Source organism: Semicossyphus pulcher, unplaced genomic scaffold (assembly GCF_022749685.1).
Source record: "Semicossyphus pulcher isolate SPU_LCO1_2020_fin unplaced genomic scaffold, fSemPul1.0.p SCAF_6, whole genome shotgun sequence".
Taxonomy (NCBI): Eukaryota; Metazoa; Chordata; class Actinopteri; order Labriformes; family Labridae; genus Semicossyphus; species Semicossyphus pulcher.
In genome coordinates, this window is record NW_027211737.1 from 19733637 (window position 1) to 19877815 (window position 144179).

Consider the following 144179-nt stretch of genomic DNA (forward strand, 5'->3'; position numbering starts at 1 on the left):
AGGTCAAGAAACAGAGAAGAGTCCACAAATGTTGAAATGAAGATAGCAAACAGTGTTTTGCTGCTCTATTACACTGAGAGCTTCTTGCACAAAAATAACAGCCTATGAAACACGATGAAGAATACAGGAACTGTTGTAGATGCACCGATGGATGGATAGAAGGGAATGCAAAAATTAGAACTTAGAGAACAAGAAGAAGACATATAGATATACAGCAATAAAGGGACAACACTGAACAAAGAAAAGGGAGCTGTCATTGGCATGTGTTCACCAAGAATCAGAAAGCACTATGTGCAATATATTACCACCTTAATGAGTATTTAGAGTGCATTTTAGGGTGTAAAGTCTGTGCTCGAGCAAACATTTTCTTCCATTCGTTTTTTTCTTCAGGCTTCAGTAAAAGCAATGAAAACCACAGCACATTGATAACACCATAATAATCTCAATGTAACGGTTATGAATACAATATTCCTTATCAGTTCTTTCCAGCCAGCTGCACTAATTACAGTCAAATCTAGCAACTCAAGCAATGAAAATAATGTTTTTATTACTGATATCGTTGCAGTTGGAGAAAATGAATGCACCTAAGTTCTGAAATGTTGCTTAGATAACAAGTTTTCAAATGTTAGGGAGACACATGCAACTTATTTAATCACCCAAACAACCTGCATCCTAAGTGCAGGACACAAACTTTGTGTTTGTATTGATTTGATGCAGGTAAATACCTCAGGAAACATCCATTTAAAAGAGACAGCTGTTCTCAAAGACCGCCAAAAAGTGCTCACTCTCACTTGAATGTGGAATCTTTACTGTTCAGGCTTTAATGGAAAGGACACCCAGACTAAACTGATTGTTTTCTAACCAGCTTTTAATTGAAAAGTAGCTTCACTTACCTGAGTTACGAGGCAATTACCTCCTCCTGCATGGACACTTTGAAAACAGAATCACTACTGTCCATTTCAGCTCCCACCGCTGTGTCGGCCCTGCGACTCACTCTTTGATTCCCTGCCACAACTGTGAGAACTCACCTGAGAGACACAGAAACTGGAAAAGGCAGGACAAGGAAAATCAATAGGAGCAGCTTAATGTGGTAAAACCATGTTGACAGTGAGCCTGGCTTGATGGAGTGGAGTGCAGTGCAAAGTCAACAGACGCCTTACAAGAAGATTTGTGTTTAATTAAAGTACAAGTTACAGTATACTCATACGAAGTTTCTGCAGAATAGTTTGCAAGTTATGTTGACAAAATGCAGTAATGTTAAGATGGAAACTAGAAACCATTAACAACTGTTACATGGTGTATGCTAACTATAGGGCTGTTTGGACATGATGGACATTGAATCTTGTATTCACTGTTATAAAAGCATCCTCAGATAGAAACACATCCTCAGTGATAAAACAACCACAGTTATATTTGGGCACTTGTGATCAGATTGTTTCCACATTACCACATAGTACAGGCCAAACAACAGAGTCCCTGTCACACTTGACAACAAAGAGCTAACAGCACACTAAGCTAAATTAGACTTTACTCTGATGTTTTTATATTTTGACAATTCTGGCCTTAATTCTGCTTCTTAAACAGAAGCACACACCGAATCTTTATTGTAATTTAAAAAGAAGTTTGATATTTCGGGAGAGTCTGCACGGGTTATATAAAGCTGCAACCAACAGCTAGTTAGCTTAGCTTGGTGACTACTAACTTCCTGGAATTTCCACTAGTTGCCTGGCAAGTTTTCCAAGCTAGTTTAGCACAGGACTTTGTACTGAATAGACAAATTAGCTTTAACATTCCTGTGAGCTTTATTGGTGATGGTAGGTGGATTTTGTTACATTTGGATGGAAACAGGCAAGTTTTCATGTTTTCAGTCTTTATGCTAATTCTGCCCTCGCAAATGCATCACACTACATAGCTAGACAGATAGCTAACACAAGACTCAGTAGGCTGTACTTGTCGTTAAGCGTGGTTTACTGAAGCTTTGTTGTGAAACTACAAGCACACAAAAGATAGAAAAAGGACACACGACACAATACACATTACAGTGTAATATGTGCACACACATATTACAATTATTTTCTTTCTTACAAGTTTCCAAATGAGGTAAGAAACAGTAAGACAATGTGACGTATAGAGACAAACTAAAATATATTTGCATTAATAATGTATTAACTTAGATAGCAACCTTTGCTAGCTATTAGCTTGATTGGATTACTCAGCAGTTAGCTTGTCTCATAAAACTGACAACAACAAATCCTTTTAACAGCATTTTTTGAAGTGCATAACTAACATAGCTTGAAGCATAAAATATTAAAGTGTAACTGTAACAATACCCACAGACAGATCGACTTGAAGGATCAAACCAAAAAACTCTGGGGCTACATTGAGCCTGCATGTGCACTGCTCGGCTGTGCCATGTAAACTAAAAAAACATGGAGGATTCAGCGATTTAAGGAGAACCTTAAAGGTACAGTAACTCCTCCTGCTTGTAGATGTCAGTAACTTACAGCAAAAACTGACAGATGTCAGAACAATGCTAATGTTCTGTGAGCTAACCGACTGCTAGCTCTAGTTAGATATTGGCCAAACATAAGTGGTACTAATCTTAAAACCCAACTCTCAGCAAGAAAGCCAATTTATTTCTCCCAAATGTCAACCTTTTGCTAAAATAATCAATTTGAGCCGACACTCAGATAACATAGTTTACAGCTAACAAACAACATATTGTAACCAAAGTTTGGCTTGTAAACTTACTAAACTTGAATCTTTACTGTTTGCCATCCAGTATATTCTGGTAATAAGGCCTAAATATTTTAAGACATTATATGGCAGTCCTGTGAAACTGTGTTATCAGTGTTTTGGGGGATCATGCATGTGGTATGACCCACATTGACTCTTTGTGGCTATCAAGAGAATTAATGGCAACTACTGCAAAAGGCAGAAGAATCATTAGTACAATGAGGAATTGAAAGTTGGGATGAAGAATGCATCTTAAATCAAAATATAATGTTTCATCCTGAAAGAATAAACAGAATAATTGATCAGACGTTTAAAGAAAACAAAGAAACCATGTTATTTTCACAGATATGTTTTTATTTGTCAAACTGAAAGAGCTTTTGTTTGAAGCAACATCTTTTTTTGACTGTACACAGTTTCTCACTCTCCTCTGCAGGCTTGAACCTAACCAGCCTTATAATAGGTACGTTTTCTACATAGTGATTGACACTCAGAGTGAGGAGGTAAGAAATGATATGTGAACAGCAGACACATAAATACAAAGACAGGATGAGTTTTCACCTTTGCTCCCCTTTTTGTACCTGTGAGATGAAGTTTTACAATGCACAAGACGATCGATGGTGAGTACAAAGTAAAGGCTATTAGATCTTCATGATATGCAAGAACATAATGTGCCCGTGGACATCTTTGTTATACGGTACTGTTCAAACTCATACATCATGCAAACTTCCTCAAAGCTTTGTAGCAGCCTGCTGACAGGAAACTGACTACAAAGACCGATCAAAGCAGATGCTGGCCAAGATATAGTGATCTGGCATAAACAACTGTCAACATGGAAAATGTTCAAGACAATAAATAGTCTGTTTATGTTTATCCTGTGTCCATGGACCTAAGGAATGATACCAAAAACACATATTATGCATGGCAAATTATTGCAGTTTAACTCATATTGAAGCACAGATGGAGCTTGGCAACATATCAGGAGTAAAAGATAACTATCTTTAAACACATCAGGGCAATTATAGATATCACATACTGTATATCACATTGTAATCTGGTAAATCAGTAAACAATTGGCTATTTCAGCTCCAATTATCCAGATAACTATAAAAAATGTTTTATATTCAGACTTCTTACGGTTACTTGTCAACTACAACAACATCCATGTTGATGGCATGACACCTGGAACTGCCCTCACACAAACATCTTTAGCGTCAGCTCCACGAAGACATTGTTTTGCTCTGTTTTTCTTGCTGTGCTTTTCATTATTTGGGTGTAGCATTAATCCAAAAAGGTTTGATTCCAATGCATTTTTACCTATTATCTTTACAGTGATGAAAATAAGTGGCCACTATTGTATTTCCAATTAAGTCTGGCAACCAAAATAGTTTGAAAAGGCGCTTAACTAAATATGGTTTTTAAATGTCTTTCTTTCTATTTCAGGCTGGGCTGCAACCTCAGAACAAAGACATTGTATTCCTGCAGTACAAAATGACTGGTTAGTTTAGTGACTGACAAGTCTTAAGTAAACATAAAAGAAGACATGGCTCGCTTACGCTCTTGTTGTAGCACTCGAGAGCTTTGGGAAAACTAGTGAAGAGTGGAAAGCACTGAAGTGATCCCAGCCTTTCACAGCCGTGTATGTTTGACTCGGCTGCGATACCTCAGGTACTTGTTTGCTTCCATTTATTTACCCAGCCAAGCATCGCTGTGCATTTACTGCAGGATGCAATAAAACTCTTACAGTGGAAATTTCATCAACAGTGTCTTTATCCCTGGAACCTTAATGTGTCTGACTATTTCTTGCAGCCTGAAACCGTTTGCACATGCAGAGAGCTGCTGTCATTTCTTGTGAAGGTGCCTGCAGCTCTTTAACTTTTAATTACTTTATTACAATAAAGACCAGATCCCCTGAAATAAAGACACAGCTCATATTTAATTTAGATCTCTCTTAACACGGTTCATTATAACTGTAGGTTTGAGATTATGACATAAACTATGATGTAATTCATCTTGGAAATTTGCTCTCTTTTGAAAATAACAGTTATATCATATATCAAGAGAATAAAAGACTTTGATTTATGCATATGTGGACATGATTTAAATAATTCATCTCACTTATTTGACATTTATTTAAATAATAATGCACGTAAAATCTTTAAATAGGTGGCCAAAAGTTATACATTTGTGGTTCATTGTGAATGACATCTATCCTGAGCTTTTTTAATTGATTCAACTTAGATCTCAAAGACAACACGAAGACTTTAAACGAGGATTTTATGCGTCTGACCGCTGAGACAAATCAATCTAAATAAATAAAAAGAAAAAGCACAAACAATAATTCTAAATATCTTAGAAAAAGTGTCGCAATAATGAAAAAGATACAAAAAAATCAATAAGAAATGGAAACTCCTGATGGGAGAAATCACACATTGTAACTAGAGACAGCGTATGAGCCTCAGTGTCAGTGCTGCAGTACCACATGTGACTGCAGTGCTTGTTTATTGTCGCACGTATCCGTCATCTTCTCTAAGCTTTTGCAGTGTGTAGTAATGTTTCAGAACTATTTAAAAATGCACATAAAAATAGGTCCCTAAATCAAAGCCATTGCTCTCAGGGCTGGAGGTTTTAAATGATTTGCCATAATATACATGTATAATTCACGCACCATGCAATTTCTTAGTCTTTTACATATAATACAAGAGCATTAATAGTGTTTGGATTGATGTAGTAATGCCAGTGTCCATTAGGGTAAAAGCATGGCTTGAGGAAGTAAAAATATATTTGATAATGTGATAACGTGATATCTTCATGGTATTTTAGACACATTATTATGCTATGAAGTCGGTTAATCGTGTCCGATGTAGCACGGCAGACAGGTTTCACATCTTTGTTAAAAAGTGACACTGTACAATAGCTTCCATGGCAACAAGTTAAAACCACAGCGGGACCCCATTTCCAACTCCACCCCCCCAAACTCCACCCTTCCCGTATATTTTACAGAAGTTCATTCCAAACAGGATGGTGACTCTTGAGAAGAATAAAAAGACAAAGATCACGCTTTAAAGAGGAAACTAAAAAGACAAAAGGTGATCAGGGGCAGGTTTGAAATCATTGTACAAAAAGAACAAACAGCAACCCACCACAACCAAACACGTATTCTTGAAAAATCCATTGGAAATTGATTTCTTTTTACAGGTTGCACAGTTTATTTTTGACATACTGGGAGAGATAATCCAGTATGCCAAGGGACAGGGGACGATGGCGAGAAAAAGATGGAGGAAAAAGGTCTTCACTCTTCCTCTGTGCATCCGAGTACTTCTGCACGCAAAGTGATCCTGCCGTACCATGACCAGGGGAGGATCCGGACGAGCCGAGCGTAGATGGGTGGATCTATGACGTTCTTTCTGTGTGTGTCGTTGTCGAAGTTCCCCTGGAATACCTACGGAAGAAACAGCAGCAAGGAGGAATTAATAGCTTTGTAAATTGTCAGGATTTTTCATAAATAAACAAAAACTAGGCATCTTCTTTTTGACTGAGAGGCAGGTGCAGAACATTCCTGCTGCATCTCTCCCCTGATTTCTCCCGGCTGTTACCTTGAAGGCCTCATGCCTGAGCAGGCACTGAATAACATGCAGCCAATCAGAGCTTCGATTGAAACACCGCAGACACCAGAACATCCTCCAAACTCAGCCCTGATCTTGCTGTTTTCTTTCTTTAACACTCCACACGTGTCAGCACATCAACAGTTTCCCCTTTGGAAATTCTGCATTGTCGCACCTTCACAATTAGTGACAGACATGTGCTGTTGTTTCTGCTGCTTACTGCGTGGTGTCATTAACATACAGCTTATGCCTTTTGGCCTTTTTCCCTTCAGATCCGTCCTTATTTGACTTTGGCAATAAAAGAAAGGCTTTGGTGGATATGATAAATGTTGCTTTAAAAGAAAATCCCTGCGTTGGCTGTAAAACTCTTAACATCTTGTGCAACAGCCTATTTGCATTCTGGATAAACACACCTTAACTGTCATTATGTAGCTGTTAGCATATCCTTCAGTGTAAGCACTGCAAAGCCAGCTGTATCTAACTAAACATTTAAGTTGTCAAGAGAGAGATTTCAGTGAATGCACCACTTTTATGCCAATTCAATGACAATAAAGAGCCGTTAGACAGTTCAACGGTTTCACTAACCAGCGAATACAAATAAGCTAACTGTCATAATGGGACGTATGCTCTGTTGTTGATTATTAGAAGCATTGTGTCGCTGTGCGCTTAATAGACAATCAAGTGAAGTATATTAGGAAGAAATGTATCAGCAGGGGCTGCTTCATTAAAGGCTATGATCATTTCAATTAAACAGGCATGATTATGCTTGTGTAATTGGGATGTGATGGGATTCACTGTTGTGTGGAAGGGAAAATCAGTGGGCCAGATGGAAGCAGGTGGTGGGGACGGAGGTTGACCTTTTTAGAGCAAAGCTTCAGCTGATTCTCTCTCACATGATCATCGGAGCTGGTTTGGGTTAAAAACAGTTAAAACACGGTCCTGAGCTTTTGTTACACCTTGTTATAAAAATGTCCATGAAAGAAAGAAATAAAGAAAAGGAAGAATGGTTTAGACTTTGTGTGATTCACAAACAACTTATCCCGAAACACAAGGGCGCTATAGAAAGAAGAGAGATAAGATTTGGAGATGTATGTTTTCAGTGCCACGGCCTCTGTGCTTGTTGAAAGGGCAACAATACAAACTTTTAAACTGTATTTGATACGAAAACAATTTTTTGTTGGAGCCAAAACTTCCTCACAAACCTCCTATAGGCCCCACATGAGATAATCGAAATTACTTCAGTGAAAGCATCATTTACACACATAGACTTCAACACTGCAGAAGCAACTACAGTCCCTTTATTGTGAATCGAAGCAAAGTCAACTTCCTGTTCAACCCATACGTTAAAGAAGAGAACTACTGCTTCTAAATGGGATCAGACATACAGTACATATACAGTATGCCTTCAGGCAATTTTAAACATAATTAAAAGCTGCAAATAGAAGTTTACATGAATAATGTTCATTAGGCCATATGTAATATCACCACAGTGGGAGAAATCTCACTGCAGTTATCTCACCTACACATCCTGCAATCTCATCCACCATCATAATGTATCTAGAAGTGGCTTTATGTCACACGTTCTTATAAAGATAGAAATAAAAATGTGACTACAACAATTTTAAATCAAGTACATGATGGTAACAATTTTTGATTTAACCTTTTTAATTGTATTAACCCTGCTAAATGTTGCTATTAACTTTGTGAAGATATAAAATGAAGCTGAAAAAACAAGTGTTCATTTCCTTGTGTCTGCCATTAGATGCCCATCCATTATATTCCCTGTTTTATACCTTACATATATTGGGCATACCACTGTTTACTTGGCTCTGCAGTGTATTTAATACATAGTGTGTTTCTATAACACTAGTATTCTGCAATTCTTTACAAGTATAACCAGCTTCTCAGGGTTTCACGTTTACATTATCTACTTTAACTTGACTTAAACCACTTTCATCATTTTAAAACTTCTACTCAATGAATCTAATCAAAGTAAAAAGGTGTACGGGCCTCAATGAGGATAAAGTAGCCTAATGCTCAAAATCTTGGTGAGGCATATGGTTTACAGATGTGGCTCTCCAGGAGCAGCTGGACATATATAATGTAATTGTCCCCACTCAGCGTGCGATGATGTGACGAGACATCAAACGTCTGCCTCCTCTTCCTTACACGTGTGTGTTTCCATTAAAATAAGTGCTTTCATGGAAATCTTGAGCCTGTCATTCTTATTGTGTTACTCTTTCTGCAGACTGCAGCTGAAATCATGTGCGAGGTGTACACTTTCATCACTTCTGTTATTTCACACGTCTAACACAAACGAGTGCAGGCCACCTTTTCATCCAACATCTTTTTCATCATTTCCCTCCCGCAGTGAAGCCGTTCTCCGCCCCGACTTTCTCATCTATATTGTAGTGAAAGCTTCGACTGTAGTCAGACACGGTTTGCATCTGAAGACGAGCAAACAACACTACATGAAATGGCATTCTGCCCTGTGAAATTTCTCCCTCTCTCTCTGTATATGTCTCTGAAACAGAGAGGGCCTAAAATGCTTCGTGATCTTGTTATTGTGTATGAAAAATTCTAACGTTTCTGCCGGTGAGATAATCCTATGGATGTTTTATTATGAATAAGTGCCTGAGTATAACCACTTTCCTTCAATGTGAAGAGGTCATTTTAACAACGATTTAAGTGAAAGTAAACAGTTACTTCAGGAGCTTTCAGTTGCAAGTAATAAGGGAAGATCAAAAGAATTGGCAAGGTGTTCAAACAGACTTGTAGATGAGCAACTGTGATGATCTTCAGGTTATGCGAAAATGTGAAATGTAACTGGAGTTTATGTGAGACTTCTTTTGAATTCTTATTCAGGACTTCTTGTGTGTTTTTAATTCAGTTAGTGAGGTTAAATATGTATGACTTCGAGCATGAGCGAACTAAGGCAACCCTTTTGACCTATGGCGCAAGGTCTGCTGTGTACAGCCCATTGCTCGCACAGCCGTCTAAAAGAGCCCCAAATCCTGATAAATGTGAATGTTACACAAGGCAATCAAATTCAAATGAATGGGTCACAAGTGCAGAGTTATTTTAATAGTGAAATGTGTTAAAATGGATCATGTTGCAAATGTGTTGCAGCAGGCCCCAGACTCAAATCAACAAACAATAAATAGTGGATGCCTTGTACAGGACTTGTTTCATAGACAAATATAAAACAGACCTTATTGACTCCTTTATGATGAGTCTGAGAGTGCACAGATTGCACTTTTTATTATCCTAGCATACAGACGTAGCAGCTGCGATGACGTTTAAATCAAGTTGGATACTTTCCCCCAGTGGCCAACCATGGAACTGCAACAAATAAATCCTTTATGGCCCAGACAGCCTTGTCCTTTTGGACCACTGCTATAAAACAGGAAACCTCGGATGGCAGACGATGACCATATAATGTAATCACAAGAATTCAACATTTTTCTCAGAGACTAGAAAGCTATTTTTGTCACGTTTTATCATCTCATGGTATTTTAGTTTTGAAACCCAGCAAAGACCAAAAAACTCCCCCGGTTTCTACACCACAGTGTGTTGACCTATTCTTTTCACTTCTTATTACATTTCAGAACTGCAACATTTCTCATAGGAAAGTGAGAAATGTGTCACTTCCAGGAGTGTTACCACAACTGTAATGTGTCAACCAGGGCACATCACAGCACAATATAAAAGGCAGGACAGGAGACCATAACAGCAGCTGCAGATTGAAATATGACAAGAATCTCTCGGAGACTGTCTGGGGAGCCGAACAATGTCTCTAAAATAAACTGTCTGGACCAGGATGTGTGAGGAGACACAATAAAAGGACAAATACTGTAATGCTGGAAGAAGAACAAAATAAAAGAGATACATGATATGATTAAAGTGTCTTCCAACAACATATTGGCAAACTTTTCAAGGGGATAAAAACTTCAGGGGGAAGACAGAAAGTGGAAAATAATGTAGTTATTTTAATTCACTACACTTTATTTATTAATTACACAGATCTAACCTGAGAAGGTACTCTTCTTCTGTAGATAACTGATGTAAGACATTACCTCCTGTCAAACTCTACAAAAGGTTTATGATCATTCTCTGACATTTCACACATCATTTAATAGATTGCTGCCACATAAGCAAGGTCTGTAAGCTGTAGTATGCCATGTATAGACACCAGTTATTAGCTGTGTCCCAAATCAGGGGCTGCATCCTTCGAAGGACGTATTTGAAGGCAGACTGCGTCACAGCAGAGCGTCGAAGGCTGTCCCATTTTAAAGGCTCCTTCAGATGCGGCCGACAAATATGTCTTCCTTTTCCCGGGCCGCAAAGGATCGATCGTGTGCGTCCTTTGCAGCCCAATGTATCCCGAGATTCATTGCATGCCAATTCAAACATGGATGACTCTTATAAGGCGGAGGAATACACTTTTAAAGGTAAAAGTTTTTGGGTTCAACTCAATCGAAAATAGCTAGCGATACACATGTAAAAAAAAATGAAAGGGGCCCTAAAACAAATTTTCTTTAAAATAATAGGTTAGGTAACACGACGTTAGTTATGACCTGTTGCTAGGTGACAGGAGCGACATTTGGTGACGCAACGGTAAGGGTGGGAACAGCTGTGGACGCAAACAGGAAATCCTCCACAGACCACACCGTCTCATTTCAGTTCGCTGTAGCGTTCTGTGCAGGCTATGCATCCTCCGTGGACAGCGGCCTTTGAAGGATGCAGCCGCCGAATTGAGACACAGCTATTGACCCTTCCTAAGACCCGCCCCTCTTAGTTACTGTTGCTAGCCTGGACAAGCTTTACAAAACTTGGCGGTCCCGATTCCGTTTGGACGGGTTTCACAGTGTGTATTTCTTTAAGATTTCAAGGCGTCTGGTAACATAACTTCTGAACTTAATTTTGAATACTTTTTTGTTGTTCCTTAAAATCTTGCAAAATGATGCATAAAGCAATCTGTTATGATAATTTAACATTTACACAGCTACAATAGACCTGCTTTGGTTTTCTCCTCTCTCTTGTTGTCTCGTGTAAAGCACTTTGAATTGTCTTTTTGCTGAAATGTGCTATATAAATAAACTTGCCCTACAAAGCTAAAGAGTAACGTGTGTACTAGTTGAGTTTGTTTTCGAGGACAGGGTCCGAAACTACAGAAAGGCTGCGTTCAGTGGTAACTGTAACATTACTTGTTACTGTTGAGGCTTTGTGAACCTGAGTAAACGCTGGATTTTATTTGTCCCAAACCAGCAATAAGAAAATAAAAGATACAGATACACCTTGTTTATAAATGAGGCTGCAGCTACAGATGAATCCCAGCACACTGTGTCTGACCTGCGGCCAACCTGCACGGAAAAAGCAGGGAGCGTCTCCGCCCCCGACTGGTGAACCGCCTGATTTTATTTGTGCGCTCTGCCAACTACTGGCAACTGAAATAGTACGTCTCACTTCATCGCCCCCAACTATAATTATTTTATCCAACAATCGAGACACAAGTGTATAGCGCCCATTTGTCTCAGTGTGTCTTCAGACTGACCCAGGAGTCACAACTCTGCTCCAGACTATTGATTTTCCCGGCTGCTGGAGTCTTGGGTACACATTACCGAGGGAGGCCCTGCGTGCCTCTAGAGAAACAACTTCCTGTTCTCCATTATTTAAACCTGCTGCACAGGCCGAGGCAGCGGGTCGCTCAGATCGCTTCGCTGTGGCTTAAGCCGGACACTGTGACACCATGAAGTTCATGGAAGAGTCAAGAGCGGCCCTGCAGCTTAGAGGAAGCTAAACTTCTTCTTCAAACAGTGTAGCAGTATGTTCTCCAGTGTGCTTTAAACGAAGTGCATTAAACCTCACAGAGAGTATTTTCAAGGCTCTTAGAAAAGGAGATATGATTATTAGCAGTAAGTCTTAAGATGGTTGTATTCACAGCTCTCTCACTTTCAGTTACCCTCTGACCCGCAGGGAATTGAAGGCTCTAATGGCTAATTAACCCCGTGTCACCCGAGTGAAACACTATTAAACATAAATCAATTACTTTTGTGCTTGATTGCCCCCATCAACTGACTGTGTAAATATTGACACCCGGGAAAGAGCAGCAGAGCAGGGACTAGCTTAAGTAGCGACCCAGGTGTGGAGAGGGTGCACGTGTGGGAATGCAGCCGGGCCGCTGTGTATAATTATGGAACGTATCCCGGTTTAATTATGTTTAAACAGAGGACTATGTCGTTACTTGACTCGGTTACAAGAGCGGTACACAGGTATTTGTGTGTGAAGAAAAGGCAAACAAGGCACTCGATGGATTTTTGTAGAGGGATACTGTTGTGTGTGTGTGTGTGCGCCGCTGCGCCCTGCTTTGACAACATCTGTATTCTGACACAGCCTCCTCTCTCAATCTAGATCTAACTGCCTGCAGCCTCTGCCACACAGGAGCTGGAGGGGGGAGCTGAGAAGAATACTTACAAGCCTCTACCTCTGTGCCCCAACCAGACACCCAGACACACACACACACACACACACACACATTCTCAGTATATCCCTGCCAAGTGAAGCATTGTGGTGTGGCAGGAGGAGCCTCGGGACTCCAGCAGCCAAATGTGTCCTCTGGCATTAATGGCTGCTTCAGCTGACTGAAGGGGGAAAACACCTTGAAGAATCATACATCTGAACAGCCCCTCGGCTCCGTCAGGGGACGAACTGATTGACATTCTCAGAAGCTTTGCTAAACACGCCTGCCCTCTAATATAGCGCGCACACACGCACACTGACTGCCTCTCCTTGCTTTTGCTCTGAATTATGCAGCAATAACAACAAAAGGAAAGGCTGCGGATGCTTATAGAAAAGGCTCGTCTCTGGTTTAAAGAGATTTTTAAATCTATGAGTAGCTTGACGAAAGTGCCGCTTCCCACCAAGTTATTTCCAAATAAATTAGATTTAAAAATAAAACATTGATTCCCGAGATGTCACGAGTACTTTTCTCCCCTTTGCGTTGCTGTATCAGATCATGCTTGCCAGGCCTTTAGAGTCATCCAGCGCTCAGTATCGAGTTTGCTTGAGTGAGAATCATGCTGAGCCTGCAGTGGCCCGTATCCAAAGATCATCATGGGTGTTGAAATTATAAACTCTGCAAGCTAGGAGTCTGAACGACAGGAATGGAAATGTATTTCCGAGCTTTGGCTGCTGCACTGATTCTGTAACAAGTATAAGGGCATAAATGATATCAGGCTATGGAGGGCTGTTATTTGCCTTAACAAGGAGCTGTCCTATTTCATCTTAAGGTCAGCCACACTGAAGGCAAACAAAAAAAGAAGCCCTGCTTTAAGAGGAAAATCAATCTGAAATAGCAGCTGAGGTTAGCACATAACCTCGACAAACTGCTCACATTCAGTTTTTTCGGAGAAAGCCAGACATCATATCTGATGTTTTCATGTGCACAGACTGCGAGGAATGGACTGCAGCTGACCTGTGTGATGGTAAATTAAAGACTTATGGGTCTCGAGCTATTGGTTTTGTCCACTATTTGCAGTAACCTTCGGTGTATAAGACGCACTTTTAATACATTTTTTTCATCTAGAAAGTGGGCTGCGTCCTATATACGACTAATATACCAGTATAAAATGCAGAGAGAGGCATGGTATTGCGTTACGGTATTTTGCCTACGCAATCACGCCGCTACGTCTTCCATTTACAACATGCCACAGTGCTCTTTTCCTCGCTTTTTTAAGCGAAGAAAACTAACTTGATTTGTGTGTTTTTTTGAAAGCGTTTTAAATGAAAATAAACTGAAATAGTGTTGAAATAAGTTATAACCAATAAATAGCTGTAGAAAACCTTTTTCCCTCTGGGATACCCCCCAAAACAGACTGCGTCTTATATTCCAGATTTTACAGTAAAACAACAATTAAGTGGACTTAAATTTAAAGATTACAGGTTTAATTGCAGATAAAACTCAGATTTTGATTCATTTAACTTTTATGCATATTCACTGTGTTATTAATCTTATTTATTTATTCTTAATTATTAAGTGAATTAAATGTCTTCCATAAAACAATGATTAAGGTATTCTTTATATGATCTTAAGTACCTTGAAATAATGTTTAGGACTAGTGGTGGAATTGGCAGGTGCATATGATGATCTCAGAGTAAGAATAACAGTTTGAAGCATCTCTACAGTATTTGCCTTTTGAAATATCCATATTTTGATTCTCCTAGATCTGGGTTTCTTCATGTTACATAGTCAACACATCCCCAATGCAGGAATATGCACAGCAAGCGAGCTTATCTTTCCATGACACGGCAAAGAGAGAAAAGTAAACACCGCCACTCCTGCGACCGGTATCTGAAAGACAAGGGGCTTCGGCTGTAGCTGTTACCCTGCGCCTGCAGCTCTCCTGATATCAGCACAGAGGCTGCTGCAGCCCTGCACTGTCTCTGTTGTCGTGGGCGATTGGAAAGGACATGTACTCTGTTGAAGGGCCGTAAACAAGATTTTCGGCATAGCACTGGCCAGAGCAGGTTGACAGCACGGTCTTATCTGATCCTAAAGCACAGAGAGGCGGCAGGACAGACGAGGCCGGCTCAGTTTGAAGCACAGATAAGGGGATGATAAAGGGGAGTGGGAAGGGGACGCAGACAGGTCCTGAAATGGACATTTTATGCTTAAAACTTTTTGACATTTGCTGTTTGAATGTTGCCTGCTTCAGGTTTTTTCCTTCCTGTGCCTTTTTCTTTCAACGCTACCCAGAATGCCCTTTTCCTTTGTTATGTGATGTATAATTCAAAACTTAACCTGACCTATTTACAAAAGCACCCACAGTCATGCATTTATGAATCCACTATTAGTGGCATGACTAAAAAAAGGATCGATATTTGATTGACAGTTTTGTCTGTTAGTATGATGAAAGACATGGTTTCAATCTGTGTTCCTTGTGTTTGATCATGGTTATTCCTTACCTTGTCCTTTCCCTGTTTCTCATCTTGATATACTTTCCACCGCTCTCCGTCATTACTGTACGCCACTTTGTATGAGCCAACAAACTGGACGTGGCCAAAGTCTTTAGCTCCCTGGGTGATGATGCCAGTGACCTTTGTGGGCACCAGCAAATCCACCTGAAAGAGGAAACAAACAGAGGGAAAGATATTAGAAAGATCCGTTTAATTCAGGAAGAAAACGTCAGACATGCTAAATTTCCATCATTTAGTCAGCATCTTTATTTTCTTTCTCCTCATGTCATCAGAAGATTTACGTATAGAGATGCGGAGTGCACAAAGTCAGTTTGAATTATTCACAGAATATTGAGCAACAAGGCGGTCCACAACCTCGCCTCAGCAGAACAGAAAGCGCACGCGGCAGCAGCTTCACAGACTGCTCCATTTGGGTTAATTTTTAATAGCTTCTCATTTGTTGCAAACAATTTACAGCGCCAGGGTGCTAGGCAGTAAACACACAAACTGTTACTTCTATTGATATCTTTGGATTCAATTATGCTTCATTATTTAGATAAGCACACAACACTACACTGTTTTATCCAGATTCCCAAAATGCACGACAACAGCAGCGAGTGCTTTAGCGCCTTTTACCTGATTCACACAGTTTCAGAGGAAACAGTCTGCAAGTCTAAAACAGGTCGAGCTTTTTTCTAAGTAAGTTTGCACTGTGTTAATTATGTCAATGAATAATACATGTGAACCATCTAAAGTGGAAGCTAAGAGGAGGGCGTTGCTGGCCTAAATGGGCCATACAGTGCAGTGCTGAAGTGCTGCTCGTGTTATAATGGAACTCCCAAGGTTATAAAATAAGTCCCACTGATGTTTCATGCACATTAAGCAGTGGGTGTTAGTGTTTATTCTACGTAATGGAAACTGTGCGGAAAGAAACATACATCGCTGTCGAACATTAAACTAAATATGCATTCTTGTTACGTGTAGAAAGAGAGAGAAACTAAACCTTTAACATCCTTTCATATGAAAATAACATTCAATCAAGGGTGTGACATTTTCATGACTTCCTGTGTAAAACACATTCTTTTAAAGTTTATATTGTTTTATGCTAACGAGCAATGCATTGTGCATTTTCAATGATAAGGAATGCATCAATTTGCAGCCACCACAGGATGAAAAAAACAAAGTGTAACTTGGCATTTCGGTGTCACATGGGGAGGAATGGGGGAGAATTTAGAAGCACAAGCAGAGAGAAAAACTTATGCAAGCAGATTTATTTGTTCTGCTGAACACACACAACTCAGAGACAACCATACATCACACTAATAGGCCCGGTCACAGGGCAACATACACTCTGTCACACTGCTCTGACAAAGGAAAATAAGGCCCTGTGTAGATTAAACAAATAAGCAAACACACTAAAGTAATGCATGAGTTACAGCTTGGTTCCTTTTCACTGCCTTCTGCACAGCACCACCGTGCATCCCGGCAGATCTCACCGCACTTTTATTGCCTGCGATATGTTACGAACCCTGATTTTTTTTCCTTCTTCCGCGCAGTGATGTTCACGAGCTCACTCATCTCTCATAAGGGTTCAATGCTGCTCGGGCGCTTCTCTTTCCCTCTACTCTGCGATGAATGAGGACTGCTCCCTGGTTATAGGAGGGGCTGACTGTACTGTACATGCAGACCCCCCTGCTGTGTGCACACGCAGGCTTGACCCGGGTCCTGACACACATAAAGCGAACTCGCTGCTTTCTAAAAAGGCATCCAAGTGGATAATCTCCCTGTTCTCCGTTTGAGAGATGCTAAGCTAATGAAAGTAGGACAGAATGCATTGAAGTTTGCGTGCAGACTTAACTTAACAAAGCTGTGGTTACACATATGCAGTTATGCACGTTTTACAGTACTTACACATGCTTCAGTCGTTGTGAATGCACTATTCATGAAGTTTGAACTTCAAGCTAAAGCAGCCTTTGCTTACCTTTTTATGTTCTCTAGAAATTAATGTTTGGGATCGGGCTGTGGTAGTAGAGTCATATTTTTGTGTTATATATATGAATACCTTGAAGCAACAGCTCCTATAATGGCCTTCACAACCTTCTAGATAAAGGAGGCCAGAAGGAAGCAGTGGCAGGGGCTGTTTGCTTGATTTAGAGGGGCATGGCACCTTGCATTGTGAGGCTGTGATTATGCTCCAGTTGCACAATGTTGAAGCAATCTTGTTCTACCCAAGCAGTCAAGTCTGCCACCAAAACAAAGGCAGGCTTGAAGGGGAACCTGTAATTGCTGTCACAGGTAGCGGTCAAAAAATACAACCGCCCCTAGCGACGCCGGCTCTCAACACTTTGATGGCCCAAACTGAATTAGGGAGCGAGATAAGCTTGTTAAATCAAGGCCTCCCCCTCCCCGAGCCCCCACCTTTTGTTCTTTCCTCCATCACACTCTCTCAACCCCCGTTCCCTCCTCCATGAGCTGCTCACCCACAAACTAGGCGCGCGTAGCGATCTCTGAATGCTCGAAGCATCGATGTTGCAAAGGAATAAAACATGAGAATCAATTTCAGGATTTTGCTTGCTGTGTCTGAGATTAAAAAATGAGAAGCATGTTGCTCCAATCGCAGCCTCCAGTCTCCTCCACAATGCAGCTTCACATCCAAAAGTGAGACTGGGTCAATTACTTATTTGTACGTCTCTTTGATGGCGGCGTACGAGGGGGCAACATTTCTGCACTTCTGCCAGACAAACACTCGGCTCCCCTGCTCATTAAGACGGGAGTTGGCGTGTAAATCTTGTGTATTTGAAATGGCTTTGCACATGTAGGAGATTATTGCAGTGAGAGGCAGCTTCACGACGAGCCGAAGGAGGCACAGTCTTCTTTTTCACGATTACAGCAGGCGCATACATAGCATCCCGGTGATATCCTCCCTCTCTGATTTAAATGTATGTGTTGAAGACTCATTTAATCTTCAAAGCCTGGGGAAGATATATGTGTGTGTGTGCGATCCACACTTTCTATATAGTCGGAGGTCACAGTGGATTCTGAATTGCATGCACGAAAAAATCCCAGAGCCATGAGGAGGACACTGCTACGGCCCATCAACCTCGCAACAGGGCAGCTATTATTAAAGCTTAGGTCTGTGGTTAAGAGCTCCAATAGCGCCGTGTTACACTGCCCCTCTCTCTGCAGGAAGTCTGCAAACACCTACAGCAGGTCATTTTCATTAGCATAGACGCACTAAGGCATGCTAAAATTCATGTTAAACTACATGTGATATAACTTTAAAATAAACAAAATGGCCTGTCGTATAACTTTTGTGTATACTGTTAAACTACTGTTAAAAGCTAATGTTAAAGCTTAGCATGTTTATGCTAAACATGGCCCAAAGTCTTGTTAAGGCTTCTTAGTAAAGGCCATCCATCCATCCATCCAGCTAAGCAAGTCAGCTCAGATGTCCCTCTCCTATAGGGTTAGAGTTAGGGTTATTTTCCAACTCCTCCTGGGGGGGGGCAGGTGGGGTATAATCCCTCCAGCAGGTTCTGGGTCTGTCCCAGGGTCTCCTCTCGCCTGGAAAGCCTCCAAAGGGAGACGCGCCCAGGAGGCATCCCAATCAGGTGCCCCAACCACATCAACTGGCTCCTTTCGATGCGAAGGATGTCTCTCCTCCTCTGAGGAGGAGGAAACTCACTTCGGCCGCTCGCGACTACAATCTCATTCTTTCGGTCACTACCCAAAGCTCATGACCACAGGTGAGGGTTGGAAAGTAGGCTGACTGATAAATCGAGAGCTCCGCCTTACGGGTCAGCTCTTTCTTCACCACGACGGTCTGGCAATAATGCTGACGCTGCACCAACCGGTCTGTCAATCTCACGATCCGTTTTACCCCAAGATACTTGAACTATGTCGCTTGGGACAGAACCTCTCTTCTCACCCGGACACCGAAAGCTTTAAGAAAAAGTCTGCATTAAAAAAAAAGTGGGAGGGTCTTATGAAAGATGCCTTTGAGTTGCATTATGGGAAAAGTATGATCGGATGGAGCTTGCACCATACTCAAGACTGACTCAGATATGTGCTGCTTGAATTTGAACATTTTGTATGATTAATTTAATGCTTGTCATTGGATAGAAAATGACACTATTCAAAGTACAGTACAGTATGTTTAGTTTGGAGAGATAGACCACAGGCATTTACCTGCATAAGTAAATCAGATGCCATCAACATTTGCATGATGGGTAAAGAGGCATCACAGCCTCTCAGTCAAAGTAGCCTGACACAGTTTAATGTGAATTAACATTCACATGAGCTATGATATTGCAGCATCGTATCACATGCCACTCTCCAAAGAAGACTATTCTGTGCTGCAGCAGCCCTACTATCTCCAGAAAAGCCTGAAAGCACACTAAAATGACTAAAAAGCAGGGATGGAGGCTGAAGGGAGACAATTTTCCGACAGATGGCTGACTGAGTACACCACTTCTCCACTGAGTGCAAAGAAAAGCCTGTTTGTGTCATGACACCTTTCTGGGTTTAAAAATGTGTCTTTCCACGCAGAGGTGAGCCGCTGAGCTGATTCGACGTGAGGAACCAGGTGTCTCACTGCGCTCTGAATGGTGTTATGCGACACTCCTGTGTGAAAGCACATCGTACAGAAAAGTGAAAATGAGCAGATAGCGTTGGCTGCTGCTTCACAGTGATAACATCAGCCTGAACGAATTAGACTGAAAGTTGTATTGATTAACTTTGGGCCTGCAGCTCTTTATAGACTCATCCTGTTGGACAAAGAAGCCCTTATGACTTATTAAAAAGTTACATCTACGCTGCTGATTATATAAAGCTGCAAGAAAAATGAAGTTTCTTTAGTGCTTGCAGCTTGCTCACGGCCAAATTTTAATATTTTTAAGCAGGTACACCTTTACACCTTCGGGCAGCCTGTAGGACGAGGCAGTGCAGAGCATGTTTGACTAACACATACAGAGAAACTGTGACAGCATGGAAATGCAAAAATGAACAACTATTTCTTTATAATGATATAAACACGAACAACTAATAAGAAGCGCCAATGAAAGTTTGACAGCAAACAAAACAGAAGTGTCTGATTTAACATGATTTCATATTTCAGTGTGCGCCTCAGGTTACAAGTTAATTATAGTGAGTGAGCAGATGCCCTGTGTGGAAATGTTCGGTTAATCATTTCATTTCATCTAAGTTGTCTGTGGAAGTGGTGTCTTCCTTCCTTTATCTCTTCCTTATGACTCACTCTCTCTCTTTTCTTTTACTCTCCTGTTGTTTCTAAGTGAGGCTGCACGGCGCTGCAGTGGTTAGCGCTGTTGCTGTGGGCCTTTCTGTGTGGAGTTTGCGGGTTCTCCCTATGCGTGAATGTGTGGGTTCCCTCCGGGTACTCCGGCTTCCTCCCACAGTGTCCCAATCCACGGGCTGCGGCCTTAGAAGGAGGCGAACCCCGGAGGATGCTCCATTCATAGCCTGCATAGACCGTTAAAGTCGAAATGAAAGTCTACGGATCATTTCCTGTTTGCGTCACCAGCTGTTCCCGCCCTTACCCTTGCATCACCTAACGCTGCTCCTGTCGCCTAGCAACAAGTTAGTAAGTTAAGCTATTATTTTAAAGATAATTTGTTTAAAGGGCCCTTTCATTTTTTTTTTGTGTATCTCTAGCTATTTGATTGGGTTGAAACCAAAAACTTTAACATTTAAACGTTTATTCCTCGGCCGCGTAAAAGTCCGCCATCTCATTTGAATTGGCGCGCAATGCATCTCGTGATATGTTGGGCCGCGGAGGATGCACCCGATGCATCCTAATCCTAGTACGGCTCTTATGGGACACACACATGCTACTGACACACAACACACACATGCACAGAATGAATCTCCTTCCTAACACCCTCTGTGACCAGTGTTTCCACATGGGGTGCTGGCATGTCAGAGGGTATAAACGTCAGCTGAGCATTCACACAGAGAAGGGAGAGCGTGCAGGCAGGGAAAGTCTCCTCGTGTGCATTACAAAATATACACTTCTATACACGTTTTTTAAGCTGCTAGATTTGAAATGTGAATCATGTGCAATCTGCTGAAAGGAACATCTCCATATGGACTGAGCTGTTCCTACATGAGGATAGATGTCTCGCTTGCAGGGCGAGATGACTTGTTTTGGCAGTTTTTTTACGAGACTCAGCTGGCTGGCCGGTCAAGGCACACGTTCCAGCCAACATGCTGGTGATATAAATATGGGAAAAGCACGATGCAGTGACTCACAGTGAGTTGCAAAACGGTGGCAAGCATACAAATTTAAAAGCCAAACACTTTTTCATGGCATGGACTTTGCTATGCACCGAACATCCTCCCCCTTCCTCCCTCCTCCTCTTCACTCTAGACTGGCTGCCAGCACACTTGTGTCTTCACAGTAGGCATGGCTAATACGCTTAAACACATAATGAATGACACCTGCATGTAGACAACACTAAGCCTGCTGCAAAGACCAGGATGAATCTCTTTAAAAAAAAAAACATCTGGATGCTCATATTGCAGTCAAACATTTTTAGCCATGGTAGCAGCATGACTCTGGGGAACTTGGAGTGAAATTGTGACAACTATTGCACAAGATTCATGCCTGTGTTCCCCTCAGAATTAACTAATAACTTTAGGGATCCAGGGTCAGAATTTCAAATTGTCTAACACGTCAGTTAATGACCAAATACCAACAAAACTAAAGACATCAAAGTCAGCACAGGCAGTGGTCTTTTGACCATCTCATGTACAAACTCCAAAGTAGGGAGGCTGCTTTCAATATGTATGCACCAAGGAGATGGAACGCCCGGCCTGAGGACCTGAGAGGGGCCCTGACACGGAACATGTCTAAAAGCAGATTAAAAAACGTACTTTTTATGGCTGACCGCCGGGGTCAGCCCTACGCACGGGTCTGTGTGTGACTGAGTGACTGAGTGAGTGAGTGAGTGAGTCACGGTACTTTCACAGCCGTAGAGAGAGAGAGTTGCGACATTGCGATGGTGGATCATGGAGCATATTGGACCTCCGCTGACGCGACTCTCTATCTATACGGCTCTGGTTTGTTCAGGGCTGCTCCTCCGCTGTCCTCACCTACGTCTGCAGCGCGCACCTGCTTTCAAACACGTTGTCATTGGCCTCATAAGGTCAGTCCTTGTAACACATTGCCCACAAAAGCGCACAATGACCCGATGCGGTCAGCCACATACTAGGTTTTCACCTAGTCTTGTTTCATCAGTTCATGGCAGAGGAAGAAGTTTTTAGTGTGTGTGTGAGTGTGTGCATGCACATGTATCTCTATGTGTGTGTGTGTGTTTTTTTCTTCTCTGAACTTTGTTTAACTTTAGTATCTGTATTTGTTGTTTTTTCACTTGATGTGAAACACATTGTGTTGCCCTGTGTATGAAACGTGCTTTATAAATAAAGTTGAACTTGATTTGACAAAGAAGCAAACGTTAGCAGGCTAGCTGCTAAACTACATTTGTGAATATGGTTAATATCAACATGCTAGCATTGTCACTGTTTGCATTTTAGCAGGCTGATATTAACATTTAGCTCTAAGCACAACTGTACCTATGTAAAGCCTATCAGAGAGGCTCGCTCACCTGTAAACTATAACTCCTAGTTCATGTGTGAAACATACAGACATATGTGACTATCCTATGCGCTTCCTTATAGGATAGTTACATTAAAGAGATTTAGTTATGTTTTAGGGGGAAACAAATGTTTAAGCTTATTTAGAGGAGGTGGTAGACGAATGCTGACACTGTAATGAAAGTGATGCTGTCCTTTAACTGCCAGCAACACAAACACCTGCACGGTCAGCCTTTTGTTTTGTAGACATCTGTTTCTTCATCTATTATTTAACCCAACAACTGCAGTTCCTTAAAATAGAAAGTACTTGTTCGGACCATCACACTGTTATTTACTCCTCCTCTTCCCTCCAAAATAAAGGACAGTTTCGATCAGAGCATTAAAGCACAAACCGCCACTCGGAGCGCACAGCCATAAAACAGATGGCGCCTTAGTTAGCAAGTTACATCTTTATGGTTGCATGAAGGGAATTGGCTACGGCGAAAGGAACAGGAAGGAAATCAGCCGTGGTGGTCCGGCTCATTTACAGCTATTACAGCGAGGAGAACAGGATCCGTGGAAGCAGCGAGTTGCATACTGCGTCAGCATGATTGAAGTGAGGGACTCAAATCCACGGGCGTAAAAAATGGCCTTGACGCAGCACTAGTACGGGGCTTGGGGGATTTCACACTCTGTTTAATGTTCACTGTGACGAGACATGTGATGGACACTTACTGATAAAATCTAAAGCAGTCCGTCTCCCCGCGAGATCTCGTCTGAAATCAAATCTGGAATTCATGCTGCGGGAGGGGGACAAAAAAACTGCAATCTCTTGGAATATTTGGGAAAATGCGACATGGTTTAATGATGCATGGTGTTCCCGTTGTAACAGAGATGATGCAGGTTTTTTTAAATGTCCTGAAAAATAGGTGAGTTAAAAATAAAGCGGTTTATGAGCGCGGCTGCTGCACTCTCAGCTCATCATACCTCTCTGCTCTCTCTCTCTCTCTCCCCTCGCCTGCTTCTCACATGGTGTATGAAATATTCATGTCAAATTCTCACATGTGTGCGCACGTACACACAAACACTACACAAAAAACCATGGTGTGCTACACACGCAATAAGGTCAGAAACGATGAAGTTACATAGTAGATTAAATTTAGGGACATAAGTGATCTTTGCACCCTGAAAGTATCCTGATATTTATGAAAGTCCAGCTGTCTGCTGATCCACATAACTTCAGATTATTCTGAATGAAGCAGTGCATCATAAGTGCAATCCACTCTCTCCTGTCTGCATAACATAAAGATGTCTGATTTAAATGTAGACATGTGAGTGGGGGACAGCCTGCCTGTCAAGAGACAGCTCACAGACGCTCTGACACCATAAGATACACATGCAGGACAGACTGGACCCAGTCTCTGCTGCACTGATTTAAGCTGCGCCGCCTTCACTTCTGACAATTCCTGCAGATCCCACGATTACAGCTGGCGCTGCTGCAGACTCGTGAATCACTCATCCCGAGATAAAACAGATAAATGCATCCTACGTTAGCTGAGAGGGACGGAGGTAGAGGGGGGGGATGAGGATGGGGAGGTGGTGTTGAAGGATAAGATGGCTGCCTCGGATAATGAAAACGAAATGTTACACAGGTTCAAAGCAGACCTGTGTATTTGAAGACATAGTAGGAGGGAGGGGACACTAAAAAGCAGCCAATTGAATCAGGCAAGCAGATGGATTTAGCATCCCTCCCGTAACTTCATTTGGAAGCTAACTGAATCAGCACACTAGCTGCAGGGAAAGTGAATAAAAAGAGAGGAGAAAGAGCCCTATTGGACGGGATTAAAATGAGGCTCAGACGATAATGCCTTAATGAAATTAGCATCAGGCATGTTTTTTTGAATTCAGAGTGGATTCTTTGTAAGATTCTTCAAATCTTGGATAATGTTCGCAAGATGATTGAATTAGCAAGCGCTGCTGGCAACATTTTTCAAGCAACATGCAGCATTTAAAGATTTGAGTTAGGAAGGAGTCTCTAAGTGGGCGGCCAGAAGTTTGATATCCAGTATCTGACAAGTCCCATCTGACACGCTTCTCCATAGAAGTCTGATAATAACCCACAACAGTCCCGCTTAATATGATTTTCTATATACGAAAAGAAACTTGCCAAGTCTTAAAGCGTGCACACACTGTGCATGGATAAACGGTGCAAATTTGATCTTGCCTCTCTCAAACGGGCTGGTACATCTGCCAAAGCCAAAGCTGGCGGAGCAATTTGCAGTCATGGTTACATCTGTTGTTCTGGCTTACAAGACCTCTGTCAGCGGGCAGTGCTATAACTCAGAACTTGTCAACACACTGTGGAAAAAAACTGTGAAAAAGAATAAATCCTTCCAATGTTGTGTTGGTTAATTATTATTGCCCCATAAACTCCTATGAAACTGAATCAAGGTGCCGTTTGCATGCGCAGATGTGTAGATGCAGCCTGACAGATTAGAAGGCGTCCTGAAGCCTGAGTTCCTGTTCCAGCATCACAGCTGTGGCTAAATGCTCGCGTGCTTCTCTCTGATTGCTACAGAAACACCTGGAAATGATATCCCTCTGACATTCTGCTTCTTTAATTAGTGCAGCAAGAAAACTTGGCTGCTGGTGCTGCTTCTATTGATTCAGTTTTGCGTGGAAAGCAGTGGGACACATAATGCTAAAAAGCCGAACAGCCAGCAGAATAAAGGATCTAATGTGATTAGAAGTTTGTCCAAACTGCAGGGAAAAGTGTCTTTATCTACTTTGGACCAGATCAATACAGCATACAGCAATAAAAACACTGGATTTAGGATGATACCCTCTCTGTGCTCCCTAACAATTCATGCTTGTAAGGACTCTGTGTTCCACCGGGGGGATCAGGCTTGAAGGACGCAGAAGAAGACACACCCTTGAAAGTTCCCAGGAAATTCTTACAGTCAATTTTCCCATACAAGTTTTTTCAACAAAGTGCGAGTCTCTTGTTCTTGGAATAAAGACGTGATCAGTGCCATTCCAGATGATCAAAATCCCTCTTAAGTCCTTTCATGCTACAATGCCTTTACTCTCTCCGAGGCAGCTTCTCAGTGTGCAGAAAGGACATGCTTCATCTCTGCTTGCTGCATAAACACTCAAGAAGAGATGAGAGTTTCAATGGGACAAATTAAAGCCATTCTCCTCTGCGGATGGATGAAACAAACACCCAGCTAATTCTATTGATTAAAAGAAATGGAGTTTGTTGTCAGCAGTGCTGTATATTTGAGGCAGCGATTTGATTAGGAAGCTCTGTTCTGCAAAATTGGTGTAATGATAATACCCGGTTTGATTACAACAAATGCGCACTCGCAGGCGCTGAGCGGGAATCAATCTCGCATTACGTCGACTTATTGTTCCTTGTAGCCTCTCCTCCACATGGGACGCTGCTGTGTGTGAAGTGTCATGATGCACTCATGCTGCAGAGCCCTCTGCAAACAGCCGGGAGCACCAGGAAATGCTGAATGAAAATATTACATAAAACACAATTTATTTTTTTTACGGAAAATTAAAACTAATAATGGGAAAAAACAAGGGACACTGAAAATGATTCGCCATTTTAGCTGTTAGTTACCATTTCTATGACATAAATAAATGTATTAATTGAATGTTTGGACCCATCTATATAATAAAATGAACATATAATATTTTGTAAGGTGTGTAATTGAATAAAATTCAGGCAAAGTAAATGGTTGCGTGCTCTAATGTGTGCACATTCATTTGCTCCAATTTACTTAAGCTACACTTAAAATCCATTGAAAATTGCACAAATGTATTTAATTGAATGTCTGCTCTCTATTTATCTGACTTCAACTGTCCCGTGTGTCTTCATCTGCCTCTGCATCCCTGTCTCTCTACTTCTGCCCTGTGTGCTCCCGTCTGACCACCGGCGGGAACCCCGCCGTGCCTCGCCTTTAACTGCACCTTATTGCTGTTATACCGTCTGTGTAAATCTACAGTACGTGCTCTTTTTTCTGCTCTGCTAGTTATGCTGCAGCGTATAGGTGTGTAATTGTCCGCAGCTGTTTGTTTTATCTTATATTCAATTCATATAGAGGTTTTATACAGTATATAGATAAGGCTGCTGATCTAGAAGGCACAAATCTGCTCACTCAGTTGAGCAAAAATGACCAATTAAAGGTCGCCCCGAGTAACTTTTAATGAGCTTAATGAGACACAAAAGGCTCTGTCACTCACAGGACGAGAGGAAGGTGACTCAGTGCAGCTGGGCAGTACAAGATTGATCATCCTAGATCAAGTGTTGGGTTGCGTCCATGTGAAGTGCTGCTTGTACTGCGCCCAGCTGGCAGTCTCCTCCGGTATAACAAAGCCGCACACTTTGGTGTAAGCGGATTTCAGATCCAAGGAGTGCTTTAATTATGAAACTTTGGAGCAGGAATTAAGTTTATCCAGATGACTTGTAGAAAATCAAAGGAAAGCCGGTGCTTCTGATGCACATTGTTCAGGCTCTTTCTCTTGGTGAAAAGCCAGAACTGCTGGGCTGAGTGTCAGAAGTATGCAAACTATCTGCTCCTGTCTACAGGACCTTGGTGGTGGTCAATTTTAATAAGCTTTATGTGCCATTTTTGCCAGTAATAAACCATACCATTCTGCCGGGTGATATTCTCTTCCAGAATGCACCTTTTTTAGAACAAATGGCCCAAAATAATATCCACAGAGAAACATATTAGAAGGTACTAGCTGCAGAGTTCTTCCTGCCTTTATCTCCTTTTAAAACGCGGCTTGTGCATGCCCATCACCTTATGCTCATCCATGAGTACAACATTAATTAAACCATTTGGTACCAGATGATGCCATCGAGGATCTCAATGACAACACTCTTCAAGACGTGTTTTAATGCTTTATCTATGTGTGTCTGGATAAGAGCACACAGTCGCCGCTCGCATCAAGACCCTGTTGCTCGCTCCTGCCTACCTGAACGCCCTCATCCAAGTCTACACTCCGTCCCACCCACTACGCTCTGCCAATGAAAGGCGCCTGGTACTCCCACCACAAGGGCCCTAAGTCACTAACTAGCCTCTTCTCCTCAGTAGTCCCCCGGTGGTAGAACGAGTTACCAAACTCCATTCGGTCTGCAGAGTCCCTTTCACCTTTAAGAAGAAGCTAAAGACCCAGCTCTTTATGAACACCTCTGATCTTAATGATATTGATGCTATTGATGATGATGACATTGAGGATGTTGCTGGTGTTGATTAGGATATTCATGATGATGACAAATAAAACAGCACCAGTGTCCGATCGCACTTGAAGCTGTTTGTTGGCACTTACTGACTTTGTTCCCTCCTGCCTCGATCGTTGCTTGCGTCGTATTAACTCTCAGATGTACGTTGCTTTGGACAAAAGCGTCTGAAAATGTAACACTTTATAACACTTTCATTTCCAGCAGGTTCTTTCAAGACCACACTTCATATGTGTCCAAGGTCCCTCCGTGGGGGAGAATCAGTATTTTGTCGGATCCAACAAAGTGTGAATTTAGTGTCTCCACCGCCTCCTTGTACTGCACAGATGGATTTTTACCAAAGACAGAAAACAAATGGCAACAACCCAGTTCTGTCAAACAGCTGGAATGTTTCTGAGCTTTGCCAGCTTTTACACATTTATCATTCTAACAGTCATTCACATTATTAACCAGGACTCCTGAGGCCAATTTAGTGTGTTTTTGAAGCTCAAGCAAAGCTCCATCAGAGCACCTGCTGAGTACTGATCCACCCTGACCATCAGGGAAGCCAATTTAATCACCATTTTCCCAAATCATCTTTGCATACCTCTCCAAATGTCACCAAGCAAAACAAACTTTTAAATTGGTAATCAGGAAGTGTACGAAGCCAACTGAATATCAAGTCCTCAACAGGCTTGGTACAGCTGTGACTGTGATAGTTCACTTTACTTATGCCTCCCCACTTGTCTCTGTCTCCGCTGTCTGGGTTTATCGTCTCCCACTGTGCCTTCTCCCTGGTCCTGCGTGTTCCTGCAGAGAGACACTTCTTCATCATGTGCACGCATTGCCTTAGCTGCAGAGCTGCGTCGATTTACCTCCTCGGCATCTGCCTATGCAAACCTCCGCTCTCACAGCAGTCATTTGCTTAATTGTTGTGTGCGCTCTGCTCCGCATATGTTAGACTACATTTACTCAAGTTCCCGGGAACCTGTGATTTTACAGCTTTTCACTTCAATTAAAAAAACTGACAGATTCAATCATGCCTGCAGCTGCGTGTTTTGTTTTGGGTACATTTCGGAGCAAACAGTGAAACAATATTTGGGTAAATCTGTATACTTCAATGTCAGAATGGATCTTTTTTTAGTTGTATTATACGTAGACAGTTAAAGCAAATAAAACAGCTTGTAAATGTATGACATGCAGGCTTGTTGTCTATTTATTTATCCCCTGTGCGGCACATAACTGTCTTGTCAGCAGAAAAAGATGCCATGTTACAGCTTGTACTACATCACCACATTAGCGAAGGTGTGCGTCGGCATGCGACAACGACTCTATGCTCAATTTCACATTAGCGCCGATGTATCATTTGCTCGGGGACCAAGTTTTTTTTTTCCTCAAAGTTTTACACACAACTTTGAGCTCACTCTGCATCATCAGAGGCAGAGGTGATTATCAGGGTGCCACAGACACACAACACACATATTTATCACTGGAAGGAGATAATTGGGTGTGAAAACCTTAGAGACAGGGGATAACAAATGAAGCGCCAGGACGGGATTACTTTCATGGCTGGTTTTGTAACCTTTGGAGGCAACGAGAAATCTAACAGGTGCAAATGAAGTGATGCATTTCACAAAGGTGTTTGTAGATAACATGTTGGAGTTACATCTTGTTCTTATTTACTGTAAAGATGCACATGCTATGGATGACACTGAATGCATTAAATGGAATTATGCTATATTATTGGACATTTCATTTTGTGTGTGTGTTTAGGCTAATAAAACACAGTTGGCTGTGTTCGTAGACTAATGAGTGCTCTAATTCTTGTGGCTGGTTGGAACTGGAGAAATACAATAAATAGTAAAAGTAAAAGTAAAAATGGAGCTGCATAGCAGTGCATCTGTTAGAGAAGGCTTTCCAAAGTGCGAGACATATTAAACTGGGCAAAAAGTATTGTGAAACAAAGATTTGAGCTGCAGCTTTATTGAATATTAGAAGCCTGTCGAACCATTCTGCAGTTATCACACACTAGATACATGTCAGCGTATGTCAGCGGTGGTATACAGAAACTACTTTGCTTGTTTTAATGCTATGTGACAGTAAAAATGAATTGCCTGACAAGAAAGGAAACAGCTTGCGTGACTGCAAAGTGCTACTTTAGGGCCACACTGGAAACGGCCACTCTTTTGTAGTTAATCTAAGAGTTAGTATTTTTTTATCCAATTAATTAAGGTTAGACATGGTACCTAACCAAGGTAAATTTAGGGATAATTTCTTATTATTTGGGCTTAGCCATAGGGTGTGATGAATGCATGCTTAAAGGGCCAGTTCACCGATTTTCACCGTCAGTCCTATCATGCTATTACGGGGAGCTAATGCCATTATGGTAGGAAAAAAATGCTATTTGGTTCTGTGCCTTTGGAGGACGCTGTCCACTTCTCCAATGGGCCCTGGAAAACCTCCTAAACTTGCTAAACTACACTTCCTAAATCTAAGATGCCCGCCTCTGATGTCATGTCTTGATCAAAACCGTCAGGTTTGAAATTTAGACTGCAGACCTGAAGATTATTTAGACGATCCACCGGTATAGTCTTGTCAGGTTTCGGATTCTGTACCGCTCTGAGCCATTGCCTGCAGCGAAAACAGTAGTATTTCACTCCAGCATCTCTCGCTGGGCCGCTCCTTTCGGAGGGAGGGGCGCAATGCAAGCTGGGTGTTGTAGGAATGAAGAACAGGCGAAACCATGAGCTATTTGTACGACTTTCTCCACAGCCATGGCGCTGATTTCAAATATTATTGCTTCTATTGATTACAGAGACAGCGTTTTTTTCCAGGGGCGAACTGCTCCGTTAAAGTCAAAGCAGTTTAGGACCTGTGACCTTTTCAACCTTTTAATAACAATACATTGCTCCCTTAAATGTCCAGGTTATAGCTACTTATAACTCAAACTTTATTTTAACTACACACAATTGATTGAAGTGAGTACATAGAAGAAAAAACATCACTCTTTTGTAGTTACTGTGTCTAAAGGAATTCAGTCCCTACACATAGCTAACAGTGTCTTAAAATCTATAGTGAAACATGCTGTTGGATATCTCTTTAAACTCAGAGCTTCGACAGCTAAGCTCAGATCAATGTGAGCATGTCATTACAAAGTGTTAAAATGATGTATCAGTGGTAAAACTCAGCACATCAAAGTGGAGCAAAAGGAGAGGATGAGAAGAACAAAAGATGATGTAATAAATCCAGGTGTTTGAAAATGAGCTACATGTTCTCTGCAGTTCAGGATGTTACACCAGAGTTTTCCTCTTTTTCACTTCCCGTCAGCGAAGATACCACCTGGAACCTGTTCAGTGGTACCCACAACATGAGATGTATTTCAGACTACAACATCATGATTCAGGGAAAGTGAGTCCTTGCTAAGTAGCTTGTTGACTGCCATAAACAAACTCCTCTCCGTCCTTGTTTATGTCTTTGTCTGACGAATGTTTACCATAATCCACCCAAAAAAAACGGTCCTGGAACAATACTCGCCACAAAATTTGCTAAGCACGTGTTGCATTCACAGACACTCTGTGAAAGGGAAAAGTAGCTACTGCCTCTCTGGCATTTTCCCTTTGCTGTGTGGACGTGTTAATGTGCATAAATAACTAATCAGCTTATGCCAGCTGGAACACTTGGCAACTCTGAGCGAAAGCTTCAGCTCCTCTCTTCAAAACATCTTGAAAGATTCTGTTTCGGGCTCCCTCTGAGTAATTTTATCTCCTGCAAGGCCAGGAAAACTTCATCTTGGACGGTCCCCAAACAGGTCCAGCTCTCGTGTTTTTGTGAAGAATTTACAGTTTTGTTTGGAAGCACCAAATTCAATTTCGGAAGTACTTAGTCTGCTGAAAACTTGTTAATCACATTATTACACTCCTAAGACTTACTGCAATTTTGAGTTGATTACTGTCAATGTTGAGATACACTGAGGTGTTGTGTAGTAATGTAGTCATGCCACCATGGATACACAATTGTTAAGAGTGCTACAAAAGCTGAACAACTACCGTATTGTCCGAATATAAGACAGGTTTTTTTCCCATACATCTGAAAAAGTGGGATCGTCTTATATTCAGGGTCTATACTTTAAAAGGCCAATATGCAGTATGTTCACAACAGTTGACAGTGCCACTAATCTGTAAAGCGCTTGTACCCCTCATGAATTAGACCAGCCCCCCACAGGGCCAGGGGGATGAGAGGAGAGACACGGTGATCGTCTGCAACAAATGACTTAAAGGAGGTAAGTGAGTAAGTTAACAAAGGACTGAGGAGGAGTTATTATGTCAATTTTAGGATCATTGTTGTCACAGAGTGTAATGTACAAAATTGGCGAGCCCAAAAATGTCACAGGCCACCGTAGTGCCGCTGCTCGCCGTGGAGCTCTTTCCCCTTTCCTCCTGCGCTCTCAGTGGGCTTAGCCGGGCGCTCCACACCTTGGTTAAACTCCTGGGAGTCCCCCAGGAGCAGGCCTGCTCTCTTCAGCCCAAGAAAACGCTGCAATGGGCTGCCGCGTCTTGAAAATGCTAACAATCCTATCTAACGGATGGTAACAGAGAAAATCGTACTGTGGTCCTCAAAGCGGGAGAGTGTGTGTGTCTGCGTGTGTGTTACTGAAAAACGTGACGAAGGTACGCCCTTTACCAGAGCTGTCATCCAGCTGTTTGCATTCTAAAAGCATTTTATTTCATTTAAATGTAACTATTTCATCTTTAAGATTTTATTTAAAAAGTAAAATAAAATTGTTTTCTTTATAAAACAAATCTGGTCTTCAAAAGATATATATGTATATATATATATACTACTATATACACTTATATATAGTTTAAGCCAGCATAGGTGGATGTTAAATCAGTATGCAGCGTAGCATAAGAGGCATAATGAAACCTTGTCTGGCTCTGTGCATCAAGAAATCCGGTTTGACATTCGGTGTCTGCAGACTTTCCCATTACTTCCACCGCGCACCGAGCAGTCGTCCTGATTAATAGGAATACTTAATTTGTCATTAAGGCTGATTAATTCTATTAATCTTTAAGCTTTAAAGTCATTTAGTAATGTCACTGAGAATCAATTATTTGCCATGGTTACCAGTAAGAGAAGACCCTAGCTGTGGGAGTTCAATAAATGCACATAAGACGATCGCTGAATATAAAAATCGGCCAGTTTGAGCAGCTGTATCAGTATAAATGTGAAACAGCACTCTGCAGTATATAACTCTTAATGTCTACTTCTCAGGAGCCAGATATACTATATATGCCCATGTGGACTGAAATGCTCCTTGGCAGTGGACGCCATTGATTTTCTCGCCCCGTCTGTATAGCGTCTCTCCCTTCCTGCCAGCACAGCATGTAATATGAGGCCACAAGTTTTCCTTTACCCACTGCAATCAATTTCGCTAAAGCCGAGCTCCCCCGGCCTGGACGCAGCCGGCCTAAGTACCTGTCTCCTCCGACACACAGCCCTGCATACCCTCACCGTCTGCAAAAAAAGCTTTCAGCCTAATAAAAAACATATCTGACTCCCAACCTGACCAATCTAATAACGGCCACACAGTGCGACTACAGAGTGCTAACTGTGTCACCGCTCGGGAGGTGGTGCGAGTGCAGCAGAAAGGCCACGAAATCAAAGAAATCCCTCTGATCTCCAATTCCCTGAGAAGATGATCCACATCACAATTTCTTCAACGCTATCAGTTTTACAGCTGGAAGTAAGATGTGGTTTCTCACTCTAAAGGCTTCTATCTTAAAAGAACCAAAAAAATCCAATATATGAGGCCATATGTGCGGGCATACCAGGCATGATTGAGCCTGATTGATATGTATTTTAAACTCCCCACGCCTCCATCAATCTCTCACATTGTTAAGCAGTAAGACTGGGGTGTAACAATCACTTAGAGCTGTGCCTTGTCCCTTTCGAGAGGCATTTTCAGCCATCAGTTAATGTAATGAAAACAAATGGATCGGCTGTTTTCAAATAGATAGAAAGCCTGAGCCACAGCCAAAGATAACAGGGCTGTACTCTTCCAACAGAAGCGGTGTGGGCGTTGGAGTCAAAAAGACTGGCATGTTTAAGAAAAAAGAAGTGACTGACTAATACTGACGCTTTCCAAGAATAAAACTGAGAGCGAGTTAATAGAGGTAGGTTTCAAGATCTAATTTCCTGCACAACTTACACTGTACACATCAATGAAGTCTTTCCTCATGAAATATAATTGAATCCATTGACATGCATTACCATGTACACACCATCAATTACTATGCCAGGGAGGTGAGAGCTAATCCTTCTGCAGAGTGAAAAGCAGCTATCTGCAAGAACCCGGCAGCCTGCTGTTCATTTCTCTGCTAATACGAGGATTCAATCTCTACAGTAGCGACAGATAAGAGATGCAGCTCTGATAGCATCCTACCTGTAGCCACTGTGACTGGTCACTGTGTCCAGCTGTCCAAGCGTTGACCTTGCCCTGTTTGTCCAAACGGGCCTTCCCGGGCTCCCAAGTGAACATGTCCATGTTGAGGGTCCTGAAGATGCTGGAGGCCGTGACCTGGTAGTCCTGGATGTGGCCTGACTTCATTCCCAGTGGTTCAGAGCAGCCTGGTAACAACAAGAACAACAGATTTGTAATCACCCTTCCTCACCTTACCACCCTCTCCTCCCCCCCCAAAAAAACCTTGTGGTTGTTTGCCCCCACCAACCAGTCATGTTTTTTTGCCCAACAACAGAGGTAGTGAACTCTTAGAGGGAGTTTAACTAAAGGTAGAGAGGTTCTACTGAGAATCATGCTACATATAATCAGTGAGTTCTTTTTTTACAGAGTAGTAAAAAAGGCGGACAGAGATGTGGTATTCACAAAAATGGGACGGACTTGAAGTCATCTTAACATTGAGTTTTGACTACCGAAATCCACACAGTTGTTCACTGAGTGCAAGTTAAAGTTCCTTATATCCATAACTTAATGCCTTCTCGCCAGCATGTAAACAAAAGTAGTTTCAGTACGGCTATCACGATAAGTAACGCAGCTTGAAACGCCAGTGCTGGGCAAAGACTGTATAAAAGAATCGGACGTAACCACGGTGACGTCACTCATTGGTTTGTGGACCCCCTTTTAGAAACATTGAGTTTGGCTTACTGGCAGTTGCCATTTTGGTTTTTCGGATGCCGTGGCGGATACAGATTGTTACGTCTCTATCCTGGTTGACAGGACTCTGTGGTAGCGACTTGTCAATCACAGGTAACCATGCCCCAAACATACAGGAACACTTCATATTTTCACTTATATTTGAGTTATTTTTTGCATTTCTCTAATTCGCACTGTATTTTTGGAGCTAGCAAGTTTTATCTTATCTTATGCCCTTCTTTAGTGCTTATTTCAGTATTAAAGGGAGCAAATATTAAATTAATGTCAAGCTGTATTGAAGGAGACCTGAAGCAAACCAGTGCAGTCACCCCCTGCTGGCTATTAGAAATAATGCAGCTTAAGGCACTTCTGCATTGGCTTCCCTTTTGAAACGAGAGGCTACATTCGCTTCTTAAATACAGCAACTGCTCCAGGAGGCGTACTAAAGCAGAATTACATTACATTTTCTGATGATTATGATGATGATGAGTTGTGTCTTTATTTGGATGACGCTCATATAACTCACCAGTGAGCTCACAGCCGAGCAGCTCCATGCGCAGGGTACAGTGCCTCCTGCAGACTTGGGGGTAAATGCGCACGTACTGGGCTTCGATGGGAGGGGTGAAGGAGTTGGCTGATGGAGCGTTGTTATCGACGTTTCCTCTGAAAATCTGTTGCAGTGGATGAAATAACAGCAGATGGGGGGCGTGGAGGATGGTGAGACATCAGTTATCCTGTAATGTAGCGGTCTATCTGGCACTGTCTCTAGTGTCTACTACACACTCAACAAATTGCTGTCATTCAAGGTCAATGAGCTAGAATTACAGGGAAAAAATAGACAATTTCTCGCACCATTTGAGGCCGTAATTCATAAGTACAGTGGTGTGTTTTAAATTAGAGCTCCAATTATATCACTTTACCTTCTGGAGTGTTTTATCCAATGACCTGAGATAGGCTGACAGAGACCCGCTGATTTGAGTGAGTGATATACTGCATGTGTGAGGCTGACGGAGGAAGAGAAAGCAAGGCGGGGGAGCGGTGTGTTCTCATGCGAAACAGGAAATAGAAGCTGTCACAGGGCGGGAACAGGTCAATGTGAAAAAAAACCCCAAACTTATATTAGACAAGGATCAGGGCATGTAGTTTGACAGGTTCTTTTGTACATGGATTTATCCTGCTCTTACAGCGACAACTTCCAGCTCCAGCTATCGAATGAAAACTACATGAGGCACAGCTAAGCAGCAGATATCACAGAATATTCAAGTCCTGATTCTATTTTTTCTGTGTTATAAATTTGGTAACAACTTTGGAGCTCGGGGTCATTCGGAACTCGGCCAAATGGAGGACAGCGGCGGTCTGCTGTCAGGAATGATAGAACGCTGTGTGGTCTATTTGGTGGCTGTTCATCCCCAAATAGTATAAAATTCAATCTAGGAGTCATAAAAGTGGAGGGGGGTAAGGGCCAGCAAGATGGGCCCGGTGTGTGCGAGCTAATTAAAAAGCCATCTCATCATGTCCTCCACCCTGCCCTTGACTCAGTCTCTAGTCGCTGTGTGTGCACGCGTGTGAGTGTGTGTCTTTGGATGTGTTAGAGGGAAAGAGTGGAGAGACGACAATGACTGTGTGCCCACGTGTGTGACTCACCATGTCCTCATCTTTGCCCTTGACTTTGTATGTTCTCCAGGTCTTCCCGTCATCACTGTAGGCCACTTTGTAAGACTTCACGTACTCCGGGCTGCCGATACGCTTTGCACCCTGGGTAATTAGTCCTGTGACCCTCATTCTCCTCTGCAGGTTTATCTGTTGAGGCAGAAAAAGGCAAGAAATTATGAAGAGAACCTGCCGCTTCATTTTCAGACAGTTTGAAAGTCTGCATCTGTGTCTGTGTGTGCGCATGCAAGTCACGGGAATCAATGCACAGCCTTGTATCTCTTCTGTCGGGGCCATCCATCTTATTCAGAATGTCTGTGATCAGATGGAACATTTAATCAATCCTCACGCTCCAGATCCAGTCTGTAAGCCCTGTGCAGACTGTCAATATGGTGCCGATGTAAAGCCACTTGGAGAGCCAAGAGGAAAAACGGAAAGTTAAAAACGAGGGAAGTTTTCCATAGATCTTGTCCAAAGCGCACACAGCAGGATCGTTATTATCTAAGCACGATGGACACACTACTCTGAGGTTTGCTTTGACGTGTTTGTCTCTGACAGGGCACTTTGATATAGGATTCCAGTACAGCTGCACCTATTCCACATAATACCTCTCACAAATAAGCAGCAGCATGTTTGACAGGGTTGGAATATCACCCTCATTAAATTGGATTTCACATGTATTTTGTACATGATTCCATATTTTGCTGAAGCAAATGGTGAAAATGCACACTTATGGCTGTAACATAATGTCCCCTAAATGATCCTTCCATTAAAGGAGTGGTGTTATGCTCATTTTAAGCTTCATATTTCCCTCTGTGATACCTGTAGGAATAGCTTAGCATAATTTACAGTTAAAGGCCCTCATACAGCCTCTGCCTGAAACGACTCAGTCAGCTCTGTCCCTTTAAGAAACCCCGTCCCCACAAGCCCGCTTTCTTCTGATTGGCCAGCTCTCAGAAGCCTGCCGAGGTGTATAGAAACCTGGCGTTCACAGCTGCCTGCAGACTGAGCTGAGAAGCCTGGGGATTTCTCCAACATACTTTTACCTACAGATTTGAAACTTCACCCACGTGTAGTCTGAACATCCAACATTGTAACATTATATGTCTTAACAAGTGAAATACCCCCTCTTTAATGCCAAGCATCTCTCCCAAAAAGTAATTCAACAGCTTTCTAAAAATATCTTGTTTGATTGACAGGCTGTAGCCTCCTTATCTAGTGTTGGTTAGTGCTTCCTTTTCCACACCTCCTGCTATGTCTTTGCACTGAACTGAATAGTCTGCCTCCATTTACAGGACAGCAGCTAGCCTCAGAGACCTGTGAGCGATGCTACACGTGCCACCACATCCACGATTGTCTACAGTCTTTGTCTTAAACCATCATTACTGGTTGCCTTGCACTCATTCTGTAATTCTGGTGGACTAGTTTGAAGACTGAGTCTTTGTTGTCATTTTTGTTATTTTTCTCGACAGCTGACGACATCACAGCACAGCGCGCAGCAACAACAAGAAGAAGCCTGTGGTGACTCAGGAGTGGCTCTGGCTTGGGTTACTCACACACTGTACCAGCAGATACACCCACACTGCACACATCCACAGTGAATCGTCAATGATAAAAGTAGGGCAGGACAACAAGGCTATTTGACTATTTTAATACTGTAACACACTTGTGATAGCATGTGACAAAACAGATAAAGCAAATAAACGGTGATGACAATTATTCATTCATCATTTTGGCACGCGATTCACACAAAGCTGCTTCATTTCCAGGGAAAAAGGCTCTTTTGTCTTCCTCTCCCTTTGACTAAATATTAAAGACACAGCTGTCTAGTGTGCTATAGCTGCAGAACAGAAGGACAGCTACAATACAGCATTGAGTGAGTATTAGGCAAAGGGCCATTAACCCAGAATGGCCTAAAACTTAAAAAGAAATAGAGGTGAGAAAAGGAGCTTCTCCTGTGAATTACACTTCTGTGCCTCAAGGTTGCACTCGTTCTTTAACGATGTTGCACTTTACACAGAAAAATCCATAACTTAATGTGATACTAGAAACAAACAAGACTGTATTTCAGCGTATGTTTGTCAAGTTGAAGTCGGTGGCTGTTTAGGAAAATATTTAAAGCTGATCCTCGAGAAATGGAAGCCTAACTTCTCCGACAATGAGACCACATCCAGGACGGTTTTCTGGGTGCTTGAGCTCATTTTCTGCTGCAGAAATGTTACCATCACTATGAAATAAGGCAATTTACAAGTAAAAATATTTTAGAGGGAAAGCTCAAACAGAAAGTCTAAGCTAGGCTCCCCTTCACTGTTAATGAAAGTCTCTGAGCTGTGTCTCCTGAGGACTTTAGAGATTATTCTATCCTGAGGAAAAAAAAAAGTTTACACTCGCCAACCTCGTCTGAAATGTCAAGAACTAATGAAGTAATGTATAATAATTCTACCGCAGCTCGGATTTCCTTTTATAATTTCCATTTGTAGACACAAGACTCCTGTACACCTATTTTTCTACTTATATCAACGTATAAAGTTAATTACATAAAAGGAAGCCTCACAGCTGTAATGACCCACTCTCTCATTCGCAGCTTTTCTTTTCGCTCTTCTCAGTTTTCTCCTTAAAGAGAGATACTTCTCGCACTAATTAGAGGCCCTGTCACTAAAAGGCCACTGCCGGGGGTAATTTGGGTGATTCTTCAGATTTTTAACGAGCACTCAGAAACATACGTCTTTCACCTGAGCAGTAATAGTGATGTATTTACGGGTCTGAGTGAGGCATCGTCGGAAACATCTTCTGTGACAGGCCTCTGTATACAGACGCCTCGGTGTGAGAGACAGTTGCATAAGGTGGCAGAGGGAGAGAAAGATGTTTTTTTATACATATTTTTATGATCCAAAAAAATGTCAGTTTGTTTCTTTTTTTACGTTTTGACCTGACAAATTTTAACCAGTTACATGCCAAGTGCGACGAATCCACAATTCAGTAATTTTTCCTGAATCAGCACATTTGTCTTCAGCTCTGTATTTTCTAATGCTTCTCTAACAATAACAATGTCTCAACCATTTCTATTATTAAACTGAAACAGGCACAAATAACAAAGTTACAGACTCGTATGGCCTTAGCATCCTCATGCACTCTCCGGTTCAGAAACTTTGCAAGAGAGCACGAGAAGAAACACCCTAGAAGGCAAAGTTGAGCTTGAACTCTTACCCTCTCACCATTTCACCCTCTCCGTCTTTCCTGAAACACACAGCTCCTTGCGTATGAAGTGCTCTCAGGAAAATGCATGACAGAAGAAGAGAAGAACTTCTACTTCAAATGCTTTCCGTTCTCCAACTTCTCTTTTTTTTTTCTCGACACAAAGAAAATACCCTTTGTTTGCATGGTGTGATATAACCGGCTTTCTCTCTGAAAAACATTCACTGCTTTGAAAAAGTGTTCGGCGCGTTACCATCCAGAACTTCCTGGAACTGATTTCGTCCTGTAGCTGTAGTTCTCACACTGCCTTTGGGAAACTCTGGAGGATCCTTGAAATGTTTGGGACTGTTTCTTTCACTGTTATTTCTAAGAAATGTTCAAGAACTTCAGGTCATCGGCCCTCTGGGATCACATACACAGTTAAACAATGAGCAAATAAGCTTATTTATCATGCTTGTATACTAAGGTGATTTTTTTTTAACAGTTTTTCTTGATTGCTTTGACCTGCTTAAAGAAACTGGGATCCACTCGGTTTTCATCTTCATTGTCTAAGCAGAGCACAAGACACCTCTTGCAAATGTGTTAACCCTTTCTCATTGGATTGACACATTTTCCCCACCCTTTTGCAGAACAGTTAACACGGATGTCATTCAAGCAGTCCAAACTCCATTGTTTTAGCTATGGTAACCAAACAGAAACCATCTGTTCCTAACTATTAGAAACTACTGTGTTGTTCTTTGCCAACATGGATGGAAGAGGTCTAAGGCAGATGAGAGTGAGTATCAAAAGTGGCTATTTCTTATACTCTACAGTGATAGATTTGTATACTTTACTGTAATAGATTTTATTTTGGTTTAAAAGTATTTTGTGTAATATTTACAGTATTTCAGTTTTCAGCCACAGTTTGAAAAAAAGAATCAATGGAATCAATAAAATTTGCATCAAAGCATTTCTGATTCTAGATGCAATTCTTTGCAAGAAGGCAAATTTGACAACCAATGGCACTGGCATGACAGCTACGTACAGTAATAGGCTACAATGACAAGCAATGATGCACTGATTCGCTGTATTTTGTATTTTGTTGTCCACTGTAATGGTTGATTGGAAGAGCTCATACAAGTACAAACATGCAAGTTGTTTTGTTTTAAGGCAAAATTTCGACCACGAGTGCTGCATCAAAGCAATCAAGAAAAACTGTAATATAGACAGGTTCATATTTACATGCTGATTCTTTTTTTAACATTAATATGTTTGTCGCATTTAGAGCCACCACCATAAGAAATCAAAGTCAGACGCAAATTTAAGTTTCACATCATGACTCAGGAAATGAAGCAGAAATATGCCATAAATAATCTGGTTCATGATGACTGTTAGTACTGTTTTCTTCATCATAGAGCACATGATAGCTCACTATCTGGGGGCATTTTAACAACAGACAATCTGGCTAATTAGTTGATTGAGTAAAATATCAATAGCACAAAAACATTGAACTATTGATTAGTTACAGCTAAAGCTTCCTGTATGCTGCTTTGACTCGTGTCAAAATCTTAAAGCCCTCTGCTGAACAATGGAGAATAATGTTTTCCTGCTTTCCACTGAATTTGTTACAGAGCTCATTAAGTCTTATTTAAAGAGGCACAAACACTTTTATTTACAGCTTCAGCCTTTGGATGAACATGCAACGCACCACACAGTGGCTACTTTCCAGTCCTTTATATCGCCAAGACCACACTAACTATTACCCGATATAAACAAACTTACAATCAAGACCTCACACACACTCAAAGGTCAGGGGCGTACAGAGTCAAATAAACAGAAAAACCTCTGTTGATTACACAATTAAATGGAAACTGTGCAGGGAATAGAAGCAGAAATGAAACAATTAGGCTGTCCTGTGTCCTTCGAACGAGCAACGAGACGCAAACAGTCACACACTTACACATAATGCTGTTATTTCTTTCATCACATACATGCACACATAGAAATAGATGAAAATTACATTATCATTATGTATATTCCCTTTTTTTTAGATTGATTTATATTATGTTTTGTGTGTAAATTAATTAAACCTTTGTATAGAATCCAAACCTCATGGTCTATATTGCACCAAACGTAAGAGAGGCCACTCAACCATGAACCTTCTCTCCCTCAGTAAAAATAGACTGTGACATCACCTCACAGTAACAGCCAGTGATATGCAAACATGTTTTCATTGTGTTTGGTCAGAGGGAATTTGCAAACGTTTCAAGGATAAGTAATGGATGAATCAAAGGCCCAGATTAGAAGCGTCAGACGATTTGGCAGGACTGGGAACTGGCAGCATGACTTACGTGAAGCGATTCTTTCTGGGAAGAGGTGCTATTAAGTCTAAATTCGGCTTAAAAACATGTGTGTGACTCTTTTTTTATCTAAAAGCGAGATTTGAAAGTAGATTTGCCAAAGTGAAGGCACAAAGTGGTTAAAATACCATCCTACAGTATCTGCATCCAAGTGCTGTTCAGTTACTAATAACTGCAGACAAGCTGTGATTGTAAATACACTGTCATGGAAGGCCATTTGTCTGGGTTATATCTCAACTCCATAACAGACAGCAGAGTGAAATGTTTTAATAACTAAGGTTACACTGGTATTAAAAGGGAAAAGCTCCCCAGACAGAAACAGAATTAAAGCCATAAGCATCTTTTATATATAAGCATCATCTTATGAAAGCAAATGCGAACACACTGATAGAGATCTGCATCTAAAAATTAGTCATTAGCTGTTTATCCTGCTTTGAATTATGTATAGCCCCTCTTAGCCTTCACTAGTGATTTGGATTGTTTCACTCCTCCAGCACAGGCGGCCATATCTCGCTGATATTGGTCAGACCAGCAGCATATTTCCCTCGAGTGTTCAAATGCAATTTCATGTGTGAGCCAGTCGTGGCGAGGCTGTGGAAAAGTGATATTCTCAACCGTACATGGATGTGTGAACAATAGCCGGCTCGCACATACACACATGAAGTTGCGTGAACAGAAACGAACCTGTATGCTTTGTCTTCACTTCTATGATGTATTATTGACAATATGTTGTGTTTGATTCGTTTGTTGAGGTTTGCAGTGGAGAGAGGTTAGTCTGGCTGACATCCAAAGCTACATACAGCACCAGAGAAAACATTACAAATAGCCAAACACATCTGCTCCCCATCCTGATATGGCTGTCATCTGTCAGTGTACCGTTTCACATGACAGACATGCAAACACAGTCGCCTCGCTCCGCACTACAAAAGCACACCAGCGACTCCTTAGCATAATCCCAAAACACTGACATGACTGTACACCTCCGTACTCACGTCCCAATTATCCCGGCCCTCTGTAGAAACACACAATGCCTACAGCATACCGCGCAACATCCCACGTGGCATCATTAAAGTCAAACAAACCGCCTGAATGTTTTATGTCCCGCTCTCCTCAGCCTCTCTGTGCACCAGGCTCCTTTTCTCTCACTCATGTTGGCTGTCTCTCTCTCTCTCTCTCTCTCTCTTTGTCTCTGCTTTTCCTTTTTTTTTTAAAATCCATTGCTGCCCCGTCTTACTATTCTCTTGTTGTTAGGTACAGCTCTACTTTCTCCATCACGCTGTCACACTGTTGTATGTTTTCCTATTATACTTTGTTCACGGTCCGCTGAATTTGTATTGTGTATCTGATAAAAACCCGATTCAAAGGTTGCTGTCAGCATTTCAGTCATCGCAAAAGTGAACGAAGACTAAAGAAGAGTAAAGAAACTGAACTGTTTTTATGATAGTAAATAAATAATGAATCACTTTTTCTCGTGATCCTAGCTATATATCTTTGAGCAAGATATAATAGTGAACAAAATACAGTATAATGGTTCTTATTATCATTGTTGTGTCTTATGTAGATCATGTGCAATATTAGGGAAATGTGCAATATGTGTTATTGTGGTTGTGATTGGTACATGCTACATGCTATTCTGTTTACTTGTTGTTTGTATTTATTGTTATTTATTAGAACTTTGCTAGCTAATGTGACAAGGCAAATTTTCCTTCGGGGGCAACAAAGTTAATTATTTTGTATCATATAGTATCATCGCACCGTACCGTACCGCACCGCACCACATCACACTACACAGAACCACACCGCACCGTACCGTTCTGTACCACACCGTACTGCACCGCACCATAATGTACCACATCGTACTGCACCGCACCGTAATGTACCGCATCGCATCTCACCGTACCACACCGTACCGTTCTGTACCGCACCGCACCATAATGTACCGCATTGCATCTTACCATGCCGTACCGTACCATAATGTACCACATCGCATCTCACTGTACTGTACCATACTGCACCGCACTACACAGAATCGATACATTGCACCGTACCGTTCTGTACTGCACCGTACTGCACCGCACCATAATGTACCGCATCGCAGCGCATCTCACCGTACCGTACCGCACCGCATCACACTACACAGAACTGCACCGCACTGGACCGTTCTGTACCACACTGTACTGCACCGCACCACACTGTACCGCACTGCATCGTACCGTACCGTATCGTACTGCATCATATAGTATCGTGTCTATAGGACTGGACCCAGCCTTTAGACATGAGGAAAGATCACAATGTATAAATCATAGCTGCACATCATTTGAGAAATGTTTTATATGACACAACTGTTTTAGCACAGGGTCAGGATGGATTGATATTTGCTTAACATAATCCAGAGGAAAAAGTGCTACATATATCCTGTGTTCATATGCAGCAGAAACATCATTTCAGGTGAAGACCAGAAGAAGATAATAGATCAACCACTTTTATCATTCCCTAATGCAGTGAGACTTATAAATTCTTAGAGTAACAATTCTGCAATAGCACCCTTTGGGAATTATTTTCTGCATTAAATCAGACCCAACGAATTGAAAGTATCCGGGCAGGGCAGGACCAGTGAGGACAGGAGCTTAGGATGTGACTGTCAGGGACCACTGGCCAATCTATCGTATTGATCTGTCTATGCAGCGCTTTGAAAAAATTACTGACTAATTGCAAAACATGAAGTCTGGAAACAAAGTAAGAAGAGACTTGCTTCTATCCACATTTGACTGCTTTAAACATCTTTTTTTTTTTCATTTGGCAGTTTTAGACGAAGGCTCCTCGGTGGTTATGGAAACACTTTCACAAAATGACAAAAGGAGGCAGTGCATTTCTAATCAGCATTCAATCTGTTTTTAGGAATAACAGGAAAATTACACTTAATAGCACTGTTGAGTGTTGTGTAAAACTAAGCACCAAATGTCTCTCTTGACAGCACAGTGATTTGCAGATCAGAATTCGCACAAGACTTAACAAAAGCATTTTGTATTGGATTATGACAGTACTGTGCACTTTAGTTCTGTCGCAAGAGACCTTCTACTGCCAAACTCAATTTACGACAAAAGATAGAGAAAGTGCCAAAGCAGTTACGTCTGTGAGCTTTTCACATCTGCTTTGGAAAACATGAGGTGGGACAGATGAGTGACTGTTCGCAAAAAGCCACCAGCCGAAAACAGTTGTGCCCCTTCGCAGCGTTCCTCACAGTTGACTACACCTGCATCTGTTCTGCTCCTAGCTCGTACCTTTTATCGCTTTTTATCACCAGTAAGTGAGCCATCAATTTTAGAGTATCAGTAATTAAAGTTAAAGCAGTCGCGTGTTCATACTCAACAATCTATCGTTACCATCATCTACCACCAAGCGACGGGAATACTGTCAGGAAACTGCATATAAAACAAGAACACAGCATCTATCTAGGATTAAGACTCTGCCTGTGTCTTAATTCATTTTTGTCTGGCCCTGGCCCGGCCCTGCATGTCTCCTGTCCTGTGACTGAGCTTTACCTGGATCCACGGCCATCTGTCGTTTTCGGCAGCAGTCCAGGCATTGACCAGGCCCTTCCTGTTGAGGCGTGCAAAGTACGGGTACCACTTCTGCAAGCCAAAGAGTGCACGGTGGGTGGAGGAGGCTGTTATCTGTTGGTTGGAGATTATGCCGCCCTCCATGCCCAGTGGTCCGGAGCATTCTGAGGGAAGAGAGGGAGGAAGATGGATGAGACTTTGTGTGATTTGAGCACTCAGAAATACATGACACTCAGTATTCAGAATAAAAAAATACCACAAAGAAAAGTGTTTTGTGATGACAGGGGTTTGTCCTCCATTTTTCTCCTAAATGTCTCCACATCAGGGTTGATACTGTTGTTTTTGTCTCCTCAGATTAGAACAGTTTCAGACACCATCATGAAAACTGCAACTGTTGTATCTTCATGATCATGACCTTGTCTATATCCACCCTGTTTCCTGCCTCTCTTACTATAAATGCTGCTTTGATTCATCACAACAAAATCCCCAAATGCTCCCATGATGGCAAAATCCTTTTGAGTCGCAGCAGTCAGAGGAAGACTCCTCTCCGCCGTCATGCTGTCCACATCCGAGGCACTTACAGGCTGCTCCTTCATCTCCTCCATCAGCAACAGAGCCCTCAGGCTTCCACCTACGGAGCTGCAGCCACTTCTGGACAGCATCATCCCTAAAGTCAACAAGCTTTGTAACAATTCTAAACATCCTACAGTACAGGCTGCAGTATAAAAGCAGGAAGGCATGACAGCGATGTCTTTAGACAAAAGCACTTTCCTTTCTTCTTTAAGCAGCTTGTTTTCCCTCATAATCCTGATTGGTACGTTCAGGCGCATCAAGAGCATTTTAATAGACATACCTGTGGTGAAAGGGATTCTGTCCAATGCAGAATTAATTGTGCTGCAAAACAAGTACTTCTTTGTCTTGCCATTTTTATCAAAAGTCTTCTGGGAAACAAATAATAATAGAAAACACATGAGAAAAGAAACACACTGAAGAAGCAGATGGAAAGGGGGCTTGTATCCATATGGTAATCTAGGCAAGAGACTTACCACATAATACATGTCCATGCCAAGCATTTGAACATTAACAGTCTAGCCGCCATTGCTCCCAAAATTTATATTTTTTTAAATTGATCATTTACACTGAATAAATCTATATTTTTTGGGTCACAACACATCAGGTTTTCTGAGCTCAGGATGAGTTTAAATGAGACAAATATGCATCTAAATCGTGTAGTTTGTCTTTAATTGTGATGCCACCGAGTCTGTGGGAAGCCATCATTATTGAGGACTCAGGTGTGCCAGGAAAACAAAATAATGAATTCAGCTGGGGTTGAATTGCTGCTCCCGAGCAGCTGTGGAATATTGCCATCATCAGTGAATCAGATGAGGTTGCAGGTCTTCAGGTTCCTGCAGCCAGAGTAAATTACATTACAGAGTTTTGTAAGTGAGATAGTAAATTAGATTGTCTCGTCATTGGACATCGTCAAAAGCAGAATTTGCAATATGCAACTTAGTCACTTAAATTGGCCTAGAAAGCTGTTTCCCACAGCTGAGAGGTGACAGAGTCGGCTTGAATTCTGCTAAAGAAACCCTGAATCACTATATTTCCACCAGCCCACAGAATCTCTTAAACACAGCGGTACTGAGGATGTGCTGTGCAAGTGCTAACAGATGTTCAAGTTTTAATTAGTCTTCATGTCAAGCACGTAGATGACAAATGCAATGATTCATGTATGAGCTTTTTTTGGGTTTTAAGAATATATTCTCCAAATTAACATAGTTTGCAATTATATGAATTCTCTAGGAAACTGTAGCTCCCACCTTCTCAGCTCTAGTACATCTTTCACTGAATTTACTGCTGGAAAAGTGGCCTGTTGATAAAGCAGTCATTAGCAAACATATACCAGTGAAGAGAACCTAACATTGGCTAAATAGTTTTAAGAACTTAGGAGTTTAGTAGAGGCATAGGAAATTTAAGGACATAAGTAATAATCTCAAAGATTTTCATGTAAATAAATGTCTGTTAAGTCGCTATCTATCACTGAATGAGGTAACACAATGGTGATTGAGCCTATGGCCCACTGATGAAAGCTTCTGCATTTGCAGTAGATAGTATTATTACAGACTGGGTGTCTGTGGTGACTTTCGCAGAAAAAAACAAAAGTGGTGTCGTGGTTAGTGACGTGTTTTCCATCAGCCAGCAGAGGTTGGTCTGCCAGAGAGGATAGGCGGAGCTAAGTGGCTGCTTTTCCGGTCTCTGCAGGTGTAGGGAGTAAACAGTAATCTACTATGGCTGAACAAACAAAGAAAAGATCGATGACTACAGATACAACTTCGAAAATAAGTGAAAATCCAAAGAAAAAGAAATTGGACGATTAGATGAAGGCAAACAGTCTAAAAAGGAAAGCGACCGTCAGCGAGGAAAATCAAGAGTTACAACCGGAGCCAACCGTGAACGTCACACATGCAACACTGTCTGGATATCTGGGAAGTGTGCTCCCACATTTACCGTTTATCGCCACAGGTGCCGCCAAAGAGAACCAAACTGAGATCTTTGTCACTTTAATTCCCTGTCTGAGATTGAAGATGAAACTCATCCATTTCCATTTAGAGGTTGTATTGTATGCACTTCTCTTCCCACTTACTTCATTAAGATTATTACTGATTTAATTTCACTGCCAACTTTTTTTTAAATGATGACTCCTATGGTATTTATTTCTAATGACAGCAGAGATTAAAGTGACTAGAGTAACAGCAAAGAGGGCACACAAGATTGTTTTATTATTATTATTTAAAGATAATTTTTTCGACCTTTGCCTTTATTAATAAGGCCAGTGGATAGAGGTGGAAATATGGGAAGATGCAGGGCTGAGGGTCAGGGGAGAACCTGGGGCCGCTGCGTTGAGGACTGAGCCTCTATACATGGGACACACGCTTTACCCACTTAGCTAAACCGGCACCCCACACACGAGTTATCATCGTTCTTTTTTGTAAACCGTGGTGGATCGGATCTTAACCTCTCATTTCATCTAACTTCTACTGTCAGTGTGTCTTTTCCCCAGATCATTAAATAGCTGTTTCTGACAGCGTTGGTAAAACTGAGAGACTTTGGACGTGTCCCAACAGAACGAGGACATATCATAAGTGCAGAGTTCAGCCAGAGGCAGTGCTGCTCATGCCGGGCGGGCTGTTAGTGTCTGTGTAAAGCAGCCTTCAGGGAACCCCTGGAGCGATGGTCACCTTAAGGCTGTGATGCCGTCTTCACTATTTAAGCAAAACACCTGGGTATACACACACACACATACCGGCAGACAATGAAACTGGCAGAGCTTAAGAGCTGTGAGGAGACTTACACCATGAAAAAAAGCCAAGAGTCAGGGAAGAATAGAACAATGAAAACAACCCCAGCACGACTTCTCCAGCTGCGAACAGTGGGGTTTCAGGCGACGGGGGGGCCGAGGAGAGACAGTGAGTAATCTCTGAGGACAGTCCGGGGGGAACGACTCGAGGCTGGAAGAGAGCGAAGAGTATATCTCTGTGTGTTTGTGTGTACTACCAGAGCACTGTTTTTATATTCCACTGTGGCAAACTACTCCTGCTCCACTAGTCCTTCCCTGTGTGTGACTCATTGCTTCCAGACTGATGAGAGGATGGTGTAGGTGGATGCGGTGAAGCCTAATGATGAAGCTAAGAGAAGCTTGATTTTCCCAGATGGATGAACCTCATTTGGTCCTTTTGAAAAATCTCAGCCTAATCCAGCTGAAACCCTCGGATCAGAAAGATGTGGGACTGTTGGCTAGAAGTAGGAATTGGTTGTAATTACACCAAAGAATTTGGAGAACATGGGAACTGGGGCCTCTGTGGTGCTTTAGGCTAAATGCTAATGTAAACATACTAACATGCTTGAAATGACAATGCTATCATGTCAATGTCAAGGTCTTATATTAACCATGCTCAACATCTTGGTTAAAAGCATTAGCATGCTAACAAGTACTTAACACAAAGTACTGCTCACAACTGCAATCAGGAGAACATGTTTCATGTGACCCACAGAGGGCAGCACATGACTGAGATGTCATGATAATGGCCTCATGAAAATCTTATGAACAGAATCTGCCCGTACTCTGCTGTGTGCAGGGTGTTAACTGAGAGTTGATCTCCTGATCAAGTTTAATTAATGCAGAGAGTGAAAACAGGAAGCATTCTTCATAAACCCAGACTTTAACTTGTTAGATACCCTGTGGATCTGCTCTCCAGGCACAGGCACCACATGGTTCAGTCCTGAAAGTGTTGTGGAATGTATTTTTCCTCATTACCAGCTAACGTGAGGGCTGAGGTGCAATGTTGCACTGACACGGTATCATATTTGTCTGGATGTTGTACCTCTTGGGCAGCTCTCTTGTAACGTATTCTATGCGGTTGTTGTGGCAAGTCGCTGTTGCAAAGTCGCCGTCCCTCTCACCTCGTGGCGATGATGGGCCACTCTAACGAGCTGCCTGCCAGTCGTCCGTCAGAGCGGCAGAGCCAGCCGGCCCCCGGGCCTTGGCCTGCTGGCCTCTGAGCATACATCAGCCCTGCGACAGCACGCATCACTAACACCACCGTACCCTGATGTGACAGCTGAATCCATCTCCCACAAGCCCTACCTACAGCCTAAACAAATTAGAGCCCACTGAAATTAATGCCAGCACACCAATACTAATGAGCACGCTGCAGAGAGAGGGGATGAGGAAAGGAATAATAAACACACAACACAAACATCAGACGTACAACAGCGGTTCCACAGGTGACAAATGAGACGGGCTAAAATGCCCCTGCTTGTACAGTATGCCTGTGCATGAGTATGTAACCTATCTACCTGCAGTTATGCCTTTAAGAATGTATAAGACAGCATTCAATATTAAATAAAATACATAAATAATCACAGCCTGAGCAATAAAGGATCTTTGAAACCAATACTGATACTAAAATTTAGTAGAAAAACAACCTGCTAATCATATTTTGGCAATTAAGACGAGAAAGAATGAACTTGTCACTGCATATCTTTGGGTGCTTTACAGCATATTGAATAATTAATATACACCTGAAAAGTGTCAACACTTATGATCACTTCCTGTTGGACTTCATTCAAGTGATATAGTTTCATTTCTTAATCTCAGCAAGTCATTTTGGGATTACATGATATAATAACCATTACCATTGATCATATGAGCAAATAATAACAATAATTGTCAACATTAATTTGATGCTTAACAGGGTGATCGATTCATTGTAAAGTAACCTGACACATTTAACTATTCAAACCTGTCACTCTAAAACTGGGTGCCTCAACGCAGGCCGAGGGTGCCAAAAGATCGGTTCCACTTATTTTAACTGTACATTTGAATTTGAGGTCTCGCAACCACAATGTTGTGATGCATCTCGTGTCTAGGTTGAAGGTATAAGTTGGAACTGATGATGAGTCCTTGCATAAAAGTGCATTCCACATACCTTTATGTTTACTGCATCTATTGGGGACCAACCAACCAACTCCTTATGACAAGGCTGTGACTTTTGACTATGAAATAATTCATTTAAATAAAGTTTACATTTTGATTTTAATTTTAAATCTGCAGAAATATCTCAAATGATGTCACAGTGATGTCATAAGGTTATCTCAGCTACGGTTTATGTCTGAAAGTCTGCAGTGCTTAGTGAGCTTGTTAAGTTTTCAAGATGTGGGAATGCACCAGACAGGTACTGTGCAGTGAAAGACACGACTGAATTGCATTATGGGAAACATAGTTTTTAACATTTTTAGAACTTTGGCATTGGCTGAAATTCTGCATATCAAAGCTTTAGCTGCATAAAATTAGGATCTGTTTAAAATCTGTCATTCAAAGGTCGACCACCTCTTTAAGCAGCAGACCTCAGGATCAATACTTCCTGTAAACTGACTCTGAGGCCAGTGAGAGTGATTTATGACACAAACCTAATATTCATATCATGTAGCTCTGGGATCGGGGATTAGTAAGAGGAGTGACTCAAATGTCTTCACTGTTGTTTTCTTTTATACATTAGGTAGCACATGTAGTAGACCTTGATTTAGGCGGTATTATTTTTTTGTACATACAGTTTTACAAGCCGTTTGTCAGAAAACATGCAGCTCAGACTGAAAGTATTAGGACTGCAGTCCTGCATTTCAGATGGAAAAATACATGAATAAAACAGAGTTACAGTGCTGACTACAGTGCTTCAGGGTTGTTGTTTGTTTTAATCCATACTGGGTGGTTGGTGTTGGACTTATTGCCCTTTTCACCTTCGAGAGATTTGTATAAAAAGTTGTACAATGTCTACACAGTTGGTCTGCTGTGGATTCAAACACCGACAAATTCGAGCTGAGAGCAGCACTTTTTAGCTTCTGGGGATTCTTTCTCTTTAAACCTAAGATATCGAACAGCAGAGAAGCAAAACAAACCATCCTTACACTTATAGACTGTGCTGCAACTTTAATAATAACTGATGCTGAATTGATGTTCGTATAATTTGCTGTACAAATATTGAAATTAAATGCGGGGATGGAAATGAGCATCATTAAACAAATAATGGAGCTTAGCATATGTTCAATGAGCAAGACTGAATCTCTCTCCTCGAGTTTCCACTCACTACACCCACCACATCAGCCCGGCTCTGTCTCTTTACTCCTCTCTGCCTTCTGTCGTTTTGTTTACAACAACAATTAAAGAAACTCTTGTCTCAACGCAGACTTGCACAAAATCCTGCTGAACAACTGAGCTGCACCTACAGTGAGATAGACGAGCTGATGAATTCATTTGTGAGTAGCAGCGCAGGGTTGGCTCGGGGCTCAGAGTCCACTGATACATTAATCCTCATATGTTCCCAGACTGAGCGGGCAAAATCCCTGCAAAGGCAGAATAAACACATGGGGCCACTTTGAGCTCTCCAGCATCCTGCAAAAAGAAAGATATTTGTGAAGCTGTCTCTCTTTCTACACAGCCAATGGGCAAAACAATAAAAAGGAAATGAGGCCAATAAGCATAAAGTGGATGTGACTTTTTAGCATTCAAATGTTAATAGCATTTTTTTTGTCTTACTTCATGCTTGAGAGTTTATGGTGTTTGTCTGAACAAGCTGAAATTGAGCTTTTATCTGCATATTCATACATTTCATACTGAATGAACATGAGGATACATTATTATTAGTTATTTTATGTAGTTAGTGAAGTTTAAAGACGCTGCGAGGAACTTTCATTTTGTGTCGATTTTAATGACCCCTGAGGACAAAGTGGTCCCAGCGAGCATTTTTCCATTGATGTTCAAAACTGGGTCAAAAGTGAACGTTTCGTCACCGACTAGTTGATTAAACGTTTATGTTGAGACCAGATTTCACCTGCTTCACATTCATACACATATTAACGGCAATTTGAAAGTCTCATAGTGGCTGAAATGATTGTATAAGTGAGCAGTGCATCATGAAAATCTTTTTGCAATATTGGTTGGATTCAATATCCTGACAGCTGCATGAGCTGAGTACTCAACCCCATCGGCTGCTGAGTGCTCTTGTGAAACCGGTTTCCGTCAGGTTTTAATGAACTACGTCAGCATCCAGGGGGTCGTTCTGCCTTCTGCGCCTTCTTTTTTCGTCTTGTGTGGAGAAGTCCTTCACAATGTCTCTGAATCTTCTCTTTAACATCACACAGCCCATAAAGCGCCGTGTTTATGATTTGTGTATGAAACATTTTTGTGTAGACCGGATTTCACCAGGCGCTGCAAAATGATTTGGGAGAAAAGCCCCAACAATCATCACTTTCCTCACCCTATCAACGCTTAAATGATCAAAATTATAAAACAAAAATGTGTTTCTGACACGTTGATGTTGTAACCGTATTTTAGCCAGTTGAAAAAAGTGATTTCACCCTGTTTTTAACAAAACGTTTCGACGTTGAAATCCGGTTGGTGCTCACTGGGGGAGTGTTGAATCTCTGTCCTGTACATGCGTAAGTTAAGTTTTCTTATGAATAACCTCATCCTGCTTTTTAACACTAAATGTGTCACTCACTGTGAATCTCTGTGGAAAATGTAAAGAAAAGCTGTTTGGGCAGCGTGCTGTTAATCGTCTTGTCTGACACTGACCCGGTGGCAGCAGTAACAGTTATAAAAATACTATATAGAAGAGTCAACCTTCACTGATGGTCTCGTGTCATTTGTAGGTCATATACAGGCATCAATACTAATTTCAGTCTCTTTTCTAACCAGTTAAAAACTGCTCACAGGAGCTTCAAATAAATGGGCTGTGCATATGTATATCTTATGTTGCTCATATTTCATTTTTACATTGTAGGTTTGGAACTAAATCAGTCTTTTAGCCAATACAAGCAGCAGAAATGATCACAATAGTGGGATTTCAGGGTGTACTTTTGATGCCAGCGATTTAGGAAACATAAACACTGTGTGGAAAATTATATCTGTAAATTTAGATTTTAGAGAAATAATATTTGATCATGCTTTGAAAGATGTAGTGTAAAATATACAGGAAGGACTTCCTGTAGTGTATGCGAGTACTTTCAGTGTAATCCGTCAGAAAAGATCAAATAAGGATCCATATGTATGGGGTGGGATTATTAAATAAATACAAGAGATTTATACTACTAACTTATGTGTCACATAATATGGATAAAAATGAACCCCAAAAACGAAAACTTTTCTGGAAGAGACAGAATCTTTTAAAAATAAACATCCAAAAACAAATGTCCTCAAAACTTCTAGAACCTCGGCAAGTCAGCGCACTGTGATTATCCCAAAGAGAAATACCAGCGGAGCATCATTAATCGATCAGTTAGCCTGGCTGATAAACACCCTGGCTATTTGGCTACTAATAATAATAATACCCCATGAGAAAATACCCGGAGCCTCAGGTATGAGGGTGAAAATTAATATTTGTCAAAGAATTCAGAAAGAAAAATCAGAATAATTATAAGAAGATAAACAAGCACTTACTGTATTGACAGTTCCTCCCCATGTACTCTCCCGGGCAATCGCAGGAATAGTTGGCAACCAGATCCGTGCAAATGCCCCCGTTCTTGCATGGGTCCCTTTCGCATTCATTAATATCTGGAAGAGACACACACACACACACGCAGAGAAAAAAAGGTGCGTTCATTTATTTGAAGCAGACATGTAGGCAATTAGAAAGAGCTCATCCTCATTAGAATGCATTGGTAGGGTGCATATATTGAATTCCCTGTGTGTGTTACTTGACTCTGTCTGCCCATAGCCGCTCTCACAGAGACACCCGTTTATAGAAACGAATAAATCAAACAGCTCCTCAGGAGACCTTTAACGCCAGAACACAGGCTGCAAGTTGTGAAATGTTCACAACAATTAACCTATGTACTTTCTTTGTAATATGTAAGAGTACTTTATGCAGCTTTGAATGGGAGTTCTTTACACTAAACTTTTGCCCTGCAGATCAAACTTCTTCAGTTCTTTAAAGCTGTTTAAGGTAAGTGAAGTATTATTGCTTTTTGAAAATGATAACTGCAGTTGCTAAATACAGTTCGCACACTCATAACAGTTGAGTAAAGAATGACAAAAGTTAGAGACAATATACTTTTGTTGAGGTGCAGCCGTATTCTGCTTCTAAACAATCACAGTATATGTCAATTTAATAAGCACAGGCCCCTTTGAAGCTACAGTAAAACGTAATAAACGCAGCAATATAAAAAATGCCTATGGTCAATTAAGAACCTCAAGACAAAATAACTTTATAGAAAAATAAACATTGTGTACACTTAAAAAAATTCCCTTCAATTTTTACATTTGACTGGGGGCGCTGGTTTAGCTCAGTTGGTAGAGCAGGCGCCCCATGCACAGAGGCAAAGTCCTCCACACACTGATCGCAGATTTGACTTCTGGTCTGCCGATCATATGGTGCATGTCATCCCCCACTCTCTCCTCCCCACATTTCCTATCTCTTCAGCTGTCCAAGTGAAGAAAGGCAAAAAGCCAAAATAACCCTCAGATCTTTGAAAACAAACAAACATAACTTTTGACCCATTAGAAGTAGGTGGCGTGGCCTGTATCTGAAGAAATCCTGCCCTTTTGCCTCAATATTTTTGTTACTGGCGTCATCCTTTGGGCAGTAGGTGTGTAGCCCACATGCTATATCAGTGTGCAGCATGTGAAGACAGGACTCTATAAAAGCTTAACCATCTGGTGCTGGATCATGAGCGCTCAAACTTGAGGAAGCTATAAGAGAGGTTAGGCCGCGGAGGAGGGGCTTACTTTGAATGTTGCGCTTACAAACCATAAATGGGGGCTAGTTCATGCAGGCAACTCGAGCTGCACTGATTCATATTTGACTTGCGCTACTCTCCTGAATCACCTGACAAACACTTCCTCTCAATTTGGCCGGTCTCTCCCTCTGCTCATCATCGCTGCCCTGCACCAGTACTGCGCTCATACTTTCAGCCCTGGCATCCACCCGTCTGACCAGGGGGGTTAAAGATACTTATCTCATCACGTCGGAGTCGAGACGGCGGACACAAGCTGAGTTCTGCTGCTGCAATAAACAAACTGTAACAGACATGAGTTGTCTGACTGAACTGAGAAATCCTACTCATTGTGCCTCTAAGCTTGCCTTGGCTAATGCACCATGAATGTGACGTTTTGTTTCTGACAGGGAACATCATACCATCATTATTATTTAGTCACATGCAGCCTTTCTTTTGTCAAAATAATTTCAGTCCAGTTCCAGTTTACAAGACCTGTTTATTACACTAATCCATCTATAGCGTAGATAAATACCTATAGTAGATAGTAGTGAAAGTTCTGCAGTGGGCTCAGTAATCATCCCCACTCCCTTCAATAAAGTGTCAAACACAAACACAGAAGAACAAAACACACTGTCGATATGAAGTAATTGTCACACGATTATCACCCACTGTACAGCCGCCTTTGCTTTGTGCTGTAATTGCTCTCTGAAATAGCTCCTCTCTGATTGACTCATCTTAACAATTACAGCAGGTGACAGACCCACAATTCAATCTCTCGCACCCATTTGCACTCCGTTCTATTATAGGTACAGTTTACAGTCACACAAAGGTGAAGGAAAGAACTTTGAAACTCATTTCTAATGATTTCCAAACTTGCTCGTCGCTGCAGAAATGCTTCTAATCCCGCAAAACACACCGTGAGTCATCTGTGACTCATAGGTGTATTTTAGCTTCATGAATATGTACCCAGGCCCGAGAGTCTGAGAGCTTAAGAAAGTGAAACATGATTCAAATAAGTCTGCCATGCTGCTTCAGCTCTCTGAGATTTCATCTTTAATATCTGTAATAGCCATTTGGGTTCATGCATGATATCTCCAAATGTATCTTTTGTTCAGCGAATGTCTTTGTTCTAGAAATATAGTCACGGTGTTCACACAGAATGGTCACTGAAGTAGTGTGACTGGAAGCAGCAGCATCTTTAATCTGAAGCAGAAAACTAGATAAATTTATGAGAGAGAGGGAGAGATGGGAAATGTTTTGTGATCCATGGGGGGCATAAGAGAGCTATATTTGGGTATAAAGTAGTTTGAATAAAGTAGTAGTTAGTTGGTTAACCTCCGACACAAGGCGATTTAAGTGAAAGTGAAATAAAATTGGAAATAAATAAAATACAAAACATGAAATAAAAGCACAGATTGTGCAACTGAAGTGACTTCTTTATGCCTATTTATCATATTATTCTGGGGATGATAGAAGAAAAGTGTTTTACTAGCCTGTCATCCCGTCGTTTACACAGCACAACAAAAAGAGCCGATTTCACAAAAGGCACTCGAATCAGATCTCTTGAAACACACGCTGCATCAACACACACCTATGCTGGACACGAAGCAGACAGATCGAACACAAACAGAGCAGATTTCCATCATCTTAAATGGGATGGAAAATAAACGTAACACCTGTCATGCTGTGATGGATCTTTACATGTGACATTTATCATTAGGGGATTTGCCTTTCTTACATTCTGCCAGCGCACAGATGGTCCGTGATTGTCTATTTGTGCATGTCTTTGTGTTGCTCTTTTTCTCTTTTCCCCGAGACATTTGCAGAGAAATTTAATAAAGCAATTCATAACACAATGCACAGTTGGTGCACAAGCCCCCATCTCCCCAAAATGACATCATGGTTGGATCACCATTGTCTTCTACATTAAGCTGGGTACCATGTAGTTGATTTAATGAGGTTTGCATTATGGGACTCAACCTGGTGAGATTCACTGTATAATTTATATGAACTAAGGCTATAAATCCGAAGCTTAGAGAGGGAAAATAATGATGTCATGATCTTACTCAAAAACCACCAATTTCTAGCTAGCGCTGTCGCCTCAAAGCTACAGGGTTCCTGGTTCGAATCCCAGTTCGGACAAAGTGTGTGGAGTTTGCATGTTCGCTCCGTGCATGCGTGAGTTTCATCCGGGTACTCCGGCTTCCTCCCACAGTCCAAAGACATGCTCGTTAGGTTCATTAGTGACTCTAAAATTGCCTGTAAGTGTGAATGTGAGGGTGAAAGGTTGTCTGTCTCTATGTGTCAGCCCTGTGATTGACTGGCGATCAGCCCAGGGTGTACCCTGCCTCTCGCCTGATGACTGCTGGGACCCTGAACAGGATATGTGGTATACTGTAGATAATGGATGGGATGGATGGATGGTTAAAAATGTTCACGGTCGATGAATAATCACGATCTATATTCTGCCTTATTGTGCATTTATTTATTCTAATTGCTTGTCATCATCAAATAGAAATAATACCATAATCAGTTGTTATTGTACTTGCCCATACATAATTTCAGTTCCTATTATGTTTTAATTGTGATTCAGAATAATCATTAAAACAAATTTCCTCCTGTTTACAACAACTTAGCCCTGCTCGTAAATGTGCTTTAATGGGCTAGTAGTGGATTTTCTGATATAATTACCGATTCAAAAACAGCCATGGTGACACTAACCTCCGACTGACAACATACAATTAAAACAGAGATGAACAAACACCCGTCAGTGAGAAACATCTTGATTATGCGAGTGCACGGGATTCAAGGGCGATTAAGAACTTGAAAAATGCTAAATAGAGCCCGTCCGTATAGAGAACAACAATGGTCAATCCTCATTAAACAATTCAGCCTCCAGATTCTTTAATGGATCCATTAACTGTGACAACAACAATAACCAGACTTATACAGTTATTAATCAAGGGGACAGCCCGGCCACATGAAACATTCATGCATTTCACAGCAGAATAATATTTACCAGGAACATTTGGTCTGCACTAATTGCCTCAGATGGAAATGTGACTTTATTGCCACTTGTGATCATTGAGATGTAATGAATTCACTGCATTAACTTAATGTAGATCCAAAAGTGAATAAATGCAGAAGTATTAATGAGGATATCCTAACATGTATATGACAAATGTAGTGCAATAGATTTCACTGAAAAAGCTCAGTATTATACAGTATGTTGAAAGTGTACAGGAGGCCCCCCATATAGAGACAGTTACCTAATACGTCAAGGGACGAAGACCGTAAGAAAAATACAGAAACGGATACATCCCGCCCTTCACTAAGAGTCACAGGCTGGAGCCGATCCCAGCTGACATCAGGCGAGAGGCAGGGTACACCTTGGACAGGTCAATCACAGTGCAGTGATGTTTAAAGGAGGAGTTCGTCCCTGGAAAAAGCCACTGTCAGTCAAAGCTGGTTTTCTCTGTAATCAATAGAACAATAATATTTGAAACTGTCGCCATAGCGAGCTCCCTGGCCTCCGCCAGATGACACGTTTTATGTCGTCTGGTGGAGGTTTTCCAGGGCCCATTGGAGAAGCGGATCCTCCAAAGGCACAGAGCGAATTTTTTTCTACCATAATGGCATTAGCTCCCCATAATAGCCTGATATCACTGAGGTTGAAAACTGGCCCTTTAAAAGTTCCTCCCATACTTTATAAAGCACAATCCAGGGTTATTTCACCACGGTTATTACGCCACTTAGATAAGTGATGCTGTTGTTACCCTTTAAGCTCATATCCTGCATTGTTGCCAGCAGTACCATGTAAGTTCAAATACAAAGGTTGAGCCAAGTGGGCCGGCCACTAAAAAAAGCCTGGAGCGCGACATAGCACTGAAAGAGGAAAACACAGCCAGCCCGTCTTACAATTTGCTTCTCTTTTATGAGAGGCCATCAGCCCCTGGGAGATCAGCGCAGGGAAAGTGAGACTTAAAAGCGGTGTATTGCCAGTAAATCAGGTGGGAGAAAGGGGATTACTTCAGGGAATGCAGTTAATCCACCCGATAAAAAGTAGAGAGGAGAGGCGAGGGAAGGCGCTGAGAGGATGGGAGAGACGGAAACTGTGAGAGAAAGAGAGGAGGGGATGATGTGATAGCTCAGTGATCAGGTAAATAAAGTGTACACAACTTCTTTAACACAGTGACAGGCATCCATCTGAAGGGGTGTCCCTCATGAATATCAGTCAAAATCTGCTTTAAAAATATATAAATAGCCAACATTTAGCAGCATTCAGGGTAGTGGTAATGGCACTCTCTTGGTTATAACGATTTAACAAGCCAGTTTGAGTAAAGATTTCTACAGTGAAAGGAGACAATAAAACTAGCAGGCGTAAAATTTAATGCAATTCACCACTCTGGCTCTCCAATAACATTATTTAAGTGAAGCTTATAATGTTCAGTTGTTGTTGAAACTGGGCCAGAATGAAAGAGATTCCACTGAGAGTGTATTTAGTGGCACAACACTGGATTTTAATGTATCATATCGTCTGCCAACGGTACATACAGTAGATTGGAAGACAAAATGTGAAACACGCCAATTTAGTGTTTGTCCCTCATTTAAATTAAGATGAATTAAAGTAATTAAATACCACAGATTTTATGTTACCATCATTAGCATTTCATCCCTAACCCCCTGAGAGACTAAAAGTTAAGCTCTACACCCTGCATATATTTCTGCCAGACTCTCACTATCCTCTCATCGGTCCGCTGCAATTTCTCGCTTACTTGGTTTGCTCCTCTTTTGCCCTTAAAAAGTGCCTCAGTCGGACAATAATGAGAGCAATGAATAGTGCTATGTGTCAGGAACTAACGCCGGTTGAGAGCATTAAATTGGCTGTGCTTTGCGTCCAGAGAGCAGGAAGAGGCCTGCATTGGGGGGGGTCACCTGTGCCCTCTCCGCTGAGCAGCACTGACCTCTGCAGCGCATGCACCTGCTACTACAGCCGCAAAAACACACAGCCAGATGACTCCGCTTTCCAGTTCATTCAACAGGAAAGCTATTGTGTCAAATCTTGCACAAAGGAGAGTCGCTGAAGACGTAAATGTGCCATAAAGGCGAGGCCAAAAAATGATGAAATTCCATCAAGTGTATTAAACCCTTTGTGCTTGTCTGAGTGTAAATAATTGTCCAGTAATTGGTGTTCGGAGACACTTCAAATGAGAGGTTAGAGAAGTGACACCACCAGAAGTAAGAAAACAGATCACTTTTGCAGTCAGAAAACGTGTTCAACAATGTCCTTGAAAACATGTTCGGAAATGTCACTTCTTTAAGATTCTGATGTGTTTGAGCTCCAGCAGGGGCAACAAGACACATTTAGCACACTGTTTCTGATAACTGTGGCTTAAAAACAAAGGGGGGAGATACAGATAATGTAATGCTAAATGTAACATGAAAGAACAACACTGTTTAGCATTTAAACACACCTTTTTTGACATTTGTGACACGTTTTTATGCTGTTCAAACTGCTAGTGCAGATAAGCTAGTAGCTAGCTTGAAAATGACGTTAGCGCACCCTTTCCTACGTGGATGTTTGTTCACTAGCTATTTCAACAAGCTAAGGTTCAAGATGCGCCCACAGTTGCAGATAAGAAAGGGACATTAAAGCTAAAAGGCTAATGTTTGCTGCCAGTCACAGTTTATTTGCTCTTTTTGGTCTGTGTACAAGCTGCTGTTTGGCTAGCATGTATGCTATTCTCCATATACTGTATTAGTTGTTTTCCTCAGTTGAGAATGGGGGATATGTAATTAACAGAGCTTATTTACAAGACAAAAACAAGAACTTTAATTTCAGTTGGATGTAAATGTACATGCAGAAAGAAAGCTTAAAACATGCACCAAGCATAATAAATCACACATTTGAAATAAACGCCTGCTAATAGCTAGTAATCCCCTCACACTTGTAAACCCCTCAAACTTAATTAGCAAAATGAAAGGTAACGTCCCAGCAGAATTGGCCCAACATCTCACTTAAACCCATTCAATTACAGTGAGATGAAACTGAGTAAAGCCTCCTTCTCCTTTTGCCAAGATATTTTTAAGCCACGCAATTGGAGGTTGGTCAAAATTTTGTCTCATCGTGTTACATCTCAGTTTAGTTCCTTTGCACTGTTTTCTCTGTTTCACTGTGTTTTCAAGAGCCAATGAACCCGCACATGTTCGCCGAGCATGTTGATCCTCCTGACCTTTCTATCCAGACAAGAAGCATCCCTTTGACCTCTACGGTCAGTGATCGACAGCTATGAAGAGGACAACCGGTTGTTTATGCCTGCCACATAATTAACCCTTGACCTTGAGCACTCGTACTTCCCCCTGAGAGAGGCTGCTGCTGATGCTCTGTGATTCATGGTGGTACCGCAGATGTTGGATTTGATACTGAAACGAGATTGCAATCTGCGGGCACACAGAATGAATTCATCAGGGGAGGAATGAAAAACACACAGCCGATGATTTACATTGCTCGGATGCTGCTCTGAGCAGGAGGAATGTGGCCTATGAGCTATCTGATTGAGCACTTTATTAGGGAAGTTATGAGGAAAGAAATTTACGAGAATATTTAATATATTTATATAGTGTTCAACTTAAGGACTTAATATACGACACTACGTTTATGCTCATTGTCATTCAGTGGCCACCATATCTAATAAGGAAGAACATTATACTGTATACGATTGCTTAGAAATGTCATGGAAATTGCATGGCCACAATCTTCTGCTGCACATGCCATGTTATACGCATAAACATGCTGTGTAACACCATGGGAACAACACATGTTCAGCCTATAATAGAGCTACAGTCCTGATAAAAAAACAGCATACCCTGGGCTGTCCTGTCCTTCCATCCACAGTGATTAGTGCCCACGTCTTTCCTGTAATGCAACCCTGAGCGTTATTTATTTATTTAGTGAATATAACCGTTCCACACTCATTTTTGTCCGTTTTGATGTGACAGAGGTGGAGATAAAAGAGCCACCTGCTCCCGTCTCAGCCGGAGAAACACCTCAGTAGTTTGCATGTACAGAGTAAGGGGTTTATTATTGGTAAAATTGAGATACGTGCAATGTTTTTCCACCTGCATTTCATCCCATGTCGTATCTTATCTCATCTCGGCGTGCATGTTTCTCATTCTTTCCTGTAGATGCATACACACACGTTGCACATACATTACTGTATCTATGCTGAACGGATTATTGCTTGCCTGTGTGGATTCCAGCCGTGATTTTTCTATGGTGCAGCCGTTCTTCAAGAAGTGCTGACACGTCCTCGGAGCTGCATCTTTGTATACAGGCGATCAGCCTTGGATTTTGCCTTTGACAGGTCCTGGTGCAGTGAAATGTGTCTAGTCCACACTACACAAGGCCAAGACAAGCCCTGTCTCTCCGAGTTGAGTCAGAGATGGGAGATGGAACATGGAAGCGCCTGTCTCCACTGTCAATCTGACCTGTCAATCTCCCCTTGTCTTACCCACGCCACTGAAGTGACTATCACCACAGGATTCCTTTTCGGGGTCTGATGAAGTCCCACCAGCAGATGAAAGAGACATTTTAAATCATGAGATGTATCCTTGAAATGTGTTTTCACAGTGATACATCTCAGCCTTGGTCATACACACACAGGCTTTGCATAAGTATTGATTTTATTGATCTCCTATACAGTTGGTTCTCAAGTCTCATCTCAAATGCAGGTTAGTTTCCACAGTGGAACATGCTGTAACATTTCAAGGGATATGATGATGCATGAAGCTGTGAATTCAGGATTAAGAATAGTGTATTCCAAGGACTGGCTTTTTGAAGTGGGATTAGCCCACTGAGACGTTATTCAGAGCAGCACTCCAGCAGCCCTTGAAAAGGTATCTTAGGCTGCATTGCAGAGGGGTTCTGAGAAGCCAAACACTCATCAGTTGGAAAGACATGCAGACCGGGGGGCTTCTCCAGAGCTGGGGTGTGCGGAATGTGAAAAGCCCTCAGCGCGCAGACAGAATGACACTCGGAGGAAAGCCTTAAGTGTCATTTTAAGCTTACAGATGGAGTCTCTGCGGCAGGTGTGTGAGGGGAATACTGATACAGCCCGGTACGACATTGTGATCCACAAGCTCCTTAACATCACGGCGGTATACTTACTAGACTGTTTATGAGGCACTTGAATGGTCAGATAGAGAGTGAGGGAGGTAGCTGGCTAAGAGCAAACATTAGTTGAAGTGGGGGAAAATAAGGAAACAGAAGATGTACAGAAGGTAATTATCTCAAAGATTTTCATTTCAATAAATGTCTATTTATTCACAATCGCCAAATCAGGTAACACAATGGTGATTGAGCCTATGGCCCACTGATGAAAGCCTTTTCATTTCCAGTATGTAGTATTAATATGAACTGGGTGTCTGTGGCGACATTTGCAGAAAAAAATCACAAGCAGCGCGCAGTTAGTGACGTGTTTTCCATCACCCAGCAGTGGTTGGTCTGCCAGAGAGGGTAGGCGGAGCTAAGCGGCTGCTTATCCGGTCTACGCAAGTGTTGCAAGTAAACAGTAATCTACTATGGCTGAACAAACAAAGAAAAGGTCGATGACTACAGATACAACTTCAAACAGAAGTGAAAATCCAAAGAAAAAAACAAATTTGAGGCTCAGATGAAGGCAAACAGTCTGAAAAGGAAAGCAACCGTCAGTTACAACCGGAGCCAACCATGGACGTCACACATGCAGCACTGTTTGGATATCTGGGAAATGTGGTCCCGCAATTACCGTTTATTGCCATAGGTGCCGCCAAAGAGAACAAAACTGAGATTCTTCGAGATTATAACTTTAAATATCCAATACACACAACAAACAACAAATTGATTGTAACAATACTGAAAATCTTAATTTCATTTAAACCCAAAAAACAAATACTAAAAAACTAAACCTCATTGCAGCACCGGTTCCTAGACATGTATGAAATCTATTATCACCAGTTTAGATTAGCATGTTAGCATGCTAACATTTGCTAATCAAGATCTCAGTGTACTTTAAAATGCTGTTACTTTTGCAGGTATAAGTGATAAGACAAAAAGACATTTTGACTTGTGGTTGCTTGATTAAATGTCACAGCATCATCAAATTAATGACAATTCATCCTCTGGGGGTCATGACCATGTGTACCAAATTTCAATCCATTCACAATTTGTGGAAATATCACAGTTAAAGTAAAAAAAAGTCAACCTCATGGCAGCCAAAGTGATAAATTCACTCAGGCTCATCCTCTTTGGATAATGACATAGTCTGTAAAAACTTTACTAGAAAGTTGGAAGACATTTCAATCTGGACAAACTGACCAGCATGGCCTTCCATAGCACCGTAGTGCTAGCATAGCTACAAATGTCCTTTACTATCAAAATGAAAGAACTCATATCAAAGGTACGAACACTAAAGCATAATGACAAATAAGTTTAGTTTAAATAAAACAATCCAAAGTAAAAAAGTTCCATCATGACCAAATTTAAAATCATATCCACTAGAAGAAGAAGAGTTTTGATGAGGGTCAGATTCTGCATGACATATGCAGAGTTTAATATTGATAGTGCTGCAATATTAAGATACTTCAGTGAGAGTAATTTCACACTGATTTCATTAATTCATTTCCTGGCTGACGCCCTCTCTGAACTTTCCTTTTCTGTGTCTAATGAACACAGGAGGAGATTCTGTGAATGCTTCAGTGAAACGTGTACTATCATCCGCACAACGGTCGTTCACACGGTCGTGACTCATGTTGAGTCACATTCATGATTCAATCAGAGGTGCAACAATAATATAAGATCTCCCTGCAAGGCACCGATCAAATACTATGTTATGGTTTTCAAACTGCACATTCTCATGAGTATCCTCCTTAAACTGCAGTAAAACAACAGAGATACTAATGTGTCCGCACAGTGACCATCCTGAATTTATGCAGCCCTGTGGAGTCAAGCTGAACATTCATCAGTGTTCTGTTTTGGCTTGCTGTGCCAGCCAAAAGCTCCGGGCAGGACTGAATCTAACTCTTTTCCACCACCTGGGATTTGGAAATGTATCTCTATTTATGCTCTGACCATCTGCCAACAGGCGTACTGCAGAGGCTGGGAGGTGACAGCACAGCTCAAGTATCCAAGGGGGCTTCACACAATTAGGCCCTAGTTACAGCTTGTTCCCTGAAAGGATGAACCAGGGGAAACGATTCTCGGGGAATAGGAAAAAAAGGAGGGAAAACAATAACTATATTAAACAAACATGTCCAGGGTCAATTCGAAACACACTCCAACAGAACCTCTCCCAAACCCCTGCGAAAAATCTTTCTTTTTTTAACAGCGCTGCCATTTCCCTCGACTCTGTTTTGCTAACAAGGCTGCACTTCGAGCTGCCACTGTGACCATTTTATGTAGCTTCAACTTCCTGAAGGCATTCTGTGCCATTATATTTGGTATTAACAGCAAAGTTTCTTTGAGGGGGGGAAAAAAAACTGTCAACTGTAATTTTGCTAGCAAAGCATTACCTTGCCAAAGAAGAAAGGTCATCTTACTCAAAGAATGTTTCTACAGCAGTTTTTATTTGGCTGGATTTGCAGAATCCAGAGTGCTTACTGAAGGAATATGGAAAAAGTGACACATTTATATTATCAATGATAGGTCAGAGCATAACACGCACAAGGCTAACACAACAGCATCAGGGCTAAGAACGGGTAAATAAAGTCCAAGGCCATGCTCGGTATTCAATGAACTTGAAAAAAGGTCAGTTGTGCGGTGTCAACCAAAAGGCTCCATCTAGAAAGCTAAATAAAATATCTCTGTCAGTGGCCCTAAACACCTTGATTCCAGCTTGTTTCCCCGGCTTGTTATCCAAAGTGCCCTCTGACAGAGGAGAGATGGGGTCGGCTCCTCCTGGGACGGAGAGAGGGTCGGAAGGATACCCGAGAAAATAGACATTTGAAAAACAACACTGATCTTTGACCGGTTCTCTTTTTGCTTCGTGGATGCATGTGCACGGACATACAAAGAAGCACTGAGAGCAGACAAAAACACATAGCTGACAAGAAATATAAATGTACCATAGTGGAAACTATATTACAGGTTGCCCTTTTTTAAAGCAGGTCTAGTGTTTCTGCCTTTATTCTGATTTTAAGTGGATAAATGCTTATAGCAGATTTAATCCATCGAATGAGAGGTCCTTAACTATGGCTGCTTCTTCTTAAAGAGGGGGTATTATGCTGTTTCACGTTTTAAGACATGTATAATGTTACAATGTTGGATGTTCAGACTAAACGTGGGTGAAGTTTCAAATCTGTAGGTAAAAGTATGTTGGAGTAATCCCAAGGCGTCTGCAGGCTGCTGTGAACGCCAGGTTTCACACAGTTTTTTCTAGGCTGGCTTCGGAGAGTTGGCCAATCAGAAGAAAGTGGGCTTGTAGGGGCGGGGTTTCTTTAAGGGACAGAGCTGACGTGTTGTTTCAGGCAGAGGCTGTATGAGGGCCCGCACGGAGCACCAGTGTGAGAAAACTGAGTTTTTTTAAACTGTTAATTATGCTAAGCTACTCCTATAGGTATCACAGAGAGAAATATGAAGCTTCAAATTAGCTTTTTACCCCCCCTTTAATATATTTAAATATCAAACATATATCAAACTTCATAGACATAACAATGTAACTTGCATTTGGTCCTATTTCTTTGCACCTAACCTTAATCTATGTCAATAAAAAGCTGATAAGTGCGTATAGAGCCTAGTGTCGCAACTGACCAACTACAGGGTCAAGGCCCAGTTCCCATAAGGATCACTGTCAGACTATCTTTTCATCCACCTTCAAATGAAGGCCCTCTGAGACACAGTGCGATGCGACATGGACAGTGTTGTCAATCAACAGGGTTGAATAAAGGAACTGTTAAATGAAAAGCTGCCAACGACAGTGCTCCAAAACAAGCTGAAGTATACTCCAAAGACAACACATACTTGAGCATCAGCAGAGGCTGCGACCCATTGCAAAAGAATAATCTATAAATGTAAATAGATAGGATAGGGAGTATTGCCAGATCATGAATAGTTGTGGTTAAGACTGTTATCTCTATCTTTCCACACAGATCAAAAACCTAAAAGTCATCCAAAGGCCAGATTTATCGACCAGATCATGAACCAGCACATAATTGGTGCTCAGCTGTTGCGTGCTGCTTCGAACAAAGAAAGACCAAATGCGCCGTGAGCTAGAACAACAGCACTGCTGGCTCAAAACCATCTCCATCTTTCCATCTTTGTGATCCACAGAGACTCCGGCGAGACAGAAAGAGAGCACACAGACACACTCCGTCTCTCCATGAGTTGTTGATCGTCTGCGCCTGACTGTTTGGCGGTGCGGCTGTGGTCGCGTCTTTGGACGTTTGGTCGACTACGGACCCTTCCCCCAGAATTCTCTTTAGTCATCTCTTCCTGTAAATGCAGCTTTCTAGCCACAGACGGAGAGCGGTGGGTGGGCTGTGGGATTGTAAATGTAATGTTAAGAGGGTGTCTGGAAATGGCTGTGTCCTCCTCACAGCTCTACATCACTGTAATGTGCCAGTAAGAAGAGCCTTGAGGCCGCCTGCGCTCGCTAAAGTTCTGAGGCCACTATAGAAAGTAGGATACTCTTTTTGGCTCTGATACAATGAGGACCTTGGGAAAATCTGGCAGGAAGATTAACAATTGAAGCAAAACACATCAGAGACTCTTGAGCAAACCTATAAAGACAATGAAACAGTGCTATAGTTGCTGCTACAAACCTTTATTCTGAATTAGAGCAACACAATCAATGAGAGAAAGGAGAGCAAGTTCTACATCGTAGAAGAGGTAAAAGTTTTCCTGAGAAAACAAAGTGGGGTTCAAATTATTCATGCTAATTTATGCGTATAAAAATAAAACTAGAGTGCAGATTAGCATAATTCCAGTAACACTTCCCGGCTCTTGTAAGCCACGGGCTGTTAAGACGACACAGATTTATACCTACAAGAACAGACCTGAGGCGCCGTGACTAAACTGATGCCTCTGTTTATTCTGAATTAAGTTAACTTTGTGTGGACAAAGTGCTCCTTCTGCCTGTTTGCCACAGAAAAGTTTCCCTTTAACAAACTTTTTCACTTACATATAGTTGTGCTTAAATCAATCTTAATCCAGTTAGCTAAACCTGCCCTGCAGACTTTGTTTTTTTCCCCTCCAAACTCGAAGTTAAAAATACGCCCTTAAACAACTCCGCTATACTGCTCTATGACCTAAGACAGTTAGTGGAGTTCTGCACATGAACGGCTTTCCCCCGGAGCTACGAGCGAAACAGCAGCAGCACTTTGCGGAGCTTCACCACGGAGAAGAATGGAAAGCTGATTTTGTGGACACAGTGGCAATTTGCAGGATAATTTGTTTGAAATGAGGGTCCATTTTCTGCTGTAGAACTTTTATCTCTTCTACAGAATAACTTCGGAGAGAAGGAGCAACGAAAAACTCATTTAGTCCAAATATTTGGTCCTAGTGTTGTTAATGAGGTGGAAACTCCAGGCAGATTTAGAGGTTTGGCAAAGAATTCGTCTCGTAAAGTGGAGATTTCTACCGCTAACTGAAAGGATTTGGGATTCTAAAGGTCCGGGGAGATGCTATTAACATTTAAGAAAAGGAGAAGGACATTTTCCTTCTTCTTGGTGAACTTTACTGGAGTGACTTTAACAGCGCAGCCTCACAGAAAGGAGGCGATAACAACTACTTCAATCACAGTGAGAGGGGGCAGAAAACCACAAGCCCCCCCAATTTCTCTGCACTGTCCTCTCTCGGCCGCCTCCATTGCTGGAGTGGGAGATACTCGTCTAACAAGAGCTCCCTTTCCTTCCTTTCCTGCCTCTTTCCATCACGACATACTGTAGATCCCCTACAAAGTCACCTCCTGTGCGGCGGTGGCAGGTTTGAGAAGGGCGAGTCAGTTTTCGCTTGAAGAGGCGCAGGTAGCCAATCGGAGGTGTGCTAGGCGAGTGAAGAGGTGGATGTTTTCGGGGGTTAGAAGGGGGCTGGGAGAAACTGTAGGACCGCTGCCTGACAAATAGAGTCTATTGCTGTAGTCAAATGGTTACAGCTGAAGATGTACGTAACCACTGTCCCTTTGATACTCATTCTTGCTGCCTCGGGCTGTAGTGCTTTTGTTTATGCTGTTATCTTGCTCTTCTGAAGCAAATTGAGCACAACAAACAGATGAAGGTGGAAAATAAGTCAGATCTCTCTTCCTCTTACTCATCGCTCTCAGTAAAAATGTTAAGACGAGGAGTAAGAGGGATGGATGCATGGATACTTCCTAACCAGCAGCATAGCACAGGCAGCTAAGGCAGTCCTAAACGTGCCACCAAAGAGTAAGCACAGAGTGAGTCCTCACGGAGCCTCCTTCTCTCCCATGTGCTGATGAAAGGCGTCTGTGATCTGTCCCAGGTGCATCGACTAGCAGTAATGGCTCCTCGCGGCTTTACATCAGGCCACAGCGATAAACAGCGGCTGATTATCCCGTGGCAAGAAGCTGCGGAGGCAGCAGGGCTAATACAGCATGATAGAAACAGTCGATACATGATCAAATACAGGGCCATGCTTTAAGAAAGGAGAGAAATCTCACACATCCTACACTTAGCCTCAATCAATCCCGCGCTGCTGGTGTTGCAGGAAGAAAGGTAAAGTTGCGTATTGATCAAAGAGCGAGATGGAAACAGCGCAAAGCGATGCACGATGCGCAAGGACGGAATGAGACCGATTTAAAAATGAAGACCGGTCGTTCAAAGGACAATTTTGCTAAATTACCTTGTTAATTTGTTTTCTTTAACAGTTTCTGCGTACGTTCCCGCATTAATTTACACCAGCCTGAAGAAAGCAGCTTATTCAGTCAGGGACACTGTCTGTAATTTTCAATGTCATTTGCTGCAATTTCCACAAACAGTCGTGGTGAGTGAGAGCTTTAGAGACCAGCTCCAGTCATGTTTGAAAACTTGAAATGTCAAATTTTGCCTGATATGTTTTTTCTGCAAAATATGTTTAATTTACTTATAAAAATCCTTCTTCTCCCTCATTAAAAATTCCTTAATCATAGGCCCCGCCCACTATGCAAATTTTAACCGCCCCCTCTGTCGTGAAAACAACAACCATTTTCTGTGAATTTGCAGAGATTACGATGACGGTTACAGCTGGCTCGCGCATCGCTAAAGTGGTTGCCATAGGTTACACATAATGATATGCATAGCGTCACCCCGTCCATTAAAGGGATTGGCTCCTTAGGTTTGTGACGTCTCAAACCTGCCAATCTGAAAACGTGTTGTTCAGCCTGTCCTCGGTACACTGCAGTTTAAAAGCAGACAGGCCCAGCCATGGAGATGACTGCTGATGTTGTCCCTGATATGTCTTGTAGCACATGAAGAACACCACATGGAGATGTTTACAAGGTTAAACACTTGATTTTCATTGGAGGGGGGCTTTAAGGAATGTGATGAAAACCAACATTGAAAGAAGGAAAGCTGCAGAAAAGGTTAATCTAGCTTTTTCTCTCAAACAAAAAAGATGGCCACATACAGTATACGGTGGTGTGACATCACAGAAAATATCTGTGCAGAAAAAAACAGGCAGCTTATACTTCATTTGCCCTTCATAGACTGAGGACGCCTGCCCTCAAAATGATCTGCACCCTCATGACGACTGAGGCAATCAGTCCCAATCTTCACACCGTGACAGGTCATTATGATGTTTGGCTACTTGCCCAATAACATGGCTCTCGCTCTTTCAGGGACACGGAGCCACGCTGTTCCAAAGATGAATGACCCTCTGAGAAAAAGGGATCTCATAACATAAGAAGGGACACTGATCTGAAGTTAAACCTGGTTTTTCTGAGGGTTGTGTCATGAATTAGACTTTGTAAAACTGATTTGAAACTGTTATAAGATGATATTTAACGGTTTTGTCTCTTTTCAAAAAATGCAACTAACAATATTAGAATTTATACTCAAAGTAGCACAAGCACATTAATATTAGAAACCTTTGAAGTTTAACATTTACAGAGCTAAAAAGAAGATGATGAGATATCTCGCTGCATGCAGAGGCTGACTGAAATCAAACCTTCACTTTATCACCTGCAATGTTTTCACACTGTCACCACTTTCAGCTGTGAATGTTTGACGTCTGCCCTCCATAAAGAAAAATCAACACCTCAGGCTGACTCACTGACGGCCGCGCTCTTTAAAACACATACATTAGGACATACCTACCTACTACCTGCCTATCAAAGTAGTCTGAAATAGCTTGTACTTACACTAGCTGTCCATGTGCGACATCATCCCATGCTGTGCTTCATAAAACTGGTCTAACAGGCGGGATATGTAGTGCAGGTATTTAGGGGAACGTTCAAAGGTGTGAAATTGGATTTGGCTCTGACGGAGCGAGGAGACACTAAGAGCAACAGTAAAAAGGTAGCTGACGGATTTTTTTGCTAGGTCTGTATGGTAGACGGTATATACAGTATATAAACGCTGATACTGATTTAAAACAGCGGATTACTGTGGATAAGACATGAGATAAAGGATGATCCTGCAATACAGTTTCATCCTGAATCCAACTTAAAATAGTGTCTTGAGTGACAGGCGTGTCTCTTAAGGATTACAACAGCAAACATCTATTCTGTTGCAACAGCTGTGAGATTATTAATGAGAACACTAATGGATTTTTAGTATTGACAGATGCCGTATTGTACATCAAAGTTTGGGTACATCTACTCATTATAGTGGATTATATTCATTAAAATAACACAGATGACACTAATATAACAGACATTTCTGAGCTACACTTAAACGCCTCTTGATTTTGAGTTGTTTATTGTATCCTACAGATTCCGCAGCCAACTTTTCTCCAGCATTTATCCTTTTCATAAAGCTTGTCATCCGTCAAAAACCCAACGCCGCGCCATAACAAAGCCAGCTGAGCTTTTATTCTGAAGGGACGATAATTTATCATTTAATTGCAGGAATTATCCAGACGTTAGATTCGATTCGTAATGTCTGCAGATAGAGCATTGTTCCTCTCTTTCCTTCTGTCTCTGCCTCACCCACTTCTCTCCCATTCAGCTGTAAGAACCGTGAGGAGAATTGGCAGACATTAATGTGTATTCAGCCCATATCGAATCCGTTTCCCACCGCCCTGGGGGCTTAATAGGAAACAATAACTGAATTATGACATGAATGCTAGCCAATTGCTCACAATTCTGGCTGGAGACAAACACAATGACATACCGCTGATATGGCGACTCGCTCCATTTCCTTTTATGTTATGTGCCTTTTCATTAAACAGGGGGGGAAAAAAAGACGGTGATTGTGGAAAAAAATAAATCATGACTGACGGCGACAGTCCCCCAAAATAAAAGCCTCTCTTTTTACCCCGTAATTGCTGTCGTCTTTAACCCTGCAAATGTGGCAGAGTTACGAGACAGATATAAACAGTTCCTCCAAGCATTCCTTAACATCTCTTTTTCTCTCTCTGTTTGTCTCTTCAAGCCAACAAAGCCCCGTCTCGCCACACAGTTTGCACCATGATACATTAAATCCATTACTTACAAGCACACCTGCGATGAAGGACAACTGTGCTGTGCGCGGCTAATGCAATGCTCAGCCAAGCACACACACACAGGAGCCACAGGACTTGGCCTATATATCATTCTGCAGGATTTAGCACTTACGGACAATCTGCTTGCTATTTCCAATTCCTGGGATCTATACATAATGCAGGGGGCTTTAAAGGAAGACATAAATGTGCAGGTATGAAGGTTCTCTTCTTTTTCTGCTGGCCATACGTCCTCTGTGACATCTTTTCTTTTCAAACTTACTGGCACTTTTTTGGTTGGTGGTGCCGCATGTTATATTGATAAAAGCAAACCTTGACTCCATCTGATGCTGGCTGCGAAATTGACTTTGTAACTACTGGGAGCATTGACTCAAAAGTGAAACAAGCTGCCTTATAAAAGAGAAAGTAAGTCCACTTTTCTTTTGAAATGTCAAAATAGCTCACTCCGGCTGCTCCATGTTGCCAGGAACAGTTGCCTAACAGCTCGGCTGTTGTGTGTCAAACAACACACACTAACATTCGCCGTAAGGATTGACCTTGTACCCAGATTCAAGGCGTTAGAGGCTTTTAAGTTGAGAAAGTCCATTCTTAGATAGAGCATAAATCGTACCTGGTTGTGGAACAATGCTCCTGGTCTAATGTAAAAAATTATCTTGGAGCAGGAATCGTCTCACACTAACCTTTATTAAGAGCATGCTCAACAAAAGAAAGCAACTTCAGCACTTCCTTTCTCCACCAAACCCACTATCATTTTGCTGAACTCGTCCTTTCAGCAGCGATTTACTTCCTGTCCGCTGTTCAACAATTTTTCACAGCTCAAGGTCGTTATTTGTGTTGGAAAATCTCTTATGGGAATGTGTAAAAAGGTGACACCAAAGTTTGATTTAATTTTACGATTTTAGAAGTGTAGAGGAACGACTTACTGTGTTGGCAGTGAACTCCGCTGAAGCCCGGTGGACACTTGCAGACGTAACCGATGAAGGTGTCGCCCCTGTAGGTCTCACTGATCTCGCAGGTTCCTCTGTTGTGGCAGGGGTTTGGATGGCAAGGGCCTGCGTGGAAAAAGAGGAAGAGCACTGATAAGAAGTCTGCCTGTGTAAAGAAGGTGAGCTAAGGCAGTGAGACACTTTTAATAGGCAACATTTTTTACTTTCACATGTACTGTTGAACAAGAACACAGTGTTCTGGGTAATTGATTCCCTCTGGTGTTGCACATTGTTGATTGAGTATCGCCATGCCAACAGTGACCAAAAAAACATTCTTACACAACCTTCCCAGCCTGTGATTCCAGGAACACTAATCAAACTGCATGTGCATTTGAACACATTAAAATCATTTGACTTATTTATCAAAACGACTTGGACATGGACTAATGAGTACAAATTTTAACAGGCATAAATGAGGGCGGCAGGAGCGAGGGGGAGGGGCTTGTTTTCAGGAACTGCTGCTGGACTCGTTCCTCCGCAGGGCAGCCCGAGGTCTAGAAACTCTGAATATGTCGCCTCCAGGAAGGAAACACTTCATCCTCACTGCGCTAACTAGAGGGCACAAGCAAGCTGCAAGGTAGAGCACTATCACCTGTATGCAAAGAGAAGCCTGCATGCCAACAGAAACACACACACACACTTGCACATACACACATGAGAGTGCAGAGCAGAATGAGAGTTTTGGTTGGTTGAACACTCAGAGGAATATCTTGAATTTGAAACAGAAAAACATTGAAACCGGCAAAGCCAAAACAAAAAACAGGCAATTAGTTGACGATTTGATTTAATTTATAAAAGTTTTCACTTTGTAACAAATAAAACTGAAGGGTAAGTGGACGCCATTATTCATATCTAATATCTATCTAAACTTTAAATAGGACAAGTACCTTAGTCTTTGCATGCCCCAATTTATGTAGGCAATTATCAATAGTGTGATACACTCCACAATGAAAAACTGTGTTTGCTTGAATGACTGCATTGATGTTTGCTGCTCTGCTGGGTGTTATAGTCAGGCTGGCTGGATAATTAATAACTGAGCCTCTGCTATTGGTGCTGCTACTGGCTCTTTAAATGGCAGAAGCTGCAGTATAGGACCAGTACTGTCACAGGACTAAGACACATAGCATTTTAAATAAATAAACATTTTAAAATGTATTTTCTTTTTCATATAAAAACATGGAAGAAAACATTCATAGGCCTTTTTACAATGACATTCATTCCAACTCTAAAAGGGCCCTTGAACCGAGTGCACCAGCCAGGCGTACGCCTGGGTGTAAAGTTACGTCCAGCCTAGAGCTGAAAGTTAGGACAGACTTTAAATTACGCTCTGTGCACCGGTTAGACTTAAGCCCTGTTTGTGTTGCATCCGGGTGTACCTTTTACGCGTAGGATGTAACAGGCATAAGTCTAGAAAGTCTGACTTAAATCCACGGTAAAACAAACAGTAAAAGTAAAGGTCACAAAACTTCAAAGGAAAACACAATGGCAGCGCGTATTGTTGTTTTACAGGACGATAAAATAGACGGCATTTAAACGAGAGAGAGTCATCCGTGATGGGACCAACGCACTGGGAAACTACTCAGAAAGTGAGCTGATCGGAAGGTTTCCTTTTGGCAGACGAGCTCAACTACGACGTGTGTCTGAGAGAAAAGCGGAGCTGTCCCCACCCTGAAGGTGCTGATTGAGCTTAGACTTGATGCGGGGAATTTCGAAACACTGTGGGGGACGTGATAAATGTACATCGGACAATGCTTATCATTATTGATTGCAGCTGTGATCAATTGAATGTAGCTTTTGTTTTTTGGCTAACCGTCGGGGTCAGCCCTACACATGGGCCTGTTTGTGACTGACTGACTGACTGACTGACTGACTGAGTGAGTGAGTGACTGAGTGAGTGACGGTACTTTCACAGCTGTAGAGAGAGGCTGCTCCTCCGCTGTCCTCACCTACGTCCGCAGCGCGCACCTGCTTTCAAACACCTGTGTCATCGGCCTCATGAGGACAGTCCTTGTAACACATTGCCCACAAAAGCGCACATTGACCTGATGCGGTCAGCCGCATACTAGGTTTTCACCTAGTCTTGTTGTATGTGTGGTGTTTAGTTTTGCTGTGAGAACAGTTTCTTTATTTCACTATCCGTGAAAAGTATTTTTCTTTACTTTAGTTTTGTGTTATCCATATCTTCTGTAGCTGGTGCACTCGGCTCCTTGTGTCAATACTGGGCCCTTGGAGACTGTTTAGTGCTTATACACTGAAATAACTTGCCCTTTAAAAAGATGTGGACTGCAACAACTACTTTCAGTTGTTCAAAGCCCATATCAACTTGAATACTGGCTTACTTTGCTAAAGTTTCCACATGTTGCCGTTCCAGCCACACAGATTACTAAAGTTCAGCCCCCCACTGATAATCAAAGACTTCCTGTGCTGCGCCCTGGGCGAGGGTCAGTTCATCTTAACACAGGAAATGCTCGCATGCACCAAACACTAATTTGCAGGAGAATTCATCTTCATAACCACGAAGCACGTGGATTCTTGCTGTGTGTGCAGCACCCCATTCATCATAGCCATTGTTGCCTTTCTAGTTGTTGGGCTCAGAGAACACTGGGAAGCTTTGTAGATAGTGAGCTCACGCTTTGGGGATTTAAACAATAGATAGAATTTCAATAATAAATAATTATGTTAATAATGATTAATAACTCAGATGGAGCATTTTTACTTCAGTGAGTGTTTTTCCCCCCTAATATATTCTCATAATTTGTCTCTGTTGGACCAACAGCGATAACCACAGCTCTAAATCAAATCAACCACAAATATATGACACGGTAACGTATTGCTTTATTAGCAGTGCCCACAATATGGTGCCATATTCCTGCCATCTAAAACCTCTCCAGGACTAACCTGCAGCGAGGGGCCAAATGTAAATGACGAGGCCTTGATGCCAGGTTATTGGTTTCATAACTCAAGGGCCTGCCAATAGCTGTCTCATCTATTAAACATCGAGTTGTGCGACTGCACCCAGGCTGTCAAAACTTTTCGGACTGAGATTGGATGGGAAAACTTCAGGAGTCTCCCCGTTGGATATTAATGCAAACTGTGCGTTAGGCCGGCACATGTTGAACACTAAAAGTCAGGCCGCGAAAGAAAGCCTGGTGGTTAATTTGATGAATTATCATCAGTGTAAGTCTGTTGACAGAAGAAGCTAACAAATTGGCCCTCATGAGCCGTTTTTTAAGCTTCCTGTCTCCTGATGTAATTTCTATTCCAGTCTTTTTACGCTCATATCTTAGCTCTGACAGGTAAACTGAGCGTTGACGGGTCTCCTATTTCATTTTAAGTGATAAGCAACAAGAAGGAGTCTCAAGGGTGAGACTATCATGCCCTCTTAAGTCAATTTGACAAATGAACAGCCATGAGCCGAGAATTTGACAACGTCGAGTAAACGGGTGCAGCCTTGGATTATAAACTGCATCATCTGCTCAACCATTTAAGTCTCGCCACAGACCAGAACATGAGACGTCTGGAAATGAACTCCGTGAAGGAATTAAAAAAATAAAAACCACTAGGATTCTTATTATTGTTCACGTCGGAATTAGTAGGCCTCTGGATATAAATTACAAATGAGTTAATCCTATCGAAGTCATGCCATTTCAAAGGCAGGACCTGTAACAGTAATAATGAGAGCGCTGGCTAATCAGTAGTACAGAGAAACATATAATAGCTTTTACAGAGGCCCTGCTCCCCGAGTGGGAGGAGGGTGACAGGTTTCAGGGCTGTTTTGACGTGACAATCTATAGTCGCACCAAAGCACACTGACAGCCTCCCTAATGGAGAGTGCATAAAGCAGAAAAAAAGCAGCGAGGGAAGAGAGAGAGAGGGACGGTCAAAGTGTGGGTGAGCGACATACAGAGAGACGGTGTGACAGCTATGTTCGAGTCAGAAATATGTTTTTTTTTAGATATAAACGGCTCTAAAACTTTACAAAGAAAGATTGATTTACAGGTTTATGGAGCTGGACGACAATTCAAACCAAGAACACTTCAAGGTGAGGGGAACACTGAGTATTTCACACTGTGTGTTGAAAAACACCAAAAACTGATGGATGATGTAGTGAGTCAGGATAAGATGCAACCGTTACCCAGACCCAAGAAACATACCATCTTATTACTATAATATCTTGGGTAAGTTTGAGATTTACAAGGGTTGCCTACGGTGGCTCAGAGGTTTCGCTACACAAATAGAAAAGCTGCAAAACAAATACAATAACCCACAACACAAATACAATAATAACGGTGAGCGAAGAGGCTAGTAAAAACCGCAGAGGGTATCTGGTAACCACGGAGACGACTTAAAACCTTATGCTGAAGCATAAATTGAAAGGGACAAGCTAATGTTTTAAATATGCATGACAAGCTTCCCAATGGCCTAGCATTATATGGCAGAATAGCCTACATAAATATGAAAATATAAAGACATTGAACAACATTGCGCACATGTAACAAATAAAAAGCGATAGTATAAATATTTGACAATAATTATCCATCAAGGTTTCACTTACTTCTCAGACAGGCAGGTACTTCTCTCTCCCACGTATATAAGGTTGTGCAACAACAATAACAGTCCGGAGACACTATTCTGCCCGTTTTTCGCTCGCTGCTGTTGTGGGTTATTGTATTTGAGTTGCGGCTTTCGCACTTGTGCTTTTTGAATTTGCTAAGTGCTTTGGATATGGACTTCGTTCACTCGGCCACCGTAGCTGCCCCCTTAAAAGTCAAAATTCAGGCGCATCTCTGGACTCTTGTTTTTTTAACTGCATTAATTTACACAGATCAATCCAGGTGTACGAGCATGTAACGCTGTAAACTTTACAAAAGAAAAACAACAGTGTTCAATGTTTAACAAGTCTAACTATGCACATAGATCTCTCCAGTAATTAAACTAATAAAAAGACTAAATGTAAATAAACTGTGTCTCTCAGATGCTCTTCAGCAGAAGTCACATACTGTATGCCAGGAGGGGTGAGATGTTGTGCTGCTATCTCTTTGGAAGGGTTGGTTTGTATTAACGTTTGGAGTCCTTCATTGTTCATCCTTCACCAGGTCTTTAATGGGGGCTGAATTATCCACAGACGTCTCTCTACTCTCCGAAAGGAAGAGACCAAGTAATTATACAGTGTAAACACACTGAATAAAGCAGTCTCACAATAAAAGCCAGTGTCTCTCCTACAATCTTCAGGAGTGCTTCGAGAGTTGGAGCCATATGGTCGCTAACTTTAGCTCACTAGCTGACTGAAATACTTCTTTTGGCTAAATTATATGTTAAACACGAAAATGACACTTGAAACACTATGGAAAATAGTCAGCTGGAAATGTTTTAAATCAGGCTGACAGCAGGTAATTATGAAACACTCTTGATAAACGTGCGTCCAACAGGTAAAACATGTTATAGTTTGGTGGGTACAGCCCTCAAAATGACAGACTTCTTTTAATTTCAGTTTGAGGAAATAAGGCACACTTTAATACTTAAAAGAGCCAAATTCACTGCGACTTAATAGGCGAAGCATGAATGCATAAAAGGAATGACAGGCATGATAGAAGCAGCAGATGAGAGGAAAAAACACTGCAGATCCGAAACATTCAAAGAAAACAAAAACAAATGATGTTTCCAGAGAAGGTGAGGAAGGACGTGGACGTAGCATGTGAGGAGATTTCATCAGGCTGTCAGTGGATGCTCTCTTCAGAAGCTGTGTGATGCGTGCCTCTGTGATGCATGTCTGGAGGAAACATTGGCAGCTTTTCTTGTGTGAATGTCAGCTGCTGCCGCTGTACAAGCTAACGCTCGCTCGGTGATTGATGTGAGCCTGTGTTGTGTCCGGCACTAGCACTGTGATTTCTTTTCTGGCGGCAAAGAGAGTCCAATCAATCAGCTGTGAAAACCTGACCGATGGTTAAACGAAGGAAAGCATCCTTTGTTTCCTGGCAGATCAATCACAAAGGCCTGACACTTCCAGGGTTAAAGCCACACGTGTTTGTGTATCTGAGCCGACAGCTGTCACAAACATCAGTTCGTAATGTACCAGTGAATACACATTTCATTACACCGCACCTTTCAACTTAGCCCATTATTAATGATATTGTTTACAACACTTAATTTGACAATGCATCATTGAAGCTGAAAATATTGAGGTATTAAGACTCACTCAATTTTATAAGAGGGATATAATTAAGTACTGAGCCTCTTGTTTACTATGTTGTTCTTTTACAGAGACTCTGAGACAACATTCTGCTTTATAATTACACTCAGGGAAGAAGGAAGCTCTTGTGCTCTGCTCCAGCTGTTTATCCTATCTGTTGGGGTCACGAGGAGGTCGGACAAAGTTACTGACTGTTCTTGATAAAGATTTCCGCTGATGCCACTGAAGTGGAACATGTTTTTTTGGGGCCTTTGGGGTGCCTTTCATCTGATACTCTATCTAACCACTACAGAATCTGTGGGCGAGGGACAAGATTCAGAGTATCGAAAGTGTTCTTGTTGTCGCTTCAGGCCGAGGAGTACCGTCCATTAGTGCTTCAGCTGGCTTTGGTAGTGTGCAGGAAAAAGTCAGTGTAGAGAGCAAAAGGGACGTAAGGCATCGACTGTAATGCAATCCTGGAGAGCATCAGCGAACATCTGACAACGATTTAGCAGTTCTATTTATCAGACTGCTATGAGTCGGTTAACAACAACATTAGGATGTGAAAAAGAGGGGGAAAATCGGCCTATAACCAGCAGCCCTGTCAACATATAACCCTAAACCACAGATTAATAAATCAAAAATAAACAGATATGCACACTAAACGCAGGATCCCCTCTGTGCCTCAGTGTTTTTGCTTGTGCTTGGCACAGTTAGCATGCTTGCTAACATCATATTTCCCACCGTGTTCTATGCTAAAGTCCGTTCTACAGACCTTATAAAATGCAGCGTAGGTATCAATGCGGCTAGCTGCAATGAAGGAGAATTTCTCACACCAAGTGGGGTTAAATTTTGAGGCGTATTTTTTCTTCTTTGGGCCCGTTTTAGCCATTTTCAGCAGCAAGCTAAGCAGTAGCGAGGTAGCGAGCCGCCGCAGTGAGGAGTGAAATGAGGGAGACTCCTGCCCGAATCGGGAGTGCTGGCAGGTCTGTAACAAGCCAGTCACATCGTTTCTCAACTTAAACTCAATTCTTTCTTCTCAAGTTGCTAGTTGGACTGTAAACAATGATGAATGCAAGGCAGAGGAAGTGCCCGGAAATGCCTGATAGCTTAATCGAATAACCAGAAGCACCGAAAATTGGCCGTTGCTCCCAGAGGCACATCATCGTCCAACGATAGCTGAAGCATCCACACTTGAGTCTTCCATTTACACCACTTTAAACCAACAAACTTTATTGGAAAACCTTTGTACAAAGCAGATTTGGTAATTCAATTAGACTTTTGAAAACCCTCTTGAAAATGAAACTGCCACCTCTGGATTTCAGTTCCACTTTTCTCAAACACACCGAGTTCAAAGTGACAAGCCGGCACATCATCCAGCTTGTTAACCTCTCTTTAAAATCTTTACAGAACGAAACACATTTTACCTTCCTGAAGAGGGAGAAATTTACATGGAAGCTCCTCCGCTCTGAATGTGCACCCAGCCACATCACAGAGAAACCCGACGTGGCCTAATTGTGTCAAATCTATTTTAACCCAGCCTCTGTTTCTATGATGGCCTCACCGCTTCACGGGCTCATGGTCACTGCACCCATCCTTCACCTCGACTGATGAAAGTTGGCACCGCACCGGCGATATTACATCAGCGCTCTCAGCGTGAGCCGGCGTACGTTCGTGCTTTTAGAGAGTCTTTGGCCTCATACTCTCCTGTGCCTCTGCCACTCTGCCATTCCAGCCCATCAGCGTTTGACAATGTCGCACAGATGCACTTAGAATGGAAAGCCTGTAAGAATGACGCAGAAACAAAATGCTTTGGAATATGTCAAATAAATATCCAAATGGAGAGGTCACGCCGAAGACCGGCATCTCTCTTTGAGGATCCGGAGAAGGGCAGGAGATGGAGGTAGTCTTGTCAGAGACTAAATGCCATGAAAATGTCAGAGCGGTGTCTCTGCCTCCCAAAGGTCTCCTCTAAAAAAGGCCTTTTGCAGCAAAAGTGGTGTAGTGCAGGGTATACGCGGGCATACGGCGTATACCCACTTATTTTTCAGTCAGCATTGCGTATACCCACGTTTTAATCCTCTCTGATGCGCAACATTCATGTATGCAAGACATATTGCCCAATTATCTTTCATAGGATGGTGGCATGCATGACCCACCCTACGCTGCCTCTAATTGGCCAGTACTCATTATGCAGGTCTGATGAGCTAATCAGAGGCAGAGTAGGGCGGGTGATACCTGGGAAAATAATTATTGCCTAACGGTAATTTTTTTAGTTCCCTTTCACACGATGTAACGTTTATGAACAGCCAGGTAAGATGAAGCGAGCGATTCAAACAAAAATGTCCTTTCTCAATTGCAAATGTCCTCGCGAATCTACACCGGCCAGCAGCTCAGCTAATCTTAGCGATGCTAGCAGCTCCGTTTGCCCACACTCTGGAAGCGCGCTCGGTCCGTCCCCCACCCCCGTCGCAGAGGATGCCCATGCCGCCTCTTCACCCACAGCTAAAGATGCCGGCTGATGAAGCTGATGAAGACGTCAACTACAGTGGGTGGGCGCTTTTTTATGCTGAAGCTTAAAAATCAAGATTACAGGGGTGACTTTCCACATTTGAATAGCTTGTGGTCATTGTTTATCTTGTTACATTTAGGCTATAGCCTGTCAGTCATTCACGTTTGTTGTTTTTCTGTAGACATCACTAGTCACTAGTCTGTGGGCAGTATTGGGTCAGTAATGTCATAATTTCATAATACATATTCCCTGAGGTCAAGCAGCAGAAATTATGTGACAATGTGCAAATACTACTGGCCCATTTTTGGGTAAACTAAATAGAGTAGTCTTACATGTCACTGTTTATAAAACAGGGCGTCTATCCTTTGCTGAATGGGCTGCTCAAAAACAGGGCATGAATTAAGAGTATACCCACTTCTCCAGGGACCACTACACCACTGCTTTTGCTCATTCTGATGTTTGTGAGCGATGCCAGATTGTTTACTGTAATAGAAATTCCCCTAAAAGTTAATGAGATTTAAGACAATCAGACAATCAGAGGATGGCTCCATCCTCTTCAAAGGAGGCCTATTGTTCTATGTTCAAATAGACGGTTAGTTATGAACTTAACCTTAAGGCGCAATTGTGTTTCTCGAGGTCTCAGTGGCATCTGCTGTATTTTCAGCGCACATGCTGCAGCCACGAGGATGGTGCATTAAGAATATCTTCTAGGGCTTTTAATTTTAACAAGTGGTTGCACATATTGATATGCATAGCGTCACCCCGTCCACTAACGGGATTGGCTCTTTTGGTTTGTGACGTCTCAAACCTGCCGATCTGAAAACGTGTTTTTCAGCCTGTCCTTGGCACACTGCAGTTTAAAAGGCCCAGCCATGGTGGTGAAGGCTTATGTTTTCCCTGATATGTCTTGTAGCACATGACAAACACCACATGGAGATGTTTACAAGGTTAATCACTTGATTTAAGTAAAAAGTAAGATTCTTTAGCCCGTGAAACATATTTCACACACGGAAAGAAAACCAAAAGTTCAATTCAGTTCTTCAATTTTTATGCTCCATCCAGCAGAAATTAAGCACTTGACATGCTTTTTTTCTTCTACCAGACACTAAAAAAATAAGCACATATCTTCAGCAGTTTTAAAGAGATACTAAATGTAGAGAAACAAATTCTCTACTGAAGTCGCGTCACTGTACATTTTGAGCTCATACGCTGCTGTGAAAGCCGCTGAAGAGGTCAGGCCATGTGACAGTTTGAGATGCTGCAGAGGAACACAGGTTTAATGTGGATAATTAAGTATAGGAGTCTCCTGATACGTAATTAAAGACCAGAGCCTATAAAAAACAATTTCCTAGTTAAAAGAAGCGAAAAGAGAGATTGAAATGTATTTGAACTTTGTAGATGTAATCTGGCCTCCTTTCTGCTGACTTCTTTTTTTATTGTTATTCAGTTCGACATTCAGTTGAGTTGCACTTTCTCTGTGGGTGATGTCTGCGGAAGAGACGTAAAGGTACGGTAAGATTTGTCTTTTGTATTCTCTTATCAAGAATCTTCCATTTCTTACGACATGAACAGCCGGATGTAAAGAAAGAATCCAACCTTCTGTAGATAACATGTGGCCAATTTCTCTCATTTTATTATCCTATTAGGGAGGAGCAAAAATGAACTCCTTTACTTATATTCTGTCATGTCTTGCACACTAAGCAGATATCTCCAAACTTCAAACTTTATATTTAAATAGAAGCTTAGATGCCTTCTAGACAGAGGGCCAATCTGCGTCGAAAATAATGCATTACAATCATATCAGCCCGAGCACAGAGATAAACACAGGACCTAAAGACATACAGCCCGAGGTCACTGAGGCGTAGCTCCCGTTATATGTGTGCAGACAGAAGGGCGTGAATATGTAGATGAAAGATGATGACGCCTGTGAAGTAGCAGCTGATATGCTAAATTCTTCAAAGCTGTCACCAGTAATTTGGCCCTCCGCGTCACCCTGTCCTATTTTCTCTTCAAGTCCAGTTCCAGGTCAGTGGTCACAAGTCACACCTAATTCAGGTCATTTTCAGATCCCATCATTATTTCTCGTGTTGTTTGCTGCACGCTGAGATGTGAGATGTGTTCAGTACTTAGGAGGGGAAAAAAAGCTTTTTAGCAGCATGATGTATTGCAGTTTTCCTTCAAGCAGCAAACGTGAGTGTAGAGATTTACACTGAATTTTAGATGTATTAGAAATAAGTGCTTCATGTTATTATGAATTCATGAAAAGGAGTGACACAGTAATAGTCTATATGCCACAGTTACGAACTCGATGTGTTTGTGGGATATTTATGCCACCAGACAATTACATGTAAAGTGTGCGTTAAGTGTGCTATTTCCCTTACGTATTAAAACAACAAAAATTGTCTTATTTCATCGTTGCTTAACAGGGACATATTTTAGCTCTGCAATCAATTTTCTATTATTCTAATGCAGTGGTTTTCATAGTATGACACACTGAACCTCCCCTGTAAGAACATAAAAGCAGCTGTATCCTCATCCACTTACAGCCTTGACCGGTACTTGATTTAGGTCATGGTCAATACCGAAAAAATCCGCACTCACATCCCCTTCACGAGCACTCTTATAGCCTTTTTGGAGAGATGTGAACACCATAGCGTCAGACGAACGTGCACGTCACGTAAGCCTCAAGGCAGCATCAATTTTGCAGTCTTTAGCGGCTGCATCTACAGCAAAGATGAGTCTCAAAGTCAGCCGATTGTAGTCCGATTTCTGGTCATAAATAGGGGTGGCAGTGACGCCAACATGAGTGCAGTCAAACAGTAGAAGAAGATAACTTTGCAACCGACCTAAATACTTATTTCTTAATTGTACATAAACTCTGTATTCATGTAGGATGTAGAATCAAATGAGAATGTATTAATAGGATTGCTATACCCAGATTTTGAGGAAATGTAAATATTCACTGCTCTTTCTAATTAATCTTGCCTGCTCAACTAGCCTATAAATAACTTCAAAAGGAAGTGTGCCAAAATGAAAAGACCACATCGTTTGACATGATCCCTTGGTTGTGGGCAAGTATTTACATAGCAGCCAATGGCTTTCTACGCTTAACTGACGCACAGCAGCGGGGAAAGGCGCGCCTCACACTTTGAAAGCCGCTGTTCTAAAGTTTGTTTCGTTTTAAAAATTGTATCGGAGCCTCTCCTTCTTCCTGAAATGAACAAGCCGCTTTGCCATTGAAAGGTCAGACAATTGGTCGATTTCAGCCAAAGCAAGGTCCCGCGTAGAAACCTGCAGCTGTTCTGACCGGCCCATTTCAGAGGCGACCTTTTTAAACATGTCATTCTGGAAAAACACAGAATTATGCAGTTTTCACTTTTTCACTGTGAACAATAAACACCTGCAAATGTGAAACCCAAGCAAAATATGACAATATCCATTTAAAAGATATGGCCCCTTTAAGTAAAATATAGTCTGTTCTAAAATGTAAACAACCTCTTATAATGGCACTATGTCCACACATGACCTTAGCTGCTAGGGTTGCTATATTTGAGGAAATTCATGACATAAAAGGACCGACGCATAAATCAGGGTAGAAAAATGGAAGAAGCGGGATCTAGCATGGCCTTTTGAACCAAACAATAATGTAGTAATAATGAGTCTTACACGTGCGTGTGCATATGTTTGGGGTCTTGTTGAAAGAGAAGGTACACAGGTTTACATGAATTACTTTAGGGAGGGTCCATTCATTGGGCCCAGCCATTTCTCTGTACCGGCCTGTCTTTGCATGATATCGGTAGAGATTACACTAATATAAGCATTGCAACAGCTCAGGGGTAATATGATTTATCTAAATAAATCATTCCTGTTTTAACCCATTTGATATCAAATAAACCAGCAGAGATTAATATTAATACAAGAAAATAAAATTAGATAGCGAGGATGCACACAGTACAGGGAGGTTTGTATTCAGTTGCAGCACTTCCCCGGGATGAGAAGTGACATTTTAATTACATCACTGATGAAGATAAATCAGGTTCCTGTTTACTGTTGTCCTCTGTGGTCTTGCTTTTGTAATGAAACTCTGCTTACATTAGTTCTTTCAATAATGAGAAGCAGTATTTCAGAATACCAAATCTGCTCTCAAAGGACGACGATTTTTCTGTACAACAACGCAGAGATCGTTGCTTACGTGCAGCACTAAACACACTCAATGCACTCCTTAGGGAACGTATACACTGCACATTCAGACTGATGATAAAGACGTGCACATAAGGATGCCATGCATGTACTTTAAATAACTAACAGTAAGGTTTGAGATATATTATATTTCATAATGCTACTCTTCAGTTAATGGATTATGAAGTCAGAGCTCTGAATTATTATCTCCCTCATTTTCTCAGACATTATGCTCCATACTCAGACATTCAGAAAACTTCCTCCCCTGATGAAAAGCAATCAAGCTAAAGCAATCACCAGGCTGTATTGTACTGTGAGGTTCTGAAAACAATCTCAAACTTCTGCACAAAGATGGGCTGCTTTTTCTCGAGCTGCACTATTACAATAGATTTAAATGGAACTGCTTTATGAACTGAACCACCAATAAGATAATCATGGGAGTGCTGCTGACCAGGCACGATCAGCCAGTCGATGCATGAATTAAAGTCGGCGATAATGAAGGGAGGAAGGAGGGGACTCGGCCAAGAATGAGAAACTGAAAGAGCTCCGTCTTTCCATCCTCTCTCTCTCTCTCTCTCACATACGCTCACACAAATGAACGGAAATCACGTTACCAAGCATAAAAAATCTCCCACCTGCTGAAGTTGGTTCCTCACCATCTGCTGCTGTTGAGACACAGAGGAGGACAAGAGGGAGGGGGAGGGAGAGACAATATATTAGCTTTATGTCACAGTATTCAGCGCTGCAGCTGCACGAAACACTGCTGATTCGACTGTATTCTTAACCACACTGTGCACTATATCATGTGTGCAGCGGTGTTTCACATGTAATGCACGCATGGATTGTAGAGCCGGACACACCTGCTACCTGTAGGGTGTTGCATCCTGCCAGCAGAAGTACACCACGCTGTTTGCATGAGGCGTGACCTGGCTCTGTGTCACAGCCCATCCCCCATTCATACACCGCAACCATGCTACGTCTTGGTCGGTGGCCTCTGACTAATACGTGCTCATCATTCTGGACCAGTGTAGGATTAGACCCCGTGGCATACTTACTTGTTTGCTGCATCCCTGCCTCCTATAAGCCCCAGTCCAGCTCTATATGGCTGAGATTTGGCCTGACTGCCATAACTACCACAACCCTCTAACCCCATCATCGCTTGTAAGATCGCTCTGAAAATGTAGCCTGAAGCTGGACGCAGCTACAGAGGCAAAAAGGCAGAGGGTATTAGATGCACGGGATGATGAATTAAATCGACATCATTGCAGGGGAGGATCAGTAATGTGTTGGATGGATGGATGAACAAACATCAATGTATTGGGATTTGGTGCTCTGAAGTCCGTATTAAATATGCATGTGTGTTATTTCTCAATAGCTAATGGTCCTGCCGACCAAAGAGGCAGCTTAATTAAAGTATGATTCACCGTCGTGTACATGTTTTCTTTCACAGCCAGGAATACTAATTATGCATTAGCATACGGAGAGGGTTAAGGCCACATAGATCATGAGGCAGACAGGGAGACAGTAACGGATGCCAGACTTTTTCGCAGCTGCAAAAGCATCCTAATCCATTTTAGAAACAAATAATTTCCAATCACAACGCAGAGAGTGGGTTTTCCTCCATTTCACTAACACCCTGTCAGTCAGCTTCCGCTGCAGTGTTTTTGGACGTGAAAATGAAATCTCTCCACAAAGTGCTCTCAGAGGGTTTTAAAAAAACTTTTATACAGCCAATCTAATTTAATGTGCTGCTTTAATTCTGGGGGGTCTGTATTCACTTAGAACAGCTGAGCTGACTGTTTTGACAAACTTAGGAAACCTCCGGAACAAATTATTTCCACACAGAGACAGCAGCCATGAATCTTCTCTCGGCGGCTGCAAACTGAAGGGGAGAGCGATTCACTGAGACACCAGTGTGATGAACAGACAGAATTAAAGAGTGAACCGCAGCCTTTAAAAAAAAACTGCTTTAAATGTGAGAGAAAGCTCGGATTGAAGTTAGAGGGAGCCAAAGCCGAGCACTTTCCCAACCTCTCATCTGTCTGGCAGAAAGAGCTCTCCTTTGTGAGTTCCCATGCACATGGGCCAGTGTGTGTAATCCCAAAACCAAGCACATTCCACGCTTCACTGACTCGGCTGCGGTTCTCCTTCTGCCGTTTCCTCTCCTCTCTCACCAAAGGGGTCAAGCCGCACACATGCGAGCCCACAGACACACACTGTATAGAAAGTTCACACACAATTAAACACCCACAAAGAAGAAAAAAAACATCATGCCTCTGAGGGCAGACAGCCCTTCACTCCCACACACAAATACACATGTGGAGAAGATGGAGATACATAATGGATTTTCTTTGTTATCCAAGTGTTGCAGTGGAGAATGTTAAGTGTACATAAGATACTGTTTGTTGTACAGTACACTGGGTTGGTGGTTATCAATTTTTGGCGAGATCTATAGTTGAGTCAAAACAGCCTAGAGAAGTTGCACAGCTATTTCCTGTGAAAACAAACATCACTCTTTATCTGTTATTGTCTGAAGAGAGAAATCGTGTTCCCACTGTTAGACATAAGTTCAGAAATGAAGAGTGATTGCTTCTCCTGTAACAGTACACACACGGTCAGTCACACGAACGGGGTAAATGCACACATTTGCAGACAAAACCGGCTTCATCGCCCACACATGCATGCATACGTAGGAGGCAAATCCGATGTGTTAGCATGAGACACCTAAAAGGACCCAACCTTTCCCGATAAGTGCTGTTTGTGGTTTGGAGAGTTTTCTTCGTCTTCTCTAAGTAACAAAAGCAGAGATAATGAGACGTTACTAAAGCAAAAGATCTTAAGGAAGTCAGGATGGGTGGTTTGGTTAACAGGGTGTGTGAGCATGGTTCAAGTCCAATCTTGTACCAACAGTGGATTTTATTTCCTCTTAACTACAGCAGTGTTGTCGCCCTTCTCTTAAAAATTACTTTCAACAAAAAGCAGACATCTATAGTTTTGGAAATGTCAATTTGTATTGGAAGAGACATACGAGTGAGGTATTTTGTCTTTACAGTCGGAGGATATTTTAAGTCGAACAGTAGTACAAGCTGGATTTACACGCACACTTTTCTGTCATTCAGATTGAAGATTTCGGGTTAACGGTTTACACGGGGTGTGATCCATTATGATCTGGTCTTTACATGCGTCGATGCATTTAATGGGAACAACTGTGTGACATGCACACATCGTGCATTCGGTTAGGCGCGTTTTATATCAGCTCAAGATGGGGATCGATTGTCTGTTAGGCGCAGTTGTTGCATTGCTGTTAAGCAAGCAACAAGGTGACACCAATGTATCAGCCGTCAACGCATCAGCCGTATCTAGCTGTCCAATAATATTAAGGTTTCTTAATAATAACTTTATTTTAATTTATTTAATGTTTGAATTCAAAATATGCTTTCCAAGGTTGTCCTGTTTAACTTGGAAGCTGCCATCTTTGAAACATAAATCACCACGTATTTACGTCAAGACGTATATGCAGAAGAACGCAGTCAGGATGGTACAACTGGTACATGGTACAACTTTTCATTTGAGTCGTTTAAAAGTTTAAACCACCCCTCTGCAACCAATTTAAATATAAAGTGGTTTGGTCCTTTTTATTCCACTGCCACAAACATTCTGATATCATTTAACGATCCCACAAAAGAAAAAACAACAAAAACACACTACTGGGATAGTGATTAAGAGGGACTATGATATATTGGTAGTCTACATTAGTAGAAAAACAAATAGATGTTTGTAAGTCATATTTGGACAGCGCACTGACAACACGCTCTGTTCATCATTCCAGCTAATCTAACATCTTTCAATTGGGCTCCCTGTGAAAGTTGTCAGCAATTCAGCAGCCCAAACATTTCCCACAGAAGCAGGGCTATAAACACAGATCTATAATGAGTGTTGAAACAATCATGATTTACCAGCCCGAGTGTGTTAGCTACATAATGTATCTCAAAAAGCGTAGTGAGATAAACACCCGCATTAAGCAGTAAGTGCATTTTAATGTCTGGTATCAGAAAGTGGTGTAAACCAAACCCCGTTCACAAATTGGAGCTGAATTCACACAGAACTTCAGCTAATTTAGTGTAAAGAGGGTAAGACGATGGAGTTATTGTGGTGAAAGTCATGAGGTTATTGTGATAAAGAGACAAATTCAGGAGAGAGAGAGAAAAACGTTATAAATAATAAAAACATGTTCAATTACTACATCTCATGCTGCATTAATATATTTGTAAAACATGGAAGGTTCTGGAAGTGACTTATTTAAATTGCACCCCCTCCTGCCCGCGATGAGCCTCCATCCCGGGACTGTTGGTTTAATCTGACTGACGGCCGGGAGGCAGTAATAACCATCCATAATCTAAATGGGAAGCAGCCAGCCCGTCCAGCACGGGGCCGATATGACCTCAAGGTGTTTGGTGGAGATAGAGCGGTCGGAGCACAGGACCAAGTCGTACCAAACCCTTATAAAACACACATACGGGTCACACACACACATATGTACACAGGGAGCGTGTACAGGCATATGAGCCAACTCCCACTTTAATGTTTTCATATACTAATACAACATGACAGATTTAAGTTGTCAGTGTTGTTTTCAGTTCATACAGCGTGGTTGACTAGGCTTGCCCTGTAACACTAATGAGCTGTTTTGCATGCACACGCTCACATCCAATCAGGCAGTATAAATTATATAAAATCAATAACTAAATATGGATTAATAGCTCATTTAAAAACACAGCTTCTCATAATCTGCATTTTTTCCCACTATAGTGACCTTGGGCTTCATTTATAAAACCAATTTTACCAAACAAATCTATTTAACCCTGCACAGGCTGCTTTTATACTAACCATAGATGCTAACCCATTTTATATGTCTGTAACTGATTCATTCAGTTCTACAGAGTGGAGTGGAGGTGCTTGTTGCTGAGGTCGAGGGCGCGCAGGATGCATCATAGGTCTGGTTTTAGAAGGGAGAATTTGTTATGTGAAAACTGAAAGAGCTGAAATTAGGAGGACATGGATGGAATCTGAATGGAGTACAAAAGTGCATTTCCCTTTATTAACTGCAAGTGGTTTTGTGTCCGACATATTCAGACAGATTAAAAAATAAGAATCGAATACTATTTTGTATCAACAGTAATTACTTCAATGTGAAGATGAGGGGGTAACAAGTCATTCATGCCCTACACTGGCCTTAAAATTCAGCAACCATTAATACAAACCTAGTTAAAGAGCAGCTCCAGTCGTGTTTGAAGACACATAAAATGCTCTGCTTGAAATAATAAAGTGTGTCTGATACGTTTCTTCTGCACAATATGTTTAATTACCTTGTAAAAGGCATCTCCTCGTTCTCCCTCATAAAAAATTCCTAAATCTGCATAGGCCCCGCCCACTATGCACATTTCCATCTGCCCCCTCCGTCACGAAAACACAACACGTCTCTGCCATCGTTAAGCGGCAACTTGTTGAAACTTAGCTAGCTTGAAATGTAGTAATTAGCAGTAGTAACGTTAACGTTAGTAGTCAGTCGTGAGTTTGCAAACATTACGCTGACAGTTACAGCTGGCTCGCACATCGCCCAAGTGGTTGCCATTGGTTACACATATGCATAGCGTCACCCCGTCCATTAACGGGATTGGCTCCTTCGGTTTGTGACGTCTCAAAGCGTGTTGTTCAGCCTGTCCTTGGTACACTGCAGTTTAAAAGCAGACAGGCCCAGCCATGGAGATGACTGCTTATGTTGTCCCTGATATGTCTTGTAGCGCATGAAAACCCCCACATGGAGATGTTTACAAGGTTAAACACTGGATTTTCAGTGAAGGGGGGCTTTAATATAGTTGCTATTTCCAGAAGCCAGTTGTAAGGGCTTGGTATTCCACATGTTGAACTAAAGAAAGCAGGCTTAGCAGTGGAATATGTCTCTACAGGAACATCTACACAGCACTAAATGTATTTCAGTTAAATTACAACATAAAGAGTCCTAGTATCTGACATGTCACGTACTGAGCTTTCAAATGTCATTTTAAGACCAATAGAAAGGCAGGATTTTCAGTAATGCATCGCCAATGATTGTGAGATTCACAGAATAGATGTTCGATGTAACGTATTTGTAAGAGGTGCCAAGAGGAAAGTGGTTCACCTGAAGTGACTGAGAGTGTGAAATGTGTTTGGATCACCTCTGATAAACCATGTGATCACAGTATCACAGGCATACAGACACCTACAAATGGACACCAGAGAAACCAACAGAGCCGTGAGTCACCCGGCAGCTAATTACCTAAAGTGCGCCTTACTGTACAGAGTGTGAACACGGGTCACACTGGTGGAATAAATAACCTTTTTGTAAGACACTATTTTCTCTCTTATATGGGATGTTCTGTGTGAGACTTTTCACAATAAAGTGTTTCATCTGCTCTGTGGTTGTGTTCAGTTTTTCACTTTAATGTGGCCAATTCAATTTAAACAAGCTCAGCTGTACTTAAATCCCTGACAGCTGTGAGAGTCCTGGTAAATAATGGAAAAGTGGGTGATTTTCCCGACGGCGGATACAGACAACAAAATGCAGACTTTTCTATTATAATATCTTGTTGAGATGACAAAAGGTTCAGAGTGCGAAGATTTGACAGGATAGTTGATAAAACTACTCGAATGAGTGTTAGGTTGAAAGATGAGGTGGAGTAAATGGAGTGAATATTGAAGAGAGCAAAGTGAGTAATGTGAACGTTTAAGAAAATCCATGTAGATGTGATATTTACAGAAATATACAGTGGAAAAATGGTGAAGTAGAGACATTCGGATTGTTTTCAGTGGGACAATGTTGCATACAAATGTTCTGCACTGTTTCAGTGTCTTTTCCTTAGCATTAGCATTAACCTCATAACCCTGGAAAGCAATAACAATCAAGATTAAAGTGTTGTTTTGATAAATCCATATTTGTCTGGGTGAGAGGGCAACACAATGATTGCAATTATTATAATTATGAAGGAAAACTATCAAGACTGTTTCATGCTGTTGTGTTTGACGGCGATGACCTGGTGACGATATAGACTCTGGGGACGACGGTGAATGTGCCGGGCTGTAAGCGACAATCAACTCCCCGTCAAGACTTTTTTTTTTTCCGCGTGCTGCATTATTACAGAAAAAGATCTTGTGATTTACTTTAACGGGTCTTACCTTTGCCGAAATTTCAACATCATGATGCAGATTTGTAAGAAGTAAAAAATTCATGCTTTGTCAGGTCTGTCCTCGGGATGAGAAGAAAACTTTTAAAATGTTTGTTTGTTAAACGGAGGTCGGATCGATCTGATGCATTCGAGGAAGTCGGGAAATCTGAATGCTGAACGGCTTTTGTGACATTCGTGAATTCATTTATTTAGATCTAGAACGGATTGTTAGCTGAACTTACATGCAGATGTCTGTTTATAGAGATTAATAAAAAGCTAAATCGTGGCCAGATGACGCTGATGGGAGCCTGGCATTACGGCGGATTACGTTCCGCCTGCCTTTGCTCTCCACACAGACGGTTTTTCTTGCATACGACGCAGCCTGCTGATACGTGATTGGTCAATATTACTCGGACTACAAGCGTAGTTCAAACGGAAACCAGAACAATTGACTTCCCAGAAATCCACATCCCTGTCTACAGATTCTACTATGTAGAATCTCTGACTAGAGACACCACAAATAAGACATTGATGAAAATAAATGGTAAATGTTTGAGCTAAAGTAATTTAGTAATGAGCTAAAATACAGGACTGGTCCAATAAAGCATGTTCTACTGGGTCTGCTTATGATACAGCTAGCACTCTGGCTATGGCACTGTGTATTTCATGTTATATTGTGTGATCTTTGGGGTGATTTAAGACCAGGGTTAATTCAGATGGCTCCTGGAGCCAATCCCTACTGTCACTGGGCGAGAGACGAGATACACCTTGGACTGATTGCCAGTCAATCACAGGGCTGACACAGAGACAGACACACCTACAGGCAATTCAGAGTCTGAGTCACCAATGAACCTAATGCGGCTGTGTTTGGACTATGGGAGGAAACCGGACTACCCGGAGGGATCCCACGCATGCACGGGGAGAACATGCAAACTCCACACAGAAAGGCCCTCTTCATCCGGCTGACCGGCACTCGAACTAGGAACCCTCTCACTGTGAGGCAACAGCGCTAAACACTGCACATCAGTGTGGCCTCACTTGGATGTAACATCTGGAAACCCCAACAATGATGGCTGAAGGACTCCATCAAACACCATGGCTCCGTGAAGCTCATCCCTCTCGCCTTCATGTCCGGTCGACTCAGGACAAAGTCAAAAACAATCCGGGTAATGGATCGTACTCCCATTTAGCACCGCGGCATCAAGAGTGACAGTCAGCCGTCACTGCTAATGCTAGCAGCCCTGACATCGCTCGCTGGGGCTGACAAATCCTGTTTGTGTCTGTCAAGTGTCTCTTGTTATGAATCTTAAGCAGAAAAACTTTTTGTTCTGACTTTTCCTGTTTCTTTCCAGCATGTGGCAGAGATAGGAGCTCTTTAAAATCTCCATACAGTAGTGTTAAAGAGACAGGATCCATAAAATACACACACACACACACACACACACACACACACACACACACACATACACACAGTAGTTTCATTTGCCTCAGAGCTGCATTTAATTACTGCATGACTCAAGTCGCAGTTTGAGCGGTTCCATGTGTTTCCAGCCGTAATCAAGTGGTTTTAATTATCACAATCAAGTTGCGGCTGCTGCAGAAAGAGAGCGACATAAATTGTTATAGAGTAGTTAAAACGGTAATTCTAGGTACGAGTTACCATAAATATTAGTGGCACAATTTAGCGAATCAGCATTTAGAGAGAGTAATTTTTAATTCCGCTCATATTACACAGTCAGAGCGCGGTAGAGACTCTTTGTTTCTTTGTTTGTTTGTTTGTGGAACCCGGCAATAAATACTGTCAGAATTTTTATCATCTCATTGTTTTTCTTCTGACAGTAAAATCTCGAATGATTTGTTGCAAATGAGGATTTAGCCGCTGCGCTGTTGCACATATGGCAATCTGTGTTCATGTGCAACATTAGCACAACAGATATCACCTTTCCTTGCACCCCCCTACCTACACACACATGCACACTACACACACACACAATCCAAGCCCCAGCAGATGCTCACGGTGCATCTTTCTCCCACATAGCATCACCCTTAAAGTGTTTGTTCCATCATAGCTGTGCTTATTAACATTAAATCATCTCGCTATGGAGTGGGTGGCTAAGTGTGAAATGACTCACACGCACAATACCAACAATAATTAGGGAGGCATTGTTGAAGCTCCTCCAGCTAATGACAAGGAAGTGCACTAGCATACTGTACCCCTTTATATGAGGAGGAGAGGTAAACAATATTTATCTGCGAGTAAACAGCCTATCCATCCTCATTTTACTGTTCTGTCAGCGGGGCAGGAGTGCAGGCTAAAGTCCTCCATTAGCGCCTGGCTCTTTCACATGTGGTGTAAGAAGGGGGGTAAAAAATACTCTGCATGCTTTACATGCTCTTTTATGTCAGTAACAGTACATGGAAGGATATTGTGAAAAACAGGCCTGCAACATATGGAAAAACATCTTATTGCTATTATTTCTGACACATACAAGGACTGCAGTTTGGTTTACATTTCACAGTATGTTTGCTTTAGAGCTGTGTTTCCTAATGTAAGGGGAAAAGCACTGCAAACAGTTCATCATGAGAACACGAGCTGCTCAGTAGAGCGCTGATGGATGATGTGTTTCAAAATTCTAATATGACATAATAATATATATATTATATACTAACATTACATTTCAAAATAGGCTGTAGTAGAGTAATGAAGTGCTCTCTATACTGGGGAGAATGTTAAATAATCCATACCATTTTCGTGTCTGAAATGCTGTAAACAACTTTATTCCTCTCATGACTCAAAAAAAAAAATTAGACACAAAAAGTAGTCCTATTTTTTCATTAAATATAAATTTATAATACTTTAAACACATGACAATTGACAATTGTATTTGTTAAATACATGTAATGTTAGCTTAATTTTTTTTACAGGTAAACAAAAAAATGACATGAACCGGGGAGATTCAATCAGTATTTTTACTGTGAATCTTTAAAGCCATTAAAACAAATGAGTCGTAGTTTTTCTGTAAAGACTTGGTAATGTCTCTTGTGTTTTCGACGGATTTCTTATGGTTATTAAAATAGCTTAGGCTACACATGCTGTTTGACATCAGTTTACATGCTACAGTGTCCCTATCCATAGAAACATTAAAGCTACTGTGTGGAAATTTCGGTTTGTGTTGATTTTGGCGCCCCCTGTGGACAAAGCCATACCTTTTATCTCTTTGCTGATTTTGTCCTGTTCATGCTTAAAAGGCCTTTTTAACTGAAAATCTTTAACAGTCATATCATCACTTTTAATTCTTGCCATGGAAAATGTAAACAAAGGCAGCGTGCATGCTTCATCTGACTATATACATCAGTTTCAGGCATTAAAAATAACTATATAGAAAAAATTAAAGGGTCAGTTCACCGATTTTCAACCTCAGTCCTATCATGCTATTATTGGGAGCTAATGGCATTATGGTTGGAAAAAAAATGCAATTTCACTCTGTGCCTTTGGAGGACGCTGTCTGCTTCTCCAATGGGCCCTGGAAAACATCCACCAGACTATCATCTGGCAGAGGCCGGGGAGCTTACTAAACTACACTTCCTCAATGTAGGACGGCTGCCTCCAATGTCATGTCTCGTTCAAAATCATCATGTTTTAAATGTAGACTGCAGACCTGAAGATTTTATAGATGATCCACTGGTATATTCTCATCGTATTTTGGATTCTGTACCGCTCTGAGCCATTGCCTGCAGCGAAACGCTAGTATTTCACTCCAGCGTCTCTCGCTGGGCCGTATCTTTCATATGGAGGGGTGCAATGCACGCTGGGTGTTGTAGGAATGTAGAATGGGCAAAACCAGAAGCTGTTTGTACAGAAAACACCAGCTTTTGACAGTGCTGAATTGGTCCTTTAATTTTGTCAATGATGGGCTGGTTTACTTTTGTAGGTCATATAAAGTAATCAGAATTAGCAAAAAACTCCTCACAGGAGCTTTAAATTCCAGTATCACAAACTGTACTGTATTTGTGATTGCTAGTGGAGGGATGTTCAGTCAAATAGAGCATCAAATTGCTATTCCAAGCATAACATGGAGAAAAACCCATCGGCTCAGACTGTCTGGGGGGGAAGTGTTTCTGTAATGTGGTCAATACAGAGTGCAGACATATCCAGGACCGGATTCATACTGTGTTTTTGACACACAATCGATATGTTTGCTAAAGTCTGCTCTTAAGTGTCAATGTGCAAACCACGTGTCAGCAAATAATACATGTTCCCAATACTGCTATGGTCAGTATTGATCGTCCATGCGCGATAGGAGGCTACCTCAAGAATACAGAAGAGAAAATTGACAATTTTACCGAGAATTGTCAATAAAGTCTAATCCCTGATGTCGGTCCAAGCCAGTCTGATCAAATGAAGTGTTCATTTACACTTTAATTATAGCTTTTCTTCCAGAAATAATGCCTCACAGAATGACGGTTGTTGCACTGTTTAATGAGCAGCAAGCAGATGCCTTTCATGCATGGCAGTGAAGCAGGAGAGTCTGTGCAGCTGAGATGCTGTTGCTATGCCGTGTTTATCATTCTGTTTTTGTTTGTTGCCACAATGCAGAAAAAAAAAAAATCCTATCACCATCCAAGAAAGATGTCATAAAACTGTCTTAACCCCAACAACTAATTTAGATTGATGAGCAGGGAGGCTTTGAGTCTGTGAAGTGAGGGGTTATCCCATGAGAATTTTAGGTAGAACTTATATATGAATAATAGAAATAAGTGTAAATTGATTGCAGCTGCCATTGCAAAATAAATAGTGTAGTAAAAGAAATGCCATAGCTCTTGCAGTATGTTGTGGTCACATCAAACACCAAGCCTCTCTGGATTTGCTGATTGTGGTTTTTAAACCAGCAAATATACATAAAGCAACACATTGCACATATACATAAAACAGTCTCCCCTAGCAGGACGAATGTATATTTATTTGATCTGTTTTTTCCCAAATGAATAATGCAAGTCGGGATTATAACCGCAACAGTGCCAGCAGTGAGAAACGTGGAGGAGAGAAGTAGAGGAGAAGAAAGGGGAAAGAAGCAGACACAGCAGTACAAACAAGCAGCGTATGACACAGCTCGCTAACATCTTAAAGGAACAGTTCGCCCCAAAATGAAAACGCTGCCGTAATTACCTTCACCCTCACGTATGTAAGTCAAATCCCATCAACGTGTGTGCGACCAATAAACAAAAGCAAATAAGCTCCCAGAGTGCTTAAGCACACTGACCTCATTATGTTGCACAAGCTGTTTCCTGAAATGTTATGGTAATTTTCTGCCCCTTTTGGATCACAAACCACTGTTTACTGTAATTAGCTGGGATGGCACTATAAAGGTGAACTCCTATTGGGTTTTTAAAAAAAGCAAGGAACAATTTTCAGTGATACTGTCCTTGTAACAATGCAGAACAGGAGCTCTTTATCACCTGTAAACACATTTGATGTTATACAAAGCTACTCAAACATCCTCCAGCTTTTTCATTTGTTGCAAAGAAAGCTGCCGGGCTTTGGATGCACTTAGCGCAAACACCTAGCAGAGCTGCCATCTGTTTTAGAGGACTTCTCGCTAGGTACTTGAGAACCAAAGTGTGACGCACAAGTGGAAAAATGATTTAATAAAACTACTGTTTCACTCCGTTTCTGTTTTGGGTCACTTAGCTTTGTGCACTTTATTTCTTAAGTGGCCTTTTAACTGTTGAAGGCCATGGATTTTGCAAAAGAAAAAGGAGTTTAAGGTCATCTTCAGTGCTTTGTCATATGCAACTCTACATAACTGAATAGCCTCTAAATATAGTAGACTTGTCCTTGAAGATATTAATCTCAAACTGCATATATATCTAATGACATTATTGAAATGTAATTTTAATGATAAAAAGAAGTCATTAATCCAAGCCTAGCCATCTCCTCTTCCATTGTGCAACTTTTTTGTTCACCTGACAAAGAATCCAAACTTGAAAGCGTAAACTGGATCTTTGTTTCCTCGCCAAGTGTGTATCTGAAGTGTAATTTGTTCACATCAAAGGAAGAGCAGAGAAAACCCTGACTCATTCCACTGTTTTCCACATTGTTAGTGTAGAAAAGGGAGGAGGGGTGAAACTCTCACTCCTCCTAATTGGATGTAATAGCTAGAGGGAATAAGCTCGCTTTGGCCTCTGGGAGGGGGAAAGCGAGAGGAGAGAGGAGATGTTTAGAGAGGGCTGAAAATGCTAAACATCCATGGAAGAGTAGAAAGACAGACAGTGTGGTCCTAAGCTGAACACATACACAGAATACTGTTCAGAAGCAGCTCTAAAACGATGGAGCACAAAGGAGGGAAGAAATGAACACACAGGAATGTGGACTGGAATTAAAAGGCGCCAGAGAAGAAACACAGAAGAGAGAGACATTTTTAAAAGCAGCACATCAAACACATGAAATGGGTATTGATAACAGAGAGCATGCTGGCCGCCAAGTCTGGGAAAGCTTTCGGGAGAGCCCAGTCCACAGAGGAGAGATCTAGATCTTCATTGCAGGGACATTTGAAGATGAGAGAAACCTTAGGTGCTCCTGTGAAGTCAGCCAATAGCTGAGGGCAGTCCTTTAAACTTTACCCCTCATTGAGATCAACTGATTTTCACAGCTAGTGGAACTGAGGCAGAAATGGCTGGTTTTGGTATTTATGGAGGTCCAACCAGTAGTTCCCTGATTTCAAACAAGTCAGAAGCTCGGTCGGATCAGCATTTACAACAGGGAAATGTTTAACTGCGGAGGAGTCACAGCGATCAGTAATGTTGCTCATGGCTTCAAAATCGATGTGTTCAGAGCTCTTATGGAAAGTTTCACTTTGACATGCAAAATATGACAAGTTGAGTCGAACAAATCGATGTTCAAAATGGTTTATTATCAACCAATTTTATTGAACGCTGCCTTGTTGCGACTATAAACAGCTCCACAAAACAGATGTAGCATGATTTCAATCACACAAAAGTGGATTCAACAAATACGGCCCATGGCTAGTTAGCTTAGCACAAAAAAAACAAACATGATATAAATGCTGTTTAATGAGTAGGTAGATGGTAGGTAGCTTTGTGTTACCTTTGGACAGAGCTTCGCTAGTTGTTTCCCTTGCTGTTTCAAGTCTTTATGTCATGCTAAGCTAATCTGACTGTCTGTTTGGAAAGCTTCATAGAGGTATTGATCTTCTCATCTCACTCTCAGCAAGGAAGCAGTTAAGCTTATTTCATTAACCTACTTCCAGTTAGCAACGGAGAGTGAGAGTGTACAACTCTCTCCAACACGTCCTATTTTGCCAGAACATTTCCCCCCTTTCTGGCTTAAGCAGGTTTTAACACAGACTGAAACGACCCGTAGGGAATACTTTTGTCATGTTACTCCATTCTTTGAAAAAATAATTGTATTCATCTGCTGTTGTGCATGAAACAACCATTTGTTTCAGCTCCATTACCGCCCCCGCCGCACAGTATGATGTAAGCTCTGGGCAAGCCTAACCAAAACCTACAACACTCAGGGCCCAGAATCAGCACCCATAATAACTGTGGTGTGGTTGAGCTCTGGTCACTGCGCGGTTATAGCCTTCAACCATTCGTCATCATCATCTCAAAGGCTTGCACACAGAAAATCCTCTCTTTGGAGTCCCTGTCATAAAAACAAGCTCTGTCGCCACAGAAGCATCCGAACTCAACACTCAAAGGAGTTCGGATCTTTTCTTCCCAGGCAGAGGTATCCTACCCTCTTATGTGTGGTATAAGCCCACACCACTTTCTCTGTGAAACGCTTTTAATCGTGTAAGACCACCTTCGGCTGCTCCTCTGACTTCATACCAAGAGTAAACCAAATTTACTCTTCAGACAGTCTGTGCTGAGGTGTATTCCCACGGGATTCCTGAATTCCAGATAAGACCATCAGGGCTACAGTGCATGCTGTGGTTAAGACCTCAGCGGTGCTCCGAGAAAGAAAGGACAGTGCAGCTTGACGGGAGGGGTTAAATAAAAACAAACCAAAAAAGCCAACCTAGCCTCTTTCTTTTCTTTATAGTAAAGGTCTCCATACTTGTTAGGAATAAGCCGGTCCCCTATCCTGCCCTCTATTGCTCTCATTACTGAGCATCCTGCCTCAGCCAAGCCTAAGCCCAGCAGAGGTGCACAGAGGGCTTTTGTCTGAGGATAAGATCGATACATCTCCTCATCACGGGCCAGGGGCAGCCATAATGCACTCAGCCCAGGGTCTGGAGGGTTCACAGGATTTGGCAGCCACCAGGGACCAAGGACACTAGCTGAAACTGTTACGCATGTACAGTATGAACCCTGAAGTCACAACTGAATAAAAATGTGCCATGGTTCTTAAAGAATGGTGACATTTTTGCTGTGCAGATTTTAAGAGACTAAGAGGATTCTTATGTTAATTATGCTGCCATTATAAATCACTATAAAACACCATGAGATGCAGCGGCTCCACCTAATAAAAATGTTACAGGGTTAATGACTCACTCACTGCATTATGCCCCTCTCATGAATGTCTAATTCGTCTAGCTGTGAAAAAATTGATTTGGCAACCTTTGATAGTCCACGGAAAACCGAGGTTATCCAGCCCTGCAGATTCCACACAATACACCATACCTGAGCATTTTTCGTTCATATACAGCATGTCCCCATGACTCTGCAATAAAATACAATACACTGACAACAACAAAAGGTTCAGCCATATGCTATCTCACCTCTACCTCCCCTTAGCTGGTCTTTTATTGTAAAAGGATTTTGTTCTATGTGATGGCAAAGACAACTAACAGATAAAAACCTGCTGAGATGGAAGTTAACTGCAGGGACAATATGTATCTTCTGGGTTTACTTTGCCTTAAGGTGTATTAAATGTTGTTAACGACTATGCTTACATTATTACCAGTTTATATTTGCCATGTAATTTTGGCAGGGAGAAGGAGTTGGTAAATGTGACTCCCATCATCTTCAACATCAAGGAAAAAATAAAGTATAGCCATTCCAAGCTGTGAAATCAACAGTAGTTATAAATAAAACACATCCATACCTTTAGATACTTAATGTGTGCAGTATTCAAGTCCAAGACAAATTTCTCTGAGGGGACAATAACATGTATCGTATGGTATTGTGTCATGTGATATGGTATCGTATGGTATTGTGTCATGTGGTATGGTATGGTATGGTATTGTATGGTATTGGGTCATATGGTATGGTATGGTGACATTTCGTATGGTATGGAATGGTATGTATATGGTATGGTATGGTGTCATATGGTATGGTATGGTATGGCATGGTATGGTATGGTGTCATATGGTATGGTATCATATTGTGTCATTTGGTATGGTATGGTATCGTGTCATGTGGTATGGTATCTTATGGTATTGGGTCAAATGGTGTGGTACCGTATTGCAACGTATGGTATGGTATCATGTAATTTTGTATGGTATGATATGGTGTTATATGATATGGCACTGTATGGTACCATGCCATATGGTATGGCATAAGATGGTATGGTGTCATATGGTATGTTATCGTGTTATATGGCATGGTAAATGGTAAATGGTAAATGGACTGTACTTATATAGCGCTTTTCTAGTCTTTGCGACCACTCAAAGCTGCTTTTACACTACATATCACATTCACCCATTCACACACTGATGGCAGAGGCTGCTACGTAAAGTGCCCAACTGTCAATCAGATACCACATTCATACCCGTTGGCTATGCCACCGGGAGCAATTTGGGGTTCAGTGTCTTGCCCAAGGACACTTCGACATGTAGCCTGACGGAGCTGGGGATCGAACCTCCGACCTTCCGATTGAAAGACGACCGACTCTACTGTGCCACAGCCGCCCCTGGTATGGTATGGTATGTTATCGTGTCATATGGCATGGTATGGTATGGTATGTTATCGTGTCATATGGTATGGTATGGTGTGTTATCGTGTCATATGGTATGGTATGGTATGGTATATTATCGTGTCATATGGCATGGTATGGTATGGTATGGTATGTTATCGTGTCATATGGCATGGTATGGTATGGTATGGTATGTTATCGTGTCATATGGTATGGTATGGTATGGTATGTTATCGTGTCATATGGCATGGTATGGTATGGTATGGTATGTTATCGTGTCATATGGTATGGTATGGTATGGTATGTTATCGTGTCATATGGTATGGTATGGTGTGTTATCGTGTCATATGGCATGGTATGGTATGGTATGTTATCGTGTCATATGGTATGGTATGTTATGGTATATTATCGTGTCATATGGCATGGTATGGTATGGTATGGTATGTTATCGTGTCATATGGTATGGTATGGTATGGTATGTTATCGTGTCATATGGTATGGTATGGTATGTTATCGTGTCATATGGTATGGTATGGTGTGTTATCGTGTCATATGGCATGGTATCGTATGGTATGTTATCGTGTCATATGGTATGGTATGTTATCGTGTCATATGGTATGGTATGGTATGGTGTGTTATCGTGTCATATGGTATGGTATCATATGGTATGTTATCGTGTCATATGGTATGGTATCGTATGGTATGATACCGTGTCATATGGTATGGTATGTTATCGTGTCATATGGTATAGTATGGTATGGTGTGTTATCATGTCATATGGCATGGTATGGTATGGTATGATATCGTGTCATATGGTATGGTATGGAGTCATATGGTATGGTATGTCATCGTGTCATATGGTATGGTATGGTATGGTATGGAGTCATATGGTATGGTATGTTATTGTGTCATATGGAATTATATTGTATTATAATGTACAGTTTTGAGTCATATGGTAATGTATGATATGGTATGGTATCTTATGGTATGGTATGATATCGTATCGTAACATATGGTATGGTATCATATGGTATGGTATGGTATGGTGTCATATGGTATGGTATTAGTATAATTCCTTTTTTCTGCTTTACTTATCTTTCAAGCCTACAGTACAAACATGACCCTTGGTCTCTAGACACTGTGTGTACGTCTTAATCTAACTCTGCAGTAAATCACAGACTGTCAGAGAAAAATAACATCAAGGCCCCATATGATGAATGGTATTAATTAGCATAATATGTAATAATTCATCTCCATCCTCTTTCAGGTTCTTGCTAATTAAGAGTCTGAAGCTCATGTGGTTTAGTAAACATTTCTCTGCACTCATAATGTTATTCTCAGTAATGCTGTAACATGGGGAGTTATGACACTTTGGAAATGCAGTGACATTCAATTAAAATGTTTTGTGTAATATTATAATTGTTTATGTAACCATTTAGCAGTATAACACAGGTTTGTTATACCACTATATTCATGTACATGCAATGAAAAAAACCTTTCCCTAATTTGAGCACTAAATTATGGCTGCATGCACAAACTCATACTATTTTTTCTTCACCCTTCTGTTTTTAGTGTTTTCCTCTTTTTTTCACTGAAAAGCACTGTTGGTCTTGCACCATCCATCCTCAGATTATTGTGAAATTATACCTAAACTACAGTTTCTTAGAAAGCAAACACATAAGGCATGAGGGGAGCTGTAATTATACCATTCATGCCGCATCTCCTGTTGAGTGGGAGCTACAGTGTGACTGACCCCTGCTGCCTCCTAACATCCAGTGGACAGGCGATGTTACAGCTTGTGGCTCAAATCTCGTTTGCAACATGCCCCTCTCCTGTCTAACTTCGCCCACCACCTCGTTTCTCTGCACGCTCATTACAGATGCCCTAGTTTGCTCGCGAGCCAAGAGAGCCTTGCTAGCCTCATTACAAACTTGGAAACCTCCCATCTTTTGTACCTTTTTTCAAGACAAGATCTCCCACATTCACATTTGTATCCCTGAAGTAGCATAAAAAGACTCATCAAACATGTATAAAGAAGAGGAGCTCACATCTCATCTGAATCTTTTTCACAGTAACCGCTGAAGTGGAAGGTGTCTGCGATGGAAAGTGCCAGAGCACATTAACAGACGAGAGGAGAAGAAAGGGGGCTGAATGGGAAATGCATTTGACTTGAAAAGTGTGTCACTAATTCACAGTATTAATGCATATTCATCAGCACATGAAGGCATTTCTGTGACCCTGTTCGTTAAATGTTTACCTCATTAGCTCTCTTGTTGTCATGATGTTTTCCATGTGGCATTTTGGATGAAAGGGAAATTATGCCACACAAATACACTCGGAGCAACCGGCTGATTCAAAATTCACAAAGGATGCCCTAGTACGGCAAATTAAAATGTTTAGTATTTTTACTGTGCGTGTTTGTGTGTGTACGAGACAAGGAGACACAGACAGCTTCAAATAACCATTGTAGGTTTGGAAGATGCAGCAAAAGCATTATTATATTATAAAGGAATCATTTTGGGAGAAAACTATTCTTGTCTTATGACTAGAGTTAGATGAGAATATTGATACCACTTTCATGTCTGCCTGATCAATATGTAGCTGCAGCCAATAACGTGCTAGCTTAGCATAGACCGTAAACAAGGGGAAACTAGTAGATAAGCGCGGTCCAGGTCAACCAAAATATGCCCAATAAAGCTCACTTTTAATATTTTATTGAACAGCTGTCTTAAATACTTGATTGTGATTGGTTAATTACGTAATTCCGAGGTCTGCTATTCCTCGATAGCAGATATTTGCTATGAACAACAGACCGTTGCCAGGGATGCTGCTCTAATCAATAACTGTAATCATACCAATACGTCAAAAGAAGTCCAATCAGTGTAATTACAGGGGGAAAAAAGGAAAGATCTACAAACTGTATACGGCACATGAAGTAATCATTTGACCGAACACTATACGGGATACCGCAATGTTTAAAGATGGTGAATGGAAAAGAAAATTTTATATGAGTAAAAACAGCTAGCTTAGCTCATTTTATTGTGAGTAAAAACAGCTAGCTTAGCTCAATTTATTGTGAGCAAAAACAGCTAGCTTAGCTCATTTTAATGTGAGTAAAAACAGCTAGCTTAGCTCATTTTAATGTGAGCAAAAACAGCTAGCTTAGCTCATTTTAATGTGAGTAAAAACAGCTAGCTTAGCTCATTTTGATGTGAGTAAAAATAGCTAGCTCAGCACATTTTAAGAAGGCAACAGTTAACTGTTGCTATGGACGCAGCTCTAACTGTGAGTTTAACAAACTATTTTTTTAAACGGAAAATGGAAATATAGTCATTTTTAAATTAATAAAATTATTTCCAAATAAATATTTTGTATCAAATAATGTATTACTTAAGTAAATAGCCTTGTAGTAAGCGTGAGCCACGAATTCAGGGTGAGACAAGACCTGCTCCTGCTCACACTGTTGGGGTTCCATTCCACGATGACCCGCTCACTATACATTTTCCCTTACTTATCTGGTTTGTTAACACCCTTCAAAAAAGGATGGGATTATGAGCTGCACTATCTCTTGGCTTGGAGCTGTGAGTTACTGCAATCTCAGCTGGTAGCTTGCCAACATCACAGTAAATCGACTTCTGATAACAGTCCTGTGCATAACCTTCTGTAAAGCTGCAAGTTGTTTTTTGACATTAGCCTTTGTATGAAATTATTCAGTGACACGTAAACTAAGCTAACTTTATTCTTGCTTCTGCTACAGTGAAACATATCCATCTTGTCATCTAATGCTGGTAACAAAAAGCACATTTCCCCAAACGTTCCCCACGTAAGGAAAACTATTCCTTTCATGTGTTTCTGTCATCTTACACGTAACCCATGTTACCTACACGTCGTTTATCACAGTTTCATGACAGCTACCATCCCAGATAATTTACGGCCAACATAAGCTAACAGCTAACTTACACAGCACAAACTCTCAATGCCTGCATAGCAGCTGTTTCAAGCCTACCTTTAAAGGTCAAACCGACAATTTCAGCAGTGAAAGATGTAAAAGGGAAGCTGCATGTGATATTGCTCTATTACCCTGTATGCATGTTAGAAGAACATGAAGCAGTAGTTACAAAATATCTTCTGATCCTTTTTCCTCTCGCACTTCACTCTCGCTGGCTTAAGCTGAGCATTGTGTGTAGTGAAAAGGGCAGGACTCGACAAATTGAATTTCTTTATCCTGCTTACGCCTTGGTCAGTGAATTTTATGTAGCAGGCTCTTCTGCCTTGAAGAACCTCAGCAAGACAAAGCTCAGTGGACAATGACTGAGCGACAATTACATTTTACTGAAAGTCTAAATATTATCATGCAGCTAATTATTAGTGAATATTTGGTGTTTCATTGACTTAAGCTTTTGCTTTAAAAATGCTAAATTGAGCTGATTGCAAATACCACTTAATGCATGTCCACATTTTGACTGATGCACCACCCAACACACAAAGAAACAAACACAATGCAGGCAAAACCTACCCAGATTTATTCACAACATCAAACCCAATCCTCTCCCAGCTGCAGCAGCCACCTAAAGACCCACGATTTGATGTGTTATAATAATAACTTCTAGATTTAGTGTGAGACAGAGGGTGAGAAAGAGAGGGTGAGAAATACCACAAAGATTCCTCTTCAAGACAATGAACCTGGTTAAAAATACGCTCTGGGACTTAAACTTTTGAACTGCTTCAGCTGCTAATTTAACTTGTCAGACTGCTCACAGCTCAAACGCAAGAATCGGTACTCGATACGTTTTACAGGCCCGGTGCTCACAATGTACCTCAGCGTGAGTTTGCCTGCTTCTGAAATGACGCACTCCTACCTAGAAGAGCTATAGCAGGTCCATAAGATCATACGAGTAAATATTTCATAAACCTCAAACAGTAAATAATACAGAGGGCATAGTGTTTGACTACCTGGTTTAGCAGCAAAATAGCAGAAGAAAGGCAGCATTCAGCACCGTGAACGATGACACAGAATGTGAGAATTTTTTCTTTAAATATACTCTGAAAAATGGTCACAAAGGTGACAACAGGTGATGCTTTTCAAGTTATAAATGCAGTCTGGAAATGTGGTGTGCTTCTATACTGTACAGCACGCTGAATGACACATTCTATACAGTGTATTTATTCATGCAACAGCACGTAACACAAAGTGTAATCATTACAGAAAATTACATGATCATTTATACCTAATTAGCCAGAGGGGGAGCGTATGTGTCTATCTTTGTTTGCCCATGATAGACAATATCTGCAGGTGGTAACGTGACTCACACCAAATGCATGCTGGGATATGTTTCAGGCTCTGGAGTAATGACTTTAATGATACCAACAAAGACTGTTGTTTCGGGGTATATAATGCGAGCACACCTGCAGCAGTTCTAACAGTACTGTCTTTTCACCAGTGTGTCTGCTTTGGCTTTTATCCACAGAGAGAAATCTACCAGGAAACACACAAACTGAACCAACCAGGGCCGCTGATAAATGTGTTCCATGAGACAGAATTGTCTTTTAAGATAGAAATTTGCAGCTTGTCCTTGGTTATTATATTGGACTAAAGTCAAAGGGAGTTTAATAGCAGAAACACAGAAGCCTAATACTGTCAGGTTACTGCCCCTCTGCATTAAGTTAGGGGACATTAGCCCTCAGGGAGCGTCGCAATCTCAATTTATTAGCGCTTCGGTCGGCCTTTGATTGCCTGATATCGCCATTTAAAGCAACAGTTTTAAGATTAAAGTGCTCTAATCATCAGCTACATACCTGAACAACAATGGTGCAAATTGCAGTAACCTTTGCCCTCTTTGTGAGTAACAATATACTTCAATTACACAATGATCTATTAACACCTTTTAATGAGCTTTACTTTGACGTTTGAAGGTGAGTGGTTGCTGTTCATTGAACTTCACATTAAAAGGGATGTCTCTTCCTCCTTTTCTCTGGTACCACACACCCCAGGGCTAATCTAGAACATCTGGACTTAAAATGAGTAGCTTTTACTTTATGCTTTTACCTCAAATAACCCTTCTGAAGAACTTGGAACTAGTCCAGAGAGTTTTCTTTATATTTGAGATGATAAAAAGAGGCTTTCAGTTGAAATTTGGCATATGTGTTTGTTGATCAAAGACAAAATCAAGGACATCTTTCTGAAAGATTTATTTTAGCAGATACGTCCTCAATCATTCTCCAAACACCCCCTTACTGGTATTCAGCACAGTTTAGTGAAAAAGCGAGCAGGCTGACATGATAAATAAAGAACTGTTGTTTTTGTCTTTTAGGCAAAAGTACAGATGGACATCCACAGAAAAGCAGGAGAGCCGGAAAGGCTGCGTAGACTTTGTGTGATGACATTTCTGGGTTACCTCTCTGAGAATCGAGCACACAAACACACAAACACACACACACACACACAAACACACGGAGCACGATCAGAGCAGCGGCTGACATTATCAAAAATAAGATTTAGAGGCTGATGAGTCTGGGAATGAGATGAAATGAGCAAATAAATCCTCAAAATAGGCCTGTATCTACTACAATCATTGTGCCTGAGAGGAAAAGAAAGATGTAATCGGATTGAGAGATGAATGGGAAGAGAGGAGTAAAATATGAATGACAGCTGGCGTAATAAAAAGTGACATTTGAGCTTCATTGTCGACCGATGACTATATTTTAAATTAATTTTTCATGAACATGCACACCTTTTTCATTTTCTGTTCATGCAGCAGAAGAAAGAGGTTAATAATCCAAATAACCTTTTCAACCCTGATGTGCAGACTGTTACACGGGAGCGCAACATCCGAGGTTTGCCTCAAGAATAGGAATAAGTCGCCCACATCTCCTTAGGGCTTGTTGGAAGTAAGAACTTAAGCCACCTGCACCCATCTGATCTCAAATAAGTAGATTGGGCTTATTGAAAATGCAGTGGCGTTCCAGAGCCCAACGGAGAGACTTTATCAGACCAAAGCAAAGCTCATTGCTTTAACTCCTCAATCTTATTATGACTAAAGCAGGCTTAGCGTCAGTCTGCAGCTACCCGAGCATGCTTGTCCGGTAAATAAAAGCCGAAATGTTGCAAAGCTTTGGGTTTATTTGAAAAGTAACCAACAAAATCTGCTCTCATCACAGACTTAATGTGAGAGTGGCTGGACCGCACACTCCTGGCAGTGCTATAAAAAGCAGAGAATCACACACGCATTGAAAGGAAAGACTTAAAAGGATGTAAAAAAAACTGTAAAGCACAAGAGCACGCTAATTCTCTCAACATAAAAGACGTTAATATCGTAACACAGCAGATAATACAGCGAAAGAATGTGTCAGGAGCTTTTTGTTGAAGATAAATCACTCAAACACTCAAAGGTCTATGCGTCATTGTGTCCGCGAACAAGCTTCAAACTCTGCGAAATGACATTTTAATTCTAATCTCACTGTCTTAATGCTTTGTTCTTACAATAAAGCTTCTCAAAAGGCTCAAACTCCTCACACTGACTCAGTGCAGTTCCACACTTAATCCAAAGTAATGTATTCTGTTTATCGATCCGCTGTGGAAAGGTGGACTCTTTCACTCATGGCCGATGGTTCTGATGCCTCCCTAACAAAATGGGGCGGGTCCTCAGCGCTCATATCCCCTCCACGATTCACAATACAGAAACTGTGCTTGGCTCTGATAAGGAATGCAAGGAAAATCCACCCTGATGCTTGTCAGTGAGCTCTGCATTCCTGCCCCCCTACTCCCTCCCTTCGTGCACACACACAAGCTGTCTAGCAATATCTTTAACACCCCACACTCACTCTTTATGTTATAAAAGGAATTAAAAAGCAAAAGAGATTAATTCATACAGTAATTACACGGCCATTTTGTTGCTGCAGAAAGCAGGCTTTAACTTGCTTCTTGTTTCCAGTGAATACTTAATACTGAGGCCGTCTGAGTCGGACCTTTGAAAGGGAAATTATAAAGAAAATACACTTTAGTTCGCATCAGCACATCTTATATGTAGCCTCTATATAATTGCAAACAGACAAGCAGATGGAAACAACCTATAACTTAACAGGAAGAGAGAATGATGACATACTTCTGATTTCATGCACAAGCAGAAGAGGCACGCTGAGATGAGGAATGCTGCTTCAGGAACGAGGCCAAACTCAAATTCTTTGGACTGTGTTTCTCTTAGATGAACAGCTCTAATCTTATTTGAGCTGCGATTTTAAAAAAAGAGGCACATCCTGTTTGATGGTGCCAGGCGCCTGTGCGGACGGTCGGGAAGTATAATTTAATGTTTTCTAATTCAATTAGCCAAACGCACCCTCAGCCTTTTAAAAGCTATATCTGAGGATAAACTAGAGGCTGTAAAAGCCTACAAAGTGGCTTAATGCTGAAAAGTGCAGAACGTATTATAGATGTATTGTTGTGTCGATTCTTTATTTGGAAGTAAACCCATGTTAGCATATTAAGGGGTACTCATTAGAACACTGTTCTACAACATATCACCTTTAATTAACAGTTAGGCCAGCTACTGTACAATAATGCTGAACAGTATGTTGTTTTCTACAACAATCACACTGCATCCTAACACTTAATTGCTGCATACTGTATGTCCAAAATTATTTGACCATGTAAGGTCAGCTGTACCATTAAATTACATTACTACATGGCTATGTTAAACACTTGATTCTGATTGGTTAATTTAGGCATTCCATGGTCTGCTATTTCTCGATAACAGACGGCTGCTATGACGAACAGGCTGTGCACAGATTCAACTCAAATCACACAATCCAGAGGTTTAACTGTAATCATATCAATCCGCCGAAAGAAGTCCGGTAAGTTTCCAAATTGTCGTCAGCTGTTTTTTGTCGCTGCGATCTCATTTGAAAATAGTTTAACTTTTGGAACACCGCCGCACTCGTCAATGTCACTTCTCCCTCATCGACCAATCAAAATCAAGAGGGGGCGGGACTTCAGATATGAACTTTGTCAACAACAATGGCGGAGGTAAAGGTAATCATTGGAGCTGCTGCTAATGCCAGGTAACGATTCCTTACCAAAGCAAATATTAGAGCGATTTCATTTAAATAATGTCTAAATAAATGTCTGTTAAGTCACTATCGATCACTGAATGAGGTGACACAATGGTGATTGAGCCTATGGCCCACTGACGAAAGCCTTTGCATTTGCAGTATTACGGACTGGGTGTCTGTGGCGACATTTGTAAAAAAAAAAATCACAAGCGGTGCCCAATTAGTGACGTTTTTTCTGTCACCCAGGAGTGGTTGATCTGCAGTCTAAAAAGAAAAGTGACCATCAGTGAGGAAAATCAAGAGTTACAACCGGAGCCAACCGTGGACGTCACACATGTAACACTATCTGGATATCTGGGAAGTGTGCTCCCTCAACTACCGTTTATCACCATAGGTGCTGCTAAAGAGAACGAAACTAGGATCTTCGAGATTACCACTTTAAGCATACAGAGCTGTTTAAAACAGACTTAAAGGTCAACCAAGGGAAGCAGAGGTGCCCCAAGACAACTTTCATAACCTAGCAACAGTAAGTGCCGGGGAGAAGCGCTCTGAAATTGAGGTAGTGGGCACTCTACCTCCAGCGCAAAAAATGCTGTTTGTGGACACAGGCCCTTATCCCTACTTACCTACTTCTGGCAAAACATTTCTGTCTGGATGGTTTGGATCTCTATACATTTTTTTGCACAAAACATGAGTCAGGAAAGTAGTGAAATCTCATAAGCAATCCCAAACAATATCTTAACGTTGTTACAGTTTGTGTATTTCAAGCACAACATCGAGTAACTTCACTATCTGCTTTATTTCTACCACACACACACTTTGGGACGACTCTGTGGACCGGCTGGTGCCTCCAAGAGTTGAGTCATTAATCGTGACCCAGTGGGATTACTTAAAGCCAGCATGTGGCCTTATGACTGCTCACACCATGAAAGGACGCGCTGCGGCATGTTCTTTGCTGAAGAAGTCAAGTACACTCAACATGAGATGACACTACAAACGAAACATTCATATAATCTTTTTACTCATTCAAACGACACAGTGTGAATTTTGACACTGGGAATGCTAAGAGGATCGCCGCTTAAAGCCGGCCGTCATGATGTTTTTAGTCAACGTTGGACCTTGAACGTGTCTGGGAAAAATCTGAATCGATGTTTCCAGAGTTTTGTGAATTGAAACATCACATATTGATGTAAGGATTAGGGAGTGAAAAGAAGCTATTTTTAAGGCAGATCTGTCTTTGTTTTTGTCTTTCGTCTGTGGGAAGTGTTCCTATTCACTCTTTGAGGTACAATTTCAGAGTTGATAAGCCTGAAGTGGCCTTATAAATGTAATAATGGGATGAAAGCACAGCGCATGGCTTTAGTTGAGTGAGACTTTAAAAACTGGTCAGGTGATAACTCAATCAAAGGGGACAGAAAACTATTTAAAGACGTAACAGAACAACAGTGACACAGTTATTTGGTTTCAGTGTGGTATTTTATGAGTGTGTGTTGGCTGTAACAACTTATTGTACCCGTGCGGCCCGTCCACATCTCAGGGCCACAGTCAAGTTCTTTGGTAAGCACTTCCTCAGCTTGTGTCCTTGCAACCTCTCTAACTGTCCCTCTAGTGCCCTCCCAATAAGTCAAGCATGAAATGTACAGGCAGGACAACAGAGGCCAGACTACAGCCGAGACAGATAGCACTGTCTCCATTAAGTTGTCAGCACAGGAGACAGATGAACTCTCCTTCAAATATTAATGGGATTAAGGATCATCTGTGCTGCTACCATGAACAGCACAATCAAGTCCCACAAACATGAGGCAAATAAAGACAGTAGCTGAAGTCGCTGCATTGTAGGAGAATTGATTATATGTTCTGATAGCTCGTGTTTAATTTCCTTCTGTGTGGGTAGCCGTCCATCGAGCCGCTTTGAATCCTCTGCTTATCACTGCTGCTGATCTGACAGAGGTCACACCTCTCCCTGCCTGATTGAAGAGCGTGCCATTTAAAAGCAGAGTGAAGGGCATTGTGGAGGAAGGTTGCATGTCATTGTTATTAAAAGTCACCTGTACATCAACTGTAACCTTCAGTGGCTGCTTATGTAATGAGATTTTAGAGAGCGCTTCACAGCCTCCCCTGTTTGAGGGGAACATGTCCCATTAATATCTCCCGACATAAGTCATAGTTTTATGTTTCTATTCTGCAAAGGGACAAACAGCTGACTCCAAATAATTGTAGGAAAGGTCAATACAAAGGCTGCAAAGAATTATTATTTTCATTATTGATCAATCCGCCAATTATTTTCTAGATTTCAACGGTGCCCTCTATCATTGCCCAAAATGTTCAAATTGCTTTTTTATATGAGGGATGAGTAATGATTTCCAAATATTGATTGTCATTAATAATTTAAAAAATCTAAAAGTTCATGCGACTCAATTGAAAAATGTATCTTTTCCATAGTTTTTTCCAGCGCCTGGCTGTAATGCAGCACTACCGCGAGAACACGCGAGACAGCTGCGGTAGCGCTTAAAATTTTAACATCAAATATCAATTTTAATAATCGAATATCCATTTTTTACTACAATTCGGTTGTAGAATTTAGAATATTGGTTGACAGTCCTAGTGGCTGTAGCGCATCTGAGAGTTGTTAGCACCAGGTGACGGTAAAACGAGCGTAGCACTGTGAGATTCGGAACCGGAGAAAAATGCAGCCGATTCTGTGAGTTGTGTGTGGAACGCGTCGAAAAAATAAATGAAAAATTAGGTCTAGTGCAAACTTTGGCAGGTAAAACTAGCATATCATAAGTCTACAACAGCTATGCACAGTCCTTGGGGGGAGCGAAATAAAACCGACATCTCCTTATGTCTGCGTGTGGGGGTGGGGGGTTCCTCGAATAATGGTCAAATACTTCCCAGTGATTATCAAATTATATTTTTGCTTGAAATGCACATCCCTATTTTATATGACGCAAAAATATTCTGTTCAACATCAGATATAAGAAAGAAAAATGCCAAAAATCAACAAACAAATATTTGGGAACAAATGACAAAAAAATAACTGATGGTTTTAAGGATCATTTTCTGTAATTTCACCAATCAAATATTCATCTAATTGCAGCAGGTCTAGCTAATACTGTACCTCTAGTACCTCTGTACCTACTGTAATCTGTTGTACTGTATAAATATGAAGTGATCATTAGATCAAATAACTAACAGCCGTCTGAGGAAACTGTAAGTAAATTAGTCTAAATTAGTCTGTGATGCGTCTTAGGTTCTCCATTGCCTCATTATATCCAAAGCTGTCTTGAGCGTCATCCTTTCCATCCTCTCCTTCCCAGTCTGCTCCACTGTTTATCCAAATGTAGCAGATGCAGCTAGCGAGCTTGTAGCCTTCTGTCAGCCTTTCCCTCAGGTTTTAAACCAACACAACCACAGTCTGAGAGCATGATGAGTAACTGATGAGGCCAGACTAAACCCAGAGTCATCTAGAAATCACAACATTTCTACATCGGCGCATTGTGTTTGACAAGCTTCTTGAACTGTGCTAAGAGAGTGGCATCTTTGCAAGAAATGAACAGTGACCAACAATGTTAACAGTCATAATGATTCACCAATAACAGACTTTCAAATCTCCTCTCCAGATGGCCGCCCATTTGCCTTAAAGGCTGTAATTGCGCAGCCATTATAACAAGACTGAGACTCAAATTAAGATGCAAAGAATTCATTAAACTGCCTCTCTAAACAAGCACAAAAGCATCCTATATTTCCATACAGAGGGCTCACTGGTGCAGTCATGTGCTTTGTGCAGGCGGACAGGCAGAAGCCCAAACAATGTGTGAGAGTCAGCACCAGTAACCGACCAGAGGAAGTGATGTATTGCACACTGACTTGGAACAATGCAGTCTGTTTTACCTGAAGGCGAATGTTTCTACCCCATCAATTTGTTTCAGTAGACAGAGGCGCCCTGTGACACCCTCAATGGACTGTTTGTTAGCAGCTGTCTCTGAAGACACCTGCTGCCTTTAAGCAACCACAAAAGGTAAGTAAAACGTAGCGTTTGTGCAATAAAGACAGATATCTAATCATCATTCTTTCTATTTCTTTATGAATGGGAGATTAAACCTTTGGGGCGGTGCAGCTATGTTCCTAAAATAGCTACCATGTGGCTAAAAGGATGCTCACACAAAGATCAAACACTACTAGCACCCTCAATCACCTCCTTGAATCAGGTCCTCGCTGCGCGTGAGACTACAGCTGTGCTCAGTTTGCAAACAGACGGACAAAAATCCTTCCACAATACCACTACTTTAACTGGGATATGATTAATTGAGGGAGTATTTTTAACTCACTGAGCCTCGAACAAGTGGACCCACAGCACCACGGCTCCCTGCCTCTCCTCCTCTGCATTCATTATGCCACCTTACCAGGGAGTATTACGCCTTTCAAGGGCTGACTCTGAGCTGACACTGCCAGGCTTAGGTACCCTGAGAAACTCTGCTCAAGGCACTCAGCTGGTGTTGAGACCCGGGTCTGTCTGACATGTGTGACTCCTGAGGCGAGCATGCTGCTAAATGAAGAGAGACAGGGAGGATGGTGCGACCCACTTCCATACGGGCTACAGTGCTTTCTTTTGCAGAAAATCCCACAGGTACACTTCTGCTCTGTTCATGGGAAATATGCAGCAGGGAAAAGCTTAAATATTCCAATCACCAGGAAACTGGACGGGCGAAGGATGGAGGTGTGTGTGTGGAATGATTTGGATGCTGATCCAGTGGTTTAGGTGCATCTATAAGATTTTAACAGCCTCCTAGCAAGGCATTTTGGTCAGACTTAGAATGCACAACTGACCTTCTCCTGGTGTCATCACAGTCAATAATGCCACTGCCATGCAACTAATAGCCTACAGGAGGATTTCTAGCATATCTCATCCATGTGATATCATCTGAAGCCCACATGGAAATCTCTCCATTAATCTATCTCTCTTAATTCAGTTTGCCAAAGACGGAAAGGTGAGGTCATTCCTGCGTAAATCGACCGGGGCGATATGTGGATGCACAGCCTTTTTATCCTGAGGAGGCATCGCCGAGGAGATGAGGCACTGTGAGGGCGCACAATATACAGGAGCAGTGCACATTTCTGCCTTAAATGTGCGCGCGGACTGATTTGGTCCCCCGTCACAGAGGAATTGCGCACGGATAAGACCATAATGAATCGCCTGCTTCATGCACTCAGACAAGTGTCCTTTAGAGACAAGCAAGCCAATTAACTATAACGAGTCGTGCACAGATTACCAGCAGTAGTTTAATGTTGCCAAATTGCGTTGACAGGCTGCTCGTATTCCGCACACAACACAGGATCTTCATATAGACGCGCAATCTTGCTTGCTATAAGCTATTCATATGGGCTTCCCCTATTTAAACAATCAATGCACTTTCAGTGTGAGGATGCTCCGGCCGCTATCCATCAGTTTTTAATGCGCCCACGTTAAAGGGCTAGTGGTGTTAAAATGTTTTGGCACCGATAATGACACTTTTCCACTCACCTCTCGCGTGCTGCGGGACGGCGACGCTCAGACACAGCGCGAGGGAAAGGAGTAGCGGTCCCATCCTCTCACAATAAACAGCTCTGACTTCCAAGGTTACGCAGATGTGGTAAAAAAAAAATCACGGAGCGATAGCCAAAAGTTCTCCCTCCCTCGCTCTCGCTGGGCTGTGGGAGCTGTTGGTATATGTCCTCTCAGGTAAAGTCCTCCTCTGTGATAAAGTCGCAGTCGCCACTTGGATTGTTCTTTTCCTTTTTTTTTCCGCGCAGGAACAAGTGAAGTGTGTGCCTGCCGGCTGCCCCTCTGCTGCTGCCTTCCCCTGCTCCTACCGCAGTGGTGCGATGTAGTGGAGAGAGCGACGTGTGCGCTCACTGCTCCCGGACAACTACCGTCAAGCCGCTTTGAGTGAGCACAAACACCACTTCCGGCCAACACTTCCAAAATAAAACGCGATAATGCAATGATTTTTAATCAAAATGGGCTGATTTGGATTCCTGTTTATGCGGATAATGTTAATAGATGCTTTTTTTATGAATAGGCTATTATTTTATCTTACTGTCATTAAAGCCTTTCACTGATGCCTTAGCTTCATAGGCTGATAAAAGTCAATATTTTACTCTAAAAGCTATTAAATCTTTGTTTTTATTATTTACATTACTATAGCTGTATGGAATCCAATTAATTATTTTACCTTTTGACATTTTTTTTACCAGAAAAAAAATAACATGCTTTTGTTTTGAAGGGGCAGTTACTTCACATCCCTGCTAGGTGACGTAAATTGACGTTGCTTCAAAGACGGTCTGCTCGGCTCGCCTGAGGATGTGAGCTTCACGTTCGGTCACAGTAAACCGACTGGGGCGCTGTCTGAGAGCTGGTGGAGACAACTCTTCCTCCTCCTCCTTCTGAAGAGAACTTACAAACAGCCTGCTGGGTTGGGAGTGTTGGGAGGAAAATGTTTATAATCCGACTCTTCAGCCTTTCGTTGACCTCTTTTTCACTCCCCATGACTTCCTTTTCAAGCCCCAGGAAGTTGGAGAGCTGTTAAAGTATCTTTTCTCTGGGAAACTTTGTTGAGTTTTAGGGAGAAGATCTTAAACACTTCCCAAAAAAAGAGACGTCTCTTATGTGGATAGTGAATTTGGATGAAATATTAAGCTGATACATGATCGTTGCTTGATCAGATGTACGTCGCTTTGGACAAAAGCGTCTAAATGAACATTAAATATTGCCTGTGTTTTTTACCATTATATCAACTGTTGTTCCTGGATCCACAAATGTAAACAATTTCATGGCCTACACGTTACTTTTCCAGCTAAAAGGTCACTTCAGCCACTATTTAAAGAAATGAAACATGATACAATAAGGTTTATTTCAGTGACCACCTTGGGATTTTATCCATCCCTCCATTAAGAACCCCTGACAAGGCCGTGATGAGACTTGTATGTAAACTGCTGCAGGTATCTCACTGAGCTGTGGCATTTTGAAAATTAGATTACCTCCACAGGGGTGGCATCACACTGATTGTTCATGTGCCATGTGTGATATTTCAGCCACTGCTGATTGGATTTTGATGAAACTTGAGGTTAAATTAATGTGACAATTGCACTTTGGCGATTTCAAATTTACACTATAATTAACCCATGACGGGGGCTTTAATCACAGAACAAATCAAGGCCTAGTTTCTTGCTGTGTGTTCACAATGTTAAGATGTTGGTTAAATCTTGTGCCTCTTGCAGGCATGTGCAATCCTAGATTTGATGTGCTCAGGTGACATTTACTGTAGGTCAGCAATTAGGCGTTGGGGAGAATGCATCATTTTTACGGGGCATCTTGCATCCTCAAACCAAACTCAGTTCAATTTCCGACACATTTAAGCGAGGATGCTCCCCAGCTGCAGAAAGAGCAGGACAAGTCTCAGACTTTAAGCTGATGTCATCATCCAACATCCCGCAGTTATCAGTGCGACCTTGAGGTGTTTCCGAGCTCCTCCCCATGAATCATGAAAGATATCAGGTGTCTTATGGTTTAATGTAGATAGAGACCCCTAACTCTATGCACCTGGTCAAGACCTATAAATCATCCGCAGTCTGCACAGTAAAGTCCGCTATCATCCCGGTGAGACGTCGCCCTTTAATACCGTGATCGCCTGCTGTTTCAGAGTCTGCAGGCTCAGTCTCCATAGCGGATCATTCTTAGTGGAAAATGTGATCGCTTTAAAACTTATTAGCGCTAAAGAGGATTATTAATGAGAGGAAAACAACAACATGCACACTAAAACGTCTTAAGCAGCATTGGTTACAGTTTATGAATCCACTGAGGATGCTAATCCTGCAAATCAAGACATCAATAAAATGTTTTTTACTGGAATTACCTTTGTGTTTGTAGTAGGATTAAATTGTGCTCTTTTTATTCACATAAAAATAATACCTTTTTATCATGTGAATGCTTTCCCTCTTTTAGCTCAGTTTTAACTGTGCCGGAGAGAAAATAGAAGAAAACAAATCAAACAACAGAGCGATGATCAGTGAGGATCGGTCACTGGCACCGACGCTTGCTGGTAAATCTGTACACTAAGCACAGACCCGTTGACCTCCTCCCAGCCCACACACTGAACGCAGCTCTTACAACTGTATTCTGTGAATCCTCCACACTGCAGCCAGCCCTCCTTCAAAACCCCCTCTCGTCTCCTCTGTCCTTGTTTCTCCCCTCAGCTTGTCGAGAGGCTGCAGCTCAGACCAGTGAGTCCTCTCTCCGGCGCACATCCATCCTCATTTAGGCCACGGGGACCCATTTAGGATGAGCAACGGGCTGGAAAACACAGTGACCTTCTCATATTTGACTCATTTAACTGCTGTTTTTATTTCAGCCGGTAAAACACGAGCGCCATGTTTTTATTTCCAGCAAAAAGTTACAGAGTTGTTGGAGTGGGCACTATTTCTCCTCCAGAAATAATCGGCACCTTGAAGGGCACAAGGAGTTTATCCTTTTATCCAAACGGGCAGGAGGGCGAAGGCACCTCAAATTGAAATTTCATGGGTAAAGAATCTATGAATTCGGACTATTGGCGTGAGGCTTTTATTATCTGCCGTGCCCTCAGCAATTTCATAAGCACAATTTTAATGAGGTTAACCTCTTTAAAACAGAGGATAAGGCGATAACTGCTTTTTTCCTTGTGTTTCTCCCTCTCTTCTCTGTCTCTCACAGGGGGGGAGAAGAGGCTTTTTCATTTCCACTCGCTACCCCTCTCATCTCCCATGTCTCCAGGTTCTCGCGCTCTCCTTCCCAATCAGACTGCTCGAGTCGCGTTCAAGGCCTCCCCTCTTTCTCTCTGCGCTCGCCACAAAGACAGTCTAACAAAGGCCCGAGGCGCAGAACGAGAGAACGAGAGAGAAAAGGGAAAGGAAAGTGGCGGCGGCGGTGGTTAGAAGGCTGGTGATGATGAAGGTGGCGGTTGGGGTGGGGGGGTTTCGTACGAGACAGTAAAAGGAGATGGATGAAAAAAGTGGGAGAGACGGGGAGAGCGAGGGGGCAGATTGAGACAGTAAGGAAGGCAAGCAACACTAAATTAGATGCTCTTGGAGAAAAGACAGAGAATTAATTCCAAAGAGAATATTGCATTGTGTCTTCCTCTCTCAGCAGTGGGACACGGAGAGGAGCTATGTGTTCCTCCAGCAGGCTCCTCTATTTCTCTCCTCTCTCCTCGGTTGTAGTCCCAGGCCGCTGATACCACTGGCAACAGCTTGTGCTTTTCTCTCCCTTTGTCATTCTGCTTATTGTGTGACTCTTTCTGCAGCAAGTGTACTGACTGCAGAAATCACACATGCACGAAAATGATTAAGGATGCCCATAATAAGAAGCTAGTTTGAGCATTTTGTCGTTGAAAGTCAGACACATTGCACCACTGCAAGCAGAGAGCTGGATATTTCATCTCTAAAGAGCTGTCAAGATTTTGTATTCACATCAAAAGTGCTCTCTTTTCTGTACTTTTACAATGTCATCCATTGATTTTCTCTTTACTTCTCCGCACTGAATGAACCATGATACATCGCCTCACTCTGTGACCGTAATAATAACGATGATCCGCCACTGTGCGCTCCATCCCATCTGTTTCCACGGCGGGCACGTCCAAAGGCATCTATCTGGTGGTTGCCTGAAACTCTGGCCTGAACCCCCCCGCACGCTCAAACCCGCTTTTCTTATTTACACCGCGGCGGGAGAATTAGAATATTTGGCCGCGTTTGCTGAGTGGTCGGCTACGCTCGGCTGACGTTCCACTCCGCGGCGTCTCTGTCAGTTTGTGCTGAATGCATAATAGAGTGATATACAGCAGGTTCTCCTGAATGAATGACGAGCCCTCACACTGTTCTCATCTCTTCTTCTTATAACCATTGTTTAATTAGACAGGACTTCAGCTCTTCTGTTGTGATTAAACTGATAGCACTTAAGTGTGCAGGTAATCCTTTATATGCACTTGCATTACTTTTTCTCAGTGTTAAATCCAGGATACTGTCAGTCAGTGACTTCTTTCAAAAAATGCATTAATTAAATAGCTGAAGAAACCAATAATCACCGTTTTTAGGATGCAAAAACATGTTTCAAAAAATCGAATCGTCTTTGTCGAGCTCAGCAAGACTCCTTCTAACTGAATTCCACAGATTCCTCGAATCAACCAGACTTAGCAGGGTGTTATTTCAACACACTCTAATTTCTCGTCGGGCTTTCTGCAGCTTTTAATTACAGGCGGCTTTATTTATTCAGATTTTCAGATTCAAATATGATTATAGTTTGGTTGACACATTCAGATTCTGTGAATAATGGCTGAAGATCTAGGACAGACTTTTACCTGCGAGTTTCAGACGTGACAGTTTCCTTCCCGGTTAAAGCAAATATTTTCTCCACCGGATGAGGCTTGGGACTTGAGAGCAATTTATAGAGATGGCACTCAACTCCTTTACAGAGGATGGAGCTTCAAAGCCTGTGGAAGCGCGCGCTGCAATCACAACACACTTAACTGTGACATCTGATAAAACATACAAAGGAGGAAATGGCAATATTACGAATGCGGTTATGGTGAAGAGTGGTTCCATGAGTGCGGGGTTTGGCCTTCCTCCTGAAGATCTCTGCAGCTCACAGATCAACAAAAGGCAAACGGCTTGGAGGGACCATATTTCTTGTGTAAAAATCAATATGCTGCTCACCTGCATGAGACAGCGGGATTTATAATGTAACACTCTGAGTTATGAGGAAGTCCTTCCATCCTCCTCTTCCATCCAAACACCACCCAACAAAATCCTCACCCATCCTTCCCTCCTGTTAGAAGCAGCTCAATGTCCACTAAAAGGTTATACACCCGCTTCGACGGTTCTATACTGAAGAGCCTTGTTTTATAGGGATCTTGATTGAAATGAGTTCATTACAACTTGTTTGGTTTGATTTGATCAGCATTTCAACCAATCAATGCTCCTTTGCTGGCATGTTGATCACATCAACAGCTAAGGTTTACTGAGGACTGAGGCACCGCTCCGCTTTGCATGTCAAAATGCAGGAAATGGTGTTACAGAAGCGGGAAGATGAATTTGGGTATTCCTGATGAGTATCCTCTCTGACAAGAGTGATTAAAGGCAATATTTTCTCAGTGTCAGCACTGATATAAATCTTGTTTGAAGTTTGCCTTTCAGCAATAATAAGAAGCAGCAGCCAACCCTTGTTTGCCCTCTGCTCTAACCTCAGTCTAGACAAACCTCTTTAAAACTGTTCAGCCATAACCGACAATATCTGGAGAAGACTTCAGTCACAAAGAACAAGGGCTTTGATCTGGTTTTTCCTAAACTAAGAGCTCCCACAGGTTTGCTGTAAAGTCCACGTCTTAAGGACACAAGCACACGTGCCACTCCCTGCATTTGAAGATTTTTTAGCCTGAGCAATAGAATCAATCGAGGGAATGATTGGCCTGTGCCACGATTGCCTGAAAATAAATTGTATCAGTGGTAATGTGTGAGGCATAATGGTAATGGGGTTTCAGGTAAGGAAACATCATGCTTCAGTGCGCTGCTTATAAAACCATTTACTGAGGCTACTCCAGGCCTCTGCTCCAGTGGAACCATGGAGAGTGTTTACTGACACCCAGAGGGTCTCGTATGTGATCAGCCGCACACAGAAAGCAAATGGGAATCACATTTATGTGTATTTGTGTTATTGCTTGTTGCATGAGTGAGTGTTCGTGTCGTAAAAGGCCAGATACACAAGAACAGTGTTTTATGGCACTCTGTCTGCAGCAATAAAATAACAGCGTTATAATGCAAATGATGCTTAAATGTTGTCAACATTGTTCACTTCTTAAACTGTCAAGTAAAAACTCAGCCATCTGAGTCAAATTAGGTTTGAAATAAGGGTCAACATAATCTGACACTGTGTAAAGGTTTCAAAGATTACAAGACTGATACGTCTGTATGCTAAACATGAAGCTATTGCCAGCAGCTGGCTAAGCTCGACTGTAGCAGCTAGCCCGGCTTTGACCAAAGGTAATGACCTCCCAGCACCACGCACCATTAAGACCAGGGTTATGTTTTGCTTGATGAGACCAGCGACTTCCTGGAGTTTCCGCTGCAGTGACAAGTCCAGAGCAAGAAAGGAAACATATCCTGACACGTCTTAAAACGGCAAATTGTCATTTCTACAATTTTGTGTAAACAAGCGGAATAGTTTGGAGCCAGGTTAGCTCAAGTATTTATGCTAAGCTAAATTAGCTTACTTGCTGGTGGTTGCTATCTTGTTCCTCGAGCAGCAGCTGCAATCCCTATAGACCCCAATGTGATAATGTGCAACTTTACTATTTGCATTCTAATAGGTACGCTCCATTTGGGTGACAGGTTGCTTTAAGAAGCTGTCTGTTACTGTAGGTGTCCCCTCGGCTCATACCAGTCACTGAGTGTGACTCTTCTCATAATCATCCGACTATTTAATCAACTAGCTACTTAACTGCCCCTGTCCGTGCTTTCCATTTTTAATCTCCAATCCAAATATGGTTACATTTGACGTAAATGTTGTATCAATCATTTAATCTATGCAAGAAGGTGAATATTTTCCCCAAACGCCAGACTAGTCCTTTAATACTGAATAAATCACTCATCTCTCACTTTGTAGTGCACACATCAGTTCAGAGTTACCCAAAATGATTTTATGTTACCAGGTTAGTGAGCACCAAACTGCTCAGATTTTATGCCACTACTGTAAACGGCTTCATCACACTTTTCTCAGGTGTTTCTTTCAAAGAAACACTTTGGTTTTAAAACACAGTGTACAAGAAGGTAATGAACTTCGGTGCCCGGTGTCTCGTATCTGCTGGTTTGGATTCTGTCGGACATACGACATTCGTTCCAAGTGATATTTTAAACCTTTGACTCAAAGTATGAGTAAATGCGCCTCAAAAGGTCTCAAAGCTGTTTTTCCCCCACTAACAGCCTGACACGACGACGATGATGCATCTTACACCCGAGCAGTCTGTGGGTGGAAAAGGAGGTGATGAAAGAGAGGAGCACTTTACACCAAGCTTCCATTTATATACAGTGAACAACACTACGGCACTGTTTACTCACTCACGTGTGCGACAGTTACTGAGCTGAATTATTGAACTGCTTGAGAGAGCTGTTGACAGGAAATGTCTCAGATTACTAAATGTCACTTGTTATATTAAATGTATTGTTGGATTACATGTGGGAGGTTGGGAGCAACTTGAGTAATCTACACAGAAAACTACAATCAAATGAGTAAAAGAAGCGTCATAAAGATAAAATAAAGCTGTGATGACAAGTGGCTTTGTGCATTTCAAACTTAGGACCTCGTTTCTAATGGAAACAAGCATGTGGGTATGTTGGACAATCCAATGCACTTGTATTAGTATGCTACAGAGACATTCCTTTAACTGGTATTGATGGAGAACAGACCCCTGGAGACCAGCATCCCTGACAAGCTGACTTTTCATGACAGGTAATCAACCAGAAGCAAGCAGATTTTTGTCTTTACTTTTCAACCGAAGAGAAAGAATATTGAACACCTTTGGTTGAAGCAAAAAAAAAGCAGTGCCCTGATTTATTCATAGAGTCAGCTGGGAGGTAGATGTAAAGGATGAAGCCCTACATCACCATTGAGTGCCTTGGCAAAAACTATTAAATGATCAATAAATTAAGCGGCGCTGGGATGGCCACCGACATGACAGAACCAATGGTCCCCCGGCGCAGGGTCAATATATCGACCTATTCCTGCGGATACTGTCCCCGTTTTCTCCGTGGATGCTATCGCCGTGACACGGTCCGGGGCCGACCGCTGTAACACGATCTCTGCCGGGGAATGTTTGCGTCCATTCTCACCCAGCCAGGCACACAACAGTGATGTTTATGCAGCCTCACCGGAGTATGTAAATTATTCTGAGGTTATGCAAGGGATTGTCTCAGGCAGCGAGTGAAAGGAGGTTTTTCAAATTCCCTCTCGTCCTCTTTAGAAAGCAGCACACTTTTGCATTCCAATTCAACAGCTATTTTTAAGGAGCGTTATTCTTCCAAAATTTGTTTCCTTTTTTTATTTTATTTTTACCCCCAGGAGATGTGGAAAACAGCTGTGAGAACGGAGAGCGCTGCGGGGTAATTAGCACACTGCTGGGGGAAGTGAAGCTGGCGATGTGAAATACGCTTTCCCTCATCAATAAGGAGTTTTTGGCCTTTTTGCAAGACTTCTGAAAATCTCAAGTTACAATAAACTGTAGTTATTTTGCATGAATTTGGGTGCAGTTATGTCTGGGCTCACACATTGCAATCAAATATTAGAAAAAGGATACAAACTGGCTTTCTGTCATGGCTGTTTGAAACGTTTAAATCGCACGTTACATGTAAACTGCTCATGAATCGTATTTTTTGAATATCAGCAAACATGCCGCTGCAAGGGGCTGCACAGCTAGAAGGTCTCTATAGCTCGATTCCCGGTTTGGACCAAGTGGGCCTTTCTGTGTGGAGTTTGCATGTTCTCTCTGTGCATGCGTGGATTCCCTCCAGGTACTCTGGCTTCCTCCAGCAGTCTAAAGACATGCTCAATTGGTTCATTGGTGACTCTAAAATTGCCTGTCGGTGTGAGTGTGAGCGTGAAAGGTTGTGTGTCAGCCCTGTGATTGACTGGCGATCAGTCCAGGGTGTACCCCGCCTCTCGCTCAGTCTCAGCTGGGATAGGCTCCCCCCGCGACCCTGAGCAGGATAAGTGGTATAGAAAATGGATAAATGGATGCTGCTGCAAAAACTAAAAGATTAGAATATATTTTATAGACTGAAATACTGCAAAAATTATGGCTCATAAAAGTGTAAATGAATTAAAAATACCAACTCCCAAACTCTTAGATATAACTTTATTAGCTCTTGGGTTAAGACTGAACAAATCCAGCTCTCAGGCTTTTTCCTACAAACATATTAATGCAGCTGGTGTATTTAATGTCTGCATCCAGGCTCTGAATGATCATTTTGCAAGGCCGAACACATTAACTATAGATCAAAGCAGGCCCCACAAGAACAGCAGAGCCTAAATGGCTAAAAGGTCTCTCCTGAGTCCCCACTCCCACCACCCACACACAACAGGGTCTCCATGGAGACATTAAAGCACATGTGAGATAAACAGACAAATGCATATCAACAGTTTTGTTCTGCATTATAAGTGCCGTTAATTACACACGTGTGGGTTTCACTTTCCTCCGCATGGTTTGCATTTACACTCATTTACATATTTTGTTTGAAAAGCCGTTATCAGTTAGAAAGGTGCGAGCGCAGGCGCACAGGATCTTACAAACCCACACTGACACACACGCACGCAGGGAATCTCTTCATGTGTCATTTGTAGGTCAACACATGAACGGGAGCACAAACAAGGTGCTTTGATCAGAAGCTGATGTCGGGAATTTGGCACGAGAGTGTCGATCAAAGCACAGCCTGGATAATTAACACAGTTATACTCTGAGTAGTTCAATAACGAGGAGCACAGTGTGTGCCAAATTAAATGGAAACGCTACAAAGAAATAAAGTACATTAATATCCACTATTGCCAAGTGCTTTCCTCTTCTCCTTCTTCTCCTGTTTTTGTCCGAGTGGATTAATTTTCATTTATTTTGGCAACATACTTTTTGGACACCATCTAACCAAAAACAGAAACTATAAAAACACTGAACAGGGCAAATGTGACTTCTCCCGAGTCCCGAACAAGTCAACTGGATTTAAGAAAAGAAAGTAAACGGAGCATTATTTTGAAATGCACTCACGTTTTTCATGCCAAAATGAAACACAATCTGCAAACTTAACTCGCATCTGAAGCAAAGAGAGCAAGAGAGTCCAAGACCGAGGAGAGCGTCTCAGGTCAGAGTGTCGTCAGCAGCCAACATCCTGCCAGATACAGAGTTTACTGCCGTCGTAGTTTAGTTTTAAATATGAGATCGTTTTTGAATCCAATCTGCTGTTGGACCTCCAGCTTAATCCCTCGTCTGAGATTGGATTTGTTGATTTTACTCATTTTAAGCATAAAACTAATGAGCTCCCGAATCAGTTCAACTTCAGGCCAAATTATAATTTAGAAGTTTATACTGTTTTATCAGGACAGGCCAAGTACAAACATTTCTGGCACAGGATTCAATTTCATGTCGTCGCTCGCTTTCCTTTTTTTTAAGGATGAGCTGGCAAAAAAATAACCTCATTAATCACATGTTCGGTTACAGTAGAACAAAAACAAACTGAAGGGACGATAACGCAACACAAACAGAGCTGAGAGGCACCGCGGAGTGGGCGACACAAAGAGAGGCACTGACCTGAGACAAACCGCAGTTTGCATGAAACAAAACTACGCCGGCTCCGAGTGTTTGGATCCCAAGCTCTCTTGTTTTCCCATGAAGAGCTGGCAGCCGCATGAAAACAAGACTTTGGGGAGTTAGACTTCCAAACGGTCTTCATGTTTTTGTTCTATCTGAGGAGCTGCAGCTGGTTGCCATTTGACTGTGAATCTAGCTGCTTTTGGGAATTTGTAGGGTTATTTTTGTTTTTGGTGTCGGACGTGGCGCTGAGGAGAGGAAGAGTGTTTGCACGGCAGCATAAACCTCATTAAAGGTGGCGGAATATTAAAGGTTTCCTATTTCCTGTTGGAGACAGCGCTGCACACCCTCGTGCAGTTTATCATTCACTACATGCATGCAGAGAAACACACACACAGGATTATTCACAAGTACACGATTAAGTACATAATAAAATGCACTTCATATTGCCGTAGACTCATCTCTGGTCTCTGATGTGCTCAGTGTAGTTTGAATCTAAAATCTCCAAAGCTTTTCTCTTTAGAGAAAATGAATTCCCTGTCTACACCACATCTCACTGTCAACACGACTGATGAGTAACCGTTCTGTTTACCTGTCCAGATCCTTTCAAAGCGCAGCGTTGTGTCGAAAATAAAGAACATTTTTCAAGCCTGGCCAATAAGTCTGATTCTTGTTTATGGAACCCTTCTTTCTCATTTTGCCCGTGTAGACTTCTGTTTGACTGATCTGCTGTCTCTGATGTCTCTCGCACAGACGCATTACACGCACATGAACATGTCTCACTCTGAAGACAGCCGGGGCCCTCTCTCTCTCTCTCTCTCTCTCTCTCTCTGCTGTTTCCTGTCAGTGTGTCTATCGGTCTCTATTTTAAGTGTTTCTCTCCCTTTTTATTCTCCTGAGAATCGTCAACCAGAAGAGATTTCCCTGCTTCCGTTGTAGGTCACGCCGAACAGGAACAGGTAGCTCTTAATAAAAGGCGGATATGTGTCGGAAATCGGCTACCAACCGGACCACCATGTCAGACTGGAACTCTGTATAATCTATAAAACTACTGAGGGCAGGGGATGAAGTTCATCCGAGGTGAAATGGAATAGATGTCTTGAAAGAAAGTCTCTACAGTTCACTCGCTCTCCTTTGTTTGACTGATGTTTTCCCCACGGCATTGAAGGGAAAGTATGAATAATGAATGGATCTCGCTGCAGTTTAGGTTATTCCCACCTGGAGTATCACAGGATTTTCAAGAACTGGGTCAGAATAATGAGTAATGTGAAATGAACCAAAATGTTATTCTTCTAACTCAGCCTGGTTTTTGTTTAGAAGGTAATGATGGTGTGTTAAATCCATGCTGTAATGTACTCAGGCAATTGCTTTATCATATTACAGAGTCAATAACTGTGCTCATTTACTATTCACAGCAGTTAAAAATTACATGTCCATGCTTTTATTTTGGCGGCCTGCCCTGCTCTGAACGCCTGCAGAGACTCTGAGGTGGTTGGAAATATCTTGTGTAATGTTAAGTCGTCAGACCAGAGTTATTTCTGTGGTTGGAAATTCAACAGAAATTATAAAAGTGGATGAAAAAAAAAAATTACAGATCAGCAATAGGAATCCTGCAGATATGTTAAAGGGAACTCCACCAGTCCCACACAGTACAGTCTGTTTACAGGTCTCCTGGAATCACTCCTGCACAGCACAAGAAAAAGAGTTGTACTGAGCCTTTTGTGCCTCCAAAGGGAGCTGCATGGAACCTGATGAGTAATGAGCGCCGCGGCTGACTTTGCAAATAAAAAAAAAATCTGGAGAGATGGAGTTAGAGCTTACCAGATAAGAAGTGAGCTTACCAGATCCCTGCAGCCTGCTCTTCATCTGTGCTTCAGGCTATAGCAGCTCCAGGCTATATTAGCCGCTTTTAGCATAACAAGAACATAACAACGGCCTGTCGAGTGAACTGACGGCGGTTGAGTTACATTGTGTGTAATGTGAATGCCGGGTTTTGACATGGAAAGAGAATGTGAGGAATAAATGAGACACTCTCCTGGCTTTGGATCATGGATGTTGAGCTTTTAAAGAATGAAGCGAGTAAAATATGAAATGTGTGGCTTCCTTTAATGAATCCTTTTCTTTTCATTTCCTTACACTTTTGCCTACCAGCCAAAAACAATAAAGAACTTTTGTTGCTCACGCAGGTTATCTTGCTCATCCTCAAGCCCAGAAATATGTGTTGTAATTCAATAGCCAAAAAAAAGACTCTTTCAATGATTAGGTCCATCCAGCCATGCTGTCCTTTTCGGCCCTTTTCAGGGCTGCGGTGGGGCTGGAGCCTATCCCAGCTATCATTGGGTGAGAGGCCCTGGACTGATCACCAGTCTGTCTCTATGTGTCAGCCCATAGATAGTATAAAAAAATGGACGACATGACAGCTCCTTAAAAGTGAAGCTAAAACATCTCTAGTGCCCCCTGCTGACTGGCTGCAGTATAAGTCATAAAGCCCGCCTCCTCCATGTTAACAGATGGGACATGAGTCAAACTATAAAATCAAAATACACACCAAATACGATTTTCTCAAACATGGTTTCTGTCATTATAGTTAGTTCTTATCATGCTGATTTACGTCCAAGTGTTCATTTCACTGACAAGTTTATTTTTAATTAGTTATTTGATGCTGTATAAATGATGATTGACAGCTCTGTTGACAAATACGGAGGAACGGAGAGAGGAAACGTAACTAAAACACTCACTACTGTCATTGAAGTTTCCATATCTGTGAACGTCTGCTTCAGACCAACACAAGAAGCTGCTCTGCTGTTAAATAAGCTGGCGTGCAGAATCCTTGCTGTTTATTTTGGTAAGTTAAGTCTGTGTTTTGGTTAGCGGAGGTGGCTACAGCGCGGCTCCACCCAGCGATCTCTACTGCGCAGCTCTGGCTCCAAATCACATCACCATCGCAAGATGGCAGCGCCTATCACTGGGCTTGTTTTGGCATCAATTTTGTCGTCCGTCGTCCAAAGATGCGTCGTCCATCTATACATAATCATTGTGTCAGCCCTTTCGTGCTCACACTCCCCAGACCCATGTATATGCAAACAGAAGGGCTCCCTATGGTCAACACAGACTCAACAACACATCCAAAAAAAACCAACGCTGTAGAAAACATTTTTTCTCTCAGAACTGCTTTAATAGGAAAAGACACTGTTTGACATTTGTTTCAAAACAGAAGAAACTTTTTAAGCTTCCAGTGAGCTGCTTCAATCGTACTGAATGAGCAGCCATGTTTGAGTACCTCATTCATTGTATAATGCATTCATGTATCTCCTTCAATCCAAACCCACCATCGGATCTGGCAGCACAGTCTGAACGCGCTTCAAGATGGCTCGTCAGGGGAATGAAGTGGCACTCGTGACTGAGTGCCACTTCAAACCCTGGAAACCGGCGTTTTCGTACCCACTTCATCTTCAGCATGGGTGGCTCATTTCCAGGGGGTCTGCATGCATAATGTCACTTTGCAACTGAGCATATTGGAGGATACAGACCCCATTTTTTTGTCTCAGGCACAGACTGATAAGTCACGCGTCTCGCGAAAAGAAAGGTACTTTATGTCCAGGTTTTTTCTTCACACGAGAACAAGCTGTTGTCTGAGGGTAAAAACAGACCCTTGAAACGTCAGACAAATTTGCAAAGAGGCCAGAGCATTCACGAGATCAGCCAGGGTAGTTATTGTACCTTTTCTGCTTATCAATATTTAGTTCATTCAAAGTTAATGCACTGTGCAAAAAGTTTTTTTAATTGCATTTTTATCTCGCCAGGTGCTGGCCCTGCCTTTTGGGGCTTTGTGGCTGCAGCAGGACATGCAGAAGAGGGAGTTTCTAGGCCTAAATTAAGACTCTCAGAGTGCACTTAGTGTCATGCTGTGAGCTAGCTGGGGGAAGCAGACAGCCTGAGCGGAAGTGCTGCCTTAGAGGCTTAACTGAGGGCACGGAGTTTCCTTTAATAGTAGACGACAGATTAGAAAAAACTTCCCTAACTAGGAAGTTAAGAATGTTTTAGAATACAGATGGAAAGGATATGTTAGTACGATTCTTTTCAGGCCTTTCGCCTTTAATGATAGGACAGAGAAGATATGATAGGGTGTGGGGTAAAGAGAAGGGGGATGACATGCACGAAAGGGCCGAGGTTGGATTGATCAGGGGCCAATGCAGTGAGACTTTGCCTCTGTATATGGGGCGCCTGCTCGACCATCTGAGCTACACCAGCACCCAGTGTTAGCTTTTCTGAAGTAGGAGTTTAATAGTTTAAAACTCCAATAACAAAAGGTGTGATTTGACAGCAAACTCTATCATTTGGAGCCAAAACTAGTCTTTGTTTGAAGATAGTAAGAGAAAGTTTCATGTACTTTGGGTTGGTTGAGTCTCTTTTACAGCTTTGCATTTGAAGCCTGACTGCAATGTGGAGAACAACTCTATTGTCAAGGTCATCTCATGTTTTAAAGCTACACTGCAGATCATAAAGAAGCAGGAAAAGGCTGTTTGATTTTTCTTTCTTGAAATCTGAATATCAGACCGTCTGGTATGATCCACATTTTGTTCAGACGCTTTAATCTCAGAAGCCACTGATGATCCAGGATATCCAGGAAGCAGTGGGAGTTCCGGCGATACACGTGGCTTTATCTCTACAGGCAGAATATTGTGTATGCTCCTGGATACTGTTGCAGTGTCCTGGCTCCGAATACATCTGTGGGGGCTGTTGACGTACATAAGAGGGAACGCTGCATGTCTCTAAAGGAAACCTGATTTCTGCTCCACACAAATGCTAAACGCTTACAAGCAGCACAATTCACTTTGGAATCATGGGTAATCCTGATTGTGCTTCAATTAGGAAGGCTGAACACATACTAACTTGACATATGGTTGGGCTCTGTGTTGGGGTTTGGGGGATTACTTGGGATGCTCTGTGCATGCTAGGCTGCCTGTGCATGATTACAGCAGGATGGCTTTGCCATTGGAGCTATATTTATCCTGTGGAGAGAAAGAGATGTAACAGAGCCATGCTATAACGCTATAGTGGGTGTAAGAGAGCGCAATTATTAACACCTTACAACGGTTAGAAATCATTTAAACGTACACCTTTTCTGTGCAATGACCTTTCAAAGCATGTCCCAATCAGATAACAGATGAAGCTTAAGCAGAGATAATTATCACCGTTTCCAGAGATGTACAGCAATATTAGTCATATTTTAAAAATGATGTTTGTATAGTATTTTCTATCCCAGCTGTCATTAGGCGAGAGGCGGGGTACACCCTGGAGTCTGGACTGATCGCCAGTCAATCACAGGGCTGACAAATAGAGACAGACAACCTTTCACGCTCACGCTCACGCTCACACGGGAAATTCAGAATCACCATTGAACCTAATGAGCGTGTCTTTGGACTGTGGGAGGAAGCCTGAGTACCAAGGGGGAATCCACGCATGAGAACATGCAAACTCCACACAGAAAGGCCCACAGCGCTTAAAGTCGAGGTGAAATGAAAGATGTCATTTTAATCCTTTTAGATCACATCCCCGGTAATATTGTGCATCTATTAGACAATATAGGCCAAAAGAAATACAGAAAATCAATTTCTTCGTATTCTTATAACAAAATCCGATTCTTTTTTCTTCCTGTAAAAACAATTATCCCGTGTGCTTATGTAGGCTAGGACCAACCAATTTCAACCAATCAATCTGCAACATTTAGCCACAGAGCACCAAGAATGCTCGGAGAGTTAGCTAGCTACTGCGCTGTGGAGAACGTCTGTCTACACCCACTTCTCAACGATCAAATCAAATCCCTCTAATGATATGTCCCGCGTGCACGTCCTGTTTCACTCGGAAATACGTCACGATACGGAAGCTACTCAACTTTAACACTGCACCGCCGTGCAGCCCCTTTCCAAAAATGTTCCTTAAAATTTCCTGATTGTACATACCTCCTAAACAAACAAAGTATTGACACCTAACCCTCTATATAAAGAGTTGTCCTGTATTTCCAGCTTTAGTTTAAAAATAAGCTTAAGCTGTGAAATATAACAAACTTTCACCTTGTCTTTATATAAGAAAGTCTGTGAGAGCACATAACACTTCTGAGTGCTAACGGCTATTCTAATATATTCCGTTACATGCACAATCTGTTGTTTACTTCATCTGCACTGCTTTAACTCTTCATCTTCACGTGTGAGCAGCAGAATGTTTTAACTTCACTTTAAATGTTAAAGATACCTGAGACTGTGCACCTGGAACATAATAGAACTTATATAATGTGATAAAGTTAAAGCATATGAACCTAAATTGAACATTACACAGTGTGTCTCTGAGATACTGCTGCACAGATTTAGTTTGTGTGTAAATCTTTTCAGTGCTCCGTGTTTTCCGTCCATGACCTTGGCATGGTATAACTTGTTGACAGATAAATGACACCTCGCTGTAGGGATATGAAAAGCCATTATGTTACAGTTATTTTCATGGGTTAGACCTTGAGGACACAGCCGTGGTGTTGCTACTGGACAACATTTTACAGCGTGATGTAACTCTCCTGTCTCTGAATGTTTTGTCTTTGTTCTGCGTTCTCACTCCCCCATCGTAGCTGCTCACTCGGGGGACAGCAGGTGAACAACACAACAAACTGATGGTGGGTGTCGGGAGAGCTGTTGCTGGTGATGTGGGCTGTGCCCCTGTTTGTGTGTGCTGTTTACATCAGTGATGAAAAGAGTGAGGCAAAGCGTGAAAAGAGAGAGTGTGTGTGTGTTTATGTCACCGTGTTGGTGTGTGTTTAGACTGTCTGTTATTTACAGCATGTGTGTATGAGTACACATGACTGTTTGTGCAGGGCCTACCATGGATGCTATTTGCTTTTATGTTGTGTGCCTTTGTTCAAACGCCTGAGCTAAATGTGTTAATCTTAACGTCAGCCTTATTTTTTTACTCACATCAAAATGAGCTAAGCTAGCTGTTTTTACTCACATTAAAATGAGCTAACCTAGCTGTTTTTACTCACATTAAAATGAGCTTACCTAGCTGGTATTACTCACATTAAAATGAGCTAAGCTAGCTGTTATTACTCACATTAAAATAAGCTAACCTAGCTGTTATTACTCACATTAAAATGAGCTAACCTAGATGTTTTTACTCACATTAAAATGAGCTAACCTAGCTGTTTTTACTCACATTAAAATGCGCTAACCTAGCTGTTTTTACTCACATTAAAATGAGCTAAGCTAGCTGTTATTACTCACATTAAAATGAGCTAAGCCAGCTGTTATTACTCACATTAAAATGAGCTAATTGAGCATTATTTTTTAACTCAAATTAAATGGAAACATTTCAGCGCAGCACCTGATTGAGGTTTTCTGTCTTGTCACTGTGAGAGTCTGTTGACATTTTCTTTTCTATTCACCGTCTTTAAACACCGCCGTATCCTGTACTTTGTTCTGTTTAATGTTTACTTCATGTGCTGTCCTCAGTTTTGTAGATCTCTCCGTCGTAGCATTCAGTTTTTGCGTCTCTTAAACTTTTTACCTCTTCAAACAGACTGACATCAAATTTACCGGGCTTCTTTTGGCAGATTGGTATGATTACAGTTTGTCCTCAGAATTGTGTGATCAGAGCTGAATCCCTAGCAACGGACCGTTCTTCATAACAATGGTCTGTTAAATAACAGACCTCAGAATGCCTTAATTAGTGAATCAGAATCAAGTATTTAACACAGCCGTGTAATAAATGTAAAGATTAATAGTGATAAATACAGAAAAAAAAGGAACATCAGATTACTAGACAATAAAAATGTCACTGCAAGAACAGCAGCTGCGTTCAAATCCTTATTCTTTTTTGTCACTGATGTGTAGTAAGTGTGATTTTTGGTGCGGTTTCACCAGTGAGTGTTACTGTGGCACTGAGCAGAAATCCTGATAAAAAGACCAACCTGTGACATTGGCTGTAACGGAGCTGATCCTTTTAACCCACAGAGATCAGTGGAGCAATGTTTCCTCTGCAGCAGATTTAGTGTTGAGATGTTCTTTAAGACCCTCCCAACTCGCCACCAAGAACCTTAACACCTCAGGAAGGATGGATGCTGGGTATTTTATCACAGTCCATTTAATGTTACAATTGAGACTGGGCTATGTGAGTATATTGCTGTTCATATCACCACTACTGCACCTCCTGCGAACCACTGTTTCTTTTCTTTTTTCTCTCTCCATGATAGAGAGCAAAGAGCTGCAGGCTTCTGTGTAAAGCTGGCCGTATGGAGCGTGTTTAAACTGCTACACGGCATGCGCACTATGTTTTTTGCTCTCCGTCGTGTTGATGTTAATGCCACATTCCATAAAATGAAAACCAACATTGCCTTTTTCAAACACAGCACTGTGTCCCTGGAAAACACCAGTATGCTGTATAATCCAGCACATGAGTCAAAGCCAAAATACGCTGAGTCCAAGAAACCTGCTTTCTGCAAACTTCGCTGCCTCCCTTCGCCTTTTCTGCTTACTCCGACACTTTATCTGCATGCAATATTTACCCAAGACATGGGCTTCCACCACGCAGACAAGAAGATGCTGGCCTCTGGCATGTGATTTCTCTGTTTCATGTTGCATCTGCGCTTGATTAATACTTCTCGCCCATTGAAAGACCTATCCATAAAGTTGTCTTTGATGATAAATGGGAGCCGTGTAAACAGGAGATGTGGGATATGTAAATGACTCTGTGTTTGGTGTGCTGCTCGGTCCCCAGTCAGATATCACATGGGAGGACTCTCCATGTCTTGGATACAGAAGAGAGGGAGGTTGATATGAGAGGGGTTCTTGGGGGTTTATGCTCATGCAGGCGCATGTTACAGTGGGAATTAGCTCGCCAACGGATGCAGGCTGATGTTCCATCAAAGGGGACTGCAAATTGAACCCAACATCCGATACTAAGATACGACTGAATCATTTATGTCCTAACATTTCAAAGCGGAGAGTTCTTCTATTTGTATGGAAGGATGGATTTTAGGATTTCTTTTTTATGGCTTTGGCATTTAAGTAGATTGGGTAGTTCTTGAAGCAGAGCTGAAGGAATGGTCATAATAAGTACATTTAGGATTCCTTCAGATTAATAGCAAAGGGTGCCTGGAAATATCAAAGGCTGAGCGGCTGTCGGTGCAGTTAAAAATAACACGTCACATTGAAATCATCCTTTCAACTTGTCAGTGAACTTTAAGTTTACAAAGACAGACCACAATGTGTATTTCCGTTGCTTTTACTCCCCCTCCCTCATGATTTACTGTCTCTAAAATTCATGTATTGTTATACAGAAGAAATAAACCATCAAAGTATTGTTTCCCTGAGGCCGGATGTGTGTTTAAGCTGTGGTTAGTATCGAAACACCCAAAACAATTTAGCAGAAAACAGACCAAGAAAACTTTAAAAGCTATTTGAATTCAACCAGTCATCAGCCTAATTTAATATCCACCCTCAGTGCTGCGTGGGCTTTTCTCAGCTGTTCAGTAAATTCCAACATCAGTCGAGCAAGTTCATTTTTATTAATGTCATTACTTGTCTGCCCCTGATCAAACCAAACAAGAGACAGTGTGAGAGAGTGTTCAGAGCAGCAACCAACACGGCTCTTGGGAGTCAGCGTCGATCCCCACTGAGATAGTTTACCACAGGGACGGCCGTGATCGGCAACTATGATAGGTGTCCTATAGATTCCTAAAGGGAGATTGACAGTCACTGACAAGGCAAATATTTCAGGATATGAGACTACATTTATACGTTACTGCAGTGATGAAACTGAATAAAGACTTTTATTAACAGAAGATGTTTCATGTCTATGTCTATGCAAACTGTGTTTTTGTCATGGTATATTAAAATGTACTTTGCAATGTAAGTGAAAACTATATCCTGTCAGCAAAATAAACTGCACTGGTGTTTCTATTTATACCATGAAGTCTTACTAGATAGAAAATCAAAGTAATTTGAGATTCAAATATTCTTGCAACATTTATGCTTTAAATATAAAGGATGTCGACATGACCAGATGATGGGAATGTTACAAATAAAAAAGAAAGCAATAATAAGACTGTTTTTGATTCACAGCAGTGACTGTATATGGAGATGGACAGCGTGTCTTCATCTGCTCTCATTGTTCAAAATTGATGCCAAAATAGCACCTGTGATAGGCGCTGCCATCTTGCGATGGTGACGTCATATTGCAGCCAGAGTTACGCAGTAGAGATGGAGCCGCCGTAGCCACTTCCAACGGCCAAGATCCTGCTCGCCGGCGTATTTAACGGCAGAACAGCTTCTTTGTGTTGGTCTGAAGCAGATGTTCACACATGACTTCACTGACTGTAGAGATTGTTTTAGTTACGTCTCCTCTCACCGTTCCTCCTCTACTCTGCTAATCCGGAACAGATCGGCTGCAGGAGCCGTATTTGTCAAAAGAGCTGTCAATCATCCTTTTTACAGCATCAAATAACTAATTAAAAATAAACTCGTCATAAAAATGAACACCTGCACGTAAATCAGCATGATTAGAACTAACTATAATGACAGAAACCATGTTTGAGAAAAACGTATTTGGTGTGTATTTTGATTTTATAGTTTGACTCATGTCCCATCTGTTAACATGGAGGAGGCGGGCTTTATGACCTATACTGCAGCCAGTCAGCAGGGGGCGCTAGAGATGTTTTTGGCTTTATTTTTAGGGAGCTGTCATGTTGTCCATCTTTTTATACAGTCTATAGGTCATAGTGATGAGAGGATCTCAGCAGTTGTCCAGAGTTCTGAAATAATTTAGTTTGGAAAGTTTGCCTCCGATGGAATATGCACTCTCTGGCGAGACTTACATCATTTCCAGAGGCCCATCTTGTCAAAGGGCCTGTATTTATCCCTCTGTGTGAGAGCTGTTTAGTAGTTTGAGGAGTCCAGAGAAACATAAAACACTTAGCTTTTAAAGCTTCTTCTCTCCTTCTCTGATGAAGCAACGTGCTTGTCTCCATCTGAACAGATTTATCATGACCTCCTCTCAGAGGACTGCCTCCATTAAATCAAGTTCAACTTTATCTCTTTGTTTAACAGCCTTTGTGCATACACACACAGAGAAGAAAATGTAGCTATAGCAGAGACTGACTGTTGAAGCATCCCACACATCAATTCTGTGGCTAAGATGTCTATGATGTGTGGATGTTTGATTATTTATGATCTATTTATTTTCTTCCTCTGGCTGAACATGCACAGGCGTTTGGCTCGGGCTATCCCCAGGCACCAGAGGATGTCAAATCGGAGGACCAAACAGACCACTCGCCTACCATCCACCTCTGCAGGGTAGATAACACCAATGTTGGCGTGCACACTCACATACACACACATGCTCCACACTACATACAACACACACAGACACAGATTCATTTGTCTGTAGACTGCGGGAGATTCTATGCTAAATATAGGATACGGTAGCGATGTGCATAATGCAGGAACATTTTTCTCTTCTTGACAACCACACTCTCCTTCCAAACAGAAGAGGTATGGTTAGCTTTTCGGACCTACTTGAATTAAATATGTCAATAAAAATTTGAGAGTAAATTGAGTTGATTTGACAGACAAAGAGAGAGAGAGAGAGAGAGAGAGTTTCCCTTAAGTCACGGACTGGAAAGTTTGCCAACAAACCACAAAGCCAAAAATTATTATTAACAACACAAAAAGAATGTGCTGTGGTATTTGACTTGCACATGCTTGATCACAACAGGACCGATCATATCACCATGAATCATCAACGCAAGCTGAAAGCTTCTTTCCACTCAGAGCTGCCATCAATATCCCATGCGTCACTTTCACAGCTGCCTGTTTGTCATGTGTCATGGATCTGTGAACAATCTCACATGTAGACAATTTGTAATGCTACAAAGACAGGCAGGAACTTAACCAGAGATAGCTAGCCCAAAAGGCTGTTCAGATACAACTAATTATACTGTATACTGACAGGATGAAGGCTATACACTGACACGAGATGTCACCGGGTGTAGGCTAACCAAGCAGGCATCAGGTAACACACGGGAAGTGATGAATCATATACAGAAAGGCTAATGTGTTTTAACTTTATACTATTACATCAGTTACATAACAAATACATTATTACGTGGTATTTTAGCTGCGTTTCTCTACATACATATTTGCTAACAACATTAAAAGTGATAAGACCAGCGCTAAGGCCTGGAGGCACTGCTTTTCTGGCTCTTGAGAACTTGAGTCATTAGTCTACTAAAAGTAAACCTTGACAGTAGCTGCATCTTTTAAAAGAATAAAAAACAAAATTGAGAAATTGAGTAAACTAAAATAAAAACGTCTTTTATGTGTCAGTTTTACTTTATGGTCCAAAACAAACAATGAGGCTCTTTGGAAGAAGGAAAAGAAAAACTTTGCAAATAATCTGCACAAACTGAATTGTTGCTTCCTCTCAGATTGCATTGTTATGCTGCGTGATATATAAAAATGAAGCATGTATTATTGGTTGAATATGTTGGAATAATACATGCTTCCTCTCAGATTGCATTGTTATGCTGATGATACCTTATTATATACAGTACTACTTTCCCTATCAACACCATCTCTTCACTCTGATTCTTATTTCAAACGAATAGAGAACAATTGTCCTCTTCAGACACACTGCTTTACACTGTCACGCCAAACAATGTAACAATTAAACACCTGTGTATGCGTGGAATCGCTGATTGTTGATCTCCACTTGTGTCTGGATGCAATGAGTGACGATCCGTCTTCTGATTTCTGTTTGTTTATGTGTGCTGGTTACTGTATTGTATCTTTTTACAGTTTGGCTTCAGAAGGGAGATGAGGACCTAAAGATGGTTCCTTCAGCTTTGTTTGGTCCAGATGCAGCTTAGTTGTTGCAGCAGGTGCAGGTAAGTCGCCACTTTGCACAAGAGGTTTCAGGCAGCCTTTATGTGGGAGTCAGTACCCCATCCATCCCAGCTGCCAGTCAGCGCATGCGCAGAATTGAACCTGTTTTACGACACTGCCCGATCTGTTCCATGCATGCATCGCTCGACTCGAGAGAGTTGTGTTCGTGTGCTGCTGGTCGAATTGGCGTGTAACATTAGATTAGAGAGTTGTGTCGTTGGGTTGGCTGTCAAATTAGCTAGTTTTACCAAATTAGCTAATTAGCATGTATGATACAGAGTTCTTTTAACAATCTATGTTAATAAAACAACCAGTTGTGTAACTTTTCTGTGCTTTTATGTTGACTAATAACGGCCACGTACTGTTATTTGTATTGCAGTGTCTAATACTGTGTTGTTAATAAAGTTATCAAAAAAAAGACCTGCTGTCAAACGTTCACACGCGAGGTACACATCGGGCAGGAATAAGTATGAGCATGCGCAGAACAGATCGGGCAGCCAGGATGGACGGGGTACTGACAGGGGGACAAGAACTCCTGTTCACAAACCAACATCAGAGGTCCCATCCTGGGGACAAGGGGATGTGAAGGCCCAGCTGAAGGCTTTTTATAGCCACTATGAAACCAATCACTGGCATGAGGGAAGAGAAGGACCGGCTACAGGGCATGGCTCAGAGGTCCTCAAAACAACTCCTTCTCCATTTGACATTTCCCAAAACTTGGCCTGCCTGCCTTCCCTGTCAGCAAGGCAGCATGGTTGGCTGTGGGAGAGGACCTGTGGGTGCTTATCATGACTCACTGCTACCACTTGTTTCTTGCAGACCTTCTGTAACAACCCTCACCATGCAGAGATACTCTGCCAGAACTTTCCACCCTTAAGAAAGCAGAAAGAGAGGTGGAGTCGGAGACGCAGTAGACTTGGTTTTTCGGCTGTTATTTCTTGGTTAATTGCCTTCTGCTAAAACATTGAGATATTTTTTTACATATATTTTAGCTTATGAGAATGAGCATAAACATATTGT

At 41.8% G+C, this 144179-nt stretch overlaps 1 protein-coding gene across 2 annotated transcripts; it reads right to left on the minus strand.

Annotated features, from left to right (window-relative positions):
- Positions 1-3081: 3081 nt before the first annotated feature.
- On the minus strand, positions 3082-119765 carry edil3a (EGF-like repeats and discoidin I-like domains 3a). Of its 2 annotated transcripts, none has more exons than XM_069683163.1 (10): positions 119409-119765; positions 88393-88419; positions 74835-74963; positions 55006-55119; positions 45993-46174; positions 36911-37066; positions 35793-35937; positions 34559-34743; positions 15303-15458; positions 3082-6175 (listed from the first exon to the last, which is right to left on the minus strand). In XM_069683163.1, exons 1-10 carry the CDS (start codon positions 119470-119472, stop codon positions 6026-6028), a joined length of 1308 nt encoding a protein of 435 aa, XP_069539264.1. In that variant the 5' UTR covers positions 119473-119765; the 3' UTR covers positions 3082-6025. The 2 variants fall into 2 exon arrangements, with proteins under 2 accessions (XP_069539264.1, XP_069539263.1); XM_069683162.1 differs by having other exon boundaries at positions 88393-88422.
- Positions 119766-144179: the final 24414 nt, after the last annotated feature.

Excerpts from the sequence above, each read along its gene's own strand:
- edil3a (XM_069683162.1), bottom strand. The coding sequence starts at position 119,472 with ATGGGACCGCTACTCCTTTCCCTCGCGCTGTGTCTGAGCGTCGCCGTC. Across the intron at positions 15,459-34,558 it reads ACCAGTCACAGTGGCTACAG|GTGGATTTGCTGGTGCCCAC; the intron begins GTAGGATGCTAT and ends TTCCTCTTTCAG. Across the intron at positions 6,176-15,302 it reads AGAAACAGGGAAAGGACAAG|GTATTCCAGGGGAACTTCGA; the intron begins GTAAGGAATAAC and ends TTTCTTCCGTAG.